The sequence below is a fragment of the Mustela lutreola genome, chromosome 8, assembly GCF_030435805.1.
Source record: "Mustela lutreola isolate mMusLut2 chromosome 8, mMusLut2.pri, whole genome shotgun sequence".
Taxonomy (NCBI): Eukaryota; Metazoa; Chordata; class Mammalia; order Carnivora; family Mustelidae; genus Mustela; species Mustela lutreola.
The window spans coordinates 1054782-1198960 of NC_081297.1; the positions used below are offsets into that span (position 1 = coordinate 1054782).

General features: G+C 47.8%; 2 protein-coding genes, 2 long non-coding RNA genes and 1 pseudogene across 5 annotated transcripts; 2 read left to right on the forward strand and 3 right to left on the reverse strand.

Moving 5' to 3' along the window:
* Window positions 1-2660: 2660 nt before the first annotated feature.
* Window positions 2661-79259, reverse strand: LOC131838024 (uncharacterized). Its single transcript, XR_009356415.1, has 3 exons — window positions 78090-79259; window positions 46080-46197; window positions 2661-2872 (listed from the first exon to the last, which is right to left on the reverse strand). It is a non-coding gene; the product is annotated as an uncharacterized LOC131838024 (long non-coding RNA).
* A 1089-nt stretch (window positions 79260-80348) lies between these two features.
* On the reverse strand, window positions 80349-82671 carry LOC131838023 (uncharacterized). 2 transcript variants are annotated; one of them, XR_009356414.1, is made up of 4 exons: window positions 82599-82671; window positions 81498-81698; window positions 81116-81297; window positions 80349-80945 (listed from the first exon to the last, which is right to left on the reverse strand). It is a non-coding gene; the product is annotated as an uncharacterized LOC131838023 (long non-coding RNA). The 2 variants fall into 2 exon arrangements; XR_009356413.1 differs by having other exon boundaries at window positions 80349-81297.
* A 9778-nt stretch (window positions 82672-92449) lies between these two features.
* LOC131838231 (putative olfactory receptor 2I1) lies at window positions 92450-97520 on the forward strand. The gene is made up of 3 exons (XM_059184038.1): window positions 92450-92616; window positions 93492-93636; window positions 96313-97520. Exons 1-3 carry the CDS (start codon window positions 92450-92452, stop codon window positions 97318-97320), a joined length of 1320 nt encoding a protein of 439 aa, XP_059040021.1. The 3' UTR covers window positions 97321-97520.
* A 973-nt stretch (window positions 97521-98493) lies between these two features.
* Window positions 98494-100789, reverse strand: LOC131838025 (ubiquitin D-like). The gene is made up of 2 exons (XM_059183660.1): window positions 100705-100789; window positions 98494-99460 (listed from the first exon to the last, which is right to left on the reverse strand). The coding sequence occupies exons 1-2, from the start codon at window positions 100729-100731 to the stop codon at window positions 98990-98992; spliced, it is 498 nt and encodes a 165-aa protein (XP_059039643.1). The 5' UTR covers window positions 100732-100789; the 3' UTR covers window positions 98494-98989.
* Window positions 100790-137097: 36308 nt separating this feature from the next.
* On the forward strand, window positions 137098-137984 carry LOC131839908 (olfactory receptor 2H1-like; annotated as a pseudogene).
* Window positions 137985-144179: the final 6195 nt, after the last annotated feature.

Genomic DNA, 144179 nt, shown 5'->3' on the forward strand with positions numbered 1-144179 from the left:
ACTAAGGTGCCGAGTGGTCGCAGTCCAAACCCTGCGAGAGAGCCCTCTACGAGGCAGGTGCACACGAATTCAACACCTCTCACTACTCAGCCCCCTGGTGTAACTGCCTCATTGCCAGCAGATCTGTCCTGCCATGCCCCTAGGCCCTAACAGAAACCCTAGTTTCGTTTTTGAGGCTTCCATTGCAAGGGTCCTGTCCCCAAGCACCCTAGGTAAAGGAACTCTGAGTAACACCCCAGGACTCCACAGACAACGTGGTAGGAATTTGTATCTATTGGAGCTGTGCCAAACTCTCGGGGGGGGGGGGGTGGCGGGGGGGACTGCATGCATGATAAAGCTACACTGACCATTGGTGAACCCCTGGCCATAAAGCCAGATATTTGCGCCACCAGACATATGCCCCCAATTCATCCCTGAGGGCAGCACACCTCAGAGCTGGCGGATATGGTCTGCAATGACCCAAGGCCCTAACCCTAACTCTAGTTTGGTTTTGCAAGCTTCCGTTCTGAGGAGCCTGATCCCTAAGCCCCCCCAGATTAAGGACCCAAGAGTGACACCCCAGGAATCTACCCTCCGCATGGATGGAAACCATGCCCTTTGGAGCTATGCTGAACCCTCAGAGGGGAGAAACCTCGATGTTCTCCTAAAGCCACTTCTATCATAGGCGCCACCCGCCCCAGTGACAAACCCTGATTCTACCAGAATGAATGTCCAGATGAATGTCACCAGATGAATGTCTTAAACTCACCCCTGAGTGGAGCCTGCCTCAGCGTTCTCCTATCAGGGCTGCCATGTCCCTAAGCCCTAACCCTAACCCTAGGTGGGATATGCAGGCCTCCATACCCAGAGGCCTGGTCCCCAAACCCGCCAGATTAGAGATGCCTGAGATTCACACTGGCATGCCCTCAGCCTCTTAGGGTGAATTAGTGCCATTTAGAGCCGCACAGAACCCTCAGAGCAAGGAAACATGCATGCCCCGCGAGGTGACCCCCAGAATCGGTGCCCCCCGGACTCAAACCCAGAATCCAAACTGCCACCTGATGACCACCCTCAACTCAGCACACTGGGGAGCCCACCTCGGCACCAGTGGATTATGCCAGACATGTCCCTAGCCCCTTACCATAACGTTAGTTTGGGTTTTTAGGCTTCCATCCAAAGAGATCTGGCCCCCATGTCCCCCAGGTTAAGGACTACTGAGTAACACCACAGGACTCCACACATGACGTGGGAGGAAACCTTGTGTTTTGGAGCTGCGCCAAACCCTCAGACGGGGAGAAAGCTGCAAGCCCCACTAACGCCACCCCGACCATGACCGTGACAGGACCCCATGGCCATAAAACCAGATTCGGCTGTGCTGCCAGATGCATGTCCTCATTCAGCCCTGAGGGGAGCCCGTATCAGCACCAGCACACTGGGCCTACCATGCCCTTAGGCCCTAACGCTAACCCTAGGTGGGGTATACAGGCTTTCATGCCCAGAGCCTATCCCCCAAGGCCGCCAGATTGGGCACCTCTGAGACTCACGCTGGTATAGATGAAGGATGCCTCAGTGACACCCCAGGACTGCGCCCACCACACAGGAGGAAACCATGCCATTTGGAGCTCTGCAGAACCCTCAGGTTGAGAGAAACCTGCATGCAACCCTGAGATCACCCCCAGCTTCTGTGGCATCCCTGGACAAAAACTCGGAGTCTGACATGCCACCAGATACCCACCCTGAGGTCAGCCCACCAGGGAGCCCACCTCAGCACCAGCAGATTGAGCATGCCATGCCCCTAGGCCCTTACCATAACTCTAGTTTGTTTTCAGGCTTCCATCCCAAGAGGCCTAGCCCCCAGACTCCCCAGATTAAGGACCCCTCTGTGAAAACCCAAGAATCTGACTGCCATGTAGGGGGAAACCGTGCCCTTTGAAGTTCTGCAGTGCCCTCAGAGAGGAAGAAACCTGCACACCCTTCTAAAGCGACCCCACCATCAGTGGACCCCTGGCCATCAACCCTGATTCCGCTGCACTGCAGATCGCATTCCCGCAACTCAACCCCAAGGGGAGCCCGCATCAGATCCGGCGGATCGGTCCTGCCATTCCCCAAGGCCATAACTCTAACCCTAAGTTGCATGTTCAGGCTTCCTTACACAGAGGCCTGTCCCGCAAGCCCTCCGGGTTGGGAACCTTGGAATCACAGTGTAGGAGTCCACCTGCCCAAGCAGGAAACCAGTCCATTCGGAGCTGCGCAGAACCCTCAGAGCCAGAGAAACCCGTGTGTCCCCATGAGGAATCCCCCATGTTCTACAGCCCCCTGGAGCCCCGATGCACTGCCTGGCCCCCATCTTCAATGCGGCTCCTCGGGGAACCCACCTCCAGAACAGTAGTTGCGGCCTGCCTCGCCGCTAGCTTACCTCTCCTCAGGGACCCCTGTCACCTCACCTCTAGGCAGACCTGGAACTCCCCTGCCTGCAGCAAAGCTCTGGGATCCCCTCTCCTTCTCGATGAACACCGGCCCAAGGCGTTCATGACAAAGGGGGAAGGCGCCCTCCTGACTGCTGCACACCCCCTCGCCTCTTCTGCCCGAGTTCTCTCCACTCACCATTGTACCTGGGCAAACTGGAAGGAACATACCAATGGAGCGTAACATGCTCTGAGACCTAAATCTTTCCTGGCCGCTTTCTGGGGGCTCCTTATGCAAACAGAACCAAATGTATCCTACCACAGTGTATTTGAAAATGATCGACAGAACAAGAGAGCGAAAATCACTCCATGTTTACCTCACTCTTCATGAAGTAGAACATGGTCTTCTTTCCTTGTCTTCCATTCCAATTTCTTTCCAAGCAGTGTTCATTCCTTGGCTTCAGGGGTAAGATTTCATGATTTCTCACCTGCAAAGAACACTCAGTGCTCATCACTGCCATTGGAGACTATGCAGAACCCTAGGAATGGAACAACCCACATGCCTCCCTGAGGACACCCGCAACCTCAACGCCACCCTCCCCAGTCACAAACTCACAGCCTGACATGCTTCCTGACCCCTGTGTTTGACTCAGCTCCCAGGATTCTCGCCTCAGCACTGGCAGATTGGTCCTGGATACCCCTAAGCCCTAACCCAAACCCTAGTTTGTGTTTTCAGGCTTCTGTGCCCAGAGAACTGGCCGATGAGCCCTCCAGATTGGGAACCCCTGAGCCACACCTAAGGACTCCGCCAGCCTTCTGGGAGGAAACCCTTCCATGTGGAGCTATCCAGAACCCTCGGACCATGAGAGACCCAGGTGCATTCCTGAGGCCACCCTCACCTCAGACGGCCCACATGACAACAAATCCCAGAGCCTGACATGCCGCTTGAACCCATTCTTGACTCAGCCTGACAGGGAACCTGCCTCAGCAGCGACAGGTTGGGTCTGTCGTGCCCCTAGGCCATAACCCTACGTTGGCTTTTCTGGCTTCCATCCACAGAGAACTGGCCCCCAAGCCCTCCAGATTGGGGACACCTGAGCCACACCCCAGGACTCTGGCTGCCACCCAGGAGGAAACCATATATCAGAGCTCAGAACCGTCTATCAAAACCCTCAGAACAGGAGAAACCTGCATGCCCCCATAATGCCACCCCAAACATCAGCGGCCCCCGACCATAAAGCCGGAATCTGCTGCGGTGCTGGACAGATGCCCTTCACTCAGCCCTGAGGGGAGCCCGCCTCAGTGCTGGCAGATCGGGCCCATAATGCCCCTAGGCCCTAACTCTAACCCTAGTTTGGGTTTTCAGGCCTCCATTCGGAGGAGCCTGACTCCCAAGTCCCCTAGATACAGGACCCCCAAGGGACACTGCAGGACTTTGCCAGCTATGCAGTAGGAAACCATACTGTTTGTGGCTGTGCTGAACCCTCAGATGGGGAGAAAATAGCTTTCCCCTAAAGCCACCCCAACCATCAGCGGCCCGCTGACCATAAAGCCAGATTCTGCTGCGGTGCTGGACAGATGCGCTCCACTCAGCCCTGAGGGGAGCCTGCCTCAGTGCCAGGAGATCGGGTCTGTAATGCCCTAGACCCTAACCCTACCCCTAGTTGGTGTTTTCAGGCTTCCATTCCGAGGGGCCTGGCTCACAGGCCGACGGATAAAGGACCCCTGAGTGGCACTCCAAGACTCTGCCAGCCACGGGGTAGGAAACCATGCTCTTTGCACCTGCGCTGAACCCACAGAGGGGGAGAATCCTGCAGGCCCCCCCTAAGCCAACCCCATTGTCGGTGGTCCCCATCCACTGAGGCAGACTCTGCTGTGGCGCCAGACACATGCCCTCACTTCAGCCCTGAGGGGGGCCCACCTCAGCTCCAGCAGATCAGGCCTGCCGTGCCCCTAGGCCCTAATCCTAACCTACCTTGGGTTTTCTGGCATCCATACCCAGAGCGCTGCTCTAGAATCTCTCCATAGGGGGGACCCCTGAGACATTAAACAGGACGACTCCTGTCCCCTCAAAGGAAACCTTGCTATTTGGAACTGCACAAAACCCCCAGAGGGGGAAAAGCATCCACGGCCCCATGAGGCCTCCCTCATATTCTGTGGCCCGATGGACACAAACTCAAACCTGACCGACCTCCTGACACTCGTCCTAACTGCAGATCCAGGGGACTCACCTCAGCGTCTGCACATCAGGCTTGCCATGCCTAGGCCCTAACATTCAACCTTGGTGAGGGTTTCAGAATTCTGCCCCCAGAGTCCTGGCCCACCAGCCCTCCAGACTGGGGACTCTTGAGCCACATCACAGAACTTGACCAGACCTTCAGGAGGAAACTGTGAGCTAGAGAGCTGCCCAAAACTCCCAGATTAGGAGAAACCCACACGACTCCCGAAGGACGCCCCCGTTTCCTGAGGCCATCCCTGGACGGTGATCCACATTCTGACACTCAGCTTGAGCCCTCGACTCCACTCACCCGCCCAGGTAGCTGGCCCCAGAGCCAGCAGATCAGACATGCCATACCCCTAGGCCCTGATCCTAACCCTAGCACTGATTTTCAGACATCTATCCATAGAGGCCTGATCTCGAATCCCTCCATAGGGTGGACCCCTGAGCCACAAAACAGAATTCCTCCTGCCCCTCGAGAAGAAAACCTTGCTATTTAGAGCTCTGAAAAACCTTAGAATAGGAGAAACCTGCATGACCCCTGAGCTCTTCCCCACTTTCAGAGGTCACCCTGCACACAACCCCCATTGTGACCCTCAGCCTAAACCTGTTTTCAACTCAGCCTCCTGGGAAGCTCGCCCCAGAGTCAGAAGATCAGCCTTTTGTGCCCCTGAACCCTATTCCTTACCCTAGGTTGGGTTTTCCGGCATCCATACCCAAAGCCCTGCTCTCGAATCCCTCCATATGGAGGACCCCTGAACCATAAAGTAGGACTCCTCCAAACCCCCAGAATGAAATCTTGCTATTTGGAGCTGCACAAATCCCCCAGAGTGGGAGAAACATCCATGGGGCCATGAGGCCTGCCCCACATTCGGCAAATTTAATGGACAAGAATTCTAGCCTGAGCGACTGCCTGACACTCGCCCTAACTTCAGATCCTAGGGAGCTCATCTCAGAGTCTGTCAGCCCCTAGGCCCTCAACCTAACCCTAGCTTGGGTTTCAGACTTCTATCTCCACAGTCCTGGCCCACAAGCCCTCCAGATTGGGGCTCTGAAGCCACACCACAGAACTATGCCTGCCCTCCAGAAGGAAACCATGCCCTTTGGAGCTGTACAAAACGGCCAGATTACGGGAAACCTGGAAGCTTCCGATGCCACGCCCATTTAAGGAGGCCATCCCTGGACAGGGATACACATTCTGGCTCTCAGCTTGAGCCCCGATCTCCAGCAGCCACCTATGTAGCTGGCCCCAGAGTGAGCAGATCTGACCTACCAGGCCACTGGGCCCTAAACCTAACACTAATTTGGGATTTCAGGCATCTTTGCCTAGAGGCCTGGTCTCGAATCCCTCCATATTGGGGACCCTGACAATGAAACAAAACTCTTCCTGCCCCCCAGAAAGAAACCATGCTATTTAGAGCTGTGTAAAAACCTCAGAGTAGGAAAAACCTGCATGGCCCCTGAGGCCACCCCACTTCCATAGGCCGCCCTGGACACAACCCCACATTTGGACACTCAGCCTGAGCCACGCTTTCAACTCAGCCCCCTGGGTAGCTCACCCCAGAGCCAAGAGATCGGGCCTGCCATGCCCCTAGGCCCTAAGCCTAACCCTCAGTTGGGTTTTCAGGCATCCAAATCCAGAGCCCTGCTCTCAAATCCCTCCACATAGGGGACCCCTGAGCCATAAACCAAGACTCCTCCTATCCCCCAGAAGGAGCACTTGCTATCTGCAGCTGTGCAAAACCCTCAGAGTGGGAGAAACCTCCATAGCCCAAGGAGGCCACCCTCACGTTCCGCAGCCCTCCTAGAAACAAATTTCAGCCTGAGCGACTGCTTGACACTTGCCCTATTTGAGCTCCTGGGATCTGGCCTCTGCTTCTGCAGATCAGGCCCACAATGCCCTAGGCCCTAATCCTAACCCTAGCTTGGGTTCTCAGCCTTCCGTCCCCAAAAGCCCTCTAGATTGGGATCTCCAGAGCCACACCACAGGACTCTGCAAGCCCTCCAGAAGGAAACTGTGCCCTATGGAACCGCACAAAATCCCCAGTTTAGGAAAAATCTGCATGGCTCCTGATCCCACCCCCTTGAAGGAGGCCATCCCTGGACAGGGATACACATTCTGACACTCACCTTGAACCCCAACCTCCAGTCAACCACCCAGGTAGCTGGCCCCAGAGCCAGCAGATCGGACCTGCCATCACTCTAGGTCCTAATCCTAACTGTAGCTTGGGTTTTCAGGCAACTGTCCCTGGAGGCTTGGTCTCAAATCCCTCCATATGGGTGATGTCTGAGTGACACAAAGAATGACTCCACCTCCAGAAGCAACCGTTGCTATTTGGAACTCTGTCAAACCCTCAAAGTAGGAGAAACCTGCATGGTCCCTGAGGCCACCCCCATTTTCAAAGGCTGCCTTGGACACAAACCCATCTTGTAACCCTCAGCATAAAATCCATTTTCAACTCAGCCCCCAGGGTAGCTCACCCCAGAGACAGCAGATTGGGACTGCCACGCACCTAGGCCCTAATCTTTACCCTAGGTTGTGTTTTCCAGCATCCATACCTAGACAGCTCCTTTCAAATCCCTCCGTATGGGTGACCCCAGAGCCATAAAACAGGACTCCTCATGTCTCCCAGAAGGAAAGCTTGCTATTTGGAGCTGAGCAAAACCCCCAGAGCGGGAGAAATGTCCATGGCCCCATAAGGCCAGCAACACATTCAGCGGCCCTCATGGACACAAACTCTGGTCTAAGTGACCACCTGACCCTTGCCGTAAGTAGAAGTCTCGTGGAGCTTGCTCAGCATCTGCAGATCAGTCTTGCCATCTCCTAGGCCATAACCCTAACCCTAGCTTGGGTTTTCAGACTTCGATCCCCAGAGTCCTAGACTGTAAGACCTCCAAGTTGGGACTCCGTTGGCACACCACAGGACTCTTCCTGCCCTCCAGAAGGAAAGCGTGCCCTACGGAGCTGAATAAACCCCTAATTTAGGAGAAACTGCACTGCCCTCGATGCCACCATGCTTTTGTAGGCCGCCCTTAACTTAATGCAGTCTGTCACACAGCCTGAGCTCCGACCTCCAGCCAGCTACCCACGTAGCTAGCCCCAGAGCCAGCAGATAGGACCTGCAATGCCCCTAGGCCTTAATCCTGAACCTAGGTTGGGTATTCAAGCATCCATACCCAAAGCCCTCCTCTTGAATCCCTCCATATGGGGGACACCTAAAGCGTAAAACAGGACTCCTCCTGTACACCACAAGGAATCCTTCCTTTTTGCAGCTGAGCATGAACCCCAGAGCAGAAAAAACCTCCATGGCCCCATGAGGCCACCCCCACGTTCGGCAGACCTCATAGACACAAACTCAGCCTGAGCGACCACCTGACACTTGCCCTACATCAGATTCCGGGGAGCTCGCCTCGGCATCTGCAGATCAGGCCAGCCATGCCCTAGGCCCTAATTCAAACCCTAGCTTGGGTTTTCAAACTTCTGTCTCCAAAGTCCTTGCCCACAAGCCCTTAAGAATGGAGATTCTGGAGCCACACCACAAGACTCTGCCTGTCCTCCAGAAGGAAACTGTGCTATGGAGCTCAAAAAAAAAAAAAAAAAAAAAAAAAAACAAAACAAAAAACACCAGATTAGGAGAAACCTGCATGGCCCCTGAGGTAGGTCACATGGACACAAACCCATATTGTGACCCTAAGCCTGAGCCCCATTTTCAACTCAGCTCCCTGGGTAGCTTGCCACAGAGCCAGCAGATTGGGCCTGCCATGCCTCCAGGCCCTAATCCTCACCCTAAATTGGCTTTCAGGCATCCATACCCATAGGCCTGGTCTCCAGCCTTTCCATATGGGGAACCCCTGAGCCATAAAACGGGACTCCTCCTGCCCCACAGAAGGATACCTTGTTATTTGTCCCTGCACAAAATCCCTAGAGTGGGAGAAACATCTATGGCCCCATGAGCCCAGCCCCACATTCAGTGACCCTCATGGATACAAACTCCAGCCTGATAGACCGCCTGACATGCACTCTGTCTTCAGATCCCAGGGAGCTTGCCTCGGAGTCTGCAGATCAGACCTGCCATGTCCTAGGCCCTAACCCTAACCCTACCTTGCATTTTCCAACTTCCGTCCCCAGAGTCCTGGACGACAGACCCTCCAGATTGGAGACTCCAGAGCCACACCACAGAACTCTGCCTGCCCTCCCAAGGAAACCGTGACCTATGGAGCTGCACAGGTGCACAGATTAGGAGAAACCTGCATGGCTTCCGAGGCCACCCCCATTTATGGAACCCGGCATTGGACCTAATACTCATTCTGGCACAGCCGCAGCCGACAGTCATCCACCCAGGTAGCGGGCCTCAGAGCCAGCAGATTGGACCTGGCATGCCCCTCAGCCCTAATCCTAATCCTAGCTTGGGTGTTCGGATGTCTGTCCCCAGAGGCCTGGTCTAGAATCCCTCCATGTGGGGGACCTCTGAGCCACAAAACACAACTCGTCCTGCCCCCCAGAATGAAACCTTGCTATTTGGAGTTGTATAAAACGCCCAGAGTAGGAAAAACCTGTATGACCCCTGAGGGGACACCCACTTCAGAGTCTGACCTGGACACAAACCCGTATTGTTACCCTCTGCCTGAGCTCCCTTTTCAACTCAGTCCCTTGGTGAGTTCCCCCAGAGCTTGCAGATCAGGTTTGCATGCCCCTAGGCCCTAATCTTAACCCAAGTTTTGGTTTTCAGGCATCCATACCCAGAGCCCTGCTCTTGAATCCTTCCATATGGAGGACCCCTGAGCCATAAAATAGGAGTCCTCCTGACCCCCAGAATGAAACCTTGCTATTTCTACTTGTGCAAAAGCCCTACAGTGGGGAAAAAAAAAAAAAAAAAAAACTCCGCATCCCCATGAGGCTACCCCAACATTCAGCGACCCCCATGGACATAAACTACAGCCTGAGTGACCACGTGACACTCCCTTCTAACTTGAGGTACTGGGGAGATTGTCTCAAAATCTATAGGTTGGCCCTGCCATGCCCTAGGTCCTAACCCTAACCCTAGCTTGGGTTTTCAGACTTTCATCCCCAGTGTCCTGTCCCACAAGCCCTCCAGATTGGGGACTCCCGTGCCACACCACAAGACTCTGCCTGCCCTCCGTAAGGAAACCGTGCCCTAAGGATCTGTACAGGACCCCCAGATTAGGAGAAAACTGCACAGCCTCCGAGGCCACCCTCACTGCCATGGGCCCACTCTGGAAACTAATACATATACTGAAACTCAGCCTGAGCTGCGACCTCAATCAGCCACCCATGTAGCAGCCCCAGAACCAGAAGATTGGGCCTTCCATGCCCCTCAGCCCTAACCCTAACCCTACCTTGGGTTTTCAGGCCTTTCCCCAGAGGCCTAGTCTCGAATTCCTTCAGAGATGGGAGCCCTGAGCCAGAAAACAGAAAAATCCTCTTGCCCCCCCAGTAAGAAACCTTGCTTTTTGGAGCTATATAAAACCATCAGAGTAGGAGAAACATGTATGGACCCTGAGGCCACCTCCACATTCAGTCTACTGTGGACACAAACCCGCATTGTGACTCTCAGCATGAGCCCTGTTTTCAACTCAGCCCACTGGGTATCTTGCCCCAGGGACAGTAGATTGGGCCTGCCATGCCCCTAGGCCCTAATCCTAAACCTAGGAGAGGTTTTCAGGCATCCATACCCAGAGGCCTGGTCTTGAATCCTTCCATATAGGAGATCCCTGAGCCATAAAACGGGACTCTTCCTGTCCCCAGAATGAAACCTTGCTATTTGGAGCTGCACAAAGCCACCAGAGCTGGAGAAATCTTCATGGCCCCAGGAGACTACCCGCATATTCGGTGGCCCTAATAGACACAAGCTCCTGTCTGAGTGACCACTTGACACTCGCCCTAACTTCAGATCGCAGGGAGCTCATCTCAGCATCTGCAGATCAGGCGTGCCTTTCTCTAGACCCTAACCCTAACCCAACCTTGGGTTTTCTGAATTCTATCCCTGGTGTCCTGGCCCATAAACCCTCCAGATTGGGGACTCTGGAGTCACATGACTGGACTCTGCCTGCCCTCCACAAGGAAACTGTGCCCTATGGAGCTGCACAAAACCCTATGATTCGGAGAAACCTGCACAGAACCTGCACAAAACCCCCAGATTAGGAGAAACGACCCCAGAGGCCACTCCACAAACATAGGGCTCCCTGGACACTAATGATCAGGCTGACACTCAGCTTCAGCCCCGGCCATCAAAAGAAACCCTTGGGTAGCTGGCCCCAGAGCCCACATATCCGACCTACCAGGCCCCTAGGCCCTAATGCTAACCTAGCATGGGTTTTCAGGCATCTGTCTCCAGAGGCCTGGTCTCAAATACCTCCATATAGAGGGAGCCCCAAGCCACAGATCAGAACTCCTGTGCCCCAGAAGGAAATCTTGCTATTTGGAGCTGAGAAGTAAGAGTAAGAGAAACATGCACGACTCCTGAGGCCACCCCCACATTCGGAGGCTACCCTGGACACAAACACACACTGTGACCCTCAACCTGAGCCCTTTTTTTTTTCAACTCAGCCCCCTGGGTAGCTCTCTCCAGAGAGAGCAGATCGGGCATGCCAATCCCATAAGCCCTAATACAAACCCTATATCGGGTTTTAAAGCATCCATACCCATAGGCCTGGCCTTGAATACCCTCATACCAGGGACCCCTGAGCTATAAAACAAGACTCCTCCTCTGCCCCAGAAGAAAACATTGCTATTTGGAGCTGTGCAAAAACCCCAGAGAGTTAGAAATCTCCATGGCCCCTTGAGACTACCCCCACAATCACTGGCCATCATGGACACAAACTCAAGACTGAGTGAGCGCCTGAACCTTGCCCTACCTTCGATCCCAGGGAGCTTGCCTCAGCATCGGCAGATCAGGGATGCCATGCCCTAGGCCCTAACTCCCACCCTAGCTTGGGTTTTCAGACTTCCTTCCCCAGATTCCTGGCCCACAAGCCCCCCAGACTGGGGACTCCAGAACCACACCACAGAACTCTGCCTGCCTTCCCGAGGAAACCATGCCCTGTGGAGCTGCACAAAACTCGCAGACTAGGAGAAACCTGTGGTCTCCTGAGGCCAACCCAATTTCAGAGACTTGTCCGGGACACTAATATGCATTCTGACCCTCGGCTTGAGCTCAGCTCTAAACTCAGCCCACTGAGTACCTTGTCCCAGAGCCACCAGAGTGTGACTGCCGTGCCCTACACCCTAATTATAGGCCTAACTTGGGTTTTCAGACTTCAATGCACAGAATCCTGGCCCAAAAGCCCTCCAGACTGGGGACTCGAGCCACACCACAGGACTCTGCCCCCCCTTCAGAAGGAAACCATGCCCTATGAAGCTCACAAAAACCCTGGAATAGAGGAAACCTGCATGGCCCCCAATGCCACCCCGTTTCAGAGTTCCACCCTGGACACTAATGCCCATCAGACACTCGGCCTGAGACCCGCCCTCCACTCAGCAAACCCTGGTACCATTCCCCACAGGCACCAGATATGGCCTGCCAACTAGGTCCCAATTCTAACCCTAGCTTGGGTTTTCAGACATCCATCCCCAGAGACTGGGCTCATATCCCTCCATAAGGGGGACCCCTGAGCCACAAAACAGAACTGCTCCAACTCCCCAAGAAGGAAACCTTGCTATTTGGGGCTGTGTAAAACCTTCATTGTAGGAGAAACCTGAATGGTCCATGCGTCCACCACCGCTTTCAGAGGCCGTCCTGCACACAAACCTGCATTGTGACCCTCAGATGAGCCCTGTTCTCAATGCAACCCCATGGGTACCTTGCCCCAGAGCCATCAGGTCAGGCCTGCCATACACCTAGGCCCTAATCCTAGCCCTAAACTGGGTTTTAAGGCATTTATACCTAGAGGCCTGGTCTTGAATCCCTCTTGAATCGCTCCTATGGGGGACTCCTGAGGCACAAACAGAACTCCTTTCCCTCAGAATGAAACCTTGCCATGTGGAGCTGTGCATAACCACCAGAGTGAGAGAAACCTTCACAGAACCTGGAGGCCACTGCCACATTCGGTGGTTCCCATGGACACAATCTCCAGCCTGAACCATAGCCTGACACCTATCCTAACTTCAGATCCCAGGGAACTCGCATCAGCGTCTGCAAGTTGGGCCTGCCATGCCCTAGGCTTCTGTCCCCAGAGTCCTGGCCCACAAGCCCTATAGATTGGGGACTGTGGAGCAATACCACAGGACTCTGCCTGCCTTCCAGAAGGCAGCGCTATAAGGAGCTGCACAAAAACCCCAGATTAGGAGAAACCTGCATGGCCCCCGAGGCCACCACCACTTTCAGAGACCCGCCTTGGACACTAATGAGCATTCTGACCCTCAGCATGAGCCCGGCCCTCAAATCAGCCTCCCCAGGTAGCTCATCGGGGAGCCAGCAGATTTCACCAGCCATACATCAAGGCCCTAATCCTAACCCTAGCTTGGGTTTTCAGACTTCTGTCCCATGATTCCTGGTCCACAAGCCCTCCATATTGGGGACTCCAGAACCACACCACAGAACTCTGCCTGCCCTCCAGAAGGCAACCATGTCCTATGGAGTTGCATAAAACCCCAGAGTAGGTAACACCTGCATGGCCCCCAAAGCCATCCCCACTTTCAGAGGCCCGCCCTGGACCTGCATATTCTGACACTCAGCCGGAACACCACCCTCCACTCAGCCACTGAGGTACCTTGCCCCACAACCAGCAGAGCCGGCCTGCCATGCCCCTAGGCCCTAATTCTAACCCTAGCTTGGGTTCTCAGGCATCCGTCATCAGAGGCCTGGTCTCGAATCCCTCCATATGGGAACCCCTGAGCTACAAAACAAGATTTTTCCTGTCTCCCAGAATGAAATCTTGCTATTTTGGTTTACACAAAACCTTTATACCGGAGAAATTTCCATGGCCCCCTGAGGCCACCCCACATTCGGTGGCCCTCATGGACACAAACTCCAGCCTGAGGTACAGCCTGACACCTGACCTAACTTCAGATCAAGGGAGTTCATCTCAGCGTCTGCAGATCAGGCCTACCATACCCTAGTCCTACCCCTGTCCCTAGCTTGACTTTTCACACTTCTGTCCGGGGACTCCCAACCCACAAGCTCTCCTGATGGGGGACTTCAGAGCTACACCACAGGACTCTGGCTGACCTCCAGAAGGAAAATGTATCCTATGAAACTGCACAATCCTCCATATTAGGAGAAACCTGCAAGGCCCCCAAAGCCACCTCATTGTTATAGGCTACCCTGGACACTGATGCACAGTCTGACGCTCATCCAGAGCCCCGCCCATCAAATCATTCCCTTGGATAGCTCGCCCAAGAGCCACCAACTCAGGCCTGCCATGCCCCTAGGACATATTCCTAATTCTACCTTAGGTTTTCCGGCAACTGTCCCCAGAGACCTGGTCTCAAATCCTCCATATGGGAGACCCCTGAGCCACAAAACAGAAATCATGCTGACCCCCAGAAGATAACCTTGTTATTTAGAGCTCTGTAAAACCCTCAGAGTAGGAGAAACCTGCAGGGTCCCAGAGTGGCTTCCCCACTTTCGGAGGTCCTCCATGGATACAAACTCGAGCCTGAGACACAGCCTGACAGCTGCCATAAACTCAGACCCCAGGGAGCTCAAATCAGCATCTGCAGATCTGGCCTGCCATGCTGTAGGCCCAAACCACAGACCTCCATTCCCAGAGTTTTGGACCCAAAGTTCTACATATTGGGGACCCCAGGGCCACACAGTTTACACGGGGCACCGCATTCTTCCAATACTCCATCCTCAGAACAAAACCGTGAACTGTCCTTGTCAGTCCTGTGTGCAGCTCACAGTGAGTCCTGCGAAAGCTGCACACCTTCTTGAGAAAACTCAGCCTCCCAGCCGTCTCCTAGCAGATGGAGGCCGCACTCTCCCTGACCGCTGCACTAGCTAGAGAAGACTTGGAACAAGTCTTGCCATACTCCATGCAAATGCATGTTCTTCATCTACAAAATGACGGAGGGTGAAACACCATGGATTCCCCACACCTTCTTGAACCTCGGTAAGTAGAAGATATAGTTTGGCCAGAGCTATTATCCCCAACCCCCTACACACACATACCCTTCCCTTGTGCACTCCAGGCCCATTTCCATCTGCTTTGTTCATTCTCGGCCATTGTCTCTGCAGAGAAGTACAGTAGCACCGAGGTGCTGGGACTGAGGTTCTGAGTGCTAAGCCAGCACCTTGGACCCAGTTACTATCAGAAATTAATATTTGTTTTATTAACAGTTGCATCCCAGAATTTCTTGCCATCAAGGCCAGTACAAAAGTCATTGCAACAGAGGTCTTACCAACGTGTGCCAATCTCCATGGCTCCACCCCCGGTCCTGGGGATTGGCTCATCCATGGGCATGGGACCTGGTTCCATCCAAAGGGCCAAGCATGGTCTGGGGGAAAACCAGGCCAGGGGCTTTTCCATTGTGAGTGCGGAAGTGGTCTAAGCCAGGCCTGTGCCAGTGCCAGAGAGGGCCCAGAAAGGCATGTGTTCCATAACATTGCTGAGGGCTGGATCAGACTCATCCTGAGGCCGACATATGCTGGATCCTCTACTAAGTCAAGAAAACCCTAAATGTGCTCATGGTCTTGGCCTGAATAAGATGACCATATGTGTGGTATATAACCTGCAAGATATACCCACCCAGCAATGGGGACTTACTCAGCCAAAGAATACCTACGTGGAATTCAACCACAGACAAACGTGTTGAAGGAAGCCCAAAGCCCAAAAAAGTGGGGAGAGGAGATTCCTGAAACCTTAATTGTTGGCCAATCACACTATCATCTTTTTTTTTTTTTTCCTTTCAAGCGGAGGGGCCGGGGTCAGGAAGGATAGATCCCAGTGCACTCCCACCCAACCACTGGAAAAGTGCACTCCCACCCAGCAACTGGAAAAGTGTACTCCCACTCTGCCACGGGAAAAGAAGAGTCTCTCCCCCATCATCCATCATATTGCAAATCTGGGGTGTGAGAAATGACCACCCATGGACCAAAGGAAACTCCCCCTGTATAGGTCCTCAGCTAAGATGAAACAATATTTATGTTTAGTGACCTATTTCCGGGGACAAGGAATGTGCTCAGTACTTTGGTGACTCTATCCTCTCCCACTGTATTTTTTAAAAACCTCTTAGGCAGCTAAGATTGACCCACAGAAATCTGTCCACACTTAATGTATGCAACTTGGCCCTGATCCTAACCCTCATCTCTAGTGAAGATATACTCACTTTCGAATATTGCTCCCAAATTAGAGGATGGTTCTTAGGAGCGAAGGAATTCAGGGACCAACCCTCTTCTGTCTTCTCCCTGGAAGCTGGTACATCCGAATACATTCGGCCGCGTGCTATCTGGAGAGTGGCCACACGGGGGCAACAGGGAGTCAACAGTGCCCCAAACCCCACTGCAAAGCCCATGCTGCCTTCATCCTGTCAAACCTTGTTCCTTCAATGTTTACAGATCATGGCAGAGATTAAGAAAACTGTGACTAGGCTGAAGTTTTTAAAACCAAACGAGTTCTTTCAACCTGTTCATAATAAAAGATGTTTTCTAACATCCCAAGAGTTGGTGAGCAGAGGACGGCCCAAGGACCTGGGAAAAGGCTATGACTGTTGAATCTCTTCAGGTCGACCTAGAAAACAAGCATGACTTCTACTCCACTTAGTTGCAGGAAAAATGGGCGTCCGCTCACAGCACTGAATCCACACAAAAGAGTGCAGCTCAGAGGAAAATAAAGGACAATCAACAGCCTCCAGAAGCAGAGAAAGAGCCACATCCAGGAACCAAGAAGACAGACCAGGAAGGCTCTGCGCAGGCCAATTTGCATTTCTGTAGACTCTCTGGAGCTAGACCGCCCCCAGTGCCCCTGGGGGTGGTGGGGCAGGCCCAGCACACACCCTGATGCTGCGCTGCTGGAGCTTGTGGCAAGCCTCCTGATACCTCCCTCCACAAGACACCCCCTACCCCAGGACGACTCCAGTCTGCTTCTTGGAACTCCCATTCCCCTTTCTGACCCCATCGTTCACTTTTCCCATCACGGCCATAATACAGAGTACGTTGAATTACTTTCTATTCTGTCATTTAAATCTTTCTTTGTCATGGTTGCTCTAAAACTAACCCTTGCATCATCTACTCTGATGCAGAATCACTTGTTACTTTGTATGACTGAACTGTGGGCTCCCAGTGCCCTCACAGTGTCATGGGGCCAGTGTCCTGGGCGAGGTCCTCACTAAGCCGACACAAGCACTGCTGTTGTTGGGCAAGTAAGGCAGCACAGCCAAAACCTGGGTTTGGGATCAGAAAGGCTCATGGCCTCTCAGCCACTTTGGACGGCATGAGGGCATGTCCTGAAGACATTTGTTAGTCCAGTGTCACCCTGGGGAATTTCCATGGAGTAGCCATTGTGTCAAAAGGGGGAACTCGGGCACCTGGGTGGCTCAGTGGGTTAAAGCCTCTGCCTTCAGCTCAGGTCATGATCCCAAGGTCCTGGGATCGAGCCCCGCATCGGGCTCTCTGCTCAGCGGGGAGCCTGCTTCCCCCCTCTCTCTGCCTGCCTCTCTGCCTGCTTGTGATCTCTGTCTGTCAATTAATTAATTAATTAAAAGGGGGGAACTCAATAGAAGCAGGGACGATGGGAGTCGGAACTCCGGAGATAGAATCCACTTTGGAGACTGGCCAGAACTTCCTAGGAATTCATTCCATCATCTTGCATGAATCAATTCATCTAAAAACATTTCCTCATTTTAGAAATGATGAGCCTCGGGATGCCTAGGTGGCTCAGTTGGGTAAAAGGCTGCTGTTGGCTTAGGTCATGATCCCAGCACCAGGCATCAAGTCCCACATTGGGCTCCTTGCCCGGGAGGGAGCCTGTTCCTCCCTCTGCCTCTGCCTGCCTTTCTGTCTGCCTGTGCTTTCTCTGTCTTCATCTCTGTAAATTAAATCTTTAAAAAAATGATGATCCCCAAACTCCAATAAAATGACTCTCCTAGGTCATATGGGAAATCAGCATAAGAGCCTGACTTAGCCTGGAGATGGCCTCCAGCAGGATCCCCCAGAGCGGCTTCAGCTAGAGCTGCAATCAGCCATTGATCTTTTCTGGACTCCCCGACTCTCATGGGACTCTTCATGAGGCCTATTCTGGGAGAAAGGGTCATGTAAGGGCCACAGAAACCTCTGACACTGGTTCTAATGAGTTCTAATGAGACTCTGTGATGTCAATGGAGTCCCAAGCCATAGGCCATCTCAGAGTTTGTCTGCAAAGATACGGTTGGTGGGAAAGCCACATGCTGACAGAGGGTGGAGGACAATGGAAAAGCTAGGGAAAGAAGGGCTGCTCACGTTCTATCTGGCCCTGCATGATATGTGGTGTTCAGCAGTGTAAGCCCCTCAAATGCCTCCAGCGGCTTCACAGAACTCACCCCTACGTTTTGAAGCTGAGCTTCATACATGGGTCATGAGCATCCCGGCCAGCTCGGGGAAGCATGACACAGGACATAAGGAAGCCACCGCCAGCACAGATGTATAGTCATGGAGCAGTAGCTTTCTCCAAATATATTCTGATATGATAAAAAAAAAATTCATTGATAAAACATGGATATTTTTGATTAAAAAGAAAACCATACTTGTTGAATAATAAGTATTTATGGAATATCTACTTAGTGCAAATGTATAGCTCTAGTCCCACCTGGGAGCTTGCAATGAGTGTAGGATATAATCAGTAAATCAACAATGGAAGGAATGCATGCTAAGGGCTTAGAGAACCATTCCATTCAGAGACACCCATTAAGGAAGCCCACTGAGAAGATGCTTTTAGCCAAGACTGGAAAGACAGGGCCAGCAAATTCATCTGTGAAAAGAGTCACAGAGCAATTCAATTTTTAATGATTTTGAAGATAAAACTTAAATGTCAAATAATAATGTCTTAAGTGTTGCTTTGGAACATTTTGTTCTTCTCCATAATTATTTGGGTTTCATGCTAAACTTTATGCACTGTAAAATATTCTCAGAAAATATCTTATTTAAATGTGGACATCTTGTGTTAAAGGCAAATAAATTAACTCTAGAAAACCCCTAAACCCTAACCCTAACCCATGACTCTAAATCCTGACTGCAACCCTGACCTTCAGCTGGCCTCCAAGGGGTATTTTCCGAGAGACCTGGCTGACTCCTCAGTCCCAGGGACTGGGGACACCTGAACAACTTTAGAGGACTCCGCCTGCCATCCAGAAGGAAACCATGGCATTAGGAACTCTGGAAATGATTCAGAGCAGGAGAAATATGCATGACCACCTGAGGCCACCCCCATATTCCGTGGCCCACGGGACACAAACCACACCCTCAACTCAGCCCTCACAGAGTCTTGCCACACAGCTGGAAGGTTGAACCTGCCATGATCCTAGGCCCTAATCCTAACCCTAGGTTGGCTTCTTAAAGGACCACACCTAGAAGCCTGGCTCCAAATCCCCAGGGAATGGGGACCCTGAGCAAAGCACAGGCTCATCCTACAACAAAGTCAGAAATCATGCCCTTTGGAACTGCAGAAAGGATTTAGAGCAGGAGAAATCTGAATGACCTATTGAACCAATCCCTGTTTATATTTTCATACCAGACTGAACACAGAGCATGAGCCTGATACTCTCCTTAACTCTAGCCCTCAATTCATAGATCTCTGAAGGTCTCCACACCTAAGCAGATCACACCATCCATGATCCTGGGACTACCCCAACCTAGCTAAAGACATAGGTGAAAACATGAACATACCTTTCTACCAAGAGGACATGAAAGTGACCAAGAGACACAAGAAAAAGTGCTCCACAGCAATAGCCACCAGGAAAATACAAATCAAAACCACAGTGAGATACCACCTTGCAACAGCTGGCTTGGCTAAAATTGTCAAGGCAGGGAAAACAAATGCTAGCGAGAGTTTGATGAAAGGGGAACTCTCTAACACTACCAGTGAGAGTTCCATATCGGGAACCCTAAGTCAATCGGGCACGCATCTCCCTACCACGCCGGCGCAAACGGTGCCTTTCGGCACTTCGGACAACCCTCAGAGCGAGATAAACCTGCGTGCCCAAAATGAGGTCATCCCCATCCTTGGACGCCCCATCTTCCCGAAAGACGGAGGCGCACGCTCGGCCGCCATCCGTCCTTCAACTCTGCTCCCAGAACGCTCCACTGCGCCGGTGCCCCCCGGGTGGGCCGCGTCTTTTCCGTGCGATTTCCGGGTGCCCGCAACATGCCCGGGGCGAGAAAGGGCCCTGGGCCATGGAGAGCACGGCGGTCCGCAGGGTTGCCCAACGCCGGCCAATTCTCACGAGCGTTCTGGCCAAACTGATACCGGTTTGGGCAGAACGCCCGTGAGAATTGGCCAGAAAATGCCCGGCAAACTCGCATCGGGCGCCGCACGTCTGCATGGAGGCCCCCCAGGGCCTGGCGTGGCATTGAAAGCAATCGCGCACGAACCTCGCCAGGAAGCCCTCCGGGAGGCAGGCTGCCTCGAGGCTGACGCCTCCTGCTCCTCGGCCTGCGGGGGTCCCCTCCTCCGCCCTGTCCCATGGATCCAGTCCAGCCTAGAGCAATCAAACATTTTAATGCCCTTCTGATCAAAATTCCACCGGTATCTTTCAAAGAGCTGGAGCAAACACAAGCCAAAAATTGGTGTAGAATCAGAAGAGACCCCGTATTGATAAGGAAATGCCAAAAAAAAAAAAAAAAAAAAAAAAAAAAAAAAAAAAACATAACTGGGAGCATCACATTGCCAGGTTTCAAGGGTTACCACAAAGCTGTGATCACCAAGACAGCATGGGACTGGCCTAAATACAGACCCATAGGCCAGTGGAACAGAGTAGAGGGCTCAGATTTGGACCAACAACTCTACAGTCAAATAATTTTCGAAAAAAAAAAAAAAACAGGAAAAAAATATACAGAGGAAAACAGACAGTCTCTTCAATAAATCGTGCTGCAAATATTGGGACAGCTATGTGTAGATGAATGAAACTCGACCATTCTCTGACACCATATACAAAGAGAAACTCATAATGGATAAAAGACCTCAACATGAGGCAGGAATCCATCAGAATCTTGGAGAACATACTCAGTAACCTCTTCAACATTGCCCACAACAACTTCTTTCGAGATATGTCTCCAAAGGCAAAGGAAACAAAAGCAAAGATGAACTTTTGGGACTTCCTCAAGATCCAAAGCTTCTGCACAGCAAAGGAAACAGTCAACAAAGCAAAGGGGCAACCCATGGAATTCGAGCAGATATTTGCAAATGACAGGACAGACAAAAGGCTGATATCCAGGATCTAGAAAAAATACCTCAAACTCATCACACACAGAACAGATAATCATATCAAAAAATGGGCAGAAGATATGAACAGACACTTCTCCAACCAAGACATACAAATGGCTATCAGACACATGAAAAAATGCTCGCCATCACTAGCCACTAGGGAGATGCAAACTAAAACGACCTTGAGATAGCACCTGACACCAGTTAGAACAGCCAAAATCAGCAAGACAGGAAACAACATGTGTTGGAGAGCATGTGGAGAAAGGGGAACCCTCTTACACTGTGGGTGGGAATGCAAGTTGGTGCAGCCTCTTTGGAGAACAGCGTGGAGATTCCTCAAGAAATTAAAAATAGACTTCCCTATAACCATGCAATTACACTCCTAGTTATTTATGCCACAGATTCAGTTGGAGTGAAAAGAAGGGCCATCTGTAACCTAACGTTTAGAGCAGCAATGGCCAAGTTTGCCAAAATGTGGAAAGAACCAAGATGCCCTTCAATGGAAGAATGGATAAGGAAGGTCCATATACACTATGGAGTATTATGCCTCCATTCAGAAAGGATGAATCCCCAACTTTGGTAACACCATGGACAGGACAGGAAGAGATTCTGCTGAGTGAAATAAATCAAGCAGAGAGAGTCAATTATCATATGGTTTCACTTCTGTGTGGAGTATAAAAAATAGCATGGAGGACAAGGGGAGATGGAGAGGAGAAGTGAGTGGAGAGAAATTGAAAGGGGAGGGGAACCATGAGAGACTATGGACTCTGAAAAGAATCTGAGGGCTTTGAAAGAGCGGGGGTGGGAGGTTGGGGAAACACGTGGTGGGTTAAAGAGAGGGCACGGATTGCATGGAGCACTAGGTATGGTGCTAAAACAATGAATACGGTTACACTGAAAAGAAATTGGAAAAAAAAATTATATGTGAATAAGGTAAGCAACCTAGGTGAAATGGATGCATTCCTAGAAAACTGTAAAATCCCAAAATTGAACCCAGAAGAAATGTTCAACCTGAATGGACCATTATCCAGTAATGAGATTAAAGCAGTGATCAAAAACCTCACAAAACACAAGACCCCGCGACCTGAAGGATGCCCTAGCGAATTCTGCAAAACTTTAAGAAAAGAACTAACAGCTCCTCTCCAGAAGATCTTTCCAAAGTTTGAAGCAGAAGGAAAACTTCCAGACACTTTTTATGAAGCCAGCATTACCCTGATTCACAAACCAGGCAAAGACATCACCAAAAACGAGAATTTCAAAACAGTATCACTGAAGAATATGGATGCTAAGATTCTCAACAAGATTCTAGCTCCTAGGAACCTACAGTACATTAAACAGTCATTCGACCTATGGACCATCAACTCTATGGCCAAATAATCTCCAAGAAAGGAGGGAAAAAAATACAGTCAAAAAAAGACAGTCTCTTCAATAAATGTTGCAGGGAAATCTGGGCAGCTATATGTAGAAGAATGAAACTCGACCATCCTCTTACATCATACAAAAAGATAAACTCATAATGGGTAAAAGACCTCAATTTGAGACAGGAATCCATCAGAATCCTAGAGGAGAATATAGGCAGTAATCTCTTCGATATCAGCCACAGTGACTTCTTTCATGTTATGTCTCCAAAGGCAAAGGAAACAAAAGCCAAAATAAACTTCGGGGACTTCATCAAATTCAAAAGCTTCTGCACTGCATAGGAAACCGTCAAAAAAGCAAAGAGGCAACTCACGGAATGCGATAAGATATTTGCAAATGACAGGACACACAAAAGGTTGATATCTAGGATCTATGAAGAACTCCTCAAATTCAACATACACAATACAGATAATCATATCAAAAAATGGGCACAATATATGAACAGAAACTTCTCCATGAAGAAATACATATGGCTATCAGACACCTGAAAAAATGTTCATCATCACTAGGCATCAGGGAGATTCAAATTAAGACCATATTAAGATGTCACTTTACACCAGTTTGAATGGCCTAAATTAGCAAGACGGGAAACAACTTTAGTTTGAGAGGATGTGGAGAAAGGGGAATCCTCTTACACTGTGGGTGGGAATGCAAGTTGGTACAGCCTCTTTGGAGAACAGGGTGGAGATTCCTCAAGAAATTAAAAATAGAGCTTCCCTATGACCCTGCCATTGCACTCCTGGGTATTTACCCCATATATACAGATGGAGTGAAAAGAAGGGCCATCTGTAATCCAATGTTTAGAGCAGCAATGGCCACAGTTGCCAAACTGTGGAAAGATCGAAGGTGCCCTTCAACAGAAGAATGGATAAGGAATATGTGGTCCATATACACTATGGAATATTATGCCTCCATTCAGAAAGGATAAATACCCAAATTTGGCACCAACATGGACGGGACTGGAAGAGATTGTGCTGAGTGAAATAAATCAAGCATAGAGGGTCAATTATCATATGGATTCACTTTTGTGTGGAGCATAACAAATAGCATAGAGGACAAGGGGAGGTAGAGAAGGGAGTGGAGGGAAATTGAAAGGAGAGAGGAACCATGAGAGACTATGGACTCTGAAAAAGAATATGAGGGCTTTGAAAGAGCGGGAGTGGGAGGTTGGGGAAAGTCGTGGTGGGTAATAGAAATTGGGGGGGGGGGGAGTATATTCCAATAAGCTAGGCAACCTAGGTGAAATGGATGCATTCCTAGAAAACTGTAAAATCCCAAAATTGAACCAGGAAGAAATGTATAACCTGAATAGACCATTATCCAGGAACGGGATTAAAGCAGTGATCAAAAACCTCCCAAAAGACAAGACCCCAGACCCTGCAGGATGCCCGAGCAAAATCCACCAAACTTTAAGAAAAGAACACTGCTTCTCCTGAAGCTCTTTCAAAATTTAAAGGGGAAGGAAATCTTCCAGACACTTTTTTTGAAGCCAGCATTACCCTGATCCACACAGCAGGCAACGACCTCAACAAAAAGGAGAATTACAAACAAATATCAATGACGAATATGGATGCTAAGATTCACAACAGGCTTCAAGCTCCTAGGAAAGTACAGTACATTAAAATTTTATACACCATGACTCAGTAGGAGCTATCCCGGAGTTGCAAGGTTGGTTCGACATTCACAAATCAATCAATGTCATAGAATTAATTAAAAAGTAAAGAGAGAAAAACCACATGGTCCTCTCAATTGGTCAATAAAAAGCACTTGACAAATCCAGCATCCGCTCCTGACTAAAACGTTGCAAAGTATAGGGATAGAGGGAATATTCGTCAACTTCATAAAATGTTTCTATGAAAAACCTACAGTGAATACCATCCTCAAAGGGTAGGAGCTGACAGCCATCGCTTTCAAATCAGGAACATGACAAGGATGCCCACTCTCACCACTCTTGTTCAACATAGAAAATGAAGTCCTAGCAACAGCAATCAGACAACAAAGACAAATAAAATGTATCCAATTGGCAACCAAGAAGTCAAACTCTCTTCTCCTCACAGATGACATACTTGATATGGAAAACCCAAAAGACTCCGCCCCCAAACTACCAGAACTCATACAACAATTCAATAATGTGGCAGGATACAAAATCATGATACAGTAATCAGTAGCTTTCTTCTACATTATCAATGAAAATACAGAAAGGGAAATTAGAGAATCAATTATATTTAGTACAGCACCCAAACCGTATGATACCTGGGAATAAACCAAACCAAAGAAGTAAAAGATTTGTACTTGAGATACTAGAGAACATTCATGAAAGAAAAGCAAGAAAACCAAAAAGACGGAAAACCATTGCACTCTCATGGATCAGAAGAATAAACATTGTTAAAATGTGTATACTGCCTAGAGCAATCGATTCATTTCATGCCATTGCAATCAAAATTCCACCGGTATCTTTCAAAGAGCTGGAACAAACACACGCCTAAAATTTGTGGGGAATCAGAAGTGTCCCCGTATTGCTAAGAATTGCTGAAAAGAGAAACAAAATTGGGAGCAACGCGTTGCCTGATTTCAAAGGTAACTATGAAGCCGTGATCACCAAGACAGCATGTGACTGGCATAAAAATAGAGCCATAGACCAGTGGAACACAGTAGAGAGCTCAGATTGGATCATCAACTCTACAGTCAAATAGTCCTCAAGAAAGCAGGAAAAAAAAATATACAGGGAGAAAAAGGCAGTCTCTTCAATAAATGGTGCAGGGAAAACTGGGTATCTCTATGTAGAAGAATGAAACTTGACCATCCTCTTACACCATACACAAAGATAAACTCATAATGGATAAAAGACCTCAACGTGAGACAGGAATCCATCAGAATCCTAGAGGAGTACATAGGCAGTATTCTCTTCGATATCAGCCACAGCGACATCTTTCAAGATATACCTCCAAACCAAAGGAAGCAAAAGCCAAAATAAACTTCTGGGACTTCATCAATATCAAAAGCTTCTGCACTGCATAGGAAACAGTTAACAAAGCAAAGAGGCAACCCACGGAATGTGATAAGATACTTGCAAATAACAGGACAGACAAAAGGTTGATATCCAGGATTTATGAAGAACACCTCAAACTCAACACACAAAAAACAGATAATCATATCAAAAAATGGGCAGAAGATATGAACAGACACTTCTCCATGAAGAAATACAAATGGCATTCAGACAGCTGAAGAAATGTACATCATCACTGGGCATCAGGGAGATTCAAATGAAAACCACATTAAGATGTCACCTTACACAGTTAGAATGGCCTAAATAAGCAAGATGGGAAACAACATGTGTGGTAGAGGATGTGGAGGAAGGGGAATCCTCTTACACTGTGGGTGGGAATGCAAGTTGGTGCAGCCTCTTTAGAGAACAGTGTGGAGATTCCTCAATAAATTAAAAATAGAACTTCCCTATAACCCTGAAATTACACTCCTAGGTATTTACCCCAAAGATACAGATGGCGTGAAAAGAAGGGCCATCTGTAACCCAAATTTATAGCAACAATGACCACGTTTGCAAACTGTGGAAAGAACCAAGATGCCCTTCAACGGAAGAATGGATAAGGAAGATGTGGTCCATATACACGATGGAGTATTATGCCTCCCTTCAGAAAGGATGAATACCCAACTTTGGTAGCCGCATGGACGGGACTGGAAGAGATTCTGCTGAGTGAAATAAATCAAGCAGAGAGAGGCAATTATCATATGGTTTCACTTCTGTGTGGAGCATAACAAATAACATGGAGCACAAGGGGAGATGGATATGAGAAGGGAGTGGAGGGAAAATGGAAGGGGAGGGGAACCATGAGAGACTATGGACACTGAAAAACAATCTGAGGGCACCTTTATTTCTCTTTGTTGTCTTATCCCTGTTGCTGGGACTTCTAATACTATGTTGAACAAGATTGGTGAAAGTGGGCATCCTTGTCTTGTTCCTGATCTCAACGGGAATGCTGCAAGCTTTTTCCCATTGAGCATGATTATTTGCTGTGGGTCTTTCATACATAGATTTGATGAAGTTCAGGAATGTGCCCTCTATCCCTCTACTTTGAAGCATTTTAACCAGGAACGGATGCTGGAATTTGTCAAATGCTTTTTCTACATCAATTTAGAGGAACATGTGGTTCTTCTCTCTTCTCATATTAATTTGTTCTATCGTGTTGATTGATTTGCGAATGTTTAACCATCCTTGTAGGCCAGGGATGAATCCCATCTGGTCAGGGTGGATAATCTTTTTAATGTGCTGTTGGATCCTGTTTGCTAGGATCTTGTTGAGAAATTAGCATCCATATTCTTGAGTGATATTGGTCTGAAATTCTCCTTTTTAGTACTGTCTTTGCCTGAAAAACAATCTGAGGGGTTTGAAGTAGCATGGGGATGGGAGTTTGGGGTACCAGGAGGTGGGTATTGTATCAGGCACGGATTACATGGAGCACAGGGTGTGGTGGAAAAAAACACTGAATACTGTTAAGCAGAAATAAATAAATTTAATTTTAAAAATCTCTACAACAGTAAAAAAAAATTATCTGAGGCATTCAAAGAGAGGGGGTGGGATGTTGTGGAAACATGAGATGGGTAATAGAGAGGGCACGGATTGCATGGAGCACTGGGTGTGGTGCTAAAACAATGAATACAGTTACACTGAAAAAAATGGGAAAAAAATCCACAAGTATACGCCAATAAGCTAAGCAACCTAGGTGAAATGGATGCATTCCTAGAAAACTGTAAATACCAAAATTGAACCAGGAAGAAATGTACAACCTGAAAAGACCGTTATCCAGTAACAGGATTAAAGCAGTGATCAGGGACGCCTGGGTGGCTCAGTTGGTTGGATGACTGCCTTCAGCTCAGGTCATGATCCTGGAGTCCCGGGATCCAGTCCCGCATTGGGCTCCCAGCTCCATGGGGAGTCTGCTTCTCCCTCTGACCTTCTCCTTGCTCATGCTCTCTCTCACTCTCTCTCTAAAATAAATAAATAAAATCTTTAAAAAAAAAAAAAGCAGTGATCAAAACCCTCCCAAAAGACAAGGCCACGGGACCTGAGGGATGCCCGAGTGAATTCCACCAAACTTTAAGAAGAGAACTAACACCTCTTCTCCTGATGCTCTTTCCAAAATTTGAAGCAGAAGGAATACTTCCAGACACTTTTTTTGAAGCCAGGATTACCATGATCCACACACCAGGCAAAGTCCTCACCAAAAAGGAGAATTTCAAACCAATATCATTGAAGAATACGGATGCTAAGATTCTCAACAAACTTCAAGCTCCTAGTTACCTAAAGTACATTAAAACGTTTATCCACCATGGCCAAGAAGGATCTATCCCTGGGTTGCAAGACTGGTTCGACATTTGCAATTCAATCAATGTCATAGAACAAATTAAGAAGAGAGGATTAGAGAACCACACGGTCCTCTCAATTGATGAAGAAAAAGCATTGGACAATATCCAACATCTGTCCCACTAAAAAGCTGCAAAGTATAGGGATAGAGGGAATATTCGTCAACTTCATAAAATGTTTCTATGAAAAACCCACTGTGAATACCATCCTCAAAGGGTAAAAGCTGATAGCGATAGCTCTGAAATCAGGAACATGACATGGATGCCCAATCTCAACACTCTTGTTCAACATAGGATGTGAAGTCCTAGCAACAGCAATCAGACAACAAAGAGAAATCAAAGGTATCCAAATTGGCAATGAAGAAGTCAAACTCTCTCTCCTCACTGATGACATACTTGAGATGGAAAACCCAAAAACCTCTGCCCCCAAACTACCAGAACTCATAAAGAAATTCAGTAATGTGGCAGGATATAAAATCATGATACAGAAATCAGTGGCTTTCTTCCAGATTATCAATGAAAATACAGAAAGGTAAATTAGAGAATCGATTCCATTTACTACAGCACCCAAACCAAAAGATACCTGGGAATAAACCAAACCAAAGTGGTAAAGGATTTTTACTCGAGGAACTAGAAAACATTCATGAAAGAAATGGTAGAATACCAAAAGACCGAAAACCATTGCATTCTCATGGATCAGAAGAATAAATATTGTTAAAATGTCTATTATGCCTAGAGCAATGGATCCATATAATGCCATTCCCATCAAAATTCCACCGGTATCGTTAAAAGAGCTGGAACAAACACACGCCTAAAATTTGTGTGGAATCAGAAGCGACCCTGTATTGCTAAGGATTGCTGAAAAGAGAAACAAAACTGGAGCACCACATTGCCTGATTTCAAGGGTTACTATGAAGGTGTGATCACCAAGACAGCATGGGACGGGTATAAACACAGGCCCATAGACCAGTGGAACACAGATATGGATCATCCACTCTATGGTCAAATAATCTTCAAGAAAGTAGAAAAATATATATATACAGTGGAAAAAAGGCAGTATCTTCAATAAATGGTGCAGGGAAAACTGGGAAGCTCTATGTAGAAGACAGAAACTCCACCATCTTCTTACACCATACACAAAGATAAACACATAATGGATAAAAGACCTCAATTTGAGGCAGGAATCCATCAGAATCCTAGAGGAGAACGTAGGCAGTAATCTCTTCAATATCAGCCACAGCAACTTCTTTCAAGATATGTCTCCAAAGGCAAAGAAAACAAAAGCCAAAATAAACTTCGGGGACTTTATCAAAATCAGATATTTGCAAATGACTGTAGAGACAAAAGGTTGATATCCAGGATCTAGGAAGAACTCCTCAAACTCAACAAGCAAAAAACAGATAATCATATCAAAAAATGGGCAGAAGATATGAACAGACACTTCTCCAATGAAGACATACCAATGGATATCAGACAGCTGAAGAAATGTACATCATCACTAGGCATCAGGGAGATTCAAATGAAAACCACATTAAGATGTCACCTTACACAGTTAGAATGGCCTAAAATTGTAAGACAAGAAACAACATGTGTGCAAGAGGATGTGGAGAAAGGGGAACCCTCTTACACTGTGGGTGGGAATGCAAGTGGGTGCAGCCTCTTTAGAGAACAGTGTGGAGATTACTCAAGAAATTAAAAATAGAACTTCCCTATTACCCTGAAATTACACTCCTACGTATTTACCCCAAAGATACAGATGGCGTGAAAAGAAGGGCCGTCTGTAACCCAAATTTATAGCAACAATGACCACGTTTGCAAACTGTGGAAAGAACCAAGATGCCCTTCAACGGAAGAATGGATAAGGAAGATGTGGTCCATATACACGATGGAGTATTATGCCTCCCTTCAGAAAGGATGAATACCCAACTTTGTTAGCAGTATGGACGGGACTGGAAGAGATTCTGCTGAGTGAAATAAATCAAGCAGAGAGAGTCATTTATCATATGGTTTCACTTCTGTGTGGAGCATAACAAATAGCATGGAGGACAAGGGGAGATGGAGAGGAGAAGGGAGTGGAGGGAAATTGGAAGGGGAGGGGAACCATGAGAGATGATGGACTCTGAAAAAGAATCTGAGGACACCTTTTGTTTCTCTTTGTTGTCTGATTCCTGTTGCTAGGACTTCTGATATTATGTTGAACAAGAGGGGTGAAAGTGGCCATCCTTGTCTTGTTCCTGATCTCAACAGGAATGCTGCAAGCATTTTCCCATTGAGGATGATATTTGCTGTGAGTCTTTCATAGATAGATTTGATGAAGTTCAGGAATGTTCCCTCTATCCCTATACTTTGAAGCATTTTAATCAGGAACGGAAGTTGGATTTTGACAAGTGCTTTTTCTGCATCAATTGAGAGGACCATGTGGTTCTTCTCTCTTCTCATATTAATTTGATCTATCACATTCATTGATTTGCGAATGTTTAACCATCCTTGTAGGCCAGGGATGAATCCCACCTGCACATGGTGGATGAACTTTTTAATGTGCTGTTGGATCCTGTTTGCTAGGATCTTGTTGAGAATCTTAGCATCCATATTCATCAGTGATATTGGTCTGAAATTCTCCTTTTTGGTAGGGTCTTTGCCTTAAAAACCATCTGGTAGGGTTTGACGTGGCCTGGGGGGTGGGAGTTTGGGGTAACAGCTGGTGGGTATTATAGAGGAAATGGATTGCATGGAGCACAGGGTGTGGTGAAAAAATAATGAATACTGTTTTGCTGAAAATAAATAAATTTAATTTTAAAAAATTTATACAACATTAAAAAAAATCTGAGGGCATTGAAAGAGCGGGAGTGGGATGTTGGTGAAACACTTGGTGGGTAATAGAGAGGGCACAAATTGAATGAAGCACTGGGTGTGGTGCTAAAACAATGAATATGGTTACACTGAAAAGAAATGGGGAAAAAAACACAAGTATATGCCAATAAGCTAAGCAACCTAGGTGAAATGGATGCATTCCTAGAAAACTGTATAACCCCAAAATTCATCCAGGAAGATATGTACAACCTGAATAGACCATTACCCAGTAACGAGATTAAAGCAGTGATCAAAAACCTCCAAAAAGACAAGACCCCGCGACCTCAAGGATGCCCTAGCGAATTCTGCAAAACTTTAAGAAAAGAACTAACACCGCTTTTCCTGAAGCCCTTTCCAAAATTTGAAGCAGAAAGAAAACTTCCAGACACTCTTTTTGACGCCAGCATTACCCTGATCCACAAACCAGACAAAGACCTCACCAAAAAGGAGAATTTCAAACCAATATCACTGATGAATATGGATGCTAAGATTCTCAACAAGATTCTAGCTCCTAGGAACCTACAGTACATTAAAACGTTTATCCACCATGACCGAGTAGGATCTATCCCTGGGTTGCAAGGTTGGTTTGACATTCGCAAATCAATCAATGTCATAGAACCAATTAAGAAGTGAAGAGAGAAGAACCACGTGGTCCTCTCAATTGGTGAAGAAAAAGCATTGGACAAAATCCAGCATCCACTCCTGACTAAAACGCTACAAAGTATAGGGATACAGGAAATATTCGTCAACTTCATAAAATGTTTCTATGAAAAACCTACAGTGAATACCATCCTCAAAGGGTAAAAGCTGACAGCCATCGCTTTCAAATCAGGAACATGACAAGGATGCCCACTCTCATGAATCTTGTTCAACATAGGATGTGAAGGCCTAGCAACAGCAATCAGACAACAAAGAGAAATAAAAGGTATCCAAATTGGCAACCAAGAAGTCAAACTATCTCTCTTCACAGATGACGTACTTGATATGGAAAACCCAAAAGACTCCGCCCCCAAACTACCATAACTCACACAGCAATTCAATAATGTGGCAGGATACAAAATCATGGTGCAGAAATCAGTGGCCTTCTTCTACATTATCAATGAAAATACAGGAAAGGAAATTAGAGAATCAATTCCATTTCCTACAGCACACAAACAATAAGTTACCTGGGAATAAACCAAACCAAAGAGGTAAAAGATTTGTCCTCGAGGAACAAGTGAACACTCATGAGAGAAGTGGAAGAAAACCAAAAAGCCGGAAAACCATTGCATTCTCATGGATCAGAAGAATAAACATTGTTGGGGAAGGAGTCAAGATGGCGGAGAAATAGCAGGCTGAGACTACTTCAGCTAGCAGATCAGCTAGATAGCTTATCTAAAGATGGCAAACACCTGCAAATCCATTGGCAGATCGAAGAGAAGTAGAACAACAATTCTGGAAACAGAAAAACAACCACTTTCTGAAAGGTAGGACCGGCGGAGAAGTGAATCCAAAGCGACGGGAAGATAGACCCCGGGGAGAGGGGCCGGCTCCCGGCAAGCGGCGGAGCAACCGCGCACAAAATCAGGACTTTTAAAAGTCTGTTCCGCTGAGGGACATCGCTCCTAAGGCTAAACCGGGGCGAAGCCCATGCGGGGTCAGCGTGGCCTCAGATCCCGCAGGGTCACAGAAGGATCGGGGGTGTCTGAGTGTCGCAGAGCTTGCGGGTATTGGAACGGGAAAGCCGGCTGCAGAGACAGAGCCGACAGTCAGCTCGCAGCTCGGGGTGGCCTTGAACCGGCCGCAGGCTCGGTGAGCTCGGAGCGCGGCCGGAGGTCAGGCCGACGGGAGTAACTGGGCGCTGTTCTCTGAGGGCGCACTGAGGAGTGCGGCCCTGGGCTCTCGGCTCCTCCGGGCCGGAGACCAGGAGGCCGCCATTTGTATTCCCGTCCTCCGGAACTCGACGGAAAGCGCGCTCCGGGAACAAACGCTCCTGAAAGCAAACCCCAGCGGATTACTCAGCCCGGCCCCGGGTAAGGGCGGTGCAATTCCATCTGGGGCAAAGACACTTGAGAATCACCACACCAGGCCCCTCCCCCAGAAGATCAACAAGAAATCCAGCCAAGGGCGCCTGGGTGGCTCAGTGGGTTAAGCCTCTGCCTTCAGCTCAGGTCATGATCTCGGGGTCCTGGGATCGAGTCCCGCATCAGGCTCTCTGCTCAGCAGGAGCCTGCTTCCTCCTCCTCTCTCTCTCTCTCTCTCTGCCTGCCTCTCTGCCTACTCGTGATCTCTCTCTGTCAAATAAATAAATAAAATCTTTAAAAAAAAAAAAAAAAAAAGAAATCCAGCCAAGACCAAGTTCACCTACCAAGGAGTGTGGTTTCAATACAAAGGAGAGCAGCAGAATTCCAGAGAAGGAGAAAGCAAAGCACGGAACTCATGGCTTTCTCCCTGTGTTTTTTTTTTCCTGTGATTTTTTTAGTCTTGCAGTTAATTTAATTTTTTTCTTTTTCATTTTTTTTCTCATCTTCTGCTGAAATTTTTTTTTACTTTTACCCTTTTTTAACGTTTTTTAACTAGTTTAATATATATTTTTTTCCTTTTTATATTTTTCTTTATTTGTTTTCTTTTTTAAAATTCTTTTCTTTTATTTATTTTTTCTTTTTTTTTCTTTCTTTCTTTTTGAACCTCTTTTTATCCCCTTTCTCCCCCCTCACGATTTGGGATCTCTTCTGATTTGGTTAAAGCATATTTTCCTGGGGTTGTTGCCACCCTTTTAGTATTTTACTTGCTCCTTCATATACTCTTATCTGGACAAAATGACAAGGCGGAAAAATTCACCACAAAAAAAAGAACAAGAGGTAGTACCGAAGGCTAGGGACCTAATCAATACAGACATTGGTAATATGTCAGATCTAGAGTTCAGAATGACAATTCTCAAGGTTCTAGCCGGGCTCGAAAAAGGCATGGAAGATATTAGAGAAACCCTCTCGGGAGATATAAAAGCCCTTTCTGGAGAAATAAAAGAACTAAAATCTAACCAAGTTGAAATCAAAAAAGCTATTAATGAGGTGCAATCAAAAATGGAGGCTCTCACTGCTAGGATAAATGAGGCAGAAGAAAGCATTAGTGATATAGAAGACCAAATGACAGAGAATAAAGAAGCTGAACAAAAGAGGGACAAACCGCTACTGGACCACGAGGGGAGAATTCGAGAGATAAGTGACACCATAAGATGAAACAACATTAGAATAATTGGGATTCCAGAAGAAGAAGAAAGAGAGAGGGGAGCAGAAGGTATACTGGAGAGAATTATTGGGGAGAATTTCCCCAATATGGCAAAGGGAATGAGCATCAAAATTCAGGAGGTTCAGAGAACACCCCTCAAAATCAATAAGAATAGGCCCACACCCCGTCACCTTATAGTAAAATTTACAAGTCTTAGTGACAAAGAGAAAATCCTGAAAGCAGCCCGGGAAAAGAAGTCTGTAACATACAATGGTAAAAATATTAGATTGGCAGCTGACTTATCCACAGAGACCTGGCAGGCCAGAAAGAGCTGGCATGATATTTTCAGAGCAATAAACGAGAAAAACATGCAGCCAAGAATACTATATCCAGCTAGGCTATCATTGAAAATAGAAGGCGAGATTAAAAGCTTCCAGGACAAACAAAAACTGAAAGAATTTGCAAACACCAAACCAGCTCTACAGGAAATATTGAAAGGGGTCCTCTAAGCAAAGAGAGAGACTACAAGTGGTAGATCAGTAGGGAACAGAGAAAACATACAGTAACAGTCACCTTACAGGCAATACAATGGCACTAAATTCATATCTCTCAATAGTTACCCTGAATGTTAATGGGCTAAATGCCCCAATCAAAAGACACAGGGTATCAGAATGGATAAAAAAATAAAACCCATCTATATGTTGCCTCCAAGAAACTCATTTTAAGCCCGAAGACACCTCCAGATTTAAAGTGAGGGGGTGGAAAAGAATTTACCATGCTAATAGACATCAGAAGAAAGCAGGAGTGGCAATCCTTATATCAGATCAATTAGATTTTAAGCCAAAGACTATAATAAGAGATGAGGAAGGACACTATGTCATACTCAAAGGGTCTGTCCAACAAGAAGATCTAACAATTTTAAATATCTATGCCCCCAACGTGGGAGCAGCCAACTATATAAACCAATTAATAACAAAATCAAAGAAACACATCAACAATAATACAATCATAGTAGGGACTTAAACACTCCCCTCACTGAAATGGACAGATCATCCAAGCAAAAGATCAACAAGGAAATAAAAGCCTTAAATAACACACTGGACCAGATGGACATCACAGATATATTCAGAACATTTCATCCCAAAGCAACAGAATACACATTCTTCTCTAGTGCACATGGAACATTCTCCAGAATAGATCACATCCTCGGTCCTAAATCAGGACTCAACCGGTATCAAAAGATTGGGATCATTCCCTGCATATTTTCAGACCACAATGCTCTGAAGCTAGAACTCAACCACAAGAGGAAGTTTGGAAAGAACCCAAATACATAGAGACTAAACAGCGTCCTTCTAAAGAATGAATGGGTCAGGGCGCCTGGGTGGCTCAGTGGGTTAAGCCGCTGCCTTAGGCTCAGGTCATGATCTCAGGGTCCTGGGATCGAGGCCCGCATCGGGCTCTCTGCTCAGCAGGGAGTCTGCTTCCCTCTCTCTCTCTCTGCCTGCCTCTCCATCTACTTGTGATTTCTCTCTGTCAAATAAATAAATAAAATCTTAAAAAAAAAAAAAAAAGAATGAATGGGTCAACCGGGAAATTAAAGAAGAATTGAAAAAAATCATGGAAACAAATGATAATGAAAGTACAACGATTCAAAATCTGTGGGACACAACAAAGGCAGTCCTGAGAGGAAAATATATAGCGGTACAAGCCTTCCTCTAGAAACAAGAAAGGTCTCAGGTACACAACCTAACCCTACACCTAAAGGAGCTGGAGAAAGAACAAGAAAGAAACCCTAAGCCCAGCAGGAGAAGAGAAATCATAAAGATCAGAGCAGAAATCAATGAAATAGAAACCAAAAAGACAATAGAGCAAATCAACGAAACTAGGAGCTGGTTCTTTGAAAGAATTAATAAAATTGATAAACCCCTGGCCAGACTTATCAAAAAGAAAATAGAAAGGACCCAAATAAAATCATGAATGAAAGAGGAGAGATCACAACTAACACCAAAGAAATACAAACTATTATAAGAACATACTATGAGCAACTCTACGCCAACAAATTTGACAATCTGGAAGAAATGGATGCATTCCTAGAAAAATATAAACTACCACAACTGAACCAGGAAGAAATAGAAAGCCTGAACAGGCCCATAACCAGTAAGGAGATTGAAACAGTCATTAAAAATCTCCAAACAAACAAAAGCTGAGGGCCAGACGGCTTCCCGGGGGAATTCTACCAAACATTTAAAGAAGAACTAATTCCTATTCTCCTGAAACTGTTCCAAAAAATAGAAATGGAAAGAAAACTTCCAAACTCATTTTATGAGGCCAGCATCACCTTGATCCCAAAACCAGACAAGGAGCCCATCAAAAAAGAGAGCTATAGACCAATATCCTTGATGAACACAGATGCGAAAATTCTCACCAAAATACTAGCCAATAGGATTCAACAGTACATTAAAAGGATTATTCACGACGACCACGTGGGATTTATTCCAGGGATGAAAGGTTTGTTCAACATCCGCAAATCAGTCAATGTGATACAACACACCAATAAAAGAAAGAACAAGAACCATATGATACTCTCAATAGATGCTGAAAAAGCATTTGACAAAGTACAACATCCCTTCCTGATCAAAAATCTTCAAAGTGTAGGGATAGAGGGCACATACCTCAATATCATCAAAGCCATCTATGAAAAACCCACTGCAAATATCATTCTCAATGGAGAAAAACTGAAAACTTTTCTGCTAAGGTCAGGAACACGGCAGGGATGTCCATTTTCATCACTGCTATTCAACATAGTACTAGAAGTCCTAGCCTCAGCAATCAGACAACAAAACGAAATTAAAGGCATCCAGATCAGCAAAGAAGAAGTCAAATTATCACTCTTCACAGATGATATGATACTATATGTGGAAAATCCAAAAGACTCCACTCCAAAACTGCTAGAACTTGTACAGGAATTCAGTAAAGTGTCAGGATATAAAATCAATGCAGAGAAATCAGGTGCATTTCTCTACACCAACAACAAGACAGAAGAAAGAGAAACTATGGAGTCAATCCCATTTACAATTGCACCCCAAACCATAAGATACCTAGGAATAAACCTAACCAAAGAGGCATAGAATCTATACTCAGAAAACTATAAAGTACTCATGATAGAAATTGAGGAAGACACAAAGAAATGGAAAAATGTTCCATGCTCCTGGATTGGAAGAATAAATATTGTGAAAATGTCTCTGCTACCTAAAGCAATCTACACATTTAATGCTATTCCTATCAAAGTACCATCCATCTTTTTCAAAGAAATGGAACAAATAATTCTAAAATTTATATGGAACCAGAAAAGACCTCGAATGCCAAAGGGATATTGAAAAAGAAAGCCAAAGTTGGTTGCATCACAATTCCGGACTTCAAGCTCTATTACAAAGCTGTCATCATCAAAACAGCATGGTACTGGCACAAAAACAGACACATAGATCAATGGAACAGAATAGAGAGCCCAGAAATAGACCCTCAACTCTATGGTCAACTCATCTTCGACAAAGCAGGAAAGAATGTCCAATGGAAAAAAGACAGCCTCTTCAATAAATGGTGTTGGGAAAATTGGACAGCCACATGCAGAAAAATGAAATTGGACCATTTCCTTACACCACACACAAAAATAGACTCAAAATGGATGAAGGACCTCAATGTGAGAAAGGAATCCATCCAAATCCTTGAGGAGAACACAGGCAGCAACCTCTTCGACCTCAGCCGCAGCAACATCTTCCTAGGAACATCGCCAAAGGCAAGGGAAGCAAGGGCAAAAATGAACTCTTGGGATTTCATCAAGATCAAAAGCTTTTGCACAGCAAAGGAAACAGTTAACAAAATCAAAAGACAACTGACAGAATGGGAGAAGATATTTGAAAACGACATATCAGATAAAGGACTAGTGTCCAGAATCTATAAAGAACTTAGCAAACTCAACACCCAAAGAACAAATAATCCAATCATGAAATGGGCAGAGGACATGGACAGACATTTCTGCAAAGAAGACATCCAGATGGCCAACAGACACATGAAAAAGTGCTCCATATCACTCGGCATCAGGGAAATACAAATCAAAACCACGATGAGATATCACCTCACACCAGTCAGAATGGCTAAAATCAACAAGTCAGGAAATGACAGATGCTGGCGAGGATGCAGAGAAAGGGGAACCCTCCTACACTGTTGGTGGGAATGCAAGCTGGAGCGGCCACTCTGGAAAACAGCATGGAGGTTCCTCAAAATGTTGAAAATAGAACTACCCTATGACCCAGCAATTGCACTACTGGGTATTTACCCTAAAGATACAAACGTAGTGATCCAAAGGGGCACATGCACCCAAATGTTTATAGCAGCAATGTCCACAATAGCCAAACTATGGAAAGAACCTAGATATCCATCAACAGATGAATGGGTAAAGAAGATGTGGTATATATACACAATGGAATACTATGCAGCCATCAAAAGAAATGAAATATTGCCATTTGCGACGACATGGATGGAACTAGAGCGTATCATGCTTAGCGAAATAAGTCAAGCAGAGAAAGACAACTATCATATGATCTCCCTGATATGAGGAAGTGGTGATGCAACATGGGGGCTTAAGTGGGTAGGAGAAGAATCAATGAAACAAGATGGGATTGGGAGGGAGACAAACCATAAGTGACTCTTAATCTTACAAAACAAAATGAGGTTTGCTGGGGGGAGGGGGGTTGGGAGAAGGGGGGTGGGGTTATGGACATTGGGGAGGGTATGTGCTTTGGTGAGTGCTGTGAAGTGTGTAAACCTGGTGATTCACAGACCTGTACCCCTGGGGATAAAAATACATGTTTATTGATGGGGGGAAAAAAAACTAATTAAACCATTATTTTTTGTGAAGGTAAAACAAAAAATGGTGCTGGGGAAATTGGACAGCTATGTATAGAAGAACAAACTTGAACATTCTCTTATACCATATGCAAAGATAAGCTCGAAATAGATGGTAGATCTCAATGTGAGACAGGGATCTATCATCATTCTACAGGAGAACATAGGCAGTAATCTCTTTGACATTGACCACAGCAACTTCTTTCAAGACATGTCTTCAAAGGCAAAGGAAACAAAAACAAAAATAAACTTTTGGGACTTCATCAAGATCAAAAACTTCTGCACAGCAAAGGAAACAGTCAACAAAAACAAAGAGGAAACCCACGGAATGGGAGAAAATATTTGCAAATAACAGTACAGACAAAGGGCTGATATCCAAGATCTAGAAAGAACTCCTCAAACTCAACTCACACAAAACAGATAATCACATCAAAAGATCAGCAGAAGACATGGACAGACACTTCTCCAAAGAAGAAGACATACAAATGGCTAACAGAAAAAATGTTCATCACCTTTACCAATCAGGAGATTCAAACCAAAACCACATTGAGATACCACCTTACATCAGTAAGAATGGCCAAAATTAACAAGATAGTGAACAACATGTGTAGGAGAGGATGTGGAGAAAGGGGAACTCTCTTCCACTGTTGATGGGAATGCAAGTTGGTGCAGCCACTTTGGGAAACAGTGTGGAGATTAAAAACAGGTCTACCCTATGACCCTGCAATTACACTACTGTATACTGTATATTTATCCCAGAGATACAGATGTAGTGAAAAGAAGGGCCATCTGTACCCCAATGTTCATAGCAGCAATGGCCACGGACGCCTAACTGTGGAAAGAACCAAGATGCCCTTCAACAGATGAACTGATAGGGTAGATATGGTCCATATATACAATGGAGTATTATGCCACCATCAGAAAGGATAAATACCCAACTTCTGTATCAACATGGATGGGACTGGAAGAGATTATGCTGAGTGAACTAAGTGAAGCAGAGAGAGTCAATTATCATATGGTTTCACTTACTTGTGGAGCATAAGGAATAACATGGAGGACATTGGGAGATGGAAAGAAGAAGTGAGTTTGGGAAACAGGAGGGGGACATAAACCTGGAGAGAATGTGAACTCTAAGAAACAAACTGAGGGCTTGGAGGGGAGGGGGGCTGGGGTTTGGGTGAGCCTGCTGATGGTTATTAATGAGGGCACATATTGCATGGAGCACTGGGTGTTGTGCATGAACATGAAGTTTTGAACACTGAAAATAATTAAATTAAGCTAAAAAATAGGAAAAAAAATTAAAAAAAGAAGAAGAATAAACATTGTTAAAAAGTCTATAATGCCTAGAGCAATCAATCCATTTAATGCCATGGCATTCAAAATTCCACCAGTATCTTTCAAAGAGCTGGAACAAACACACGCCAAAAATTTGTGTGGAATCAGAAGCGACCCTGTATTGCTAAGAATTGCTGAAAAGAAAAAAAAAAAAAAAAACTAGGAGCACCATGTTGCCTGATTTCAAGGGTTACTATGAAACTGTGATCACCAAGACAGCATGGGACGGGCATAAAAACAGACCCATAGGCCAGTGGAACACAGTAGAGACCTCAGATATGGACCATCAACTCTATGGCCAAATAATCTTCAAGAAAGCAGGAAAAAAATATATACAGGGGAAAAAAGACAGGCTCTTCAATAACTATTGCAGGGAAAACTGGGCAGCTCTATATAGAAGAATGAAACTCGACCATCCTCTTACACCATACACAAAGATAAACTCATAATGGATAAAAGACCTCAAAGTGAGACAGGAATCCATCAGAATCCTAGTGGAGAACATAGGCAGTAATCTCTTCGATATCAGCCACAGTGACTTCTTTCAAGATATGTCTCCAAAGGCAAAGGAAACAAAAGCCAAAATAAACTTTGGGGACTTCAACAAATTCAAAACTTTCTGTGCTGCATAGGAAACAGTCAAGAAAGCAAAGAGGCAACCCACAGAATGTGATAAGATATTTGCAAATGACAGGACAGACAAAAGGTTGATATCCAGGATCTAGGAAGAACTCCTCAAACTCAACATGCACAAAACAGATAATCATATCAAAAAATGGGCAGAAGATATGAACAGACACTTCTCCAAAGAAGACATACAAATGGCTATTAGACACCTGAAGAAATGTTCATCATCCCTAGGCATCAGGGAGATTCAAATGAAAACCACATTAAGATGTTACCTTACACCAGATAGAATGGACTAAAATAGCCAGACAGGAAACAACATGTGTGGGAAAGGATGTGGAGAAAGGGGAATCCTCTTACACTTTGGGTGAGAATGCAAGTTGGTGCAGCCTCTTTGGAGAACAGTGTGGAGATTCCTCAAGAAATTAAAAATAGAACTTTCCTATAACCCTGCAATTACACTCCTAGGTATTTACCCCACACATACAGATGGAGTGAAAAGAAGGGCCATCTGTAACCCAATGTTTAGAGCAGTAATGACCACAGTTGCCAAACTGTGGAAAGAACCAAGATGCCCTTCAACAGAAGAATGGATAAGTAAGATGCGGTCCATATACACCATGGAGTATTATGCCTCCATTCAGAAAGGATGAATACCCAACTTTGGTAGCAACATGGACGGGACTGGAAGAGATTCTGCTGAGTGAAATAAATCAAGCAGAGAGAGGCAATTATCATATGGTTTCATTTATGTATGGAGCATAACAAATAGCATGGAGGACAAGGGGAGATGGATATGAGAAGGGAGTGGAGGGACATTGGAAGGGGAGGGGAACCATGAGAGACTATAGACTCTGAAAATGAATCTGAGGACTTTGAAACAGTGGGGGTAGAAGGTTGGGGAAACACGTGGTGGGTAATAGAGAGGGCAGGGATTTCATGGAGGACTGAGTGTGGTTCTAAAACAATAAATACGATTACACTGAAAAGAAATTGGGAAAAAAATAAAACAACATATGCCAATAAGCTAAGCACCTAGCTGAAATGGATGCATTCCTAGAAAACTGTAAATCCCAAACTTGAACCCAGAAGAAATGTACAACCTGAATGGACCATTATCCAGTAATGAGATTAAAGCAGTGATCAAAAACCTCCAAAAAGACAAGACCCCACGACCTGAAGGATGCCCTAGCGAATTCTACCAAACTTTAAGAAAAGAACTAACACCTCTTCTCCTGAAGCTCTTTCCAAAATTTGAAGCAGAAGGAAAACGTCCAGACACTTTTTATGAAGCCAGCATTACCCTGATCCACAAACCAGGCAAAGACCTCACCAAAAAGGAGAATTTCAAACCAATATCACTGATGAATATGGATGCTAAGAACTCAATAAGATTCTAGCTCGTAGGAACCTACAGTACATTAAACAGTCATTCCATCAAGACCGAGTAGGATCTATCCCTGGGTTGCAAGGTTGGTTCGACATTCACAAATCAATCAGTGTCATAGCAGAAATTAGGAAGTGAAGGCAGAAGAACCACATGGTCCTCTCAATTGGTGAAGAAAAAGCATTGGACAAAATCCAGCATCCGTCCCTGACTAAAACGCTACAAAGTATAGGGATAGAGGGAATATTCGTCAACTTCATAAAATGTTTCTATGAAAAACCTACAGTGAATACCATCCTCAAAGGGTAGGAGCTGACAGCCATCGCTTTCAAATCAGGAACATGACAAGGATGCCCACTCTCACCACTCTTGTTCAACATAGGATGTGAAGTCCTAGCAACAGCAATCAGACAACAAAGAGAAACAAAAGGTATCCAAATTGGCAAACAAGAAGTCAAACTCTCTCTCCTCACAGATGACGTACTTAATATGGAAAACCCAAAAGACTCTGCCCCCAAACTACCAGAAATCAAACAGCAATTCAATAATGTGGCAGGATATAAGATCATCATACAGAAATCAGTGGCTTTCTTCTACATTATCAGTGAAAATACAGAAAGGGAAATTAGAGAATCAATTCCATTGATACAGCACCCAAACCATAAGATACCTGGGAATAAACCTAACCAAAGAGGTAAAGATTTATACTCGAGATACTAGAGAACACTCATGAGAGAAATGCAAGAAAACCAAAAAGACAGAAAACCATTACATTCTCCTGGATCAGAAGAATAAACATTGTTAAAATGTTTATACTGCTTAGAGCAATTGGTCCATTTAATGCCATTGCAATCAAAATTCCACCAGTATCTTTCAAAGAGCTGGAACAAACACACACCAAAAATTATTGTGGAATCAGAAGCGACCCCGTATTGCTAAGAATTGCTGAAAAGAGAAACAAAACAGGGAGCACCACGTGGCCTGATTTCAAGGGTTACTATGAAGCTGTGATCACCAAGACAGCATGGGACTGGCATAAAAACAGAGCCATAGACCAGTGGAACACAGTAGAGAGCTCAGATTGGATCATCAACTCTATGGTCAAATAGTCCTCAAGAAAGCAGGAAAAAATATACAGTGGAAAAAAGGCAGTCTCTTCAATAACTGGTGCAGGGGAAACTGGGCAGATCTATGCAGAAGAATGAAACTTGACAATCCTCTTACACCATACACAAAGATAAACTCATAATGGATAAAGACCTCAACGTGAGGCAGGAATCCATCAGAATCCTAGAGGAGAACATAGGCAGTAATCTCTTCGATATCAGCCACAGCAACTTCTTTCAAGATATGTCTCCAAAGGAAAAAGAAACAAGCCAAAATAAACTTCGGGGACTTCATCAAAACCAGATATTTGCAAATGATAGTACAGATAAAATGTTGCTATCCAGGATCTATAAAGAACTCCTCAATCTCAACACACACAAAGCAGACAATCATATAAAAACATGGGCAGAATATAGGAACAGACATTTCTCCAATGAAGACATACAAATGGCTATCAGACATATGAAAAAATGTTCATCATCACTAGCCCTCATGGAGACTCAAATTCAAACACATTGAGATAGCACCTGACACCAGTTAGAACGGCCCAAATCAGCAAGATAGGAATCAACATGTGTTGGAGAGGATGTGGAGAAAGGGGAACCCATCTCTCAACTGTGCTCCAGGAACGCTCCTCTGCACTGGTGCCCCCAGGTGGTCGCATCATCTCTCCCATTTTCCAGATGTCCGCGACATGTCCCGAGCAAGAAAGGGCCTGTGGCCACGGGGAGCAGGGCGTTCCGCAGGGCTGCCCAACCCTGGCCAATTCTCAGGAGCATTCTGTCCAAACCGATCCCAGTTTGGGAAGAACGCTCCTGAGAACTAGACGGACAACACCCAGCGAACTCGCTTCTGGTGCCGCACGTCTGCATGACCGTCTCCTGGGCATGGCCCGGCATCATGAGCGATCATGTCCGAACCCCACCAGAATGTTCAAGTGCTAATACAAAGCTGTCAGGCCCCGGCTATTCCAAGGCCTCCTGCTCCTCGGCTTCTGGTGGTCCCTTCCCTGGCACTGTCCCATGGAGCCAAGCCTGCCCTGAGTCCCGGGCACGAATCCTCACCTTCTTCCTCAAAACAAGACCTGGTAATGGGTCCTCAATTCTTTTTCCCCAACTTCCTCCCTCAAGGGGCCTGTCCCTCAAGGCCTCCAACTGGGGAACCCTGAGTCCCGCGGCCACTCCTCACCATCCCACCCTTGCAACCCTCGGAGCAAGAGAAACCTGCGTGCCCCCACTGAGGTCATCCCCATCTTCCCCCAAAAAAGTCGGAGGTGCATGTCCGGCCACCACCCGTCCCTCAACTCCGCTCTGGGAACGCTCCCCTGCGCCGGGGCCCCGGGTGGGCCGCCTCGTTTAGGTGCGTTAACCGGGTGGCTGCTCCATGCCCCAGGCAAGAAAGGGCCGTGGGCCACGCGGAGCAGGGTGGTCCGTAGGGCTGCCCAACGCCGGCCAAGTCTCACGAGCGTTCTGCCCAAACCGTGAGAATTGGCCGGAAAACGCTTCCGGCGCCGCACGTCTGCAGGGCCGCCCCCCCACCCCCTCCGCCCCGGCCGGGCCCTGCATCGACAGCGCTCGCGCACTTACCCCTCCAGGAAGCCCTCCCTGAGGCAGGCTGCGGAGAGGCCGACACCTCCTGCTCCTCGGCCTGCGTGGGTCCCTTCCCTGCTGCTGTCCCATGGGGCCGGGCCCGCCCCGAGGCCGGGCTGGAAACCTCGCCTGCTTCCCCAGCCTTCCGCTTTGGGGTCCTGTCCCTCTGGGCCTCTATCTGGGGAATCCTCACTCAGGTGGCCACGCCTGCCCCTCCCACCCCGGCGCCCACGGTGCCTTTCACTGCTTCGGAGATGCCTCGGAGCCAGAGAAACCTGCGTGCCCCCATGGAGGTCAGCCCCATCCTTGGGATGAATAGACAGAGTCCCTCAGCTCTGCTCCAGGAACGCTCCCCTGCCCCTGCGTATTGGCCCTTTTTTCTTTTGGACGCCAACTGCCCCGATTGTTAAGCAACCTTGGCCACTGGGGTCACGGCAGTCCTCAGGGCCTTTCAATTCTGGCCAATTCCCACGAGCGTCCTCTCCATGTTGATCCCGAGTTCGAGCAGAACCAGCCTGGTCTCTCTTGTAAACCACCTCTACCCTGCCCACAAACCCAGATTCTGCCGCACTGCAGGATCCATTTCCTGAAGTCAACCCCGAATGGTGCCCTCTCGGCACTGGCAGATCAGTGTAGCCATTCCCCATGTCCATGACCCGAACCTAAGTCGTGTTTTCAAGCCTCCTTCGACAGGGACCTCTCTCGCAAACTCTCTAGCTGGGAAACCTGAAGTCACACTGTAGGAGGCCGCCAGCCACCTAGCAGGTCACCAGTCTGTTTGGAGATGCACGGGGCCATCAGAGCCAGTGAAAAATGCCGTGTCCCCATGAGTCCTCACCCTCGTTCTGCTGCCCCCGGAGCATGATGCGCCACCTGACCACCATCCTCATCTCGGCTCCTCGCGGATCCAACCCTCAGATCAGCAGTTCGGATATGCCACACCCCTACCTCAGCTCTCTTCAGGGACCCCTGTCAGCTCGAGGCAGACCTGGAACTCCCCTGCCTGCCAAAAACTCTGGGTTCCCCTCTCCTTCTTCTCAATGGACATCGGCCCAAGGCTTCCTTCACAAAGAGGGAAGGCTACCTCCTGCCTGCTTCACGGCTGCTTTCCTCTTCTGCTTTATTTCTCTCCACTTACCTTTGTACCTGGGCGAACTGCAAGGAACATGTCCATGGAACATGGACACGCTCTGACATCTGGAACTTCCTGGCAGCTTTCTGAGGGCGCCTTATGCAAACAGAATCTAGTGGATCGTAGCACAGTATGTTTGCTAATGATCATCAAGACAACAAGAGAGTGAAAATCACTCCATTTTTACCTCCGTCCTCATGAAGTAGAACAAGGTCTTCCTCTTTCCCTCCTTCACTTCCATTCCAATTCCTTTCCATGCAGTGTTCGTTCCGACGCTTCAGGGGGAGGAGTTCAGGATTCCTCGCCTGCACAGAACACCCAGAGCTTATCACAACGACGGCCCTCCCTAAGAGCCATCACCCAATGAATCCTTCCCCTCCACACCCCTGCTCTCTCGCTACCTTCGGTTGGTGCTCTATGTTGGAGTCTTTCCTCACTTACTTCTCGTTCTCCCCCCACTATGTTCATCTTTTCTTTCTGAAATTCCATAGATGGCAAATGATAGGCTATTGGTCATTTCTTATGATATGGCTTAGCTAAATCCATTCTAGATCCATCCACATCCTCGCAAATGGTAAGATTACATTCTTTCTGAACCTGGCTCCTATTCCAGTTAGGATATGTTGGAGATTAGATGTCTACAATCATTCATATATATATATATATATATATATATATATATATATATATATATATATCGCTCATCAGCAAATGGACATTGGGACGCCCTCCATCGTTTCGCTATGGTTGATAATGCTGGTGTCCATATCACGGTGCTTGTACCCCATTGGTTGTGCATTTTTGTGCCCTTGAGGGAAATTCTTAGGAGGGCAACTGCTGTTTTCTAGGGTTGTTCTGTTTTTAGCATTCAGAAGAACCACCGTGCTCTTTTCCAGAGGGGCTTCAAGAACCCACATGCCCACCGACAGTGCAGGAGCGTTCCTCCTGATGCAGAACCTTCCCTGCTAGCAATTTTCTAAGGAGGAAACAGAAAACCTGGGGGATAATGTGACTCGGACAGCGTCCGGCAAGCAGCCCCAGAAAATCACCCCAGGGTTCCTGACGCCATGCCCGGGGAAGCCATCAGAACGCCTCTATCCAGGGGAATTCCCAAAGACCCCCCTTCTGACTTCACCACCCATGTTACTACAAAGAAAGGATGCCATGGCCAACTCTCTAGAGGGTCCACTGAGTGAAAGTAGAAAGTCAAGCTGCCCTTTTCAATCCTCCAAGGCTCCTTGGGATCCTTTTGAATGTTCCCTCTGCCCTCATCGGAACTCTTTGGATAAAAAAGACGAATCCAGGGGTTGCCTGGGTGGCTCAGTGGGTTGGGCCTCTGCTTTCGGGTCTGGTCATGATCCCAGGGTCCTGGGATCGAGTCCCGCATCGGGCTCTCTGCTCGGCAGGGAGCCTGCTTCCTCCTCTCTCTCTGCCTGCCCCTCTGCCTACTTGTGATCTCTCTGTCCAATAAATAAAAATCTTAAAAAAAAAAAAGACAAATCCATTAGGATCCATCCCGTTGGGCAAAGGAGAAGCCAAGTCTCTATCTGACCACAAACAGCCACCTCCCTCTAGATGCCGGCCATTCCACCACGGCCTAGGACCCATGGAATCAACTGTGTTCGAGGAAGGAACGCATTCTAGGTCCCAAACACACACCGAGTCCATCTCATCTTCCTTTTTGAATCCAAGGGATTGCCTAGAAAAGAGATGTTCCAAATATGTCTGAGAGCCAGAAAGAAGCAGAGAAAATGTGATCCCCTGCCAGGTGCTCCCTGCAAGGAAACTCAGGAACCCTAGCACCCATGCTCCATGGCTGACAGCTGCATTCATGGGACTTTTTGGCTCCACTGGAGATGAGAGAAACCCAGCATGTTTGGGGTGAAAGAGAACTTTGACCTCCCATGTTGGCATGGATGTGCCACTGTGCCCCACTGGCCTGCTGTTTTCTCTGAATGCCGATGTCCTGGGACAAGCTGCAGGACGGATTCAGACTCTGATTTCCAGACTTTAGGTCTCGTGGAGCCCGAGCGAAGAAGGGTCGTCAGGTGCGGATATGGAGGCGCCTCCCACCTAAAGCCTACACACCTGCTCCGATTCCTGGGAGAAGGAGAGACACATGCTTGTTTCTTAAGTGGTCATCCACTTCCTTCTCAAGCTGGCCAGTGCCCTTGTCCTTTTTGGAGAAGCAAAGAGACTTTTCCAAACAGACACTCCACCCCTAGGTTGCAAAGGCATCATGGGTTGAATTGGGTGCCCCGGTCTCCAGACCCCACCGGTGGTGGCAAGCAGCATTGCACCCTACCATGCTCTCTTGCTCCACAGCTCATCTCGCCCTCCAGTGGCGTGAATCGGTACTGCCGATCCTTCTACAGACTCCATGCAGCTGCGAAAACCCTCCACAGGTCTAAAGCCACACGGACACTGTCCCTCCAGATTGGGACCTCTGAGCCACACCCCAGTTTGTCCCTGCTACTCAAGAGCAAACCGTGCAGAACCCTAGGAATTGAACAACCATATGCCTCCCTGAGGACACCCCAACCTCAACGCCCCACCCCCCAGTCACAAACTCACAGCCTGATGTGTTCTCTGACCACTGTGCTCAACTCAGTCCCCAGGGTTCTTGCCTCAGCACCAGCAGATCAGGCCTGGAGATCCCTAAGCCCTAACCCTCACCCTAGTTTGGGCTTTCAGTCTTCCATTCTTAGGGACATGGCTCCCAAGCTCCCCAGATACAGGACTCTGTATCATGGCTCCCAAGCTCCCCAGATACAGACTCTTGAGTGACACTCCAGAACTTCGCCAGCCACGGGGTAGGAAACCATGCTGTTTGGACCTGCGCTGAACCCACATAGGGGGAGAAACCTACATGTCCCCTAAAGCCAACTCCATCATCAGTGGCCCCCGGCCATTGAGCCATATTCCCCTGCACCGCTGGATGCATGCCTTCATTTCAGCCCTGGGGGGCCCACCTCTGCTCCAGCAGATTGGACCTGCTGTGCCCCTAGGACCTAACCCTAATCCTATGTGGGGTGTAGACTTCTTTTTTTTTTTTTAAGATTTTATTTATTTATTTGACAGTCAGAGATCACAAGTAGGCAGAGAGGCAGGCAGAGGGAGAGAGAGAGAGAGAGAGAGAGGGAAGCAGGCTTCCTGCGGAGCAGAGAGCCCGATGCGGGGTTCGATCCCAGGACCCCGAGATCATGACCCGAGCCGAAGGCAGCAGCCCAAACCACTGAGCCATGCCCAGAGGGCAGGCTCCCAAGCCCACCAGACTGGGGATGCCTGAGACTCACACAGTCCCTTAGCTGGCCACCTAGGGTGAAATGGTGCCATTTGGAACTGCATAGAAACCTCAGAATGGGAGAAACTTGCATACTCCAAGAGAGCAAGCAACCCCAGCATCTATGCCCCCGCAGACCCAAACCCCCAAGACTCTGAACTGATGCCTGTCCTCAACTAGTCCATCAGTAGGTCCTCCTCTGTACCGGCAGATAAGGCCTGTCATGCCCCTTGACACTAAGCCTAACGCTAGTTTCCGTTTTCAGGCTCCATTCTGAGGGGCCTGGCTCCCACACCACCCAAGTTAAGGACCCATGGAAGACACTCCAGGACTCTGTCAGCCACCCAGTAGGAAACTGTGCAGTTCAGAGCTGTGTAAAACCCTCAAAGAGGGATTAACATGAAGGCCCCACTTGAGGCCACCCCCCACCTTTGGCGCCCCACCAGGCCACAAACACGGAGGATGATGCCCAGCTGGAACCCCTCCCTCAAATCTGCCCCAGGAAAGCTCCCCTGAGTGTCCGCCCTCAGGTGAGCTGTGTTGGCCCAGCCCGTGTTCCTGGATGGCCGCTACAGGCACCTAGCGAGAAAGCACTCTAGACCATGGGTGCCAGTGCGGCCCGAATCATGGCCCAACACCGCACAGTTCTCACGAGATTTCTGCCCAATGATTTGGGCAGAAAGGTCGTGAGAACTGGCTGGTGAACCCTCAGTGAACTCGCCTTCTGATTGTGTACAGGGCCACTGCCTGGGCCTGGCCCCAGGGCGACGAGTGGTCATGGCCTGAACCCTGTGAGAAAGCCCTCTATGGGCCAGGCGCATGGGACACCTACACCACCCACTATTCAGCCCCCTTGGGTGACGCCCCTGGGACTGGACGATCAGGCCTGCCATGTCCTGGGCCCTGGCCAAATCCTTGGTTGGGAATCAGGCGTCCGTCCTCAGGGGATTTTCCCTCCAGTCCTCCAGATTTGGGACCCCACAGCCACACCCCATGACCACCTGCCACCCAGGAGGAAACCGTGCCCCTTGGAGCTGTGCGAAACACTCAGAGTGGGAGAAACCTGCATGCCACCCCTGAGGCCATCCCCCACCTTCAGCAACCACCAGGCCACAAACGGAGGCTGATGCCTAGCCACACCCCTCCCTCTACTCTGTCCCTGGAACACTCCCCTGTGTGTCAGCCCTCGGAGGAGCTGCGTGGGCCTGGACCGTGTTCCTGGATGGCCACAACACACACTGAGCAATAAAGTGCTCTAGACTGCAGGCGCCAGCGCTGCCCAAAATGCCACCCAACACCAGCCAATTCTCACTTGCCTTCTGCCCAAATTGATATCAGGCCTGTAAAGGCCCCAAATGCCCCAAGTTGATATTTATTTGGGCAGAAGGCCCATGAGAATTGGTTAGAAAAATCCCTGGCAAAGTCGCTTCCTGAGGCGCATGTCTGCAGGGCCTCCACCTGGGCCTGGCCCAGGGAACTGAGTGGTTGTGGCCCAAACCCTGCAAGAAAGCCCTCTTCAAGTCAGGTGCAGGCGAGACAAGCATTTCCTGCTACTTAGTCCCCTGAGGTGCCTGCCCTGGCACTGGCCGATCAAGCCTGACATGCCTCTAGGCCCTGGCCCTAACCCTTGGTTTTCAGTTTTCAGTTTTCCTTCCCCAGGGTCCTGTCCCTCAAGCACTCAAATTCGGGAACCCTGAAACACATACCATGAGTCTGCCTGCCACCCAGGAGGTAACCATGCCATTCAGAGCTGCAGATAAGTCTCAGAGTGGGAGAAACCTGCTTGCCCCCCCAAGGCCACCCCAGTATCTGTGCCACCCCTGAACACAAACCCAGACTTCGATGAGCCTCCTGATGCCTGCCCTCCATTCAGCCCACCGGAGAGCCTGCCTCTGCCCAGCAGATTGGGCCTGCCATGCTCCTAGACCCTAACCCTAATCTAGTTTGGGTTTCCTGGCTTCCCTACCAAGGGTCTTGGCTCCCAAGCCCCCCATATGAAGGACTCCTGAACAACACTCAAGGACTCTGCCAGCTACGTGGTAGAAAATCATGCCATTTGGAATTGCACCGAACCTTCAGAGGTGGAGAAACCTGTATGTGCCCCTAAAGCCACCCCCCACCATCGGCAGCCCACCTGGCCATAAAACAGGATTCCACCATGTTGCCGGATGCATGCTCTCAGCTCAGCCCTGAGGAGAGCTCACCTCAATGCCAGCAGATCGGTCGTGCCATGCCCCGGGCGCTAACCCTGTTTTGGGTATTCAAGTGTCCATTCTGAGGGACCAGGCCACCAAGCCCCCCGGATTAAGGACACCTGAGCTGCACCACAAGGCTCTACCGGCCAAGAGGTAGGAAACCATGCATTTGGAGCTGCACTGAACCCTCAGAGGGGGAAAAACCTGCATGCCCCTCTAAAGCCACTCCCATCAGCAGCAGCCACCTGTCTAAAAATCGGATTCTGCCACGTGCTGGATGCATACCTTCAACTCAGCCCTGACGGGACCTGCCTTATCGCCAAGCTATTGGGTTTGCTATGCCCCTAGGCACTAACATTAACCCTAGTGGGGTACACAAGCTTCCATACCCAGAGGGCTGGCTTCCAATCCCACCAATTTGGAGATGCCTGAGACTCACGCTAGCACTCTGTTGGCTGTCTAGGATACAATGGTGCCATTTGGAGCTGCACAGAAACCTCAGAGCAGGAGAAACCGGCATGCCCCCCGAGGCCACCCTCAGCATCTGCGCTCCCCAGGACCCAAACCCAGACTCTGATGTGCCACCTGCCTCACACCCTCAACTCAGCCCAATGGGGAGCCCAACTCAGCACCGGCAGATCGGGCCTGCCATTCCCCTAGGCCTTAACCCTAACCCTAGTTTGGGTTTTCAGGCTTCCTTTCCGAGAGGCCTGGCCCCCAAGCTCCCCCGATTAAGGACCCCTGAGTGACACCCCAGGAATCCATGCACCACTCGGAAGGAGACCTTGCATTTTGGAGCTGTGCCAAACCCTAGGAGGGGGAGAAACTTATGCCCCCCCAAAGCAACCCCCACCATTGGCAACCCCCTTGGCATGAAGCCAAATTCTGCAGTGGCACTGGACGCATAACCTCAACTCAACCCTGAGGGGAGTCCACGTTAGTGTCCCCAGATCAGGCCTGTAATGCACTTGGGCCCTAACCCTAACCCTAGCTGGGGTGTACTGGCTTCCATTCCGAGGGGCCTGGGTCCCAAGGCCCCCGGATCAAGGACTCCTGAGCCGTACTGCACGACTCCACCTGGCATCCAGGAGGAAACTGTGATTGTGAGCTGCTGGGAACACTCAGAGTGGGAGAAACCTGCATACCCACCTCAGGCCACCTTCACCTTTGGCGCCCCCTTCTGCCAAAAAAGGCCAGAGCCTGAGGCTCAGGTTCACACCCTAACTCCACTCTTCCCTAGGAAAGCTCGCCTCTGTGGGAGCTGTATGGGCCTAGCTCACAGACTTGCAGGGCCCCAACACGCACCTAGCAAGAAAGTGGTCTGAGTATGGGCCAGTGCATGTCCTGAATCGCTACCCATTGCTGGCCAAATCTCACGGGCTTTCTGCCCAATTCGACATCAATTTGGGCAGAAAGCTCATGAGATATGGCCGGAAAACCCGGCAATCTTGCTTCCAGCTACAGGGGTCTTCAGGTGAGAACCCGGGCCTGGTCCAAGGTCCTGCATAATGTTGCCAGAAATCTATGGAAAGCACTCTAAAGGGCAGGTGCAAGTGTGACCACAGTAGTCTCCAAATTCTGGCCAAACCCGCCCTCTACTCAGATCCCCAGGAATCCCAACTCAAAACCAGCAGGTGGGGCCTGCCATGCCCCTAGGCCCGAACCCTAACCCCGGGCTGGGTTCTCGGGCTTCTGTCTCCAGAGGCTTGCCCTTAAGCCCTCCAGATTGGGTACCCCTGAACCATACTGCAGGACTCTGCCTGCTGCCCAGGAGGAAACCTTGCTGTCCGGAGCTGCGGGAAACACTCAGAGTGAGAGAAACTTGCATGCCCGCCTCAGGCCATCCTCGCCTTCAGTGCCCCCTTCTGCCAAAAAAAAAAAAGCCAGAGCCTGAGGCTCAGGCTCACACACTACACCTCAACTCTGCCCCTGGGGAGCTCACCTCTGCGGGGGGCCTCGGGTAGCTGCGTGGGCCCAACTTGCGATCTCACAGGGCCCCAACACGCACCTATCAAGGAAGCACTCTCAGCACGGGGCTGAAACACGGCCCGATTTGCCGACCAACACCAGCCAATTCCCACAAGCTTTCTGCCCAAAAAGATGTTGATTTGGACAGAAAGCTCATGGGAATTGGCCAGAAAACCTGGCGAACTTGTTCCAGCCGTGGGGGCCTTCAGGAGAGACACCTGGCCCTGACCTGGGGTCCCGAGTGGTGTCACCCAAAGCCTACGGGAAAGCACCCTAAAGGGCGGGTGCACATGCTGCCTGGGACACCTTTAAATGTCAGTCAAACACGCCATCTACTCAGCCTCCCAGGGACCCCCCTCAGCAGGCAGATGGGGTCTGCCATGCCCCTAGGCCTGAAACCTAACCCTGGGTTGGGTTCTCAGGCTTCCATCCCCACAGGCCTGGCCCTCAGCCCTCCAGATTGGGGAACCCTGAGCCATACTGCAGATCTCTACCTGCCGCCCAGGAGGAAACCGTGCCATTGGGAGCTTCAAGAAACACTCAGAGCAGGGGAGACCTGCTTGTCCACCTCAGGCCACCTTCACATTTGGTGCCCCCTTCTGCCAAAAAAGCCAGAGCCTGAGGCTCAGGCTCACAGCCTAACTCAACTCTGTCCCGGAGGAGCTCGCCTCTGTGGGGGACCTCTGGGAGCCATGTGAGCCCAGCTCACAGTCGTGCAGGGCCACAACACGCACCTAGTGAGAAAGCACTCAGCGCAGGGATGGCACGTGGCCCTAATCACCGCCCAACGCCGGCCAATTCTCACCAGATTTCTGTTCAAATCAATGTCTATTTGGGCAGAGAGCTCATGAGAACTGGCCAGAAAACCCTGTGAGCTTGCTTCCAGCTGGGGGGCCTTTGGGGGAGCTGTCTGGGCCTGACCGGGGTCCTGTGTGATGTCGCCAGAAGCCTACAGAAAGGCACTCTAAAGGGTGGGTGCATGTGCAGCCCAGGTCGCCCCCGAATGCCAGCCGAACACGCCCTTTACTCAGTCCCCCAGGGAGCCCACCCCAGCACCAGCAGGTAGGGCCTCCATTTCTCTAGGCCCAGACCCTAACCCTGGGTTGGAGTCTCTGGCTTCCATCCCCAGAGGCCTGGCCCTCAAGCCCTCCAGACTGGGGAACCCTGAGCCATACCACAGATCGCCTGCTGCCCAGAAGGAAACCGTGCCTTTGGGAACTGCGGGAAACAAAGTGGGAGAAACCTGCATGCCCACTCAGCAAACCTTCCACCAAAAAGAAAAATTTGGAGCCTGAGGCTCACACACACACACACCCTAACTCAACTCTGTCCTCTGCCCTCACGGGGGCCTCAGGGAGCTGGAGCCGCATGGGCCTGGCTCACGATCTCTCACGGCCACAACATGCATCTAGCGAGAAAGCGCTCTCAGCACAGGGATGGTGTGTGGCCAAATCTTCTCCCAACCCTAGCCAGTTCTCACGAGCTTTCTGCCCAAACTGATGTCGATTTGGGCAGAAAGCTCATGAGAATTGGCCAGAAAGCCCCGGGGAAGTCACTTCCAGCGGCGGGGGACTTCCGTGGAGGCACCTGGGCCCAGCCCAGGGTCCCGCGTGGTTGCAGCCCGATGCCTGCGAGCAAGCATTCGAAACACTATGTGCAGCCCAGTGCAGATAGACTCGGAATGCCGGCCAAACCCACCCTCTCCTCAGATCCCCAGAGGAGCTCGCTTCAAGGGTGGCAGGTGGGCCCTGCCTTGCCACTAGACCCTCACCCTAACTGAGGTTGAGTTCTCAGGCTTCCATCCCCAGAGATCTGGCCTCCTAGCCCACCAGATTGTGGACCCCTGAGCTACACTCCAGGAGTCCGCCCGCCATCTAGGAGGAAACCGTGCACTTTGGAGCTGCACAGCACCTTCAGAGCCAGAAAATCCTGCATGAACCCTGAGGCCACCACCGCCTTCAGCAGCCCCCCAACCCCCGGCCACAAACCTGCAGCCACATACCCCGTCTGATGCCCGCCCTCCACTCAGTCCCCGGGTGATCCTGCTTCAGTGCAGGCAGATCAAATCTGCCCAGCTCCTAGGCCCAAACCCTGGCTCTAAGTTGAATTTTGGACTTCCATCCCCAGAGGCCTGGCCACCCCAAGCCCTTCAGACTGGGGAGCCCTTAGCCATACCGCAGAAATCTGCCTACCACCAGGGAGGAAACCGTGCCCTTGGGAGCTACATGAAACACTAGAACCAGAGAAACCTGCATGCCCCCTTCAGGCCACCCTCACATTTGGTGCCCCCTTCTGGCAAAAAACCCAGAGGCTGACACTCAGTCTCACCCCCTCCCTCAAATCTGCCCCAGGAAGCTCACTCCATGGGGGTCTCAAGGAGCTGCATGGGCCCAGCTGACAGTGTCCCATGACCCCAACATGCACCTAGCAAGAAAGCGCTCCCAGTATGGCACTGGCGCATGGCCAGTATCGCTGCCCAGCGCCGGCCAATTTTCACGAGCTTTCTGCCCAAATCAATGTCGATTTGGCTGAAAGTTTGCAAGAATTGGCAAGAAAACCCTAGCAAACTTGCTTCTAGGCCCAGCCCGGAGTCCCTTGTGGTGTCATCCAAAGCCTGTGATAAAGCCCTCTACATGCTGGTGCACAAGTGCATGGGATCAGCTCTGAACACCAGCCAACACCGCCCGTTACTCAGCATCCCGGGAGATTGATACAGCACTGGTCGGTGGGCATGCCATGCCACTAGGCCCAATCCCAAACCCTGAGTTGGGTTCCCAGGCTTTCTTTGCCAGAGGCCTGACCCTCAAGCCCTCCAGACTGGGGACCCCTGAGCCACACCTCAGGAGTCCGCCTGCCACCCAGGAGGAAAACGTGCCCTTTGGAGCGTCGCAGAACCCTCATAACAGGAGAAACTGTTTTCTCCTGAGACCACCACCTGACCTTCGGCAGGCCCCTTGGCCACAAACCTGGAAGCTGACGCCCTGTCTGATGGCGGCCCTCTCCTCAGCCCTCCGGCGATACCACCTCAGTGCTGACATACTGGACCTGCCATGCCCCTAGGCCCTAACACTAGCTCTGGGTTGGGTTTGGGCTTCTATCCCCAGAGGCCTGGCCACCCCAAGTTCTCCAGATAGGGGACCCTGATCCACACCCAGGACACTGCCTGCCACCCAGGAGGAAACTGTGCCCTTGGGAACTGGGCAAAACCCTGAGAGCTGGAGAAATCTGCACGTCCCCTCTGCTCACCCCTATTTTCGGAGCCCACTTCGGGCCAAAAACCCTAAGCCTGACATTCACCCTCACCCACCCCCTCAACTATGCCCCTGGGGAGCTAGCCTCTGCAGGAGGCCCAGTGGGAGCCCCATGAGCCTGACTCATTCCCAAATGGCCCAAACACTCACCTAGCAAGAAAGCACTCCCAGCACAGGGCTGGCACACAGCCAGAATCGCTGACCAATGCTGGCCAAGTCTCATGAGCTTTCTGCCCAAATCAACATGCTCATAAGAATTAGCCAGAAACCCCTGGTGAACGTGCTTCCAGCGCCAGGGCCCTCTGGGGGAGCCTGCTGGGGCTGGCCTGGGGTCCCATGTGGCTGCGACCTGATGCCTATGAGAAAGCCCTCTAAACATCAGGTGAAGGCCCGGCCCAGGTCGCCTCTGAAAGCTGGCCAAGCCCAGCCTGTCCTCAGCCCCCCGTAGAGCCCCTTCAGTGGCGGCAGGCCCTGCCAAGCCCCTAGGCCCAAACCCCAACCCTTAGTTGGGTTCTCATGCTTCCATCCACAGAGTCTGGGCACTGAAGCCTTCCATACTGGGGACCACTGAGCCACACCCCATGGGACCACCTGCCCCCCAGAAGGAAAATGTGCCACTTAGAACTGCCCAGGACCCTCAGAATGGGAGAAACTGCATGTGCCCCTGAGGCCACCACCAACTTTGGTGGCCCCCTGCACAAACTCGGAATCTGATGCCCCGTTTGACCACCAACAATCCCGTGGCAATAGCCAGCCCCACAGCAATCTCACCTTAGCACTTTTTTCCCTGTACTCCTAGACTCCCATGGGACTCTTCATGGGGCATATTCTGGGAACAGCTCATGTCAGGGCCACAGAAACCTCTGACACTGGTTATAATGAGACTGTGACATCAGTGGAGTCCCAAACATGGAACATCTCAGAGTCTGTCTACAAAGACATGGTTGGTGGGAAACCCACATGCTGACAGAGGGTAAAGGAAGATGAAAAAAGCTAGGCTTTTCCATCGTGACTGCACAAGTGGCCTAGGCCAGGCCCATGCCAGTGCAACACAAGGCCCAGGAAGCCAGTTGCTCCATATCATTGCTGAGGGCTGAATCAGACTCGTCCTGAAGCCCACACATGTTAGATCCTCTGCTACCTCAGGAGAACCATAAATGTGCTCATGGTATTGGCCTGAACAAGATGAGTACCTGTGTGGTGGTGATGTCCCTAAACATCTTCTGCAAGGCAAAACTTTGGTAACAAGATTTCTTTCAGTACGATTTCATGTCACATGCGTCCACGAGTCCCTAAAGCTGACTGTGTAGAACATTAAATATGTAGCTGGTTGTGGCTTTCAAACCTATGGTGCTGGGCAGAGCACGCTTGATATTTCTTTTGGCTGCTTTCAGAGTAGGATGACTTTTCCCGCCCTCATGTCCAACCGCACGACAGGAACAAAGGCAGCACACACCTACACTTCAACATGTCAACAGAAATCAGCAAACCCACGTTCTCACAGGAACTAAAGGTTCAGGACCAGGGTGACAGAAAAGGGAGGCTGATAGCAAGGAGCCAAAAGAACACGTCACATGCAAGTGAGCTGACCCACTTCGCTACCTGTCAGAAGCGAGCCATGCCAGCCGGGAGGGAGCCCCACCTGCACCCAGTCCATCTGTCTGCTGCCCTTGAGCAGAGCAGAGGATTGCTGAGCTGGGTGTGGCTGTCGGAGGGAGATGGCCCGCTGGCCACAGATGCTCCCTGCTGAGGACCTATATAGCACAGCTCCTGGTCCTCAGCTAAGATGAAACAATAATTGTGTTTAGTGACCTATTTCCGGGGACAGAGAATGTGCTCAGTGCTTTGGTGACTCTATCCTCTCCCACTGTATTGTAAAAACACCTTAGGCAGGTGACATTGACATACACAAATCTGTCCATAGTTAATGTATGCAACTTGACCCTGACCCTAACCTAATATCTAGCTAAGAGATACTCGACTTAGGATATTGTTCATAAATTGGAGGATGGTTTTTAGAAGCTAAGGAATTCAGGGACCAACCTTTTTTGGTCTTATTCTCCCTTGAATCCAATAAATGGGAACACATTTGGCCACGTGCCATCTGGAGAGTGGCCACATGAAGGCAACAGTGAGTAAACATTGTCCTGACCCCACTGCAAAGCCAGTTCCTCCTTCATCCTGTCAAACCTTGTTCATTCAATGTTTACAGATCATTGAAGAGAATATGAAAAGTTTGACTTTGCTGGATTTTTTAAAACCAAACTACTTCTTGAAAGAAGTTGCTGTGGCTGATATCGAAGAGATTACTGCCTATGTTCTCCTCTAGGATTTCAAGATATGTCTCCAAATGCAAAGGAAACAAAAGCGAAAATAAACTTTTGGGACTTCATCAAAATCAAAAGCTTCTGCAGGGCAAAGGAAACAGTCAAGAAAACAAAGAGGCAACCCACGGAATGGGAGAAGATATTTGCAAATGACAGTAGAGACAAAAGGTTGATATCCAGGATCTATAAAGAACTCCTTAAACTCAACACACACAAAACAGATAATCATATCAAAAAATGGGCAGAAGATAGGAACAGACACTTCTCCAATGAAGACATACAAATGGCTAGCAGATACATGAAAAAATGTTCATCATCACTAGCCCTCAGGGAGATTCAAATTAAAACCACATTGAGATATCACCTTACACCAGTTAGAATGGCCAAAATTAGCAAGACAGGAAACAACATGTGTTGGAGAGGATGTGGAGAAAGGGGAACCCTCTTCCACTGTTGGTGGGAATGCAAGTTGGTGCAGCCTCTTTGGAGAACAGTGTGGAGATTCCTCAAGAAATTAAAAATAGAGCTTCCCTGTGACCCTGCAATTGCACTACTGGGTAGTTATCCCAAAGATACAGATGTAGTGAAAAGAAGGGCCATCTGTACCCTAATGTTTATAGCAGCAATGGCCACAGTCGCCAAACTGTGGAAAGAACCAAGATGCCCTTCAACGGACGAATGGATAAGGAAGCTGTGGTCCATATACACTATGGAGTATGATGCCTCCATCAGAAAGGACGAATCCCCAACTTTTGTAGCAACATGGACGGGACTGGAAGAGATTCTGCTGAGTGAAATAAGTCAAGCAGAGAGAGTCAGTTATCACATGGTTTCACTTACTTGTGGAGCATAACAAATAGCATGGAGGACATGGGGAGTTAGAGAGGAGAAGGCCGTTGGGGGAAATTGGAAGGGGAGGTGAACCATGAGAGACTATGGACTCTGAAAAACAATCTGAGGGGTTTGAAGTGGTGAGGGGGTGGGAGGTCGGGGTACCAGGTGGTGGGTATTATAGAGGGCACGGATTGCATGGAGCACTGGGTGTGGTGCAAAAATAATGAATACTAAAAAGAATGAATACTGTTATGCTAAAAATAAATAAAAAATAAATTAACTAATTAAAAAAAACCGAATTCTCTCAACCTGTTCAGAATAGAAGACGTTTTCTAAAATCTCAGAGTTGGCGAGTAGAGGACGGCCCAGGGACCTGGGAAAAGGCTATGACTGTTGAATCTCTTCAGGTCTACCTAGGAGACAAGCATGACTTCTACTCCAGTTCGTTGCAGGAAGAAGGGGCGTCCGCTCACAGCACTGAATCCACACAGAATAGTGCAGCTCAGAGGAAAACAAAGGACAATCAACAGCCTCCAGAAGCAGAGAAAGAGCCACATTCAGGAACCAAGAAGACAGACCAGGAAGGCTCTGCGCAGGCCAATTTGCACTTCTGGAGATCCTCTGGAGCTAGACCACCCCCAATGCCTCCGGGGGTCATGGGCCAGGCCCAGCGCACACTTGATGCTGCGCTGTTGGAACCCGCGACTAGTCCTGGTCCCTTCTTCCACAAGACACCGCCTACCCAGGACATCCCTTACCCAGGACGACTCCAGCCTGCTTCCTGGACCTCCCATTCCTCTTTCTGACCAGATCGTTCACTTTTCCCTTCAAGGCCATAATATAGAGTGCATTTAACTACTTTGTATTTTTGTTTGTCATGTTTGCTGGGAAACTAGCCCTTGCATCATCTACCCTGATGCAGAATCACTTGCCGCTTTGCATGACATAACTGTGGACTCCGAGCGCCCTCACAGAGTCACGGGGTTAGTGTCCAGGGCAAGGTCCTCACTAAGCCGGCCCGGCTGCTTCAGTGAAGGATTGACCCTGGCACTGCTGCTTTTGTGCAAGTAAGGTAGCACAGCCAAAACCTTGCTTTGGGTTCAGAACTGACCATGGCCCCTCATCTGCATCAGATGGCATGGGGGCACACCCTGAAGACACTAGCTAGTCCATTGTCACCCTGGGGAATTTCTATGGAACAGCCATTGTGTCCAAAGAGGGAACTCAGTAGGAGTGGGGACCATGGCAGTAGGAACTCCTCAGAATCCACCTTGGGGACCACCCGGAACTTTCTCGGGGTTCATTCCATCGTCTTGCATGAATCAATTCATCTAAAAACATTTCCTTGTTTTAGGAATAATAAGCCTCAAAGTTCGATGACATGACCCTCCTGGGTCGTACTGGACATCAGCGGAGGAGCCAGACTGAGCCTGGAGACGGCCTCCACGGGATCCCCCAGAGCGGCTTCAGCTGGAGCCGCGATCACGCATTGATCTTCCCTGCACTCCTCAACTCACGTGGGACTCTTCATGGGGCCTATCTGGGAACAAGGGTCACATCAGGGCCACAGAAACCTCTGACACTGGTTGTAACGAGACTCTGGGATGTCAGTGGAGTCCCAAGCCATAGGCCATCTCAGAGTCTGTCTGTGGACGCGGTTGTAGGGAAACCACATGCTGACAGAGGGTAGAGGAAGATGGAAAATCTAGGGAATGAAGAGTTGCTCATGTCCCATCTGGCCCCACATGAGCCGTGTTGTTCAGCAGTGTAAGCCCCCCAGTACCTCCCAGCAGCTTCACAGAATTCACCCCTACGTTTTGAAGCTGAGCTGACACACGGGTCCCGAGCATCCCGGCCAGTGGGGGCAGCAGGCCGCAGGACACAGTGAAGCCACAGCCCTGAGAGATGGACCGTCGTGGAGCAGTAGCTTTCTCCAGATATATTCTGATACGGTAACAAATTCATTGATAAAACATGGATATTTCTTATTGAAAAGAAAGCCATACTTGTTGAGTTCATAAATATTCATGGAGTATCTACTCAGTGCGGACGGACAGCTCTAGTCCCACCTGGGAGCTTGCAAAGAGCGTGGGATACAATCAATGAACCAACGATAGGACGGAGTGCAGGCTAAGCGCTAAGAGAACCGTCCTATTCAGAGACGCCCACTGAGGAAGCCCACTGAGAAGATGATTTTAGCCAAGACCAGAAAGACAGAGCCAGCAAATTCATCTGTGAGAAGAGTCACAGAACAATTCAATTTTTATTTATTTTGACTATAAAACATAAATATCAAAAAATATTGTCTTAAGTGTTGCTTTGAAACATTTCATTCTCTGTAACTATTTGGGTTACGTGCTAAACTTTACTCACTGTAAAATACTCTAAGAAAATGTCCCACTTAAGCATGGACATCTTGTATTAAAGGCAAATAAATTAACCCTAGCAAGCCCCTAAACCCTCACCCTAACCCAGGACCCTAAATATTAACCCTAAACCTGACCACAAACCTGACCCTAGGTTGAGCTCCAAGGGGTCTTTCCCTAGAGACCGGGCTGGCACCACAGTCCAGGGACTGGAATCACCTGAGCAATTTCAGAGGACTCTGCCTGCCACCCAGAAGGAAACTGGCATTTGGAATTCCGGAAATGATTCAGAGCAGGAGAAATCTGCATGCCCACCTGAGGCCACCCACACATTCAGTGGTCTCCGGACACAAACATGGAGCCTGACACTCACCTTGGTCCATGCCCACAACTCAGCCCTCTGAGAGTCTTGCCACACAGCTGCCAGGCTGAACCTGCCATGACCCTAGGCTCCAATCCTAACGCTAGGTTGGCTTCTTAAAGGACCACACCCAGAGGCCTGGCTCCAAATCCCCAGGGAATGGGGACACCTGAGCAAAGCAAAGGGCTCATCCTACAACAAAGTCAGAAATCATGCCCTCTGGAACTGCAGAAAGGATGTAGAGCAGGAGAAATCTGAATGGCATCTCGAACCATCCCTGCGCATTATACTTTCATACCAGACTGAACACAGAGCCTGGGCCTGATACTCTCCTTAACTCTAGCCCTCAATTCAGATGTCTCTGAAGGTCTCCACACTAAGCAGACAATACCTTCCATGCTCCTGGGACTACCCCTAACTTAGCTGAAGACATAGGTGAAAACACGAACACACCTTTCTACCAAAGGACTTACAAGTGACACATGAAAAAGTGCTCCACAGCAATAGCCATCAGGGAAATACAAATCCAAACCACAGTGAGATCCCACCTTATAACAGCTGGCATGGCTGAAATTATCGAGGCAGGAACAACAGATGTTGGTGAGGACATGGTGACAGGGGAACAGTCTTACACTGCTGGTGGGAATGCACTCTCGTACCACCACTCTGCCACATGTTAATCAAGTTTCTTCCAGAACTTAAAAATAAAGCAACCCTATGACCCCGCAATTACACTACTAGGTATTTACCACAGAGGTACAGATTGTGGGGTGCCTGGGTGGCTCAGAGGGTTAAGCCTCTGCCTTCAGCTAAGGTTGTGATCTCGGGGTCCTGGGATCAAGCTCCACATTGGGCTCTCTGCTCAGGAGAAAGACTGCCCCCCCACCTGCTTCTGATCTCTCTCTTTACAGAAAATACAGATTGAGTGAAAAGAAGTGGCATTTGCCCCCTAATGTTCATTATAGCATTATCCACTCTAGCCAAACTATGGGAAGAGCCCAGATGTCCATGGACAGATGAATGGATAAAGATGATGTGGTTCATATCTACCATGGAATGTTATTCAGCCATCAGAGAGGGTGAAGACAAACCATCACATCCCCTGGATGGAACTGGAGGGTACTATGTGGAGCGAACTAAGGCTATCAGAGAAAGACAATCGGCACATGGGCTCACTCATGTGTGAAATAGGAGAAACACCACAGAGGACCAGAGGGCAAGGGAGGGAACACTGAATGGGAAGTCATCAGAGAGGGAGAAAAACCACGAGAGAGCCTTCATTTCAGAAACGAACTGAGGGCTGCTGGAGGGGAGGTGGATGTGGGACGGTGTAACTGGGCGGTGGGCATTAAGAAGGCACGTGATGCAGTGAGCACTGGGCGGCATACACGTCCGATCTGTTATCGAACGTACATCTGAAACTAATGATGGACTGTAAGTTGACTCATTGAATTGAAGTTAAACAAAAAGAACTCCAACAAACACTCCTAAAAATCTGAACGGAACCACTGAAGATACTGAACAGCCAATGCAATGTTGAGAAGAAACTAAAGCTGGAGGAACCACAATTCCAGATTTCAAGTTGTACGACAGCTGTGGCCATCCTAACAGCATGGCACTGACGCAAAAATGCATGCAGCGCCCTGGGGAGCAGGAGAGAAGCTCAGACATAAACCGCAATTGTGTGGCCAATTAGTCTTCCACAAAGCAGGCAAGAATATCGAAAAGGAAAAGGAAAAGTCTCTACAACAAACGGAGTTGGGAAAACTGGACAGCTATGCCCAGAAGAATGCAATTATTCTGCTTCCTTACATACAGACACAGAAGCTCAGAACAGTTTCAAGACCTCAATGGGAGACCTGAAACCATAAAAATCCTACAAGAGGGCACAGACGGTAACTTCTTGACATGGACCAAAGCCACATTTTTCTAGACTGTCTCCTGAGGCAAAGGAAATATATGCAAAACTAAACTACTGGGACTATCACAATAAAATTTTCTGCACAGCAGAAGAACTAGGAAGAACTAATAATAATAATAACAAGACAACCTACTGAAAGGGAGAAGATATTTGCAAATATCCTGCACAGTGAAGGGACCATGTCCTAAATATGTGGAGTGAATACAACTCAACACCCATAAAACAAACAATCCAGTTAAAAAATAGTCCGAAGACATGAACAGACATTTCTCCAAAGAAGTACAGATGGCCAACAGTCCCATGAAAAGAAGTTCAGCATCACCCAAGCTCAGGAAAATGCAAATCAGAAGTATAATGAGATATTAGCACAGACGTGAGAATGCTCCCGTCCATGGCACAAGGAACGACGGGCGCTGGAGGGATGTGGGGAAAGGGAGCCCTCGTGCACTGCTGGTGGAAAAGCAACGTGCTGCAGCCACTCTGGGCAACAGCATGGAGGGCCCTGCACACGTTACAAACAGAGCTGCCCTGGGGTCCAGCAACCACACTACTGGGCATTTACCCAAAGCATATGAAAACAATAACTCAAAAGCGTACACGCACCCCTGTGTTGCTTGCAACATTATTTACAAGACACAATACGGAAGCAACACAAGTGTCTGCGGATAAAATGATAAATGAGATGACAGATGTGTACACACACGCACGCACGCACACACACACACAGACAGACACAGGAATATTACTCAGCCAGAAAAAGAGTGAAACCTTGCCATTTGCAGGCACACGGATGGATGTAGAGAGGAGTATTCCAAGTGAAATTAGTCAGAGAAAGACAATACCATAGGACGTCACTCTTGCATAGAATTGAAGAAAAACAAACATAAATGAAGGAGAAAAAAGAGACAAACCAAAATACAGATTCTTAATACAGAGAACAAACCGACGGTCAGCAGCCGGGCGGCGGCGGGAGGGACGGGTGAGGCAGATGAAGGGGCCCGAGAGCATCTGTCCTCGGTGAGCCCCGAGTGATACGGAGAGCTACCGACTCACGCGACTGCACCCCTGAAACTCATACAACACCGCATGCTAACTGGCCTGTAATGAAAATAAACAACAAAAAAGATTTTTCTTTCGGTAAGTTATTCAAAAAAGCTTTGGTACACAATGTTCATATCCCCTACTTGAGAGAATTTCCTCCACAATATTCATTCCATCTCGGTCTGGAATTCAAATTTCACTGAATTCTTCTATTTTCCCTATTATCCCTATTATTTCCCTTCTATCTTCCCTATTAGTATTTCCCTATTATCCCAGGCCACAGGAGCCACGGTCCCTTCCGTCCAGGATCAGCACCTATGCATTCACGAGTGTGTAAGCAGAGATAGAAGCCACGGCATAATCCAGAAAGCTAGCACTGTTTCTGTTCTCTCTCTTTTTTTTTTTTAAGATTTTATTTATTTGACAGACAGAGATCACAAGTAGGCAGAGAGGCAGGCAGAAAGAGGAGGAAGCAGGCTCCCCGCTGAGCAGAGAGCCTGATGCAGGGCTTGATCCCAGGACCCTGGGATCATGACCTGAGCCAAAGGCAGAGGCTTTAACCCACTGAGCTACCCAGGCACCCCTGTTTCTGTTTTAGGATGCGGTGGTCACAGAGTGAGGGACAGGTTTCAGAGCAGGTTTGTTCTCTCTCCTGGATCACTAATTCAGTGGTTGTTCCCGGGATCCATCTGGCTAACAGGTTCCCTGTGGACGAGCTTCCAAGCACATCCACTGGAGACACAAAGGCGGACAAGCTAGTGCAGATAGGAAGCAGGTCAAGCACAGACAAGGGTACGATCCCTCCCCTGATCCACAAACTGCCATGGGTGCGGCTATGGGAGACAGAAGCAACGGGAAACCACCAAGCTCACCAGCTGAATGCAGGAGGCACAGGTAAAGGGATCTCGAGATGTGGGGTGCGGAGGCTGCTCTGAGCTTCTTCTGGGAGCTCAGAGGGCAGAAGGCATGAGAAAGAGAAACTGCCTGCACCTGGCTCGTGCCAGCTGCCCACCACCCCTGGCACACATCAGTCTATATAGCTGACACAGCCTGGGCTCAGGATGGGTTGGCTCAATCCCTCAGCAGGTCCCTCGTGGGACTGTTGGCTCCGGGGCTCGGAGGAGGTGAGGGAGGTGGCAGCGAAGGCTCCCCTCCCAGGCCATCGCCTCTTTGAGCAGACAGCCCTGCAGGACAGCTGAAAACTCACTGAGAAGTTCGACAGACAAGCCATGGATGAACGAAGGCATGCAGACACAGAAAACAATGTTGTTATTAAGGTCAGAGCTGTCATCTCAGGAACTGGGGACAGCTTCCCAAAACAGGACTGAGAGGCGGGCAGGCCAGGCTGAAAAGGGAGACGTGGCTCTCCTGATTGGGGACCTGCCGCCTCCTTCCAGGCAGGACATCGTCCTCACCTCACAGGGGACCGATGGAAGTGTTCCATCAGGGGTCTGGCAGTGCTGCCTCATGAGAAGGCTACCCTGGCATCGGGTTGCACAGGGCAGAGGATGAGGGCAACTTGGGGGGAAGGCAACACCCTGGGGGGCCATGGGGCAAGAGCAGAGGCTCATGATCATGAAGATGATGAGAAGCAGGAGGTGGCAGCATGGGAGCCCCTGGCAGGAAAGTGCCACAGGCACAGCGCCCTCAGCTACAGTGACTGGGCGCCTTCTGTGCCAGGCACAGTTCACGTCAGTGGACTCCAGTTTAGTGCTGACCACAACCCTAGGGAGTGTGCACCACCGTCCTCCTCCCCCCGTGCTGCTGCCAGGATCCACAGTCACCAGATCCCGACAGTCTTCATGGAAACTGAGCAGTGGCTCCCACCACACACGGTCCCTCTGGTGGTGGTCTAGTGTGACCCTTGTGCCTGGCCAGAGACTGCTGTCTACCTGTCTCCACACAACTCAACATAGGAGGGTGTCCCTCAATTCCACAGGTTCTGGGGACAGATCCACAGGCCCCACTACCCCACCCACCACCAACCCCCAGTTGGTCACTTGGGACCTCGACTATTGCCATGAAACCCACCATGCTCTGTTTCTGTCACTTCCAACAGAAAGTCGTGTTCTTGTCCCCAAATTTACCATACATCCTGGTTGCTGACTTGGGACCATGCCATGAACCCATATGGGACCTTTCTGTTAGAGAAGGCCACCCTCCACCTCCTAGAAAATGTATCTAAGGAAGTACAAGTCCATCAGGGCTACAGTGTTAGGACACAGCCTGCATGGTAGTAATCAGTAATCTAACAAGAGCTAACCACCCCTGCCCCAGTCTCACAAACCCTGTCCCCATAGACGTCATGGTCTGCCCTCAGAAAATACACCAGCAAAGTAACCTTTAAACTGAAAGCTCCCTTCACGCTCTGGTTCAAATCTTGTCCAACCACAAGAGTATGAAAGTAGAAATCACAAGAAGTACAAGTCACAAGAAGAAAATGGGACAGTCAGAAATATGTGGAAATTCAACAACATGCTAGTGAACAACCAATAGCCAAATAAGAAATCAAAAGAAAATATGAAAGTACTATGAGACAAATGAAAAAGAGAATCTATGAAAAGTTATGGGGTGCAGCCAAAGTAGCTCTAAGGGGGAAGTTCATAGAAATTCAGTTCCTCATCAATCCACCTGAAAGCTCCTCAGTAACCAACCTAATATATATAGGAAAGAAATGGGAAAAATAAAACAAACACAGCCCCAAATCAGTAGATAGAAGGGAATAACAAAATGGAAAGTGGAAATAAATCCAATGGAGACTAAAAAGACAAAATATCAACGAAAATACGAACTGCCTTTTTTGGAAAGATAAACCAAACTGACAAACTTTTACCTAGACTCACCAAGAAAGAGAGAGGGCTCCAATACAATCAGCAAAGAAAGATAATTGATTCCTGTCTCACATCAAAATCCTAGAGGAGAACACAGACAACAACCACTTTGACCTTGGGCACTGCAACTTCTTGCAAGACATGACCCTAAAGGACAGGGAAACATAAGCAAAAATGAACTTCTGGGACTCCATCAAGGTAAAAATCTTTTGCACAGCAAAGGAAACAATTAACAAAACTACAAGGCAACCTACAGAATGGGAGAAGATATTTGCAAATGGCATGACAGATACAAGGTCTGGTATCCAAGATCTACAAAGAACTGCTCAAACTCAACACTCAAGAAACAAAGAATCCACTCAGTAAATGGGCAGAGGACAGGAGGAGACACTTCTCCAAGGAAGACCCGTAAATGGCAAACAGACAATGAAAAAACGCTCCACATCACTTGTCATCAGAGAATTCAAAACCACAATGAGATACCGCCTTCTAACAGTCAGAATGGCTAAAATTAACAAGACAGGAAACAACAACTGTTGGCAAGGATGTGGAGAATAAGGAACCCTCTTAGACGGTCGGTGGGAAAGCAAGCTGACACAGTCACTTTGGAAGACAGCATGGAGGTTCCTCAGAAAGTTAAAAATAGAGCTGCAGGGCACCTGGGTGGCTCAGTTGTTAAGCATCTGCCTTCGGCTCAGGTCATGATCCCAGGGTTCTGGAATCGAGCCCCGCATCAGGCTCTCTGCTCAGCTCTCTGTTCTCCTTCTCTCACTCCCCCTGCTTGTGTTTGATCTCTCACTGTCAAATAAATAAAATCTTTAAAAAAAAAAATAGAGCTTCCCTACAACCCTCCAATTGCACTCCTGGGTAATTACCCCAAAGATACAAATTCAGTGAAAAGAAGGGTCACCTGCTCCCCAAGTTCATAGCGGCAATGTCCACAATAGCCAAACTGTGGGAGGAGCTGAGATGTCCTTCAAGAGAGGAATGGACAAAGAAGATGTGGTCCATGCATACCAAAGAATAGTCTTCAGTCATCAGAGGGGATGCATCCCTACCATTTGCATCAACATGGACAGAACTAGAAGAGGTTATGCTAAGTGAAATTAGTCAAGCGGAGAATGACAATAATCATACTGTGTCACTCACATGTGGAATGCAAGGACTAGCATGGAGGAGCACAGAGGAAGGGAGGGAAAACTGAATGGGAAGAAGTCAGAGAGGGAGACGAACCATGAGAGACTCTTAATCATAGGAAACAAACTGGAGGAGAGTTAAGTTAGGAGAGAGGGTAGTTGGGTGATGCATATTAAGGAGGGGACACGTGATGATGAGCCCTAGGTGTTATATGCAACTAATTAATCATTGACCATTATGTCAAAAACTACCTTGGCTAACTGAATTTAAATTAAAAATGTGAAAAACTTTAAAAAAGTATAGAAACATGAGCTATTACAATGAATAACCAAAAATACAAAGGATCATTAGAGAGTACTGAGTACATAGAGGCTAATACCTTGGACAACATAGAAGAAATGGATAAATTCCTAACAACCTAGAATGAACCATGAAGGAAAAAAAAAATTCTGAACAGACTGATCACTGGTAAAAAGATTGATTCAATAATCAAGTCCTCTCAGGAAACAAATGCCCAAGACCAGACAGTTTCACTGAGGATTTTAGCCAGATGGTAGAAGAATTAATACCAACCCTTCCCAAACTGCTTTTTTAAAAAGGAGAGAAGAGGAGCAACTGGGGGGTTCAGTGGGTTAAGCCTTTGCCTTTGGCTCTGGTCATGATCTCAGGGTCCTGAGATGGAGTCCCGCATCGGGCTCTCTGCTCAGCAGGGAGCCTGCTTCCCCCTCTCTCTCTGCCTGCCTCTCTGCCTACTTGTGGTCTCTCTGTGTCAAATAAATAAACAAAATCTTAAAAAAAAAAAAAGGAGAGAAGGGCATACGTTCAAACTCACTTTATGAAGGCAGCACTACCCTGCTACCAAAACAAGACAAGGACGCTACAAGAAAAGGAAAGGCCACTATCCCCAATGAACAGAGATGCAAAAATCCTCAACAAGTTATCGGCAACATTAATTCAACAACCCATCAGGAGAATCACACAACACGATCCAGTGGGATTTATTGCAGGGACACAGGGATGACTCCACATCTGCACATCCACCAATAGCATGCATCACCTTAACAAAATAAAAGATAAAAATCCTAGGACTGTTACAATAGAGCAGAAAGACACTTGACATGATTCAATACGCATTTATGATAGAGACTCTAAACCATCCGGGTACTGAGGGAACAAACCTCCACCAAACAAAGGCCTATATGAAAAGCCCACAGCTGACGTTATACTCGATGGTAAAATGCTGAAAACTTTCCCACTACCAGCAAGAACACGATAAAGATGCCCATCTCACCACTTTCAATCATCATACTGAAAGCCCTAGCCAAACCATTTAGACGAAAAAAAAAAAATCTAAATAGGAAAAGATGGTCACTATTTGCAGATGACATGATACCATATGCAGAAATCCCTAAAGAGTCCACAAAAAAAAAAACCCAAAACTGTTACAATAAACAAATTCAGTAAAGCCACAGTATACAAAGTCAATATACAGAGACTAGTTACATTTCTTTCTTTTGTATTAATTTGACAGAGAGAGAGTATGCATAGCAAGGGAGCAGAAGAGGGTGGGGGAAAAGGAGACTCCCTGCTGAGCAGGGAGCCAGTGCTGGATCATTCCCAGAAACCCAGGATCGTGACATGACCTGAAGGAAAACACTTGACTGACTGAGCCACCCACGTGCCCCAACTTATATTTCTGTTTACTGATGACCAACTTTCACAAAGAGAAATTAAGAAAGCAATGCTATTGACAATTGCACCATGCAAAAAATAACCTAGGAATAAAAGTAATCAAGAATGAGGAAGACCTGCTATCCTGAACACATGGCAAAAAAGGAAGGAAAATGTGTGCGTAGTGGTAGGTGAATGTATGGGCCAAAGGTTTGGAAGACAACACAAATAAATGCAAGCATACGCCATGCTCATTAACTGGAAGAGTTAATAATGTTCACATCTGCACCATACCGAACACAATCTACACTTGGGATGAAATCCCTACCTGAATTACGATGGCATTATTCAGAGAAATAAAAGACAGTCCTAAAATTTATATGGAATCACCAAAGACCCCGAACACCCAAAGCACTCTGGAGAAAGAAGGAGAGAGAGAGTCCGAGACGGCGGAGGACTAACAGACCTTCATTTCATCCGGCACAAGGAATTTAGCTAGATAGCCATCAAACCATTCTGAACATCTGCAAATTCAAGCGAGAGCCTATAAAAGAATGCCAGCAACTCTACAAATGGAAAAGCAACCACTTTCCACAAGGTAGGACGTACAGCGGAGTGAGTCTAAGCTGATAGTTGGGAAGATAAACCCTGCGGGGAGGAGCCTCTGTCCGCCGGCTACTGCCAGGGCTAGGGGCAGCAGAGCACAAAACCAGAGCTTTTAGAAGTCTGCTCTGGTGAGGGATGTCGCTCTAGCCGCTGGGCAGGGTTGGAACCCTCAATGGGACAGTGTGATCTCAGGATCCTTGCGGTCCCAGGAAGACCAGGGGTGCTTGAGGGCAGCAGAGCTCCCAAGTGAGCTGCAAAGAGTAAGCCCAGGAGCGGGCTCTAAGCTGGAGGCTGCCATCAACTGTGATCCATGGCACAGTCTTGCCACTGCTCTGTGAGAAGGGGCCCAAGAAGCGGCACACCTGGGGAGAGCCCCCTCTCCCCCAGGAGGAGTGGTGTCTAAGCATGCAGTAGGCGTCTGCTGGCTTTGAGACTCCAAACAGGGTCGTGTGCCAGAGACAGATATACCTGGTCTCAGGTCCAGTGAGCACGGAGTGTGGACAGAGACCAGGGAGACATGAAGATTTGACCGCTTTTCTGTGAGGGCGCACTGAGGAGTGGGGCCCGAGCTCTCAGTTCCAGGGTGAGAGATTGGGAAGCTGCCATGTTCACTCTCATCCCAAAAGACTGGGATCATCCCCTGCATATTTGCAGACCACGATGCTTTGAAAATGGAACTCGATCGGAAGAGGAAAGGTGGAAACAACTCAAATACATGCAGGCCAGAGAGCATCCTGAAAGAATGAATGGGTCAACCAGTCAATTCATAATGAATTTTTAAAATTCATGGAAATACAAGGGAATGAAAACACAACCATTCAATATCTTTGGGATGCAGCAAAGGTGGTCCTAAGAGGGAAGTATATCACACTACAAGCCTTTCTCAAGAACCAAGCAAGGTCTCAAATACACAACCTAACCCTACACCTAAAGGAGCTGGAGGAAGAGGAGCATATCAAACCTACACCCAGAAGGAGAACAGAAATAATAAAGATTAGAGCAGAAATCAATGAAGTAGAAACCAAAAGAACAGTAGAACAAATCAATGGAACTAGGAGATGTTTCTTTGAAAGAATTAGCAAGATTGATACAACCCTGGCCAGACATCTCCAAAAAGAAAGAGAAAGGACCCAAATCAATAAAATCATGAACCAAGGAGAGATCACACCCAACACTAAACAAATACAAACGATTAAAAGAACATAGGATGGAAAGTCTATGTCAACAAATCAGGCAGTCTCCAAGAAATGGATGCATTCCCACAAACATAGAAACTATCAAAACTGAACTGGGAAGAAAAGGAAACCTGAGGAGACCCATAACCAGCAACGAAATTGAAGCAGTATCAAAATCCCACAGGAAACAAGAGCCCAGCTCCAGATGGCTTCCCAGAGGAATTCTACCAAACATTTAAAGAAGATTTCACACCTATTCTTCTGAAAGTCCCAAAAAATAGAAATGGAGGGAAAAGAACCAACCCTTTTCAAGTCCAGCATTACCTTGATCCCAAAACCAGACAAAGGCCCCACCCAAAAGGAGAATTACAAACCACTATCCTTGATGTATATGGATGCAAAAATTCTCACCAACATAATAACCAATAGGATCCAAAAGCCCATTAAAAGGATGATTCCCCGTGACCAAATCAAATTTATGCCTGGGCTGCAAGGGTGGTTCGACAACCACAAATCAATGCATGGAATCCACTACCTTAATAGACGAAAGAACAAGAACCATAGGATCCTCTCAATAGATGCAAAAAAAGCATTTGGCAAATTAAAGCATCCTTTCTTGATCAAAACTCTTCAGCATGTAAGGATAGAGGGTACATACCTCCACATCATAAAGGTCATTGATGGGAAGCCCACAACGAATAACATTCCCAATGGGGGAAAAACTGAGAGCTTTTCCCTTCATTTCAGGAACACGACAGGGATGCTCATTCTCATCACTATTGTTCAGCGTAGTTCTAGGATTCCTAGACTCAACCATCAGACAACAAAAGGAAACAAAAGGCATCTGAATCGGCAAAGAAGAATTCAAACTCTCACGCTTTGCAGACAGTAGGAGACTTTCTGTGGAAAACCCAAAAGACTCAACCCCCAAAACTGCAAGAACTCATCCAGGAATTCCATAAAGTGGCAGAATATAAAATCAATGCACAGAAATCACTTGCAGTTGTCTAGAGCAACAATGAGATCAGGAGAAAGTAAGGAGTCCATCCTATGTGTAATTTCACAACAAATTGTAAGATACTTAGGAATCCATCTAACTGACGAGCCCCACATCAGGCTCTCTGCTCCACAAGGAGCCAATTTTCTCCTCTCTCTCTGCCTGCCTTTCTGCCTACTTGTGATCTCCATCAAATAAATAAATAATTTTTTTTAAACCTCTTCATAGTATAGGGATAGAGGTAACTTCCTCAACCTCATAAAATCTATCTATGAAAAACCCACAGTGAATATCATTCTCAATGGAGAAAAGCTAACAGCCTTCCCTTTGAGATCAGGAACACGACAAGGATGCCCACTCTCACCACTGTTGTTCAATATAGTACTAGAAGTCCCAGCGACAGCAATCAGAAAACAAAAAGAAATAAAAGGTATCAAATTGGCAAAGAAGAAGTCAAACTCTCTCTCTTCAGAGATGACATGATACTTTATATGAAAAACCCAAGAGACTCCACCCCCAAACTACTAGAACTCATACAGCAATTCAGTAATGTGACAGGATACAGAATCAATGCACAGAAATCAGCTGATTTAGTAAACATAAACAATGAAAATATAGAAAGAGAAATTAGAGAATTGATTCCATTTACTATGGCACCAAGAACCATAAGATAACTTGGAATAAACCTAACCAAGGAGGTAAAGGATCTGTACTTGAAGAACTAAAGAACGCTCATGAAAGAAATTGAAGAAGACACAAAATGATGGAAAATCATTCCATGCTCATGGGTCAGAATAAACAGTGTGAAAATGTCTATGCTTCCCAGGGCAATCTACACTTTCAATGCCATCCCGGTCAAAATACCATTGACATTTTTCATGGAGCTGGAACAAACAATCCTAAAATTGATATGGAACCAGAAAAGACCCCAAATCACCAGGGGAACGTTGAAAAAAGAAAACCAAAGCTGGGTGCAACATGTTGCCAACATCAAGCACTATTACAAAGCTGTGATCATCAAGACAATATGGTCCTGGCACAAAAACTGACACATAGACCAATGGAATAGAATAAAGAACCCAGAAATGGACCCTCAACTCTATGGTCAACTCACCTGCAGCAAGGCAGGAAAGAATAGTCAATGGAAAAAAGACAGTCTCTTCAATAAGTGGTGCTGGGAGAATTGGACAGCCACATGCAGAAAAATGAAACTGGACCATTCTCTGACTCCATACACAAAGATAGACTCAAATTGGATGAAAGACCTCAATGTGAGATGGGAATCCATCCTAGAGGAGAACACAAGCAGTAGCCTCTGTGACCTCAGCCACAGCAACTTCTTGCTAGACATTCCTTCAAAAGCAAGGGGAAAAAGGCAAAAATGAACTAGTGGAACTTCCAAAAGAAGTTCCTCAAGCTTTTGCACAGCTAAGGAAACAGTTAAGAAAACAAAGAGACAACTCGCAGAATGGGAGAAGATATTTGTAAATGAAATTACAGATAAAGGGCTGGTATCCAAGATCAATATAGAACTTCTCAAACTCAACACCCAAAAAACAGATAATCATGTCAAAAAATGGGCAGAAGACAGGAACAGACACTTCTCCAAAGAAGACATACAAATGGCTAACAGACACATGAAAAAATTTTCATCATTAGCCATCAGGGAAATTCAAATCAAAACCACATTGAGATACCACCTTATACCAGTTAGAATGGCCAAAATTAACAAGACAAGAAACAACAAGTGCTAGAGAGGATGTGGATAAAGGGGAACCCACTTAACATTGTTGGTGGGAATGCAAGTTGGTGCAGCCACTTTGGAAAACAGTGTGGAGATTCCTTAAGAAATTAAAAATAGAACTTCCCTATGACCCTGCTATTGCATTACTGGGTATTTACACCAAAGATACAGATGGAGTGAAAGGAAGGGCCATATGTCCCCCAATGTTCATAGCACCAATGGCCACAGTTGCCAAACTGTGGAAAGAGCCAAAATGCCCTTTGGCAGACGAATGGATGAAGATGTGGTCCATATGTACAATGAAGTATGATGCCTCCCTCAGAAAGGAGGAATACCCAACTTTTGTGTCAACGTGGACAGGACTGGAGGAGATGATGCTGAGTGAAATAAGTCAAGCAGAGAGAGTCAATTATCATATGGTTTCACTTACTTGTGGAGCATAAGGAATATCATGGAGGACATTAGGAAAATGAAAGGAAAAGTGAATGGGGGGGGGAAACAGAGGGGGAGATGAACCATGAGATACTGTGGACTCTGAGGAACAAACTGAGGGTTTTGGAGGGGAGTGGGTAGAGGGGATCGTTGATCCTAGTGGTGGGTGTTATGGAGGGTACGGGTTGCATGGAGCACTGGATGTGGTATATAAACAATGAATCTTGGAACACTAAACAATTGAATTACATTTTAAAAAGGAAAGAGAGAAAGAAGCTTGTTGAGGGGGTAGAAGTTCAGAGTTCTCCTGGACACAAACACCAGCAAGTCCCCTGAGACAGGCGCCTTCCCAGGCAGACGGAACACAGACGATCTCCTTCCCCGGCAACCTGCTCCTTCACCGGGCTCAGAACAACCCAGAAGAGCCGGGAGTTACCTCGCTTCCTCCTTTCTCCCAGTTGCCTGTGCGCCGCTTCCCACCGAGCGCCCTGCTGGGAGGAGCACAGGAGCCGCCCGCAGGAAGCCCGTTTCCTACCCGTCTGCCGCAGGAGGGCCGGCTGGGAGCAGAGCCCCGGCCCTGGAGCAACCTGGCCTGCGCGTCCAGAGCGAAGGCCGCCACCATGGCTCCCGACGCCCCCGGCCAGGCCCACGCCTGCGGACTCGGGGACTCCCGACGCCCGGAGACGGCTCTCCTCCCCCGGCGCGGCGCGGCTCGCAGAGAAGCCGCCTCCGGCCTCGGAAACGTGCTCGTCGTCAGCTCTGGAACCCCCTGGGCTTGTCCACACCGGCCCGCCCAGGGGTGCCTCCCAGAGCATTCCTCCAGTGCCCGAGGGCTTCGAGCCACCTTCAGGCTGCCCTTCAAAAGGCAGGAACGGGTGCCTCTGGGCAGAGCAGCCGAGCGGCTCTGTGTGCGGGAAACTCGGACCGCATCCGCATCCTCCCTCGGACACCAACACTTCCCAGTCCGGCGCCAGACCCTCACTCACTGGGCCCGCAGCGGCACGCCCGCAGGAGCACGGCTCTCAAGTCTCCAGTGTCCCGTTTCTTCACATCAGAAACCAAGCCCCAGACACCACTCCACTTTCCCCTCGGAGAAGGAGGGAGAAGAGAGAAGGAAGCGCTCCGCGTGCACAGCTCACTTCTATCCAAGTAGAACCCCGCGGCGGGCCGCCCCGCACCGCCCATACTCGCGAGAGGGGCCACAAGTTCAGTCCTCATAGGTGTCTGACCTTGTGTTTCTCCTTCTGGTATTTGGATCTCGAAGCCAATGTCTATATTGCTTAAAATAACAAGAATAAAGATGACGTGGTCACGTAAAGGTCTGGGTCTCCGTAACCAGACAACACGGCTCTGGTTCAGATGAGGATGAAGACACAACCTCTTCGCAGGAAGCAAAGTCCAGACCCTCAGGGATCCTGACACGCCTCACCGCCAATGGGTTCCTTTGCTCCATGGAGTTGTCTGAGTGCAAAGGATGCAGGCGCCCTCCAGGGTTCATTCTGTGTTCTTCATAAATTCCCCAGTTCTAGTCACGAGGGACTCACTGGGTCAGGTTTCAGGGCCCAGGACGGGCCACCAGGTGAGCAGCCACCCGCCCCCCCAGGGAGGGGAGATTTTCTCTGGGAGCACAACGAGTCACTCCCCGAACTACTCAATAACCTACACTCCTCCTCCATTTCTCCCCCTCACCAAGGGGGCACTGTGCCCTGTTACAGCTCTGAGGCTGTGCTTTACTTTATTTTTTTTTAGTTTTTATTTATTTATTTTTATTTCTTTTCAGTGAACCTGCTCTGAGACCTGAATCTTTCACTGCAGCTTCCTGAGAACTCCCTGTGCAACGAAATACCATAGCCTATGACAGGGGGTTTTAAAACTATTATTTACAGAACAATAAAGCCCAAATCACCTCGCTTTATTTGCTCTTCATTATGTAGAATAGTTTCTGTGTAAAAAGCCTTTCCATAGATGCTACCTGCCAGCAACTTCTTAAGGAGGAAACAGAAACTCTGTGGGACAACTGACTCACCCAGCATCAGGCAAACAGTTCCAGAACTCACCCCAGGGCTCCTGACCTCCGCCAAGCCCCTTGAAGCCACCAGCGTGCCTCTATCCAGGAGAATTCCCAAAGCCTCTCCTTCTTGATGAAGTCCCAGAACCTAAGTCAGGTTCGGTGGGGTGAGGAGGTTCGGAGCCAACGACTAAAGAAAGAATTCTTAAGACGTCGTTGGTGCAAAAGGTGATTTATTAGAGCACGGGGACAGGGCCCGTGGGCAGGCAGAGATGCGGCTGCCCCGGTTAATTCCATTTGTCATCCAAGCAAAACTTTAAAAAACTTTCAGGTTACCAAAGACTTTGAAAGTTACTTCAGCAATTACCCATTAGGACTTTGAGACAACAATTAGCCATCAGTTTCGTCATTTCTTTGCTAACAAATTTTAACAAATAACATGAGCTTATTTGACCTTTAGTAAACTTCGATAGAATAAAGCTTCACATTTACTGCTGTTAACTTCAAAGATGCATCTATCTTAATTAAACCAACAAACTTAACTTAGTTCCAATACTGATTTACGTTCCACCTGGGCCCACTCCACTTTGAATGTTTACCTGAGACATGCGTGGGAAGATCTGGAGTGGGGGTGTTAGGTCCAGGGGGTACTCTTCTTGCTCCTTGACAGTGAAGAGAGAAGGAGCCGTGGTGCATGATCTAGAGGCCAGTCATGCAGGCTGCACGCGCGTTGGTACAGAAACACAATAAGGGGGAAACAGAAGAAACAAAGCGCTGCCAGGAGGCAGAGAAAAGATTCCCGGTTTTAGAGCTCACAAGCCCCAACAGAAGAGCAGACGCCATGCTTTCCCACCAGCAAGGGGGAAGGGATTAGGCAGTCCAAGTCAGGCCAGAGAACACAGAGAGAGTTTCGGCAGCTGCTTGGGAATATTCCTTATGGTCTCTGTCTCGAGTTATACCAACCCCAGTTGGCTCCAGTTATAGCCATTAACACGGGAAGTGAGTGAGGGAAAAGCCCCCACATCTATTAAGAGAAACAGAGAAATAAAGCCAGAGTCCCCTTTGCTAGGGATGGCCCAGCAACCTGGGTTTACTAGAAGAAGGCTTATTTACGTAATTATCATCGAATATGTCAGGAGAAAGTTTACAGCTGACTCATTTGGGCAAACACATTCCACAAAAGCCCCTTAGTCTGGGGTCCTGGTGTAGAGCAATGAAGGCTTAGGTATGAGCAGTGAAGGTATCCTAGGTCCATTTGCCCTGCTTCCTGCAGAGGAGATCTAACTGATAGATCCCACTGAGGCCATGCAGTGTTACAGGAACTCGGTCCTTTCCTAAGTTTTGCAATCCAAATTATTTCCAGTGGGTTAAAAGGCACCCCAAGGTAGAGTCCTTGGGAACTGAGGAAGCCTACTGAGGCCATGCTTCCAGAAAAGTAAAGAAGGTCCATTACCAAATCCCCCCTGACTCCTGGGTAGCGTCCCACACAGGTTATGTCAGAGGTTTTAGGTGTCAAAAGCGACCTGAGGCGTCCCTCAAGATACGCTATTGATCACCATCCTGCCTTCCCCAGAAGACATTCCTGCCGTAAGAGGCCCTGGAGGGGTGCCGGCGTCCCTCCACTTCCCCATCGCATCCTAGGCTACAGATGGGAGCCTGGTGAATGGACTAAAATGCTTGTGCCATGCTATCGTCTGTCCTGAAGACTGCATACTGTTTTGCCATATTAACCCACAAAAACGCTAGAGAAGTTTTGGCAAGGGAAATTACTCACTTTCATAGCTTTAGGCGGTTTGCAGAAGACACTGACGAGAAACAGAAAAGACTGAAATCCATCATGGTCTATGCGACATTCCAACACATGTGGCCCTTGCAGCCAACTTCCCTAGGAAACGGTCCCCGGTTGCACTTTAATTCAATCGGGTACTGGTTTCGGCCGGCTCCCAGTGGAGGTCCCGCGGCCAGAAGTGGCTAGACCGGGCATGTGGAGGGGATCACATTAGATCAATCAGGAGGAAACCTCACACGGGAGTCTTAAGATTGGCAGCCGTCCTGGTGACTTAGTTGGCTGTCCCGTCCCCAAGAGAGACAACTTTCTATAAGAACAGGAATAAAGAGAGGCCATCAAGTTTCTGGGTCTTATTGCCATTCCGGCCAGGGTACTAGCTTACAGCCAAAAGGCAGACGTTCTCCTCCCCATAGAGTAGCCACGGGCTAGAGGATTACAGCCTGAGCAATTGACATGCAAGTGTTCCAATAAGACCATACTCCTTGAAAAGCCTGGAATGAGCGTACAGGAAAAGGAGAGAAAGTACTCACCAATTTTGCACCGAAGCTCAGAGTCCAAATGTAAAGACTCACAAACCTCCTGGCTGGCTCGCCAAAAATGATGAAGTCCCAGAACCTAAGTCAGGTTCGGTGGGGTGAGGAGGTTCGGAGCCGACGACTAAAGAAAGAATTCTTAAGACGTCGTTGGTGCGAAAGGTGATTTATTAGAGCACGGGGACAGGGCCCGTGGGCAGGCGGAGATGCGTCTGCCCCGGGTTGTGAGGGGTGGTTGGTTATATACACAGGAGTTGGGTAGGTGAGGACAAAGGGGTGTTCAGAAGGGCTATTGGGGCAAAGAATACTATCAGGATATCGAAGGCTTAGTTGCTATCAAGTAAAGACAATTGGAAGTCTGGTGGAATGTTACATTCCTGCTATCAAGCATCCTTGTTAATGATATTTAGGTTTATCTCAGCAAGTTAACTATTTATCATTTTATGGCAGTCAGGGGTGCCTGAGGAATGCTACACCTATGGAGGGGAGCGGATGAAGGGGGGGGGTTGCAAGGCGCCAGCTCTTGCTTTGTCCTCAGCCAGCCTCCTGCTCCCTCATCATTCTGACTCCACCACAAAGGAAACTGCAGAGAAAATACAGCACGTCCAAATAGCTAGACAATACACTGAGTCAAACTAGAAAGTCAAGCTTTCCTTTTAAATGGTAAATGTCTACTTTGAATAATTTTTAATCTTCCCTTGACCCTAATTGTAACTCTTTTGATGAAAAGACTAATCAATTATGAAACTTCACCTTTGAAAAATGACATCATCAAAGTCTGCATCTGACCACAAACAGCCACCTCACTGTAGATGCCGGCCATTCCCCACAGCCTAGGACCCATGGAATCAACACTGTTCGATGAAGGAATGCATTCTAGGTTCCAAACACACACCGAGTCCATCTCATCTTCCCTTTCAAATCCAAGGGATTGCCTAGGAAAGAGATGTTCCAAACACCTCTGTGAGCCAGAAATAAACAGAGACAACAAGATCCCCTGCCAGGTGCTCCCTTCGGGAAAACTCAGGACCCCTGGAGCCCCTCTAGATTGCTGACCACTGCTTTAGTGAGACTTTGTGGCTCCACTGGAGACAAGAGAAAGCCCAGGAGGTTTGGGGTGAAAGAGAGCTTCTACCTCCCATCCGGACATGAATATGGCATTGCGACGAACGTATCTGCTGCCTTCTTGGAACGCCAACATCCTGAGACAAGATGCATGACTGACTCAGATGCTGATTCAAAAACTTCGGGCCTCATGGAGCCAGAGTGGAGAAGTGCTGTCAGGTGTGGATAAGCAGGCACCTCTGACCTAAGGCCGGCACACCTGCTCCAATTCCTGGGAGGAGAGACGCACACCTGTTTCTTAAACAGTTATTAGCTTCGCTCTAAGTTCAACCAAAGCCATTGTCCTTTTTGGAGAAGTGAAGTCACTCTTCCAAAAAAACACCCAACTCATTGCTTCCTTATGCAACTTGAGTCCAGTCTGGTCCGCCCCCCTACCCCCACCCCTGGGCTCTGAGACCTGCACGGGGAGGCCATTACCACCAAACTTAGAGACAAAGGGCACAATGAATCTTGGGGATGGTTCTGTGCCGGTGCCTGAGGGGAGAGAAACCTGGAAGATCCTCCCACAGGATCCTGGCAGACCATTATCACCATCCCCCACGGACAGGGAGCACAGTGCTGAAGCTGGGGGGGTGGCTCTGGGGCTTGTTACCGTCACGCCTGTGCCTGGGGGGCAGGAACCTGGAGGACCTTCCTGACAGACCCTGACAGCCCATTACCACCTTCCCAGGGGACACAGGAAACAATGCTGAAGTCGGGGGTGGCTCTGGGGCTTGTTAGCGCCACACCTGTGCCTGAGGGAAAAAGTGACACCCTGCTGAACTCCGGTGCTGCTCAAGGCCCATTACCTGCACTGTGCCAGGGAACGGGGCACCCCCTGAAGTTGGGGACCGTGAGCTGTCTCTGCATGCACTCTTCCTGGGGAACACGGAAAACCCTGAAATGTCCGCAACCCATCCCACAAAAGCTTGGGTGAGGGGGCGCCCTGGAGTTCAGGGATCCGGGGGATGCGGCCAGTTGATGCGTATCAGGCAGAAGAAATTTTCAAGGGAAAAAGAAAACTCAGATGTCCCCACAGTGAACTCCGTTGATGTGCCCTTCGAGGACCCTGCCTCCCACCCAGGGCGCACACTAGCCCCAGACCCCACCCCACCACACCGCACGCACTCACCGGGCCAGGGTCCCTCAGAGCCCGCCTTGGCTGGTCCCCCTTCTTCAGCCCTGCGCAGCTCCGGAGGCGCCCGCAGAGAGGGAGCTCCACCCCCCACACGGTAATTGGCCGAGGAGGGTTGTGCCCCGAGCCCATTGGATGGCGGCGGTACCCGGCTGCCCTTACACCCGCCTCCTCACGACGGCAGGTGGTCCCCACTGCGCCTCCTCGCCCCCACCCCTGGCTCTGCGCGGCAGGCACTGGCGGGTCGCGGGCAGGGCCCTCAGACAGCCGGCCCCATCCACGGACCCCCAGGACTGCAGACCACCCCAGAGCCCGGCCCCTTCCCTTCCCGCCGCGGCCCTGTCTGCGGAGCAGTTCCTGGCTCCCAGCAAGTTCAGCTGCTCTCAGACCCTCCCAGGCTGGGGCTTTGGGAAATGCGACGGTTTCCCCCATTTCCAACGCAGTTTTAAGACCCAAAAAGTAATGCTCTAAGCGGGAGGAGCTTCACCTTGTGGTCTCACCCATGGAGTGGAGAGTGCTTCTCAGCCCTTCCGAGCATCCTTCTAGGATGAGCCCATTTGTGCTGGAAAATACACACACGCTCGGTTCTGCAGGGAAGCTCCAGGATGAAGGAGAACAGCCGCCCTTCTGCGCTGTTGGAGGTGTGGCCCAGGAACACTGGTTTTTCACTTAAAAAGAAAGCATATCATCGACTCTAAAGGGACAAGCTTTCTTAAACATTTTAGAGAAAAAGAGAGATTTATTCAGAACCAAGGCAAGACAGCTGCCTGGGAGACACAATCTTCACAAGGAAGGGAGTGCTCCGGGGGGAGGAACATTAGGGCAGGTTTCTATATTCGCTCTGTTTTGTTTTACATACAGACTTACACATCATCAGGAGGAAGCACATTCTAGAAAGTTACAGACTTTTTCTTGTGTTTCCAGTATGTACATGACCGTATGACATTAATCGTATGGGAGCGGGAGAGGTTCTTTCATTTTTTTTTTCTTCTCTTTATGTTTGCAATGGCATTTTTGGATTATCTTTTTCTTCTGGAAGCAGATATACAACATGGGCTTGGAGCAGAAATAGGGCCCATGCTCTGAGGTTTTGCCCAGTCATTTTGAGTTTGGTGAAATGGTAAAGGATAGCTTCCCTGTCAGCCCAGGATCTAGGTCCATGGATGGTAAAAAACAGAAATTTCCACTCTCATTCTAATTACTACTAAAGAGAGGAACTTGAGACAAAAGCACCTTTAAAAACAGTACCAAGAAATAAAAATGATGCCTACAGAAGTGTACCTGTTCCATGGTCAACACAGGCCACAGACACTGGGCTCCTTCCCTGCTCCTGACCACATCTCTGAAGCACACAGATAATTTCAAGTCCGAATTTTAGAACCTCCCAGTATCTTAGAGATGTCTGGCACCATTCCCTTGGACTACAGAATAAAACAGAGTAGCTCATTGTCTCAACACTAACTTAAACATGAAGCCCCCCTAAAGCTTGGATACACCGTCTTAGTTCTTTCCCTGCAGATTTTGACTAATGGAAGTCATAGTCATACCATGTAAACACTACGATGGTTGGCAAGTAAGTAATCGTTGGTACGGGAGTATTTTAGCAATGTTTATAAACATTGTCTCACTTTGTAGAAGGCAGCTGAGCTGTGTTTTAAAAATACTTCAGACCTGTTTTTTTTTTAAGATTTTATGTATTTATTTGACAGTGAGAGAGGGAACACAGACAAAGGGAGAGGGAGAGGGGGAAACAGGGCCCTGCCAAGCAGGGAGCCTGCCATGGGGCTCAATTCCAGGACGCTGGGATCATGACCTGAGCTGAAGGCAGACGCCTAACAACTGAGCCACCCAGGGGCCCCTATTTCCGACCTGTCTTACAGCAGACTCTGAAAATACCAGATCCTGAATCAATTTTAGAAAGATAGTTCTTTCAGTAATTTTAATGTCATTTTAATAGAAATTTAATTATTAATTTATCAACTTAATATCATTTTAATATTATATTATATATTATATAAATACAATTACTAGATTAGTATATAATAATTATATTAATGTTACATTAACAATATGTGATATATGATATATAGAATATAATATATAGAATATAATATCAATTATAATGTCCCTATTCCTAGGAATCATTGGGTATCTTACTCAGAGGTCCTCCACTGAGATAATTATCATAATGATCATGATAGGCAGAGGTAAAAAGTCCAACAAAATCTGCTCCACTTGGCCACACAAGAAAATCCTGAGACCTGACATGTTTCCTGACCCAGAATACCAGAGATAAGAGGGAAATACTACCACGTATGGAATAACAAGGGATTTGGAGTTAGTCTGGGGATCCCACGTAGGTTTCTGACACTCAAATCCTCTGTGACTCGAATCATCTCTGAGCCCCTGTCTAACCATCTAGAAAATGCGACTGATAATATTTACATCATAGTTTGGATGTTTACGAGGGAGAATCCCACAAAGAGCCGGTGCGCTGGCTCTCCAGACAGGTGCTCAGGAAGCCATGATGGCTATTTCAGTCTATTGCTTTTCCAGAAGAAAGAGCACATGTTGAACCCGTATTTCTAATAGATGAATCCCAAGATGATTTTCAACCCCTAAAGAAGGAAGCTGCTATTGTGCCATATCTGACTCAGAAAGCGTGCTGTTGCACTAGTGAGGACAATACAATAGCGCCATCATCACTAGGGCTGTGCAGCTTCCCATTTCCACACGGCCATGTTGTCCCACTTGGCTCAGGGCCACCAGAAAGGGCGGCTCTGGGGAGACCACAGGCCAAGGCTGCCAGGTGTGGCTGGGGCAGGCAGAACTCTGACCTAAGGCTTAACCCCTGTCTAGCTAATCGCACTGCTCTTCACAGACAGAGTGGGATTGTCTGCGAGCTCGGAGGCAGGAAAGGTGGAGGATTTCCCTCTCTCTCCCGTAGGATATGCAGCAAAGTTACATTTAATTTTCAGACATTGAGGGACTTCCTGGTTTCTTTTCATTACGACTATGGCTCAATTCCCCTGTGGTCTAAGAATATAACCTAGTTAATTTCAGGCTTTAAACTGCGTAGACTTGCTTCATGGCCCAACATTTCATCTACTTGGGGAAATATCCTAGGACCACTTGAAAATAATGTATTCTGCACTAACTACGTAATGTTCCATATATGCCAATTACATCACATTAGTTACCAATGTTTTGTCTACTTTTCTGTCAGATATGGAGAAAGGTATATTAAAATCTTCAAGTGAGGGGCACCTGGGTGGCTCAGTGGGTTAAAGCTTCTGCCTTCGGTTCAGGTCATGATCTCAGGGTCCTGGGATCAAACCCCACATCGGGCTCTCTACTTGGCAGGGAGCCTGCTTCCTCCTCTCTCTCTGCCTAACTCTCTGCCTACTTATGATCTCTGTCTGTCAAATAAATAAATAAAATCTTTTTTTTTTTTAATCTTCAAGTGAGGGGCACCTGGGTGGCTCGGTGGGTTAAGCCTCTGCCTTCAGCTCAGGTCATAATCTCAGGGTCCTGGGATCAAGCCCCAAATCAGGTTCTCTGCACAGCAGGGGGCCTGCTTCCCCACCTCCTCCCTCTCTGCCTGCCTCTCTGCCTACTTGTAATCTCTGTCTATCACATAAAAAATCTTTAAAAAAAAAAAAAGAAAAACTTCAAAGGATGCTACTCTAATCAACATTGCATTGGAGAATCTACCAAGTACTATAAGGCAAGAGAAACAAAAAGAATAAGAATTGAGGGGATAATTCTGACTATTCACAGATAATATGAGGGTGTACATAGAAAATCAAATTAGTTTATAGGGGCGCCTGGGTGGCTCAGTGGGTTAAAGCCTCTGCCTTCAGCTCAGTTCATGATCCCAGGGTCCTGGGATCGAGCCCCGCATCGGGCTCTCTTCTCAGCAGGGAGCCTGCTTCCTCCTCTCTCTCTCTGCCTGCCTCTCTGCCTGCTTGTGATCTCTGTCCGTCAAATTTAAAAAAAAAAAAAAAAAAGACAGGACTCATCCATATGCTGTCTACAAGAGACTCATTTTGAACATGAAGATACAACCAGACTGAAAGTGAGGGGATGGAGAACCATTTCTCATGCCAACAGACCTCAAAAGAATGCTTGGGTAGCAATTCTTATATCAGACAAATTAAATTTCAAACTAAAGTCTGTAGTAAGAGATGCAGAAGGACACTATATCATAATTAAAAGGTCTATCTAAAAAGAAGACCTAACAATTGTAAATATCGGTGCCCCCAACATGTAAGCAGCCAACTACATAAACCATCTTTAACCAAAATAAAGAATCATATTGATAGTAATATATAAATATTAGGAGACCTCAACATTCTACTCTCAGCAATAGACAGATCATCTAAGCAGAAGATCAACAAAAAACCAAGAGCTTTGAATGACACATTGGACCAGATAGATTTCCCAGACACATACAGACCATTCCACCTTCAAAAAAAAAAAAAAAAACAAAAAAAAAAAAACAGAATACTCATTCTTCTCAAATTCACATGGAGCTTTCTCCAGAACAGACCACATACTGGGTCACAAATCAGGCCTCAACTGATACCAAAAGATTGAGATGATTGCCTGCCTATTTTCAGACCAAAATTCTGTGAAACTGGAACTCAAACACAGGAAGAACTTAGGAAGGAACTCAAACACTGAGAAGTTAAAGAACATTCTGCTCAAGAATGATTGGGTCAACCAAGAAATCGAAGAATAACTTAAACAGCTCATAGAAACCAATGAAAATAAAAGAACATCCATTCAAAACCTATGGGATACAACAAAGGCAGTACTAAAAGGGAAATACATAGCCATCTAAGACTCTCTCAAAAAATTAGAAAAATCCCAAACGCACAAGCTAAGCTTACACCTAAAGATCCTAGCAAAAGAACAGAAAATAAGACCTAAACCAAAGAGGAGAAGAGAAATAATAAAGATCAGCACAGAAATCAATGAAACAGAAACCTGAAAAACAGTAAAAGAGATCAACGAAACTAGAAGCCTGTACTTTGAAAGAATTGGTAAGATCAATAAACCTCTGGCCAGACTTATTCAAAAGAAAAAGGGAAGGATGCAAATCAATAAAATCATAAATGAAATGGAAGAGATCATGACTCACACCAAGGAAATAGAAACAATTACACGGAATTATCACCAGCAACTATATGACAACAAATTAAGCAATTGGGAAGAAATGGATGCATTCCTAGAAATGTACAAGCTACCAAGACTGAAACAGGAAGATATAGATCATCTGACTAGACAAATAACGAGCATGGAAATTGAAACAGTAATCAAAAGCCTCCCGAAAAACAAGAAGTTAGGGCCAAATGACTTCCCAGGGGAATTCTACCAAACATTTAAAGACAAAATAATATATATTCTACTGAAGCTGTTTCAAAAAATAGAAATAGAAGGAAAAATTCCAAACTCATCCTATGAGACCAGAATTACCTGATCCCAAAACCAGGCAACCCATCCAAAAGAAGAATTTCAGACCAAGATCCCCGATGAACACGGATGCCAAAATACTTGACAAGATCCTAGCCAATAGGATCCAACAGTCCGTTAAAAGGATGATTCACCAGGACCAGTGAGAGTTATGCTGGGCGGCAAGGGTGGTTCAGAATCTGCAAATCTATCAGTGTGATAGAGCACAGTGACAAGAGAGGGAACAAGAACCATATGACCTTCTCTACTGATGCAGAGAAAACATTTGGCAAAATGCAGCATGGTTTCTTGATGAAAACTCTTCCATGTGTAGGGATAGAGGAAACATACCTCAATATCATAAAAGTCATTATGAAAACTCCGTGGAAAATATCATTCTCAATGGGGAAAAAATGAGAGCTTTTCCCTTAAGGTCAGGAACACAACAGGGATGCCCACTCTCACCACTATTGTTCAACGCAGTACTAGAAGTCCTAGCCTCAGCAATCAGACAACAAAAAGAAATAAAAGGCATTCAACTTGGCAAAGAAGTTCTCTCCTCACAGAAAACATGATATTTTACCCAACAGACTCCACCTCCAAATGACTAGAACTCATACAGAAATTCAACAACATGGCAGGATACAAAATCAAGGCACAGAAATCACTTGCATTTCTACACACTAACAAGACTGAAGAAAGAGAAATTAAGGAGTTGATTCCATTTATCATAGCACCAAAATCTGTAAGATACCTTGGAATAAACCTCACCAAAGAGGGAAAGGATCTATACTCTAGAAACTACAGAACACTTAAGACAGAAATGGAGGGGAAGATACACAAGATGGAAAAGCATTCCATGCTCATGGATTGGAAGAATAAACATTGTGAAAACGTCTATGATGCCCAGAGCAATCTACATTTTCAATGCCATCCCTATCAAAATACAATTGACTTTTTCATGGAGCTGGAACAAACAATCCTAAAATTGATATGGAACCAGAAAAGACCCCAAATCGCTGGGAGAATGTTGAAAAGGAAAACCAAAGCTGGGGGCAACACATTCCCACCCTCAAACTCCATTAAAAGGTGTGATCATCAAGACATATGGTACTGGCACAAAAACAGACACATAGACCAATGGAACAGAATAGAGAGCCCAGAAATGGATCCTCAACTCTATGGTCAGCTAATCTTCAGCAAGGCAGGAAAGAATCGTCAATGGAAAAAAGACAATCTCTTCAATAAATGGTACTGGGAACATTGGACAGCCACATGCAGAAGAATGAAACTGGACCGTTCACTGACTCCATACACAAAGATAACTCAAAATGGATGAAAGACCCTGTAATTTCACTGCTGGGTATTTACCCCCAAGATATAGATAGTGAAAAGAAGGGCCATCTGTACCCCAATGTACTTAGCAGCAATGGCCACAGTCACAAAACTGTGGAAAGAGCCAAAATGTCCTTCAACAGATGAATGGATAAGAAGATGTGATCCATATGTACAACGGAGTATTATGCCTCCGTCAGAAAGGATGAATACCCAACTTTTGTGTCAACATGGATGGGACTGGAAGAGATTATGCTGAGTGAAATAAGCCAAGCAGAGAGAGTCAATTATCATATGGTTTCACATACCTGTGGAGCATAAGGAATAACATGGAGGACATTAGGAGAAAGAGAGGAGAAGGGAGTTGGGGGAAATTGGAGGTGGAGATAAACCATGACAGACTGTGGGCTCTGAGAAATAAAGTGAGGGTTTTGGAGGGGAGGGTGTGGGGGTTGGGTGAGTCTGGTGGTGGGTATTAAGACGGCCTGTATTGCACGGAGCACTGGGCGTGATGCATAAACCGTGAATCTTGGAACACTGAAAAAATAAAATAATGTTTAAAAAAATGTATGAAAGACCTCAATGTGAGACAGGAATCCATCAAAATCCTAGAGGAGAACACAGGCAGCAACCTCTTCCACCTTGGCCACAGCAACTTCTTGCAAGACGCGTCTCTGGCAAGGGAAACAAAAGCAAAAATGAACTTTTGGGTCTTTATCAGGATCAAAAGCTTCTGCACAACCAAGCAAACAGTCAACCACACCAAGAGGCAACTCACAGAATCAGAGAAGATATTTGCAAATGACATTACAGATAAAGGGCTGGTATCCAAGATCTATAAAGAACTTCTCAAACACAACACCCAGAAAACAAATAATCCGCTCAAGAAAGGGGCAGAAGACATGAACAGACACTTCTCCAAAGAAAACATACACATGGCCAACCGACACATGAAAAATGCTCCACATCACTTGCAATCAGGGAAACACTTGTCAGGGAAACACATATCAAAACCACATTAAGATGCCACCTTACACCAGTTAGAATGGCCAAAACTGACAAGACAGAAAACAACAAATATTGGAGAGGATGTGGATAAAAGGGAAAGAATCCTCTTCCACTGTTGGTGGGAATGCAAGCTGGTCCCTCCACTCTGGAAAACAGTATGGAGTTTCCTCAAGACATTAAAAATAGAGCTACCCTACAACCCAACAATCACACTCCTGGGTATTTACCCCAAAGATACAGACAGGGGCGAAAAGAAGGGGCACATGCACCCCAATGTTCATAGCAACAATGTACACAACAGCCAAACTGCGGAAGGAGCCGAGATGTCCTCAACGGATGAATGGATAAAGAAGATGTGGTCCATACACATGATGGAATATCACTCAGCCATCAGAAAGGATGAACCCCCACCATCTGCATCAACATGGATGGAACTGGAGGGGATTATGCTGAGTGAAATAAGTCAAGCATATGGTTTCAGTCATATGTGGAACAGGAGGAATAGTGTGGAGGACCACAGGGGAAGGGAGGAAAAACTGAAAGGGAAGAAATCAGAGAGGAAGACAAACCATGAGAGACTGTTAATCATAGGAAACAAACTGAGGGTTACAGAGAGGAGTGAGTTTGGGTAGGGGATAACCAGGTGATGGGTATTCAGGAGGGCACGTGTTGTGATGAGCACTGGGTGTTACATGCAGCTAATGAGTCGTTGAACACTACATCAAAAACTAATGATGTACAATCTGTTGGCTAACTGAACATAATAAAAAAATAAAATAAAATACATAAAAACTTATTTAGTGAGGAAAAGAAATAAAACACATGTTGAGTGTGAATTATTTAAAAGGGTTACATTTTGGGGCACCTGGGTCCATCAGTCAGTGAAGTGTCTGCCTATAGCTCAGGTCAAAACCCTATGGTCCTGGCATCAAGCCCCACATCGGGCTCCCAGCTCAGCAAGGAGACTGCTTCTCCCTCTGCCTCTGCCTGCTGCTTCCCCTACTTGTGCTCTCTCTTTCTGTCAGATACAGAAATAAAATCATTACCCCCCCTCAAAAAAGAAGAAAATCAAAGGGTTACACTTTACCATTGGGGTGTGTGCAAAGTTTTTATTGTAATCAATAGTAATAAGTAGGAAATTTATGAAGTAATTTGAACCACTGCATTCAAGATGTTTCAAGTACAAATAAATAAATAGTAAAATAATAGAGAGCTCCAGCGCTGGAAAAGAAATCAACAAAGCAAAACAGCATCCTAGAAATGGGAGAAAATATTTGCAACCAGGTGTCTGTTATATGTATATGCAAGTATATGGAGAACACATACAACTAAATAGGGAAAGAAACAAATGATCCAATTAATGGGCGAAGGACCTGAATTGACGGGTTTCCAAAGAAAACATACAAATGCCAAGAGGTACGTGAAAAGGTGCTCGGTGGCACTAATCACTAGAGTCACGTTAATATTAGCCACAATGAGACATCACCGCACACCTGTCAGAACGCTTCTTATCTGAAGGACGAGAGAGAAGAAGTGTTGGTAGAAATGTGGAGAACAGGGAACCCCGTGCCCTGGTGGTGGGGATGGGAACCAGCTCAGGCGCCAGGGAAAACAGAATGCAGGTTCTCCAACAACGAAAAAGCTACCACATCTCAGCGATCCAGCAATTCCACTTATACATCCACTTTGGATACATCCAAAGGAGGCGAACTCCTTCAAAGAGATATGGGCACTGCCGTGCTCGCCGCCCCGCTCCTCGCGAGCCCTGCGAACAACTCCAGTGGCCCTGGGTGGATACGTGGATGAAGAAGATGCAGTGGGACAGTCCTCAGCCATGACGAAGGAAACCCTGCCGTGTGCAGCCCCACGGAAGGACAGAGCATTACGTCGAGTGGGACAAATCAGACAGAGAAAGACAACCGCTGCTTGGTGCCATTTATACGTGGGGTCCCAAAGCACTGAGTATGTGGATCAAATGGGGGTCGCCAGCGGCTGAGGGCAGGGCCGAAGGGGAGATGCTGGCCAAAGAGGATGAACTTCCAGTTACGATGAGTTCTGGGATGGCCGTGCGGAGGGGCGAGTGCGGGGAACACGTCCGTGCGCTCACAGCTGCTGCAGGAGGGCGTGTGCGTGTTGTGACCACAGCGACAGTGCGGCGACAGCTGTGCGAGCCGGAGCCCGTGCTCACGGACCGCAATCCGGCAGACACCGCACAGTACGTCCGCGAAACCCGTCACCACGCCGGACGCCGTAAACTGACCCGAGGTAGTGTGTCTCCAGCAAGCGGGAAAATTAAAAAGAACCTTTATGGTCATGAACCGAAGCTTCTCGGAGGGTTCAGGCCTGACCTCCAGCGACAATCGACAATCGGCTGAACGAATATGGGGACAGGGTAGGATTAGGATTTCATTCGAATAGGATGATGATCTAGCCAACGGAATATAACCAAGGGAGAAGAGGCAGGAGCGCCAGGAGGAGTGGGCAGAGCAGGAACCACCAGGACTGACCGGGGAACCCAAGCTCGAGAGAGCAGTGGAGACAGGCCGCCTTGGGGACCATGACAGACCTCCAGACGCCAGCCAAGGGAGGGACTGCAGGAGGGAGCAGAGAAGCCTCGTCTGGGTGGAGAGAGATCTGTCAGGAAATAGGACAGGCCGTCCTGGGAGAGGGGGCTCAGCCAGGGACAGAGCAAAGCAGTGAGAGCCACAAGAAGGGGTGGCGGTGAAGGCCGATGACAGGAGGGTCAGAACTGAGGATGACCTTGCCAGACCTCAAGCCCCTCCCACAGACGAGAACTGTCTCCCCCGTTTTCATACTGACCCTGAGAGTCACTGAGGCCATGCAGCTGCTCAAGGTCCCTCGTCCCCAGAACAATACCCTACAGCACTATGCTAGGAGAACAGGGGCTGGGGAGGAAGCCGGGGCTGCCTCTGGCCTCCACGCAGCCAGGGACACACCACCCTCCAGGGCCTTTCCCTCCAGAATGTTCCTCTCCTTGCCCTGGGGGACTCCTCTGGACAAATCCGCACAGGTGCTCATTATGGGAGTGGGACAGGGGTTCCCCAGGGCCTCATTCTCTCTGCTCAACAGCAGGGAGAATCGCTTCCCCTGCCTCCTCTCCAGTGAGCGGCTCACCAACATCCCCGCTGCACGGCTCCGGAGCCTTCAGAATCCGGAAGGCGGTTTCCGCGGCCAGCTGCAGCCACCGGCGACCTGTGACCGGCCCAAGACGCCGGTCCTTGCCTGGTCTCACCCTGGTGCCGGCTCTCTGGGAACAGACACCGCCACTCTGCCAGAATCTCGGTGCTTCTCCAGACCGGGCCGGCTTCTCTGCTGAAGACCTTGTGTTCACTCCTCAGCTGACAAGCAAGGGCTCGCCACTCCATGTCCTGTTCCCGAAGGAAGGACCTGGCTCTGACCGCAGGCACCCAGTCTCGAGATCAACAGTCATGCCATTCGCTCGTTCATCCCCCACCACGGCCATCTCCAACTCTGAGGATCCGGAGCGGACGCAACAGACCGACTGATCATCTGGAAAGAAGCGGCGGAACATCAGTGCCCGAGACCCGGACATGAAGGTAGGAAGATGGTCTTGTAGGTGACGTGCACGTTCTAGAATACCGAATGAGGTTTGGGGACACATCCTGGAATATTCTGATGACAGATTTCCCTTCTGGAAGCCTCAGGGTGTGATGAGGGGACACGTATGTGCACATATGTGTCTGAGTATTCGGGAATGTGTGTGTCCATGGGGTACTGGTGTTGGTTGTGTGATTTTACTGTTCTGCGCCTGGTTTTGGGGTTTGGTGTGTCTGGAGGGGAACTGTTAAGGGCCTGGCTGGCTGAACGGGTGTGTGTCTACGTGATCCCAGACTTAGAAAACTGGACTCTCTAGAACAACGTCTCTAGCACCTTTGGGCCACAAGCCTGAATGCCAGCTCTCGCCTGTATTCCTCTCCCCGAGGCCCCCGTGCTCTGCAGCAAGCTCGGGGTTCGCAGGTCCTCCATCCTCCGCAGCCTCTGGCAGGGTAGAGCCCGGCTTAAACATATGTGCACAGATGTAAAGCAAGGCTCTTGGAATTAGGGAGCTTTGGGTGAAATCCTGACAAGCATTTACAAACAGTGTGGCCCGGGCAAGCTGTTTAACCTCAGCCGCCCGCCTACCTTCCTCTTAGGACAGGAGTATTGCCTCACTTGCAGGTGAGTCAAGACCAGAGTTCGTCAATAAAAAGACCTGAACTCACAGCCGGCTCTGGCCCTGACCGGAGTGGGAGCGCCCACAGACCTCTCCTGACTCGCAGGTGCAGATGGGAAGAGCGAGCACTTACGAGACGCCCACTCGGTCCCGGGCCTGTTCTGAGAGCTCTCCGGGCTTCACCCCCCCACCCAGTCCACTTTCAAGTAGGACACGGAGCCACGGGCAGGTGAAGCCGCGTGCCCAGGGTCGTTCCGCTGGGCGATGGCAGAGCCGAGACTGGAGCTCGGGCGGTCTGACGCCCCCGCCCTTGCTCTGACTCACACCACGAACACCGGTTCCGTCTCCTGAGCATAAATGGATCCCAGTAAGCACGACGTGCTCTGGGGGAAAGAGATTTCCCTGAAACATTTTTTTTTAAAGATTTTATTTATTTATTTGACAGAGAGAAATCACAAGTAGATGGAGAGGCAGGCAGAGAGAGAGAGAGAAGCAGGCTCTCCGCTGAGCAGAGAGCCCGATGCGGGACTCGATCCCAGGACTCTGAGATCATGACCCGAGCCGAAGGCAGCGGCTTAACCCACTGAGCCACCCAGGCGCCCCATCCCTGAAACATTTTAAAGAAAATTAGGGCCTCGTGATTTTTAAACTCAGAATAGTGACTACAAAGTTTATCTATCTCCGCACCCCTGCCAGGAAGTGTGCAGGAGCGAGATTTCGCTGTAACATTGAGTCCTCGCATCTACCGTATGGATCTACCGTATGGTTTCTGTACCATTAGGAAATGCGACTCAGTGTCACTCTGCAGGGTTAAAGCCTTCTGTGTTGGGTCCCCTTTTCACTCAAGGACAATTTTTTTTTTTTTTGCCAGTGAGAGCCAGGCTATAAGACAGGAGCCCTGGAGACCATCTAGGTCAGACTCCTCCTCTTACACGTGGAACAGGAAGGCAAGGGAGATGCAGTGACTTCCCCATATCAAATAATCCAGCTGCCCCAGGGCAATTACGCTGGTGGGACCCAGGGCTTCTAGCTTCCTGTTCTGCCAGAGGACTCTGGGCTTCAAGGCCCCCAGATCATGACCACCACACGGGGAGAAGCCAGAGAGGCATGGATGATGGTGACAGCCTAGAACACAGACTCCCCACAGAGCAGCACTCAGTAGTCAGCGCTAATGGTTGTATTCTCCGAAGTAGAATCCCTGAAACAAAGAAGGCCATAGATGGTTCTCATCTCTTAAGTAACAGCTCTACCCAGACTAGGGCACTGCACTTACTCACAAGCACTACACACTTTGGAAGGAGGGAGGGAGGCTGGGGGGGGGGGGGGGTGGGGGACTCTGTCTTCCAGTATCTGAAGGACTAGTCTATGGGAGGGAGATCAGATTCCTGCTTGGACCGGAGGAGTGCAGTGAGAAGCCAGCCAGGAGCAGAAAACGCACAGATTTGGAAAGGAGACAAGCCCGACTACAAGCCCCACGGGGCCACTCACTAGCTGTGACCTTGGCCAGTCTTCCCTCTCCCGGTCTAAGTCTGCTCTTCCAACAAGTGGAAATTCCTTCTCCCCCAAAGAATCTGCTAAATAATTCATTAGCCAAGCTGTGCTGAGGTAGGGCTAGGAGAGCGACTCCGCTCCCTCCCAACCGATCCCCGCCCCGCGGGACCCTCGCTCCCAGCCAGCTCCCCGATGGCCAGGCCCCCGGGGGAGGGCTCTCTTTAGCTCCCTGAGGGTAAACTCACCCTGGCTCAGCCTCCTTCCAAACCCTCTGGGAGTTTCCTCCCGCAGGCCAACCACAGCACCGGGGAGCGCTTCCTCCTGCTGGGTTTCTCCGACTGGCCCGCGCTGCAGCCCGGCCTCTTCGCCCTCGTCCTGCTCTGCTACCTCCTGACCCTGGCGGGCAACTCGACCCTCGTGCTGCTGGCCGTGCGCGACCCGCGCCTGCACACACCCATGTACTACTTCCTGGGCCACCTGGCGCTGGTGGACGCGGGCTTCACGACGAGCGTGGCGCCCGCGCTGCTGGCCAGCCTGTGCGGCGCGGAGCTGTGGCTGCCCCGCGCGGGCTGCCTGGCCCAGCTGTGCGCGTCGCTGGCGCTGGGCTCCGTGGAGGGCCTGCTGCTGGCGGTGATGGCGCTGGACCGCGCGGCCGCCGTCGTGCACCCGCTGCGCCACGCCGAGCTCGCCTCCCCGCGCCGGTGCCGCGCGCTGGCCTGCGCCTCCTGGCTGGGCGGCCTGGCCAACTCCGCCGCGCAGAGCGCGCTCCTGGCCGCACGGCCGCTGTGCGCGCCCCGCCGGCTGGACCACTTCATCTGCGAGCTCCCCGCGCTGCTGCAGCTGGCCTGTGGCGGTGACCGCGACGCCACCGAGCGCCGGATGTTCGCTGCGCGCGTGGTCATCCTGCTGCTGCCGTCCGCCGTCATCCTGGCCTCGTACGGCGCCGTGGCCCGCGCCATCTGCGGCATGCGCTCCCGGGGCGGCCGCAGCAAAGCGCTGGGCACGTGCGGGTCCCACCTGACCGCCGTCTGCCTCTTCTACGGCTCGGCCATCTACACCTACCTACAGCCCACGCGCCGCTACGACCAGGGCCGGGGCAAGTTCGTTTCGCTCTTCTACACCGTGGTCACCCCGGCGCTCAACCCGCTCATCTACACCCTCAGGAACAAGCACGTGAAGGGGGCCGCCAGGAAGCTCCTGCGCAGTGTGGGGGGAGGGCAGGCTGGGCGGTGAGTGCGGGGCGGGGGCGGGAGGAAGGGGTGAGCCGCGGGCCACGGATGGGAATGTGCATTGGGAAGGCAGCGAGCCCTCGGCCTGTCCGTTTCCCTGTGAGAATGGGCAACATGTGTCCTCAGGGAGTCGGAGGTCCGTGGGGAGGCCCCATTCTCCGCTCCCCTCCCCAATGTTCCTCTGCTTCAGGGCAAATCCCGCTATGCTGCATATACAGGTTCAGGGAGGGAAAGTGACCTGCCGGCTCTCTCTTAAGCTGATGAAGAGAGAAGGCATGATTTCGAGAGGACCTTTCCCGTCCTCAGGGGTCCAGTGACAATGCCCGGAGAGTCCACACGCTGGTAACACCCTGTACGGCAGGACAACTAACGTTCCCTCTCCCCCAGTCTGATGGCGCACACCGTGAAGACCCCACAGTGTCTGGCCTCAGGAGTCCCCCAAGTTGACAGAGCAATCCCAGACTCTGCCCTGCGGGAGACCCATCCAAAACAAGGAGCCGCAGTTGCTCGTCCAGGGAAATCAGTCCAACCTAATGCCCACCTAACCAGGTCACTAGTGCCACCAAGAGCACTGGAGCCCAAAGCAGAACAAGGAATTCCCCTAAGTAGGGGTGGTGCCACTGGGATTCAGCTGGATTCTCTTCTGCACGAGGTGGTTCTTGAGCAAGTTTAAAGAGCAGAAGGGACAAGGCATGTCTAAGATGGTGCGAAAAATGTGTTCTTGACCAGTCATGAGATACAAGAGGGACAGTGACAAAGGAGTGAGTGAGGAAGATACAGGAAGATCCACATTCCCGAGGGAGGAGCAGACACAGAGGTGGGGGGTGCAGGAGGGAGCCAGGAAAAGGCTCTGTCAGCCAGAACCCCGGGCACAGCCTCCAGAGTCAACCCAGAGACCAACTGAGAGCCCCCACCTGAAAGATGCCCCCACCCCAGAGAAGACCTGCCAGACCCGAACGCAGGCAGGACAGAGACGGCTCCACGACCACACCTTCCCCAGGGACCCCCGCACACTGGAGAACAAAATCTGAGTCCCCAGGGGAGGTGTCGTCCACGCGCACCATCATCTCCAGAAGTAAGAACAGCTGGACTCAGCGTGGGGCGTAGAGCGTGAGATGGCGCACCGCGGCGGGGTCATTTCCTGCCGAACAACCTTAAATGAGGACAGAGAAGACAGTTTAGTTGAATTTCTAAATTCTTTATTACTTAGACTGTAATCATACCAGAGGAATTAACACACTTCAATATAAATCCTTTCACTGTTCTCTACAATCAGAAATTCAATTTAATTCAACATACTGAGTGATATTACAGATGAAATATGCCGGTGGGAACACAGGAGTTAGGGGAACGTGGATCCCAATGTGGAACTTACTATCCTGTTGGACGGAAGAAATAGGAATTTTTCTAAAAATCAGAGGGACGAGGGAAAGGATTGAATTCCAAGCTGGCTTTGATGCTGTCTCTACTGTGCCTTAAAATATTGTTTTCTATTTTCAGTAATATATACAATGCAGACACCTAATCAACTGTGTTCGATCAAAAAATCATGGAGTTAGAAACTTTTCTGCAGTCTTCCTTCCCACTTCACCCCTAACTTTCCATCTTTCTCTTTCTTGTTAATTTGGGGAAATCATCAAAGGATGTGGGGGGAGTGAGAGCTATCAGCGGGCTCACCCCCCAATGCAGTAGTCTGCCAGCCAGAGTGAAGCGCCCCGTCTGACGCCGTAATCCGCCATGCTCTTCCCGTCTTCCAGCCTCTTGCCATTGCAAGTCACAATCTGTTGCTCAGGCGTGATCGCGGTCTTGGTCTCGACCATCTGTTTCACCTGGGCCACTGAGCTGGACCTTCGCACCTGGAGGAGGTGCCTCTGCCCCCCATCACAGGACTGCACCAGAGTCACGGGCAGCTCCTCATCACTGGGCGTCACCACCTTCAGAGTGAGGTGGATGGTCGTCTCCTTGTCAATGCCGTAAGACGACAGCCTCCTCTGGGGCTTCAGCATCTTGGAGCCCAGCAACAGGACCTGGTCCTGCACAGGAATCTTGGTCTTCGCCCGGACGTGTTCTTTGATCTTCCTCACTGTGTCATCCGAGTTAGCAGCGAAGGTCATGGATGTCCTTCCCTCAGAAGAGACCGTCACCTGGACAACGAAGGCCAAGAGACCGCAAATCAAGGTGCCTGGAACGCCTGCCACCTTGACACCACTGTCCCCTCCGTGCCCGGCCCCGCCCTCCCTGCCTGCCTGGTCCTCCAGCTCCTATACAACAGGCTCTGTCCCTCCCTTTTGTGGAACTTCTCTTGGGGAATCTCAAGCTTTTAACGCAGGAAAATCATTGTTTTCCTTTGCAGCCACGCCTCTCGTTCATGCCAGCGTCATCAGTGACTTCCCACATTTCACACGCCTCCGACCCAGACAGAGGTCGTCGAATGTCCAAAACTAAATCCGATCACAGAGCACGCACAGTTACATACTGGACGCTAAAAACAGCCCCCGGAGAGAATTATCGACTCGTCAGCTCATGGGACGCTCATCACTGCCCTCCAAGACTACCCTGGACGGGACACATACTCTCCGTACTCCGGGTTTCTTTCTTACTGTCCTACGACCGTGTAATGACTCACACGTTATGGTGACACTGCGTTCAATGTGACTTGTTCCCCTGGACTTCCTGCATGTTTCTATCTACCTATTGCAGAATATGGTCTCCTGCAGCTAGACCAGGGCCTCACCCACAGAAGGTACGGCCAGATCGAGGTCTTCCTTCCATAGTCTGAAGCTGGCAGTGCACCCTGTGTTGTCGCTAGCAAGCCTGGCAGGGCCTCCGTCCTGCTCTATTCAAAACCATCTTTGCAGTCTGGACGTCACAGACATTTCCTCACAGGACCGACGCCCCTCTGTGCTAAGCAGCCCCCCGATGCCAGCCCACATGTACTGCACGCGCTCCTCAAAGACTCACGGATCTGGTCATTAACACCTTAGAGTGAAGGAGTTTTGTGTACCTCTCTTTTAGGAGGAGAAGGTGTTCAAGAGCCCAGGGACCCTAATCAAAAGGAGGAGAAAAGGCTCCAGAAAATATTTCCATAGGTTCAAATCCAGCCCTGTGGGCCCAAAGCCCACTCCCACTTCCCACCATCCTCCCCTAACAGGGCCCAGTCGGGCCTGACACAGAAGAGCCCTGAGGAGCCAAACGAGGCACTTCTATTCCCAGAACCTTCCTTCAGCTTCTATAGCGATCAGAGCCTGTCTCAGCCCCTGCAGGACGCCTTCCCAACCACTCTGCCCCCACCTCCCCGAGCTCTGTCCCTCGTGGACTCCTGAAATCACTCCCCAACCCTTGGCGGTGCTTCCCCTCTCCGCATCCCCACTTTTCAACCCCAGCTTACATGGAGGCAGGAAGTACCAGATGCCATGTCTACAGCCAACAGAGCAGACACAGGAGGCTGAGGAGTAGGACTGGCGCCCAGCTTATGTACGCCATACATAAGCTGGGCGCCAGTCCTATTTTGCTCTGCCATGATGTCATGTATTTTCTTTCACTTTCGCTTGGACTTAGTCATACACACAGAGAATACTCTTTGATCAAAACATTCCTCTCATCCATTCTACCCGCCCTCCTCTTCCAAACATAGGATGGTCCTTCTCTCTGGAGAACGTCCCCACTTAACAACTCACCCCTCCCAGTCATGACTTATGACTGCCCAGCCTACAGCCTTGGGCCCTCACCCACTTCAAGACCTTTACTACTTGATGGTCCTCTCCTGCTGCTTTTGAGAACCTGCCCCATGCATCACTCAGGGGCTTTCCTGAGAGCAAGGGTGCCCAGGGGAAGATGTAGAGTCCAGGAGCAATGACGTGACCATGAGCAGCCTGTTCACACCAGCCAGGCAGAGTGGGAGGCCCAGGAGAAGACACAGGAGTCCATGAGAGTTGATCAGACCGTGATCACCTGTTCACACCAGCCAGGCAGAGTGGGAGGCCCAGGAGAAGACACAGGAGTCCATGAGAGTTGATCAGACCGTGATCACCTGTTCACGCCAGCTGGGGAGAGTGGGCAGCCCTGGAGAAGATGTACAGTCTGTGAGGAGTCATGAGACCATGATTAGCCCGTTCACACCAGCCGGGCAGAGTGTGAGGCTCGGGAGAGGAGGTGGGAGTACCTGAGGAGTGATGACACCGTGACCAGACTGTTCACACCAGCTGGGCAGAGTGGGAGGCATGCCTCCAGATCACACAGGATGCACAGCCTACTCTGAGAGGAGACAGGAATCTCATTCCCGGGGTGCCACTTGCTCCCTTAACTTGGGCAAGTCTGTTCACCACCTGAGATGTTTGTTTTCCAGCGAACATGAAATGACTGATGAGAATTCAGAACACAGCTTGTAAAATGGCCCTTACATCCCTGGGTCTTGAGCTCTCTAGCACACTTCCATTCCTGGCCCAGAACTGGCAGCCCAGATCCAGTACTTAGAACAATCCTGGCCCAACAGTCAAGGGCCAAGCCCACCTCCCATGAAGCAGAATACGCATCGGCTCTCACACTGCGGTGACTCTGTTTCCCTGCCTTTACTGCTAACACTCCCTACTCCCTGTGCTCTCTGATCTCACACACACCCATGCTGCTCCTTCCTCCCTGGCTCTGGAGGTTTGGATCAGACAAGAGGGAGGGCACAGGCCGTGTGCCCTCAGAGAATTTATTTACTACTCTGATCCTCCTAACATTCCAGAGGAATCCCTGTCTTCCCCCAAACTCCCAGGACAGCGCCACAAATCACATTCTCCAAGAAAGCCTTTATGAAAGGAGCTCCCAATTTTTTCAAAGTAAAAAAATCCCATAAAAATGACACTATCTTAATCTCACAAAACAAACTGAGGGTTGCTGGGGGGCGGGGTTTGGGAGAAGGGGGTGGGATTATGAACATTGGGGAGGGTATGTGCTTTGGTGAGTGCTGTGAAGTGTGTAAACCTGGTGATTCACAGACCTGTATCCCTGGGGATAAAAATATATGTTTATAAAAAATAAAAAATTTTAAAAAAATGACACTATCTTCTTTGCTGTGTCCTTAGCGGCCATTTACTGTATCTTCAGCACCGGTAGATGTCAAATGATCCCATTTTACTGCAGGACTTTCCATCCTGGAGAACGTGGGTTTCTAGAAGTGCCTATGTAGAGTAATGGGATCCAAGAACCAGACCAGGCTTTCAAAAAACTCAACACAAATCAGGTTCTCCTATTTGAAGCTCTTATCAGATGCCCATAAACTTGGAAAATTTGTATTTGAGTGTACCTTGGGATAAACGCTCCTTCAAACACATAGGATGAGTAGGGAGGGAGAAGAGTGTCTGATGCAACAGACAGGAAACCGCGGCCCCTGCCAGTCTCCCTTCAAGGCCTCTCCAGGCTCCTACCATCCTCTCTGTGCAGAAACCAAGACTGTGATCTTGGATCTGCAGCTGGTGCCCCCCACCACGCATGCAGTGCCCAATGGGATCTGCGGATTCTGAAACATCACCAGTAACCGAGCAGAAAAGGTCAGAGCAGGTGGACGGCGGCAGGGAGCAGGTCCACAGCAGGAAAAGAGGGGAAGCTCACGAGCCCAGGCTCCTCACTCCACATTTCATCTGTGCCCGTTACCTTCTTGGGCCTTTGCCTCCTTCCTGGAAAGGGAAGCCGAGAGGAGGCATCTAGAGCTGCTTAGCATGAAGTCATTCTGCTCCTCCTCCCCCTTCTAGTCTTCCTGCCTGGGCAGCCTACACCATCTTGGGGCAATGATCTCTTTTCTGGGCAAGCAGGGAACCTCGAGAGAAGCTCCTGCCCGGAGAGCCCAGGAACCACGTTTCTCAGGATGGTGTCTGTCAGAGCTGTACCCGCAGCCCTGATCCGAGCGGCAGATCTGCAAGTCTAGCAGCTTGTGTGCATGGTTCCAAGTTTCCTGCCACCAGGTCACAAAGCATGCATCTCCTTCCAGCTCTACCCAGGGTCAGGGATTACACAGATACAAGATGTAAGCTGTGCCTCCTCCAGGAAGCCTTCCCTAGCTCCTGTCCCAATCTGGGTCATGTGCCATCCTCTGTCCAATTGTTCACCCTCCCCAAGCCCCTCAGAGCAAGTGTCTCCAGCAGGAAGACCATCTGCTTATTTGTCTACTTGCCCCCATGAAACACTGGAGACCTGGGGCAGGGGGTCCATGATTGTGTCTTGACTAACTTGGATCTCTAGCACTTCCCAGGCATACTGTCTGGTACATGAAATACTTAGCATTTACCGAATGCATGAATGAACTAAAAAAAAAGAGTAAGTAAGTAAATTAAGAAATTGGAAAATAACACTTAACGAGTACTTGCTAGAGTTCAGGAGCTGCACAAGGTGTTCGTGAATGGCCCCTGATGCACTGTTCTAGCTTTCTAATGAGGTAAGTGTCCGTTTCCCCACTGCGCAGCACGCAGTGAGCTCACCCACAATCACATCGGGAGGAGCAGGTGAGCAAGTCTTCAGGTGCATATCTCGACGGTTGTCCTTCTGCTCATCTCCTCCCAGTGGAAAGGAAGGGGGGCTTGACATGCGCAGCTTTGTGTTACAGGGAGGGCACACATCAGGGAAGGGGTACAGACAGACCAAGGAAAGCAGAGCCTTCGAGGAGCCTTGTGAGGAATGAGCAAGGAGAGTCTGGGCCCATATGCGGGTAGGAGCCTCCCTGGTGGGGGGACCTGCCTAGACCACAGGGCAGCCACGGGCAAAGAGCCTGTGAGTGCAGCAGGCAGAGGCTGGGGGAGGATGGCAGCCCGCCCAGGACTGGGAGGGTTAACGGTGCCACTGTGTCACTCGCCTCAGCCACAGGGATCTCCAGCAGGGAGCTACCTCAAGGGCCAGCCTCAGATGCTCCCAGGAGTCAGTGATTCAGGGGCTTCCCTACCCAGCCAGATCTGGATTCTGAGAAACACTGTCCCTTCGAGGAATCAGAATAGCAAGCCTAGACATTGACCTCTCTCTTTCCCTCCTCCCTTCCCTGTGCAGTTCCTTTCCACGCCAAGGGGCGCGGCAAGGGCTGTCCCCCGCTGAGTCACAGCTAGGACTTCTCCCCAGGACCTGACCTCCACCCTGCTTCCTAGCACACTGTCAGTCCGGCGTTTTTCCCTCTGTGCCACAGTAAATGTTTTCAGAGGTGGGAGGATCGCTTTCCATCTGCCCTTCGACAAATTCAGGAAACCAGCCAAGGTAAAAGGTCATGAAGACCTCACAAGGACACAAAACAAACATCTTAGATACACACTCAGATACACACATCTCAGACCTCCCCGTGTGACTCCCTCGCTGATGCGCAGTCTTGGGCTGGTCATTTCTCTGCTGAATCCTTCCTGGAGAAGAGGCCTCTGTCCTGTGTCTTTAATGGTCCCCAGGAAGGTGCTTGTAAAACTGCTTTGACATCTAGAATCTTGCTTCAGAAATGTAACCCAAACTCACTCAAAAACCACTGTGACTTTTCCTTTATTGATGATTGGTGAAAAAATATTCAACCACTCTTAAAGGTCAATTTGGAAAAACTTATAAATATAAGTCTTTATTTGTGGATATTTCCATTATATTCCATCACTCTATTTGTCTATCCTTACATCACTACGACACTGTTTTTGTCTCTCAAGGTCATAATGAGTTTTGAAATCAGAGTATATAATTTTAACATTTTTTTAACAAATCTGTTTTAGCTATTCTCAGTCCCTTGTATTCCCATTAAAGTTTTAAGATTAGCTAGTCAATTTCTAAAAACAAAACAAAACAGGATCCTGCTTTTTAAATTTCTCTATCTATAGAGAAATTGGAGAATACCCACTTTTTTAAAATACCCAATTTTAAATTTTCTTCTAGAGTTCTTAGAGTTTAGCAGTTAGGTCTGAGATCCCTTTTGAGTGTATAATATGAGATAAGGAGATCCAGATGAAAATACTTCTTGGTGTTGGTGTATGTTGATCTCTGATTGTAACAGGACAATTTTTTAAAAGACTATCTTTTTAAGACAAGGCAAGATGGCAGAAGAGTAGGGACCTAATTACATCTGGCTCCTTGAATTTAGCTGGATATATATTAAACCATTCTGAATGACCATGAATCCAGCCTGAGATGTAGAAAATATATCTGGATCTCCACAACTAGAACAGTGACTGCTTTTTACAAGGTAGGACGTGCAGAGTCCTGAATCTGCGAGGAGTCACCAGAAGATCAACGGAGCGGGGAGGGAGCCTCCATAAGCTGGCTCCTGGAAAGTGACAGAACATCAGAAGCACAAAATCAGAACCCTTAGAAACTGCTCCAATGAGAGACATCCCTCTCTGAAAGGCGCTCAGGGGATGAAAAGGGCAGAATTCTATTGAGTCATTGTGGTTTCAGGATCCCAGGAGACACAGAAGGAATGGGGGTGCCTGAGCCAGTAGAGTTACCAAGCAGTGGAGCAGGGAAACTGGTTACGGTCACCAAGCCCAAGAGGGACTCTCAGCTTGGCTCACCATAAACTGTGAGCTGGACCAGTTGGGTGACCACTCTTTCCCTGAGCATCCTGAAAAGGACTAGAACTTGCAGGCCATTTACCATCCCCTGGGAGGGGTCAAACAGCTGTGGCCATGAGCGGCAACAGCTCTCAGGGTGGGGGTGGCCCTGGAAAGGACTGCACCCAGCTGTGACCCAGGAGCAGAGGAGCAGGGTGTATTCGTGAGCTGGCAATAGCTAGCAGACCCAAGTACACAAAGGGCACTGGCACTCTCGGGTCCCTGGGACTCCCACCAGGAGACTGTAGTGGGCATGCGCCACAAGAGTCTATGAAGTTTGGCACCAATGAAAGTGAAGACTCTTTGTCCCAGAGAGTTGATCGAAGGAGGGGGGGCCACAATTTTTCAGTTCTAGGCCAGAAATCCAGGCACAGCCCTTGTTGCTCTGACCCTCTGATGTGGTACAGAAAGCCTCCAGGGAACAAAAACCACACAGAGAACCAGCTTACACTGAGCCCAGCCCCTTGACAAGGGGCAGGGCAAATCCATGGATGCAAAGACCCCTGAGAAGCAGCACAGCATATCCCCCCCCCAGAAGACAGGCTGGAAGAACAGGTGGACTAGGACTTCATGGATCCACAAGACTGTACACCTCCAGCACCGGGGGAAACTAGTACACTGAGCTCCAGGTGTTTTCTCACAACCCATTCAACTTTCAGTCTAAAGGTTTCCATTTCTTTTTTTTTTTTTTTTTAGCTTTTCTGCATTTCAATTAGATATTTATTTTACCAACTTATGTTTTTAAGTCTCTTTTTAACTTTCAATTTTGACTTTTACATTTTATAGGTATATGCTTCATTTTAGTTCTTTGTTCCCTTCATTCAATTATATAATATATATATTGCTTTGTGTTATTTGCAGTTTGGGGAGGTGGAGTCTTCTAACACAGAGACCAAAATTCAATCAGGAACAAGTGGGTCACCCTGCTTTGTCCACCCTGGGAGGTTATAATCTCCCCCCACCCTTTCTTAGGTTTTGTTTCATTTTGGTAGTGTTTGCTTTTCTGTTGTGGCTTCAGACTTTTCTAGGGTATATTTTCCTCGGGTCATGGTTGATATTTTGGACTCTGCTCATTCGCTCACCCATCCTTCTCTGGGCAAAATAACCAGAAGGTGTAATTCACAACAAAAGGAGGAATTAGAGGCAATATTCCCTGATACAGAGCTAATCGTTATGGATATAGGTAAGATATCAGAGATGGAATTCAGCAGTAATTAATAGATAGACAGTACAGAATCTCTAAGGGTAGAAATGAGATTGAATCATGTTGAAATTTAAAATAATATGAATGAGATGCAGTCTAAACCGATGCTATAACAGCTAGGGTCAATGACGCAGAAAAGAGAACAAGTGATCTAGAGGACAGGCTGACTGGAAGGAAGAAAGGGGAAGAAAAGAGAAAGACAGCCAATAGTCCATAAAGAAAGGCTTCCAGAATTTAACGATGCCTTGTAAGGAACCAATGTCAGAATTAATGGGATCCCAGAGTAAGTGTAGAGATAGAGAGGGCTAGAAGGTACATTGGAGCAAAGCATGGCTGCGAATTTCCATAATCTGGGGAAGAGAACAAGCATTCATGTCCAAGTGGCAAGAAGAACCTCCCAAAATCAATAAAAATAGGTCAACACCGGGGCGATGGTTGGGAGGTGGGGGAGCCTGGTGGTGGGTATTATGGAGGGCACATATTGCATGGAGCATTGGGTGTGGTGCATAAAAAATGAATTCTGTTTCACTGAAAAGAAATTAAATAATAAATAAATAAATAAATAAATAATTTTTAAAAAATTTTTAAAAAAGAAAAAGAAAAATTAGGAACCACTGTTTAAAAAAAGATAAAAGATCAACACCCTGACATGTAATAGTAAAGTTTGAAAATATTAGAGAAAAAACGTTATCCTGAGAACAACTAGGGAGAGGAGGTTTCTTACATATGGAGAGAAGAGCACCAGAATACTATCACGCCTGTCCACAGAAACCAGGCAAGCCAGAAAGGGCTGGCAAGACATATTCAGGGTACTGAATGAAAAAAATGTGCAGCCAAGAATACGTTAGCCAGCAAGGTTCCCATTCAGAATGGAGGAGAGATAAAGAGCTTCCAGAACAGACAGAAACTGAACAAATATCAGAACACCAAACCAGTCCTTCAAGAAATATTAAGGGGGGGGGGGCGCCTGGGTGGCTCAGTGGGTTAAGCCGCTGCCTTCGGCTCAGGTCATGATCTCAGGGTCCTGGGATCGAGTCCCACATCGGGCTTTCTGCTCAGCAGGGAGCCTGCTTCTCTCTCTCTCTCTCTCTCTCTCTCTCTCTGCCTGCCTCTCCATCTACTTGTGATCTCTCTCTGTCAAATAAATAATAAAAAAAAGAAATATTAAGGGGGATACTGTAAGTGAAGAGAGATCCCAAGAGTCACAGAGACCAGAAAGAAACATATAATCTACAGAAACAAGGACTTTACAGGAAACACAATGCCAGTAAATTTGTATCTTTCAATAGTTGCATGAATGTAAATGGGCTAAATACTCCAATCAAAAAACACAGGGTATCAGATTGGATAAAAGAGCAAGAACCATCCATGTGCTGTCTATAAAAGACTCGTTTTGAAACTAAGGACACCTCCAGATGGAAAGTGAGGGGATGGAGAACCATTTACCACACAAGGAACCTCAAAAGAAAGCTGGGGTAGCGAACATCGTATCAGATAAATTAGATTTTAAACCAAATACTGTTGTAAGAGATGTAAAGAGACACTATATTATGCTTAAAGGGTCTACCCAACAAGAAGATCTAACAATTGTAAATATCTCTGCCCCCAAAGTGGGAGCAGCCAATTATATAAAACAATGAATACCCAAAATAAAGTAACATGAAGATAATAATACATTAATACGAGGAGACCTCAGTATTCCACTCACAGCAATGGATAGATCATGAGACAGAAGATCAAAAAGAAACAAGAGCTCTGAATGACACATTGGACCAGATACACTTTGTAGATATATACAGGCTACTCCATCCTAAAACAACAGAAAACTCATTCTTCTCAAGTGTACAGGAGACATTCTCCGAAACAGATCCCACACCAGGTCACAAATCAGGTCACAACCAGTACCAAAAGACTGAGATTGTCCCCTGCATATTTTCATACCACAGTGCTTTGGAACTCAATCACAAGAGGAAATTTGAAAGGAACACAAACACTTGGAGGTTAAAGAGCATCCTGCAAAAAAATGAAGGGGTCAACCAGGAAATTAAGGAACTTAAACAATTCACTGAAACCAATGAGAATGAAAATGCATTAGTTCAAAACAGCAAAGGTGGTCCTTAGAGGGAAGTACATAGCATTACAAGACTCTGAAGAAAATTAGAAAAATCCCAAATACACAAGCTAACCATACATCTAAATGATCTGGTGAAAGAACAGCAAATGAAGCCTAAACCCAACAGGAGATGAGAAATAATAAAGATTAAAACAGAAATCAGGGGCGCCTGGGTGGCTCAGTGGGTTAAAGCCTCTGCCTTCAGCTCAGGTCATGATCCCAGGGTCCTGTGATCGAGCCCTGCATCGGTCTCTCTGCTCAATGGGGAGCCTGCTTCCTCCTCTCTCTCTGCCTGCCTCTCTGCCTACTTGTGATCTGTCAAATAAATAAATAAAAATATTTTTTAAAAAAACAGAAATCAATGAAATAGAGGCCAGAAGAACAGGGGAACAGATCAATAAAACTAGAAGGTGGTTCTTTGAAAGAATTGATAAGATTGAAAAACCTCTGGCCAGGCTTATCCAAAAGTAAAGGGAAAATGACACAAATTAATAAAACCATGAAAGAAAGGGGAGAGATCATGACCAACACCAAGGAAATACAGACAAGTATAATAACACATTAGGAGCTAATACATCCCTCCCAAAAAATAGGAATCTGGAAGAGATGAATGCATTCTTAGACATGTATAAACAACAAGAATGAAACTGGAAGAAATAAAAAAAAAAAACTTGAACAGACCCATAACCAACAAGGAAATTGAAATAGTCATCAAAGATTTCCCAACACACAAGAGTCCAGGGCCAGATGGCTTCCCAGGGGAATTCTACCAAACATTTAAAGAAGAAATAATACCTACTCTTCTGAAGCTTTTTGGAAGGAAAACTTCTAAACTCATCCTATGAGGCTAGCACTACATTGACCCCAAACCAGACAAAGACCCCACCACAAAGAAGAATTACAGACCAATATCCCTGATGAACATGGATCCAAATATTCTCACCAAAATATTAGCCAAAAGGATCCAACAGTACATAAAAAGGATTATTCACCATGGCGAAATGGGATTCATGCCTGAGCTCCAAGTCTGGTTCTACATCTGCAAATCAATCAGGGTGATACAATACATGTATAAAAGAAAGGACAAGAACCATATGACCCTTTCAATTGATGCAGAAAAAGCATTTGATCAAATACAGCATCCTATCTCTAAAGATTTTATTTATTTATTTGACAGAGATCACAAGTAGGCAGAGAGGCAGGCAGAGAGAGAGAGAGAGAGGAAGCAGGCTCCCCGCTAAGCAGAGAGCTTGATGCAGAGCTTGATCCCAAGACCCTGGGATCATGACCTGAGCCGAAAGCAGGGGCTTTAACCCCTGAGCAACCCAGGCACCCCATACAGTATACTTTGTTGATTAAAACCCTTCACAGTGTAGGGATAGAGGGAACATACCTCAGTATCACAAAAGCCATCTACAAAAGTCCACAGTGACTATCATTCTCAACGGGAAAAGAAAGAGAGCTTTTCCCTTAAGGTCAGGAACACGGCAGGGACGTCCCCTATCATCGCTGCTATTCACCGTAGTACTAAAAGTCCTAGCCTCACCAATCAGACAACAAAAAGAAATAAAAGGCATCTGAATCAGCAAAGATGAAGCCAAACCCTCTCTTTGCAAATGACATCATACTCTATGTGGAAAACCCCAAAATGCCACCCCTAAGTGACTAGAACTCATACAGCAATTCAGCAAAGTGGCAGGATATAAAATCAATACACAGAAATAAGTTGCATTTCTATACACCAACAATGAGACACAAGAAAAGAAATTAAGGAGTCGATCCCATTTACAATTGCACCCAAGCCATAAGATACTTTGGAATATACCTAACCAAAGAGGCAAAGGATTTGTACTCAAAAAACTACAGAATACTCATGAAATAAATGTGGAAGATACAAGGAAATGGAAAAACATTCCATGCTCATGAATTGGAAGAACAAATACTGATAAAATTTCTATGCTAGGGGTGCCTGGGTGGCTCAGTGGTTTAAAGCCTCTGCCTTCGGCTCGGGACATGATCCCAGGGTCCTGGGATCAAGCCCTGCATCAGGCTCTCTGCTCAGCAGGGAGCCTGCTTCCTCCTCTCTCTCTCTGCCTACCTCTCTGCCTACTTGTGATCTCTGTCAAACAAATAAATAAAATCTTTAAAAATGTCTATGCTACCCAGAGCAATGTACACATTCAGTATAATCCCTATCAAAATACCATCGACATTTTTCACAGGGCTGGAATAAACAATCCTAAAACTTGTATGGAACCAGAAAAGACCCCGAATAGCCAAAGAAATGTTGAAAAAGAAAATCTGAGCTGGTGGCATCACAGTTCTGGACTTTAAGCTCTATTACAAAGCTGTAATCATCAAGGCAATATGGTACTGGCACAAAAACAGATATATAGATCAATGGAACAGAATAGAAACCCCAGAAGTGGATGGTCAACTAATCTTCAATGAAACAGGAAAGAAGATCCAATGGAAAGAAGATAGTCTCTTCAATATATGGTTTTGGGAAAAATTGGACAGCCACATGCAGAAGAATGAAACTGGATCATTTCCTTACACCACACACAAAAATATACTCAAAATAGATGAAAGACCTCAATGTGAAACAAGACTCCATCAAAATCCTAGAGGAGAACTCAGGCAGCAACCTCTTCAACATTGGCTGCAGCAATTTCTTGCTAGACATGTCTCCAAAGGCAAGGGAAACAAAAGCAAAAATGAACTATTGGGACTTCCTCAAGATAAAAAGCTTCTGCACAGCAAAGAACAGTTGTCAAAACCAAAAGGCAACCTAAGGAAAGGGAAAAAATATTTGCAAATGACATATCAGATAAAGGGCTGGTATCCAAAATCTAAAAAGAATGCATATTCAACACCCAAAGAGTAAATGATCCAGTCACAAAATGGGCAGAAGGCATAAACAAACTTTCTCCAAAAAATACATCCAATGGCCAACAGATGTCACGGGCAGCTACGTACATAATAAGCAACATGGCGCTTGCGCCTGTGGCCAGGCAGAGGACCTGCGCACCACCTGAAAGATGATTGGCTATGCCCAGAACAGGAAGCGGACACTGCGTGCCTTTTATCATGCTAAGTGTTGATCATGCTTCCTTTCACGTGTACAGTCTGCTGATTGGAGGAGAGGGGATATAAATAGGGGTAAACATCTGGGTAAGGGGAGAACAATAAAGATTCACAAGCTTGTCACTCCGTGTCTCCTGGTCATTCTTGCTGGCAAGAGCGACAAGTGGCGCCAAAACCCGGGAACCTCAAAATTCGGTATAGGAGACAGGGGATTGACAACAAGAAGGTCAGTGTGCACCCAGAGTCTGTCTTTTGACAGGGAAGTTCCATAAGTAGGAGAGAAAAGCTTTCCTTTTTTTTTTTTTTTTAAAGATTTATTTATTTGACAGAGAGAAATCACAAGTAGAGAGGCAGGCAGAGAGAGGGGGGGGGAAGCAGGCTCCCCGCTGAGCAGAGAGCCCAATATGGGACTCGATCCCAGGACCCTGAGATCATGACCTGAGCCGAAGGCAGCGGCTTAACCCACTGAGCCACCCAGGTGCCCCCGAGAAAAGCTTTCCAAAATGGGAAACGAGGTATCTAGACTTAGGATGGAGGGACCTTTGCGGGAGCTGCTTAAAGCTAACGGCACCCCCTTAAAGGTGAAAACAGCCCGTGCCTTTTTAAAAGAGGTTGAGAGAGGAGCGCCCTGGTTTCTGGAGGAAGGACTCCTGAATATACCCCAGTGGGAGCATTTGGGAAAAGACCTTAGGCGTGATCCGGAAGTCAGCGGTGGCCGCCTTGCCGTGTGGTCTTTAGTAAAACTATGCTTGCAGTCAGAGCGGGGGCCAGTGCGGGAAGTCATAAAACAGGGGGAAGAGGTTTTAGAGCAAGTGAAAGAGGAATCTCGTAGAGAGCCGCTCCGAAGCTCTAATACTGCTAGTGAAAGCTCCGAAGGGCTCTCTGAGGACGAGCTCGAAGACATAGCCACGCAGGAGAAGGTGAAGGGAGAAGAAAATTTAAAAGAGGGAGAAGTGAGGAAGGTTCTGGCTCAACTGAGAGAAGAAAGAGGAGTTAGAAAAGGTTATGGCGTAGTTAAAATTAAAAGAGGAAGTAGGGAATAAACCTGATACCACAGCGCCATCTCCTGGCCCTACAGCCCCACCTTATGAATGGCCACCCCCTTACAGGCCCGCCTGTTCGGGGGCGTGTCGATGTCCCGCTTGCATCGCGGAAAATTGGAGGGAGGTACTAGAAAAGGGTTTTTTCCTCTTATGGAAGATCAGAACCAGCAGAGGTATCATCAGCCCTTAGACTTCAAATTGGTGAAGCAACTTAAGGAGGCGGTTATGCCATACGGGCCACAGGCTGCTTTCACAATTTCCTTGGTGGAAGCTGTGGGGAGCCTTTACCTCACTCCTGAAGATTGGGGAAATTTAGCTAAAGCTGTACGATCAGGGGGACAGTATTTGGAATGGAAAATATAAAATCAAGATAACTGTCAGGAGACAGCAAGGAGGAATGCAGCAGCAGGAAATCCTCAGTGGAATTTAGATATGTTAACTGGCACTGGGCTTTATCTGGGATCCCAAGCGCAAAGTCTATACCCACCTGGAGTTTATCATCAAATAGCTACAGCGGCGACTAGAGCTTGGAGAACCTTGTGGGGGGGCGGGAGACTTGCAAGGGCAACTGTCCAAAGTATTGCAGGGGCCAAATGAGCCTTACACAGATTTTGTAGATAGGTTAATGCAAACAGCAGGGAGAGTATTTGGGGACGTGGATACTGCCATGCCTCTGGTTAAACAGTTGGCTTTCGAAAATGCAAATAAGTGGTGTAGAGAAGCTATTAGGCCATGGAAGGCTAAGGATTTATCTGTTTATATTAAAGTTTGCCGAGACATTTCAGGGCAAGTCATTCAAGGACAGGTTATGGCTGCTGCGTTTGCGCAAGCCTTACAAGACACAAGAGCAAGACCCAAAGGATGCTTCCTGTGGGGCCAAGAAGGCCACCTCAAGAGGGACTGCCCTCAAAGAAAAATGCAATATCAAGGTCAAGGGCAGATAAAAACAGTTACGTTTGTGAAGCCTGGTGAAGCAGCTAGTGGTAAATCTCCAGGATATCCTAAACCCAACTTATGCCCAAGGTGCAGAAAAGGAAACCACTTGGCTAGTGAATGCCGTTCTGTGGTTGATACAGAAGGCAACCCATTACCCTCTAATAATTGGGGCGAGTCAAAAAACGGACGGCCGGGCCCATCCCCGGGGCCCGAATCAAATGTACGGGGCGGTCATGACTCTGCCCCAGATGGCGCGGCAACTTTACCCCCCAACAGACCAAGGCGAGCAACTGCAGGATCTGCAGGACTCGACATCTGTGCAACCTCCAGACTGGTCCTAACGCCAGATATGGGAGTGCAGGCGGTTCCCTCTGATCTAGCGGAAGGCCCCCAGAGGGAACCGTGGGGTTGCTTATAGGGAGGAGTTCCTCTACCTTAAAAGGCTTAATTGTTCATCCAGGAGTGATTGATCCAGATTTTACTGGAGAGGTTAAAATCTTGGTTTCTTCCCCAAAGGGTATAACAGTCATTAACCCTGGAGAAAGAATTGCTCAGCTCTTGATTTCGCCTAGTAAGCATGATAACTATGCACCTACGGGTCTTCAAAGAAAAGGAGGGTTTGGGTCGACAGGGGATTCTTTAGCATGCTTAACTATGGATATGAAACATAGGCCTATGTTACCCTTAAAGATAAGGGGAAGGAAGTTCTATGGACTATTGGATACAGGAGCTGACAAAAGCATCATTAACCAAAGAGACTGGCCAAAAGATTGGGCACTAGTAAAAGCAAATCAAACACTAAGAGGTCTTGGAGTGGCCACGAGTCCAGACCTTAGTGCCTCTTCATTAGAGTGGGAGGATGAGGAGGGACATAGCGGAGTCTTCCGACCTTATGTGCATCCCCTTCCCATAACGCTCTGGGGACGAGATGTCTTGGAACAAATGGATATTGTGATAACCACAGAGAAATTATATAGTGATCCTGCAAAGCATATAATGGAGAATATGGGATATAAACCAGGAGAAGGACTAGGAAAGCAAAGGCAAGGAGACCCTAGGCTACCATCTATGGGGGGCCAGGGTTTTTTCCAGCGGCCACTGGGGCAATAAGAATTAAATGGAAGGACGATACGCCTCGGTGGGTGCCTCAGTGGCCGCTGACAAAAGAGAAATTGATGGCAGCTAGAGAACTTGTCCAAGACCAATTGAAGGAGGGTCATTTGCATGAATCCACATCTCCTTGGAATACTCCTATATTTGTCATAAAGAAAAAGTCAGGTAAGTGGAGGCTGTTGCATGATCTCAGGCAGATAAACGAGCAAATGCAGTTAATGGGACCCATTCAATTGGGACTTCCCGTAGTCACTGCATTGCCAAAAAATTGGCCGTCCTTAGTTATTGACATTAAAGACTGCTTCTTCTCCATACCCCTACACTCAGAGGACACAGAAAGGTTTGCATTTACCCTCCCATCTGTTAATCATGCCGAGCCTGATCAAAGATATGAATGGGTTGTCCTCCCACAAGGGATGGCCAATAGTCCTACAATGTGCCAATTGTATGTCAGCAATGCCCTTCAGTCTTTTCAAAAAAGATTCACATATATTCATTGTTATCATTACATGGATGATATTTTACTTTGTGGAGAGGATCCGCAGACACTCCCTGAGGCATTGACTTACATGCAACAACAGCTTGCCACATGGGGGCTAGTAATCTCCCCTGAGAAGATTCAAGCAGGAAACCTGAAGGAATATTTAGGTCTGAGGGTTTCAGACACGATGATATCATCCCAGAAAATGAGCATACGAAAGGATCACCTTAAAACCCTAAATGATTTCCAAAAACTCCTAGGAGATATTAACTAGATAAGACCATATATTAAAGTCACCACAAGTGAATTACAACCTTTATTTGATATTCTACGTGGGGATCCAGGTTTAGATTCTCCTAGATCCCTCACCCCTGAGGCTGTTAAGACTTTAAATTTGATTGAAGAGAGAATCTCTAACACTACTGCAGATAGATGTAACCTTGCAGATCCAGTGATGGCTACAGTCATCCCATCGCCAGGCTCACCTACAGGAGTGCTCTGGCTAGGAGGGCCTCTCCAGTGGGCTTACTTCCCACATAATCTCTCCCGTGCTGCTACTACATGTCCAAATGCTGTTGCTAGCTTAACTGCCAAAGTCATAAGGATGTGTCTTAGCATTCTTGGACGATTACCTGATACTTGCATTATTCCCTATGATAAGGGTCAAGTGAATATCCTTGTAAATTCCAATGATGATTGGGCTATTTTAGTGACTTCTTACCATGTAAAGTTTGATAATCTCTATCCCTCTCATCCTCTAATTGACTTCTGTAAAGAAGCATATTTCATATGGCCAAAGGTATGTCACTTAGAACCTTTAGCAGGAGCTACCACTTTTTTCACTGATGGTAGCAAAGCTGGAACGGGTGCGTATGTTATAGATGGACAAGTAACACCTGTGGTGGTACCAGCAAATACAGCACAAAGGACAGAATTGCTGGTAATTACTGTGGTCCTACAGTCATTTGCTGACACACCCCTCAACATAATGTCAGACAGCAAATATGCAGTCGCTGTTACTCGCTCGATAGAAACAGCTATTATTTCTCCATCTCAATCTCCCATCTCCTTATTATCAGACTTAAGGAGCACTATAAGAGCCCGATATGCACCCTTTTATATTGGCCATATGAGAGCTCACTCGGGGATGCCTGGACCTTTGACAGAAGGTAACAACTTGGCAGATGCAAATGCTAAGTTTGATCTCTGCTGTACTATAGAAGAAGCAAAGCACTATCATCAAAAATGGCACGTGAACCCTGATACCTTGAAAATGCGATTTAACATATCCAGAGCAAACGCGCGGGAGATTGTGCGAAGTTGTGGTAATTGTTCTGTACATCTTCCAATGCCCTCATGGGGTGTTAACCCTAAAGGCCTGCTCCCCAATCATTTGTGGCAGATGGATGTGACACATGTTCCATCCTTTGGACTTCAGAGATAGCTGCATCTGTCCATAGATACTTGCTCGGGAATAGTAACGGCCACACCACTAAGAGGAGAAAATGTTAAAAATGTAATAACCCATTGTTTACGAAGCTTTGCATGCTGGGGTGACCCAAAAGTTTGAAAACAGATAATGGGCCTGTTTATACGTCTAAAACATTCAAGAGCTCTTTAACCTGCTACGGTATTCAACATAGCACAGGAATCCCTTATAATCCACAAGGCCAAGGAATAGTGGAGAGAGCCCACTTAACCTTCAAGACCACATTACAAAAAATAAAAAGAGGGGGAGCAGGGGAAGAATACACCACCCCCAGAGATCTCACCAATTTAGTAACATTTATTTTAAATTTTCTGACGCTAGATACGGATGGCCTGTCCGCCGCAGAAAGGCACTGGGGCCAGCACAAGCAGTCACAGATGATGGTTAAATGGAAAGATATCCTTACTGGGATATGGAAAGGCCCGGACCCGGTGCTCCGGTGGCACCGAGGATGTCTCTGTGTTTTTCCACAGGATGCCGCGACTCCTGTGTGGGTTCCTGAGAGGCTCATGAGGATGGTGGCAATGGAGCCTGTGGATGATGATGGTGATGATCCTGAGCCAGGACAGCACGATAGAGGCGAGCCAATGACAGATGTGGGCGCTGGTGAAGGCCTGGCCTGTCCCAATGCCACTGACAAATGAGCCGGAGATCCTCCCTCCTATCTTCACAACCAATGCTACTACCGGCGTGCCTTGGGTGACAGGTGCTGGTTGTCTGAATGTTGGAACAGCTCGACAGGGGACTCTGCTTTGATAACAAGAATACCAACATACATTCCTATGCCGGTGTTGGTTAACACAGACGAACGGCCTGTGTTGCTGCGACCTAGAAGGGACTTTGGAATTACAGCCACAATCGTGGCTGCAATAGCAGCTTCGGCAGCTGCAGCCACGGCAGCTATAGCCCTGACTACATCTGTACAGACTGCCGCAGCACTCAACAATGTGACAACTAACAGAGGCATTGGCTACCCAGGAACAGATCAATGGACACTTACATGCATGGATCCTAATTGTAAATCAGAGAGTGGACTTGCTACAAGAACAAATGGAGATTCTAGAGGGACTTCTGACGGTGGGATGTATAAGCAATATGAAGGGAATCTGTGTTATGCCAGTAGAGTATCATAATTTCACCTGAGCTGCCAATATCTCCAAAGAGTTAGGAAAAATGCTCAATGGGACTTGGTCCGCCAAATTTCATAACCTTACACGACTGCTTAGATCCCAAATTGTAAGCCTAAATGCCACCAAAGTGTCCCTGGCTTCCGTAGGAGACTGGGCTAAATTGATTCAAAGCTCATTGACCTTCCTGAAGGAATGGGCAGGCATAGGAGTATTTTGTGCTCTTATGGTGGGAGCGTCTATATTTATGCTAAGATACCTCTGCCGTCTAGGCCGCCAACAACGACAACAACGAGATATGACTGTACAAGCTATGATGGCCTTCGAAGCTGGGACCTCCCCCCAAATATGGCTCAGCATGCTGGACCGGTAGTCAAAGACGGGTAAGACTGGTCCCACATCCATAGCAACCTAAGACAGGGGCTCCTCGACCAGGGGGAGTACCTGATGACGGGTAAGCATGGAAGGTGAGGATCGGCAACCTAAGACAGGCACGGTCCCTGCCATATATATAAAAGAAAAGGGGGAGCTGTCGGGGGCAGCTACGTACATAATACGCAACATGGCGCTTGCGCCTGCGGCCAGGCAGAGGACCTGCGCACCACCTGAAAGATGATTGGCTATGCCCAGAACAGGAAGCCCGTGGACACTGCGTGCTTTCTATCATGCTAAGCATTGATCATGCTTCCTTTCACGTGTACAGTCTGCTGATTGGAGGAGAGGGGATATAAATAGGGGTAAACATCGGGGTAGAGAGAGAACAATAAAGATTCGCAAGCTTGTCACTCCGTGGCTCCGTTCGTATTGGCGAGAGTGACAAACAGACACATGAAAAATCATCAACTTCATCCAGCATCAGGGAAAACAAATCAAAACCACAATGCAATCCCACTTCACCCCAGTCAGAATGGCTAACATGAAGAAGTCAGGAAATGACAGATGCTGGCGAGGATGCGGAGAAAGGGGAACCCTCCTACACTGTTGGCGGGAAAGCAAGCTGGTGCAGCCGCTCTGGAAAATGGTATGGAGTTTCCTCAAGAAGTTGAAAATAGAGCTATTCTATGACCCAGGAATTGCACTACTGGGTATTTACCCCAAAGATATAAATGTAGGATCCAAAGGAGCACCTGCACCCCAATGTTCACAGCAGCAATGTCCACAATTGCCAAACTACGGAAAGATTCCAGATGTCTACCAACAGATGATTGGATAAAGAAGATGTGGTACATACATGCTATGGAAGACTATTCAGTCATCCAAAAAGTGAAATCTTGCCATTTGCAATGATATGGACAGAACTAGAGGGTATGATGCCAAGTAAAGTAAGTCAATCAGAGAAAAACATTATTGGGGCGCCTGGGTGGATCATTGGGTTAACACCTCTGCCTTCGGCTCAGGTCATGATCTCAGGGTCCTGGGATCGAGTCCCGCATCGGGCTCTCTGCTCAGCAGGGAACCTGCTTCCTCCTCTCTCTCTCTCTGCCTGCCTCTCTGTCTACTTGTGATCTCTGTCTGTCAAATAAATAAATAAATTCTTTTTTAAAAAAATGAAAAAAAGAAAGACATTATCATATGATCTCAGTGATATTTGGAAGTTAAGAAACACAACAGAAGATCAGAGGGAAGAGAAGGAAAAATAAAACAAGATGAAACTAGTGAGAGACAAACCGTAAGAGACTCTTAATCGTAGGAAACAATCTGAGGGCTGCTGGAAGGCAGGGAGGGGAGGGTGGAGTCACTGGGTGATGGGCATGAAGGAGGCGTCTGGTACAATGAAATTAATTAAATTCAATTAATTATTTTGTTTCTTTTTTTTAAAGATTTTATTTATTTATTTGACAGAGAGAAATCACAAGTAGATGGAGAGGCAGGCAGAGAGAGAGAGAGAGAGAGAAGCAGGCTCCCTGCCGAGCAGAGAGCCCGATGCGGGACTCGATCCCAGGACCCTGAGATCATGACCTGAGCGGAAGGCAGCGGCTTAACCCACTGAGCCACCCAGGCGCCCCAAATTCAATTAATTAACATAAAATGTATTATACGTATATTACCTAAGACTGATGCGGGGCGCCTGGGTGGCTCAGTCGTTAAGTGTCTGCCTTCAGCCCAGGTCATGATCCCAGGGTCCTGGTCAGCAGGAAACCCGCTTCTCCCTCTCCCGCTCCCCCTGCTTATGTTCCCTCTCTCGATGTGTCTTTCTCTGTCAAACAAATAAATAAATAAATAAAATATTTTTTAAAAAAAAGACTGATGAGTTACAAGCATGTACCTCTGAAACGTATAATACATTTTATGTTAATTAATTGAATTTGAATTTTAAAAACGTTTTAAAAAAAGAAGTTTGACTACCATGTCTGAGGGATTATGTGGAGAGGTCCTACGAGAACAGGTGGGTGGAATGGAATCCAGAAGAACCAAGACTTACGGTTGAACACACCAAGGTACTAATCATAGGAATAAAGCTGTCTTTGGATCTGGAGCAGTCCATTTCCTGGCCGAACCCCTCCAAGTGATCCCAGATGATGCTACAAAAGAAACACCAGCCAAACATTCCCCGTGTCTGGCTCACATTATGAGATACCGTTAAATAGTTGTTGGCCTAAGTCACCAGTTTTGGGAGCAGTTGGTTACGCAGCAGTAGGCAACTTGGAACACCCCCAGGGCAGCCACCGGTGTGAGTAAAGCGAGGGGTAGAAGCAAGAATGTGGAGGGCGAGGAGATCTGACCCACCTGCTCACAGGCCTTGTGCAGCTCTCGGCTGCTCGTTTTTGATCTGGGACATGGAATTTCTATCCAACGGTGATTCAAGCTGGAACTCCTGAGCTTATCCCTTGATTGGTCTGCTAGAACCCAGCTCATCATGGGCAGTTTCCAACGCCCCCATGGATACTCGCTGTCCCATGTCAGGAGCCCTGTCTCTGCTAAAGCCCAGTAGTGGGCCAGGAGCTCTCCCCTAATAGGACACACCCCTTCGCAGTAGACAGCACGGCTTGATCAGGAACCTGGGGTGTGTGTCATGCCTCTCTGTTGGGGTCTTACCAGCAGGAACACCACACTGCCTCTTGTCCCACCTCGGCGACCTCTACAGCCTGGGCATCTCTTGGCTGTGGTGGAGCTCCTCCAGAGCCCCGTTCTGTTCTGGGCTCCAGTCAGTCACTGGAAATGGTCTCGTGAACGCAAACATGGAGGGTGTCCAGGCATTCGTGGTGTTACCATCAACTGTGTTAAATATGACAAGGAATAATCTGTTCTTTACCTTAGAGCAATGACCTGGCATGCTCCAGACCACTGGCCCTCTAGAAACTTCAGGGATGTGGAGGGCCTTGAAACATAACAGGGTTTCTCTCCCAATCTCAGGAACCCACTGCCTTACCAACACCACCAACATATTCACCAATCCTGGCTCATCCTGCTTGTGTAATTATATATCATCAATCTGGTGGAACCAAGTGAGGTTCTGTGGCATGTCCAGAAGGCCCATACCCGGAGGCCGCCCGAGTGGCCTCATATTTTCTCATGAGAGCAGTTAGATTTTCAGGCATTTTGCAAACCACTTGTTAAAACAGCCACTATTAAAAACAAGTCATTATAAACTTGTAAATTATATTAAAAGCAGAGATAATATTTTAAAGTCATCATTTCCTAGTTATTTTACTATATTTTGTGATTTTTTTTCTTTTATTTGTATTTATTTTATGCAGAATTTACTCCCAGGCCATACACTGTTGCTTCTTCAGTTCTTCTGGGACAGCTTTTTCTTCTGGGCAGCCTCCTCTTCTGCTTCAGGAGCAATCTGCTCTTTCTCAGTAAGGATCATCTCAGTGTGGCAGGGAGAGCTCACGTGTGGTTGAATCTGACCATGAACCCAGTAACTTCTGTGCCACATCTTGGGGCTTTGTTCACCTGAATGTGCTCAGGGGGCCAGAGAATCTACTAAACTCTTAAGCTCAGCATTACTCTCTGCAGTTTTAAGCGTGTGCAGTAAAATCTGGCACTCTTTTTGGGCCACTGGCCCTGTGTCCACCCCACTGTTTGGCCTGGCGACACCTCCCAACACCACCATTGTACCCAGGGAGCCGTGCACGCTGCTTCTGCAGTGACGTCCTTCAGATACTTGGTGGCTTTCCTGATACGCATATTTCTGATGATCTGGGCAGTTTCGGGTGTGATCTTAAAGTAAACACAAAGATTCGAGCTTCTTTTTTTTTTTTTTTAAGAATTTATTTATTTATTTGTCAGAGAGAGAGAGCGAGCACAGGCAGACAGAGTGGCAGGCAGAGTCAGAGGGAGAGGCAGGCTCCCTGCAGAGCAAGGAGCCCGATGTGGGACTCGATTCCAGGACGCTGGGATCACGACCCGAGCCAAAGGCAGCTGCTTAACCAACTGAGCCACCCAGGCGTCCCAAGATTCGAGCTTCTTGATTTGCATCATTTTGTAGGGTTTTCTGGGTCAAGTGAATAGTGAACTATTTTCAGAGATAACCTCAGACTGCTTATGGGACGAGCTATATTTTATGCTAAACTATACTTATTGACATCTATTGTGTCTGTATGATTAAAAAAAATACAAGAATACACTGGATGGGGGTGTGTTACTGTGTACAGCTCTCCAAATCTGCATTTTCAGCAAAGTCACACTTTTACTGGCAGCTTAAAATCAGATGTGGTAGAAACAGTCACACTACAAGGGCACCTGGGTGGCTCAGTGGGTTAAGCCTTTGTCTTCAGCTCAGGTCACGATCCCAGGGTTCTAGGATGGAGACCCACATCAAACTCTTTGCTCAGTATGGAGCCTGCTTCCCTCTCTCTCTCTGCAAACCTCTCTGCCTACTTGTGATCTCTCCCTCTCTGTCAAATAAATAAATAAAAATCTTTTTTAAAAATTAAAAAAAAAAGAAAAGAAACAGTCACACTACAGAAATCACCAAACAGGACAAATGATGCTTTTCTGCCTATAGTACCAACACATGCTGTCCACGTCCCTTTGGGCCACATTACGATGCCAGAGTTGATACAGTAACATAAATGTGTAGTTGTACACATGTCATGCAGAGGCGAACTGCTCCTCATCCTCCATCCTGACACTATTTAAAAACACATTCATCAGTAGCCAAGAGCCACATGTCAGAGCCCCAAACTCTGTTAATTAGGCATGACAGCTACCATTAGGACAACCACCTGGTTGAGTTCCTCATGGCCTACTGTCACCTTCCAGGATCTGGTCTGGTATTTGTAGGGACCAGAGGGTCAATGAAGGATATAGGACAGGAACAACCACCTCCTGCATCCATTTAGGCGGCATCAACCTCCACCATTTCCTTTGGACTGTGATATTGCTCTAGACTTAGTGTCTTTGTGGAGAAGGGGGTACAGATTTGGGGCTCCCACTCAGCCTCCTCCTACCATATCACTTACTCCACTGGTCCAAGAACAAGTGTGGCGATTCTGCCAAATACCGGGTGTTCCAACTAGACATTCAGGGACTGTAAGAATGACTACTAAGGGGCGCCTGGGTGGCTCAGTTGGTTAAGCGACTGCCTTCAGCTCGGGTCATGACCCTGGAGTCCTGGGATTGAGTCCCATATCGGGCTTCCAGCTCCATGGGGAGTCCAATTCTCCCTCTGACCTTCTCCCCTCTCATGCTCTCTCTCTCAAATAAATAAAATGTTAAAAAAAAAAAAAAAAGAATGACTACTAGGTAGGTCCACAGACTTCACAGAGCCACTGTGATTTGGGCCAGGGTGCCACTGATCAGCCGCTCCCATGATTCCCTACTGCAATGAAGGACAGGCATGTTCATGACTCAGCTACGCTGTATGACCTTTAGACTGCTCCAGCCCTAGGGTTTTGTAGTTCTGTGCTACTGCAATCAGTCCGACTCAGAAAGAAGTCAATGGGACAGGAGGAAGTTGAGCACTTTAAAAAGTAGGATCCTACATAGTTGGATCAGAGTCTTTGAGGAACATCTAGAAGCCTGGGGGAGTCTCTGGAGTGGGAGGGTGGAGACCTCCTCGTTCTTCCTGACAGAAAGAAGCAGTGGGGGACCTCTTTACCCTCCACAGGGATAAATGCTGGCACAGTTCCTCTAGATAGTCCCCTGCCTCTCTACAATAATCAGGGGCTAATTGTCTTTTGACTATGGGACCCTAGGGTCTTAATAACATTAATGAGCTCTTTCCCCCATGGGATGGGGGTCATGCAATCTCTCCCTCCGGCACCAGATCAACACTTTTTCCTCCTACACCCATGAAACAGCCTACCTTCTCCCCAGCCAAGGGAAAAGGCTGCTCACAAGCAGGGGCCTCGGACCCCTGGGGCCTCCCCTTCTCTGCAGGGATGTAGTGGGCTGAGGTTGGCACGCAGCCCCTGCAGCCAGCCCACTGAGGTTCAGATGTCAGCTCTTGAGCTCACTGATCAGACTGAGGCAAGGGATCTCATCTGTCTCTGCTTCAGACTCTACTTCAGAGGGAGAGGGTGCCCAGAGTCGCTGTGTGGGTGATGAGGGGCATGCTGATGTTTGGCAACCAGCTTAGCTGGGGCAGATACAGCCCCCCATTGAAGGGCTGGCCAATTTCTGTGGCATAAATGTTCCCACAATGGCTAAGCCAAGCTACCAATGGTTTAACTCTCTCACAAAAGTCCCCAAAATTTAACAGTCAAGAGCTGTTACGAGCAGTTCCAACACATCTCCTGTCCGTGTGCCTAGAGAAGTGCCTGCTGGCAAGCATTAGCAGCCCTCCATACGACCAGGGACCCAAGGGCCCATTCCAGGCTACCCACTCCTGTCTGGTACGTCTCCCTCTTGATGTCCACAAGGAGGCACCAGTGGAGAGTTTTGCCATCACAGGCAGCAGAGGGGACTTCTTTTCACCCTCTTAACATTTTTAATAACAATAAACCACTCAAAAGAAGAGATATAGGGCTTACACTTTTATATTACAAAGGTATTTCATTTCTTCATCAATATTGGTATTTACATAATAGCCTGGAATTGTGAAATGAAAAACCAAGCCAAAGCAAATCAAAAGAGAAACAATGTTAAAGTAAAAGGCAACATGGTGATACTTTACATATGAAATAGAAAATGAAGTTGATGGGCAGACAAATTCTGATTCTGCAACAGATGAATACGAAAACTTCTAAGGGATTCACATCAATCAAACATGTTAGTTAATGAAAATAACAGCATTGTCTGGAGGCAAACGTTCTGGACTCAGTAGGTAGAAGTAAGGACCACAAATCAACCAAACATCATCATCAGGACCCTACTTCCCTTCTACTATCTTTTTTTTTTTTAAGATTATTTATTTATTTATTTGTCAAATAAATAAGAGAGATCACAAGTAGGCAGAGAGGCAGGCAGAGAGAGGAGAGGAGGAAGCAGGCTCCCTGCTGAGCAGAGAGCCCAATGCGGGACTCGATCCCAGGACCCTGAGATCATGACCTGAGCCGAAGGCAGCGGCTTAACCCACTGAGCCACCCAGGCGCCCCCCCCTTCTACTATCTTTAATGAAGGAAGAAGTGAAAGAGGTGGTAATCCATCTTCAGGATGGGTGAAAAGGTTCAGGACCCTTAGCAGGAAATGCTGGAAATTCCAAAAGACACATCATGCCCTTGCTTATTTCTTATTTTGTTACCCGTAGCCTATCCATACTCACAGACAACCAGACTATGCTCAATGGCCTAGCAATGAACTTGTAAATTACTATATACTGGTGCTATGGATAAGTATTATTTGGGGTATACAGATACTAATAAGCAGGACTAAACCACAGAATTTATGACAAATCTCGCAGCCTTCCAAAGGCAATACGTTTTTAAAACATACTCAGGGTAAATATTAAACAAAAAAGTTTAATAAAACATATTCATTTTTATTCCCAGCTAAATCTTATTTCATTTTCTTATTATTATTATTATTATGTTCAGTTAGCTAACGTACAGTACATGATTAGTTTTCGATGTAGTGTTCAATGTTTCATTAGCTGCATGTAACACCCAGTGCTCATCACACACATGCCCTCCTATTGCCCATCACCCAGCTACCTCATCCCTCCACCCAGCTCCCCTCCAACAACTCTTTGTTTCCTAGGGGTTAAGAGTCTCTCATGGCTTTTCTCCCGCTCTGACGGCTTCCCATTCCGTTTTCCCTCCCTTCCCCCGCGCTCCTCCACTCTGTTCTTTCTGTTCCACATATGAGTGAAACCATACAGTTGTCTTTCTCTGCCTGACTTATTCAACTCAGCATAATAACCTTCCAGTTCCATCCACGTCAGAGTAAATGACAAGTATTCATCCTGTCTGATGGCCGAGGAATAGCCATTGTATATATGAACCACATCTTCTTTACCCATTCATCTGTTGAAGGGCATCTCAGCACCTTCCACAATTTGGCTATTGTGGACATGGCTGCTATGAACATTGCGGTGCAGGTGCCCTTTCAAATCAGTACATTTGTATCTTTAGGGTAAATACCTAGTAGTGCAATCCTGTGTCATAGGGTAGCCTATTTTTAACATCCTGAGGAACCTCCATACTGTTTTCCAGAGTTGCTGTACCAGCTCACATTGCCACCAACAGTGTAAGAGGATTCCCCTTCTCCACATCCTCACTAACATTTGTTGTTTCCTGTCTTGTTAAATTTTGCCATTTCAACTGATGTAAGATGATATCTCAATGAGAGGTTTTGATTTGTCTTTCCCTGACAGCTAGTGATATGGACGATTTTGTCATGTGTCTGTTGGCCATTTGTATGTCTTCTTTGGAGAAGTGTCTGTTCATGTCTTCTGCCTCTTTCTTGAGTGGATTATCTGGTTTTGGGGTGTTGAGTTTGAGAAGTTCTTTATAGATCTTGGATACCAGCCCTTTATCTGAAATGTCATTTGCAAATATGTTCTCTCACTCCGTGCATTGTTTCTTTGTTTTGTTGATTGTTTCCTTTCTGTGCAGAAGCTTTTTTTTAAAAAGATTTTATTTATTTATTTGACAGACAGAGATCATAAGTAGGCACAGAGACAGGCAGAGAGAGGAGAGGGAAGCAGGCTCCCCACTGAGCAGAGAGACTGATGCGGGGCTTGATCCCAGGACCCTGGGATTGCGACCTGAGCTGAAGGCAGAGGATTTAACCCACTGAGCCACCCAGGCGCCCCTGTGCAGAAGCTTTTTATCTTTTTGTTTCCCTTGCCTTTAGAGATGTGTCTTGCAAGAAGTTGCTGTGGTCAAGGTGGAAAAGGTTGCAGCCTGTGTTCTCCTCTAGGAATTTTATGGATGCCTGTCTTACAGGGAGGTCTCTCATCCATTTTGAGTTTATCTTTGTGTATGGAGTCCGAGAATGATCCAGTTTCATTCTTCTTCATGTGGCTGTCCAATTTTCTCAGCACCATTTATTGAAGAGACTTTTTTTTTCCCCATTGGATATTCTTTCCTGCTTTGTCAAAGATTAGTTGACCATAGAGTTGAGCATCCATTTCTGGGCTCTCTATCCTGTTCCATTGATCTGTGTGTCTGTTTTGTGCCAATACCATGCTGTTTGGTGACCACAGCTTTGTAACAAAGCTTGAAGTCAGGCATTGCTATGTCCTTAGCTTTGGTTTTCTTTTTCAGCATTCCCTGGCAATTCAGAGTCTTTTCTGGTTCCATACAAGTTTTAGGATTTTTGGCTCGAGCTCTGTGAAAAATTTCAATGGCATTTTGATAGAAATTGCATTGAATGTGTAGTTTGCTCTGGGTAGCATAGACATTTTCACAGTGTTTATTCTTCCAACCCATGAACACAGAATATTTTTCATTCCCTTTGTGTCTTCATCAATTTCTTTCATAAGTGTTCTGTAGTTTCTAGAGTATAGTATGTTTACCTCTTTGGTTAGATTTATTCCTAGGTATCTTATGGATTTTTATGCTATTGTAAATGGGATGGATTCATTAATTTCTCTTTCTTCTGTCTTGTTGGTGGTGTACAGAAATGCAACTGATTTCTGTGAATTGTTTTTGTATCCTGCCACATTGCTGAACTGCTGTATGAGTTCTAGTAACTTAGGGGTGGAGTCTTTAGGGTTTTCTACATAGAGTATCATGTCATCTGGGAAGGGTGAGACTTCTTGACTTCTTCTTTGCTGATTCAGATGCATTTTATTTCTTTTTGTTGTCTGATTGCTGAGGCTAGGGCTTCTAGTACTATGTTGACCAGCAGTGATGATAGTGGACAGCCCTGCCATGTTCCTGACCTTAGGGAAAAGCTCTCAGTTTTTCCCCATTGAAGATGATATTTGCTGTGGGTTTGCCATAGATGGCTTTTATGATATTGAGGTATGTACCCCCTACCATACACTGTGAAGAGTTTTGATCAGGAAGGGATGCTGCACTTTGTCAAATGCTTTTTCAGCATCTATACAGAGTATCATAGGTTCTTGTTCTTTCTTTTACTAATGTATTGAATCCATTGATTGATTTGCAGATGTTGAACCAACTTTGCAGCCCAAGAATAAATCCCACTTGGTCATGGTGAATAATCCTTTTACTGCACTGTGGGATCCTATTGGCTAGTATTTTGGTGAGAATTTTTTCATCCATGTTCATCAAGGATATTGGTCTGTAATTCTCATTTTTGATGCAGTCTTTGTCTGGTTTGGGGATCAAGGTAATGCTGGCCTCATAAAATGAGTTTGGAGGTTTTCCTTCCATGTCTATTTTTTGGAACATTTTCAGGAGAACAGGTATTAATTCTTCTTTAAATGTTTGGTAGAATTCCCCTGGGAAACCGTCTGGTCCTGGGCTCTTGTTTCTTGGGAGAGTTTTGATGACTGCTTCCATCTCCTTACTGGCTATGGGTCTGTTCAGGTTTTCTATTTCTTCCTGATTTAGTTTTCATAGTTTATATGTCTCTAAGAAGGCATCCATTTCTTCCAGATGGTCAAATTTGCTGGTGTATGTTGCTCATAATATGTTTTCATAGTTGTATTCCTTTGTTGTTGGTTATGATCTCTCCTCTTTCATTCATGATTTTATTTATTTGGGTCCTGTCTCTTTTCTTTTTGATAAGTCTGGCCAGGGGGTTATCAATCTTAAGAACTAGCTCCTAGTTTTGTTGATCTGTTCTATTGTTCTTTCAGTTTCTATTTCATTGATTTCTGCTCTGATCTTTATTATTTCTATTCTCCTCCTGGACTTCAGCTTTCTTTGCTGTTCTTTCTCCAGCTCCTCTAGGTGTAGGGTCAGCCTGTGTACTTGAGATCTTTCTTGTTTCTTGAGAAAGGCTTGTATTGATATATACTTTCTCCTCAGGACAGTCTTTGCTGCATCCCAAAGGTTTTGAACAACTATGGTTTTATTTTCATTTGTTTCCATTATTTTTTTTTTAGAAATTTGCTTCGATGATTTTTTTTAATTCTTCTTTAATTTCCTGGTTGACTCATTTTTTTCTTTAGTAGGATGTTCTTTAATCTTCATGAATTTGAGTTCTTTCCAATTTTGCTCTTGTGGTTGAGTTCTAGTTTCAAAGTATTGTGGTCTGAAAATACACAGAGAATGATCCCAATATTTGGTACTAGTTGAGTCCTGATTTGTAACCCAGGATGTGATCTATTCTGGAGGATGTTCCATGTACACTAGAGTACACTGTGTATTTTGTTGCTTTGGGATGGAATGCTCTGAATATATCTGTAATGTCCATCTGATCCAATGTGTCATTTGAAGCCTTTATTTCCTTGTTGATCTTCTTTAAAAAGATTTTATTTATTTCTTTGAGAGTGAGATCACAACTAGGCAGAGAGGCAGACGGGGGTGGGGGAAGCAGGCTCCTTGCTGAACAGAGAGCCCAACACGGGGCTTGATCCCAGGACCCCAAGACCATGACCTGAGCTGAAGACAGGGGCTTAACCCACTGAGTCACCCAGGCCCCCCTCCTTGTTGATCTTTTAATTAGATGATCTGTCCATTTCAGTGAGGGGAGTGTTAAAGTCCCCTACTATTATTGTATTATTGTTGATGTGTTTCTTTGATTTTGTTATTAATTGGTTTGTATAATTGGCTCCTCCCATATTAGGGTCATAGACATTTAAAAAAATTATTGACGTCTTCTTGTTGGATAGACCCTTTAAGTATGATATACTGTCCTTCCTCATCTCTTATTATAGTCTTTGGCTTAAAATCTAATTTATCTGATATAAGGATTGCCACCCCAGCATTCTTTTGATGTTCATTAGCATGGTAAATGGTTTTCCACCCCCTTACTTTAAATCTGGAGGTGTCTTTGGATCTGAAATGGGTTTCTTGCAAACAGCATATTGGTTGGCCTTGTTTTTTAATTTAATTTGGTATATTTATTTAACAGAGAGAGCAAGAGACACAAGCAAGCAGAGGGAGAGGGAGAAGCAGGCTACCCACGGAGCAGGGATCCCAATGCAGGGCTCAATTCCAGGACCCTGGGATCAGGACCCTGGGATCATGAACTAAAGGCAGTCACTTAATCAAATGAGCCACCCAGGTGCCCCTGGGTGTTGTTTTTTTAATCCATTCTGATACCTCATGTCTTTTGATTGGAGCATTTAGCCCATTTACATTCAGGGTAACTAAAAAAATGTATTAATTTAGTACCACTATATTGCCTGTAAAGTAACTGTTACTGTATATTGTCTCAGTTCCTTTCTGTTCTTAGGCTCTCTCTTTGCTAAGAGGATCACTTTCAATATTTCCTTTTGGCATTTGAAAATTCTTTTCATTTTTGATTGGCCTAGAAGCTTTTTATTTCTCCTCCGATATTCAATGACAGCCGAGCTGGATATATTATTCTTGGCTGCATGTTTTTCGCAATTAATGCTCTGAATATATCATGCCAGTCCTTTCTGGCCTGCCAGGTCTCTATGGACAGGTCTGATTCCAATCTAATATTTGTACCATTGTATGTTACAGACCTCTTCTCCTGAGCTACTTTCAGGATTTTCTCTTTGTCACTGAGACTTGTAAGTTTTACTATTAGATGATGGGGTATTGACATTTTTATTGATTTTGAGGGACGTTCTCTGTGCCTCCTGGGTTTTGTTTTTGGGTTTTTTTTTTTTTTTGTCAGAGAGAGAGAGAGAACAGGCAGAGTGGCAGGCAGAGTCAGAGGGAGAGGCAGGCTTCCTGCGGGGCAAGGAGCCCGATGTGGGACTCAATCCCAGGACGCTGGGATCATGACCTGAGCCGAAGGCAGCTGCTTAACCAACTGAGCCACCCAGGAGTCCCTGTGCCTCCTGGGTTTTGATGCGGTTTCATTCGCCAAATTAGGGCAGTTATCTTCTATAATTTGCTCCAATATACCTTCTGCCCCTCTCTCTCTTTCTTCTTCTTCTGAGATCCCAATTATTCTAATATTGTTTCATCTTATGGCATCACTTTTCTCTTGAATTCTCCCCTCATGATCCAGTAGTTGTTTATCTCTCTTTTTCTCAGCTTCTTTATTCTCTTTCATTTGGTTTCCTATATCATTAGTTCTCTCTTCTGCCTCATTTATCCTAGTAGTAAGAGCCTCCATTTTTTATTGCACCTTCTTAATAGCTTTTTAAATTTCAATTTGGTTAGATTTTAGTTCTTTTATTTCTCCAGAAAGGGATTTTATTTCCTCAGAAAGGGATTATCTAGTATATTCTATGCTTTTTTCAAGCCCAGCTAGTATCCCTTTTTTTTTTAAAGATTTATTTATTTTTTTATTTATTTGACAGACAGAGATCACAAGCAAGCAGAGAGAGAAGGAGCGGAAGCAGGCTCCCTGCTGAGCAGAGAGCCTGATGCTGGGCTTGATCCCAGGACCCTGGGATCATGACCTGAGCTGAAGGCAGAGGCTTTAACCCACTGAGCCACCCAGGTGCCCCCAAGCTAGCATCTTTATAATCGTCATTCTTAAGTCTACTTCTGACATCTTACTAATGTCCATATTGATTAGGTCCCTAGCAGTCAGTACTCCATCTTGTTTGTTTGTTTGTTTTTAAGATTTTATTAATTTACATTCCAGAGAGAGCTCAAGATTACAAGCAGGCTCCCTGCTCTTGTGGGACTTGATGTGGAGGAGCCCAGTGTGGGACTCAATCCCACAACCCTGGGATCATGACCTGAGCTGAAGGCAGATGCTTAACCAACTGAGCCACCCAGGTGTCCCTCTTGTTCTTTTTTTTTTTTTTTTTTTTTTTTAGGTGAGTTTTTCCACCTTGTCATTTTGTCCAGAGAAGAATAGATGAATGAGAGAAAAAAATTCTAAAATGGTAACAACGAGCCCAGAAAAATATACACTAACCAAATCAGAAGAGACTCAAAACTGGGGGCAGAAGAAAGGGGAAGAAAAAAAAATATTTAGGCTGGTGAATAGAACAGAGCCACATGCTTGATTTTGAATGTATTATGGTCTATTAGAAGAAATTGCCTCCCAAAATTTTAAAGAAAGAAAAACTTAAATATATACAAAAATAAGGGTAAACATGATGAAGGGATAAATTATGACTATAAAGATGAAAATTAAAAAGATGTCACAGGGGCCCCTGGGTGGCTCAGTGGGTTAAAGCCTCCACCTTTGACTCAGGGCATGATCCCAGGGTCCTGGGATGGAGTCCTGCATTAGGCTTTCTGCTCAGCAGGGAGCCTGCTTCTTCCTCTCGCTCTGCCTGCCTCTCTGCCCACTTGTGATCTCTGTCTGTAAAATAAATAAATAAAATCTTTAAAAAAAATTTATAAAAAGAACTGGAAAATAAGTTGGCTGAAAAAAAAAAAGTAGAGAATGTGACCAGGCTAGAGACTAGACCAAAGCCATACATTAGATTTAAGGTATATTATGGTCTGTTGGAAGAAACTGTATCCCAAAATTTAAAGAAAAAAAACTTATACAAATACAAAAAATAAGGTTAAGTACAATGAAGGGATAGACTATGACTATAAAAATGAACATTATAAAAGGTATCGATAAGGGATGCCTGGATGGCTCAGTTGGTTAAGCAACTGCGTACAGCTAGGGTCATGATCCTGGAGTCCTGGGATCAAGTCCCGTATCAGGCTCTCTGCTCAGAACTGGTCTGCTTCTGCCTTTGACCCTCTCCCCTCTCATGCTCTCTCTCTATCACTCTCTCAAGTAAATAAATAAAACGTTTTAAAAAATAAAAAATAAAAAGGTATTGATAAGATAAACTAGTTAAAATAGAAAAGAGGAAAAATTCAAAAAATAGAAAAAGAGAAAAGTAAAATTTTTAAAAATTTAACTTTGAAAGACTAAAGGATCATGGGGGGAAAATCCATGAATTCTGTGTGCTGCATTCCTGTATCTCTGGAGTTCCACCATTTTCATTGATCTGTGAACTTGGTCTTGGCTGGATGTTCTTGCTGATCTTCTGGGGGCCTGTCACCGTGACTCTCAAATGTCTTTGCAGAACTGCACCGCCCTTGCCAGGGGCCAGGCTAAGCAATCTGTGTGGTTATGGTCTTGGGAGCCTTTGTTCCCTGAGCGCTTTCTGTAGAGTTCCCGCGGACAGGAATGAAAATGATGGCCTCCCAGTCTCCCACCTGGAGGAGCCAAGAGCTCAGGGCCCCACTCCTCAGTGCGCGCTCAGAGAAAAGCGCTCAATCCCTCCCATCTCCCTGGTTTCTGGCTACGCTCTGAGCTCCCCCGGCATGTAGCCGAGCATTTCTGTCTCAGGCGCACGGCCCTGTTTGGAGTCTCCAAACCCAGCAGATTCCTGCCACGCCCTCCCGCACCACTCCTCCTGGAAAAGGAGGGGGTGTCCCCAGATCTGCCACTTGTGGGGTCCCTGCTCCAAGAGCAGGGGTCAAATGTGCCTTGTATCACAGTTTAAGGTAATCCTGAGCTGAAAGCCCCCGCCTTGGCTCTGTCTCTGCAGCCGGCTTCCCCACTCTGATGCCTGGGGTCTCTGTCACACTCAGACACCCCTGGTCTTTCTGTGACCCCACGGGTCCTGAGACCACACAGTCCCCACGAGGGCTCCGCCCCCGCTTAGCCTCTGGGGCCGCGTCTCTCAGTGGAGCAGACTTCTAAAAGTTCAGATTTTGTGCTCCGCTGCTCTACCACTTGCTGGGAGCTGGCCCCTCCCCCTCCCCAGGTCTATCTTCCTGTATGTCACTTTGGCTTCACTTCACACATCCTACCTACCAAAAAGGGGTCACTTTTCTGTTTCAAGAGTTGTTGATCTTCTCTTCACTCTCTTGTTGAGTTTGTAGGTGTTCAGAGTGGTTGGATAACTATCCAGCTGGATCCCTCGGACCAGATGAAATTTAGGTCTACTCCTCTGCCGTCTTGCTCTTCCTCTGAAAAGCTCTCAGCTTTTCCCTGTTGAGGACCATACTTGCTGTGGGCTTTTCATAGATAGCTTTTATGTTATTGAGCTATGTGCCCTCTATCCCAATATTTTGAAGAGTTTTAATCAGGAAAGGATGCTGTATTTGGTCAAATGCCTTTTCTGCTTTAATTGAGAGGATCATAAGGTTCTTATTTCTTCTTTTGTTAATGTGACCCATCACACTGGCAGAGGGGATTTTAATCTGACTGACGGTGAGTAGAGAATTTGTTCTTTTTTTAGGAGACCTCAGCTCCTACCAGCCCCCAGCAGTGGAGCACCAGAGTGGAAGTTAACCACGGTCTACACTCCTGGCCCTGGCACCCACTGGCTGGGTCCCCTCAGCCATGTCTTAACCTCTGAAACTGTTTACTTCCTGATACAGATAGAGTAAGAGCATCTTGTTTGCAGGGCTGCTGAGAGATCCAGGTGACTGGGCAGCTGTGAGGCACGTAGGGAGCATTCCACACCTCCTGGTTACTGATAGCTCTGGATTATCACAAACTCCTTTGTGTTGGTCCCCGCCCGCCCCTGGTGCCCTGGCTCCCAGTACACGGCTGGCGGGTGCTCGTGGAGCCCAGGGAAGGCTCAAATGCAGAAACCACTGAATGACTGTGTCACGGGCAAGAGCCAGGAGCAAAATGGTAAGTGAGAGCGTGGAGAAGACAAAGACAGGGAGAAAAGGTGAGGGGTCACTAAGGAGAGGCCGTTCTACAGAGACTCGGGAAGGAGGTAGGGGAGCACCAGGAGAATGAGAAATTCAGAAATGCAAACAAAGCGATTAGGGTGAGAGCTGAGGAATCACAAGAACCACGGGCTGCTGTTTCAGTGATAGTAACTGCCTATTACAGAGCAAGCAAAGGAAGGGAGACTGCTTCTTGGCATGAGGTTTTGTTTGGGGGTGATGAGATGTTCTGGAGGCTGATAGTATTGCTTGCACAATAGCGAATATACTAAAACCACTAAATTATACATTTTTAATTGGGTCTATGTAAACTCTATCTCCAGACAGTAAAAGGAATAAGGGGAAATGCAGCGTGCTGGTCCCATCTGGGGTGTGTGCGCGCGGGAGCACTGAAGACACTCGAAACATGTGCTCAGTTCTTCATGGTCATGCCAGGGGTTGATTTTCTTACTCATTAAACTGTAGAGATATGCTTTACTTATGCTTTTTTGATTGTATAAAAATATGACAAAAAGTTAAAATGCGTCCTATAAGGGAGAAAAGCATGGGAGAAAAAGAACAAACCGAGGAAGATACCGGAGCAGAAATATCTAGGAGAAGAGATGCAGCGGGATGGGTACCTGCGTCAGGAGATGCTCAGGCCACCCTGTAGGCTGCCCAGGCACTTCTGCCAGCCGGCCCCACCCCAAGCCCTCCCTGAGGCTGGAGGTCAGCTAAGCTTAGCTGGGAGCTGCCAATGGCCTCAGCCTCCTGCCCCAGCTCTGACTTGGCTTTCTATGCCCAATGTTCCTCTTTTTTTATATAAAATATACAGCCACCTCCTCCAGGATGTTTTCCCTGATATAGCCAACCAAACTGGTCCCTTGCCACCTTATAGACCCTACTCCCTCACTCGGGATGCTGGTGTCCCGACCTTGAAGGCTTGGGGTCTTTGATATTGTCTCTGTGAACTGCTCAGTGGTTTTAATATGCTCGGGGTCATGCCTGCCTCCCACCTGTAAGCGTCTCAGGGCAGTGACTGAACATGTGGGCAAGTCCCCCCAGCCAGACAGCCAGCTCAGCTACTTGAGCAACCAAACGGCTCTGGGAATGGTGTCCTTACACACAAAGGGAAAACCTCTCTCCCAGATACAACACTCTGTCTCTAAGGCTCCCCTGCAAAAAAGATGCACAGAATATAATGTGGTATAAAGAGCTCCACAACAGTCACCTGACAGAGAAATGATGAACTCTATGTAGATAGCTTATAACCTGAAAATCCACTTGAAAATACATGACTTTGCTGGCTCTTCCAACAAACATAAGGACAACGAAACACTTAACACTTAGAACAGGACGCAGAGGCACTCCGTACAGGCGGTGCTGAAGTGCTCCGTCAGCTCACACCTGCTTGCTTTCCACCAGCCTCCTTTACGCTCAGCCAGCAGCCCAGGGCCCCAGCAGACAGCTCTGTCCGTCTGCCAGCACGTCCTGCTGCCCCCACGCCAGCTAGCCCACACTGACCAGGAGGGATGAGAAGGGACGAGCCGCTGAGGGTGGTGTCCAGGAGAGGACACTGGTGGGACGATGGGAAGAGAAAGGTGCACCTGCTGTGGCCTGACCAGTGCCAGCTGGGGTCTCAGACGATAGACGTCCCTCCAGACCGGGGCAGGAAGAGGTCATGGCCACCCAGAGCTCCCCTGGCGGCTTCCTCCTTCGGGGTTTCTCTGAACGCCCAGGACTTGAAAGAAGCCTCTTCGCGGTTGTCCTACCTTCTGACTCAGGTGGGCAACACCCTCACCATTCTGCTGTCTGACCTTTTTCCTCTCTGACCTGTCCTTCTTGGACCTTCTTGGATGAGTTCCATCCTCCAGATGCTGGTCAACCCCTGGGGCCCAAAACCCATCAGCTTCCTTGGCTGCTCTGTTCAGCTCTTCATCTTTCTGTTCCCGGGGACCACTGAGTGCACCCTCCTGGCAGTGATGGCCTCCGACTGCTATGCGGCCACCCGCCAGCGCCCCCACTACACCACCATCATCTAGCCCTGCCGGTGCCAGCAGCTGGCATCCGTGGCCGGGGTCATCGGGCTGCTGGAGTCAGTAGTCCAGACGCCACCCCCTCTCCGCCTGCCCCTCTGTCCCCATCGGCAGATGGATGGCTTCGTGTGTGAGGTCCCAGCTCTAATCACATTGTCCTGTGGGACCACCACCTACAACGAGACCCGGAGGGCTGTGGCCAGCGTCCTCATTCTGGTCGTGCCCCTCGGCCTCATCCTTGTCTCTTACTGTGCCATCGCCCGAGCAGTGCTGAGGATTAACTTGGCGCAAGAGTGGAGGAAGATGTTTGGGACCTTCCCCTCCCATCTCACAGCGGTCACCCTCTGGTACAGCTCAGGCATTGTCGTCTCCCTCCAGCCCCAGAGTTCCTATGCTCACAAATGGGGCAAGTTCTTTGGTCTCTTCTATGCCGTGGGCACCCCAGCACTTACCCTCTCACCTGAGGAACAAGGAAGTCAAGAGAGCCTTCAGGAGACTGCTGGGGAAGGACAGGGACACAAGGCGGAGCTGAGTGCGGGTCCATGTGCTGCCCAGTCCAGAAGAGGTCCTCGTGCCGCTGGCAGGAAGCCTGTGTTCCCCGCACCTGTGCCCTCCCCCACGGTGCCACGCCAGTGGATGATGGCCACGTGTGTGCACGCAGGGGTGCTTGCATGTGCCCTATCTGTAAGGCAGGGACAGGAAGTGGGCTGAGGTGCGGAAGGCACCGATACGTGAAACAGGAGAGATTTCAGATGATCTCCTCTTTGATCTATTTTGTCTTTAATGGTCTTTGCCTTCACCACGATGTGTCTACACCATCTGTCCTAATGGTTTCACACCCATTTCTGATCCCTGCCACACCATTTTGCTTCTCCCTTCAGTTTTTCCCACACTTCCTTCTGTGTGTTTTGCATTGTTCATTCATTTCATCCTCCCAAATGACAGCAGGAGGGGGAGCTGAGGTCAGGCAAGCTCTGAAACCAGCCCAGGAGCACAGACTTTAGATCTAAGATCTAAGCCACGCAACCTCTCTTAGGGTACTCAGATGTCCTCGCACCTTCAGCCTGGGAACAGAGCAGCCTCGGGACAGAGAGGGGAGTCACTTAATGCCTGCATTTCACACACACACACACACGCACACACACACGCACACACACACACATGCACACACACACACACACACCATGGGTCACATCAGCACCTGCATTTTACCCCCCCATCCCCACCCTAGAGGTCACCTCGGCACCAGCATTGCTTTCCCTGGTGTCCACAGGAAACCTTGGTGTGGACATTCTTTCCTCCAGCATCCACAGGTCACCTCGGTATGGACATTCCTTCTCTCAGTGTCCACAGGCCACTTTGGTGTAGACATTCCTTCCCCTGGCATCCATGGGTCACCTCAGTGTGGACATTCACTCCCCTGGTGTCCACAGGTCCCCTAAGTGTGGACATTCCTTCCCTTGGTGTCCAAGGGTCACCTCGGTCCCTCCATTCCTTCCATCAGCATCCACAGGTCTCCTTGGCTTCTCCATGCCTTTCCCCCAGTGTCCACGGGTCATCTTAGTGCAGGCGTTCCTTCCTCCAGCATCCATGGGTCACCTAGATTTCTCCACTCCTTCCCCAGCACCCATGAGTCACTTTGGCATGGACATTCCTTCCCCCCACGTGCACGGGTCACCTAGGTGCGGGTGTTATCCTCTGGGCAGAGGAAAATCTCAGAGCCAGGAGCGCCCCCACCGTGGGCACTGAGCAGGAACGTGTCCACCAGGTGGACCCACAGGGATTCTCCTGGAGGTCATCATCAGCCCCGCATTCTGCTCAGACCGTTGTCGTCACTGAGTGTGCACTGATTAGGGCACTCCAGGTACCATGTACGTGATTTACGTGTATCAATGCATTGTACCATGTACGTGATTTACGCGTATCAATGCATTTAATCCCTGTCACACCATGAGGTGGATCCTAGCTTTTTCAGATGCACAGAGTCTTTTTCATAAGACACAGAGCTAAGCAGCAGCTTCAGGTCAGCAATCTGTCCCCAGGAGGCTGACTCAAGTCTCTACGTCCTTAACCCTGTCTTTTGGTAGAAACAGTGCTTCTACTGCCCAGGTAAGAAGTCTCAGCTTCTCAGTAAACTTTGAGGAACTCATCCCAATCTAGAAACAAATCTAAACCAATTTTGCATCCAAGGGAAGTTTCCTTCCTGGGAATAAGAAATTATTGAAGGCCTCAAAGCATCCCATGTGATCAAGACGCCGCAGTAAGTGGTTGGAAGTTTTGTTACGGCTCATGGTATGCATTCCTGGCTTAGATGCCCCAGAAGGCTTCAGACTCCCAGAAGGCAAGGGCCAAAATGTTGTGGAAAATTGGCACCCAATTAATTCTATGAATGAACGAATGAATCTCTCCAAAGAATGCATATGGCTTTCTGGAGATCCTAATCGCACACATGCTGTCTCTCAGCTTTTCCGTGGCAATGACAACACCAAATTCTCTTTGGCGCATGCTGATGAAATAAGAAAATGGGAAAATCCTACTTTTATTCTAACCCCAGCACAAAATGGCTTTGGCGGAACATTTTCTCCCTGCAGCAGCAGCACACCACAGCAGACTTAACTCCGTGTTCATCTTGAGCCTCCCAGCAAGCCACGGGCAGTACCCTTATGTCCCTCATGCTCCTCTCAGACCACGTCCCGCTCTTAATGTAGATCCCCCAGCTGGTAGTAATAGCCTCATCTCATCCCTGCAAGTACTACTGACCCTGATCTCACTTTTCAGATCATGTCATTTCTTTTTCTCCTGACCCGCCACCTTTTCTCGCCTGCACCCGCTCTTCAGCTCTGGTCGTACAGAAGCCTGTGGGGGACACAACAGAGCCTGACATGAAGCAGTCTGAAAGGAACTGTTTTAATGAAACCTGACGTGTTTGAATAAAGGGCTTAACACAGGCTTTAGAACTAGCATTTCAGTCTGAATTAATTCTCCGTGTGACGTTATCTACTCAAAACGTCAGGAGGAAATCTATGCTAAACTTAACAATAACCCTCGAAGTGTGCAGGGAAGACAGAGGTGGTCGGAGACAGATTTCCAGCTTATGTAACTGAGTGTGAGGCTGTTAGCCTTACGAGTCAAACCCATCAGTTATCTCACCAGCACGAGATGGGTTTACTCAGGGATTAAAAAAAAAAAAAAATGCAGGGGCGCCTGGGTGGCTCAGTGGGTTAAGCCTCTGCCTTCGGCTCAGGTCATGATCCCAGGGTCTCAGCAGGGATCCTACGTCCCCCTGTCTCTGCCTACTTGTGATCTCTGTCTGTCCAATAAATAAATAATGTCTTTAAAAAAAAAAAAAGAATTATAATCCAGGACAAACGAGATTCAGCAAAACGGAACGCAAGTCCAGGAAACACAGGAGAGTTACACTTTTTTCTTCTTAAGGATTAAAGGACTGAGTGGAGAATGCTGTTAGGAACTACCAGTCCCTTGCGGTAAGCTGGGGATTCAAAGCGTGGTTGCTTTTCACTGCCTGAGCGGCTCTAGGGGCGGGGCTGAGAAGGCTCCGTCCATCCTGCTGGAATAGTAGAGGGGCGTCCACAGAGAGCTCCCCTCCCTGTCTTCCTGTCAGGTCTGCTGGTCACCAGGAGAGGCGGGGCTGACAGCTCACACTGTTGGCCTCCCAGCCCAGTGGGGGTGAGCTGTCCCATCACCCCTCACAAGAAGCCCAGAACAAAAGAACAAAGTGCGTGAGTGCCTAGGTGTGTGGGAAGCAGAGGGTTCTTCCTAGAGGTCTGAACCTCTGCAGAGGGAACAAAATTAATACGAAATATTTGCCAATGCCTCACGTGTAAAGAGCTAAACGGTCTTGCGCATGAGTGACCCCGGAGTGGCAGGCAAGCTGAGGACAAAGCGGGCGCTGGCGCCCCACCATCCCCCTGCCGTGGGTATGTGTGACATTCAGGCACTCCGGTGGCCCTAAAGGAAGAACTAATAGTTAGCTTGTAGATCACAGTCCTGCAAGACGAGTCTCCTTCAGTTTACAAATGTCTTAGCGATCCACAAGAACAAAGTATTTCTGTCAATGGCTTAGCTTCCAGAAGGAAATGTAGATACAGTTAAATGTCCTTGGAACCTGCAGCCCATGACAGATTCTTGAAGCAGGCAGAGTGCAGTGTTTCTCCAGGAAGCTTCCTACTGTCTTCTTGTTAATGCCTTGCTAGAGGGGGAAACAACCTTAACTTGACAATGGCAAGGCCTCCCAGCGTCCTGCAAGTCTTCTTTAACACAGGAAAATCCTTTTGAAACCTCTCTTTTCCTTACCTCCCCAGCCCCATAGTATATAATCACCAGCCCTGGAAACCCCAGGGCAGCTGCTCTTTCTGCCCACAGGTCCTGTCCCTGTGCTTGGTACCGGCACAAAAACAGACATGTAGACCCACCATTTTGCACCAAAGATGTCTCAAGAGTTCATTCTTGGCTCCAGACCTCACCCCAGTGAACCCCACCTATATTCTGAAATCCCATCATGAGGCTGGGACGCTGTGGGAGAAGGGTCACACCAGGAACCCAATGATTGAGGAGGAAGGTAGGGATTGTGAACTGGATTGTGAATTGGTCCCTCCTCAATGCTTGAAGCCTGTAAGATTTAGGTCCCATGAGGACAGGCACGTACCTGCCCAACTCAAGTACAGCATTTGAGTTGGAAGCCTTTGAGGGATGGCCTTTAAGAACTCGGTTTTAGCTGCCTACTCAAGTAGGGACAGCAGCTCCTTCCGACGGCCTCACTGAATCATGAGTAGACACGGGTGCACAGAGCCCAGTTCACACTGCACCCCCTGGCCACTGTGGAGCCAGGCTCCTATTCTATGCAGAGTTAATCATGCTGGAGACTACCAGAGGTCACCTCCAAGAGAGGCCTCTTTGGCATGTGGATTATTTTGAGCTAAGGCCTGTTGAGGATTCAATAACAGGCAGTCTCCCTTTTGCAAAGCAAAATCACATTTCTAAAAGGGCCTTCCTCCCTGAACTCCTGGAGGAATCTTCACACCTTCTGTCAATGGGGAAGTCATCAACTTAAATCTGGGTAACAAACCTAACTATGCAGCCCTCTTCACAACTACTTCCCTGACTTCCTTCCTTAGCTGTCCTCAACCACCCTTTCCCTTTGTTTGGCCTAAAGTGGTTAAGCCCCACCAGTAACTGGCCGCTAGGGTCCCTCATCACTGGGGGCCCCTTGTGTGTGTGTGTGTGTGAGAGAGAGAGAGAGAGAGAGAGATGCAGGGTTCAAGATGTATTTGACCATAGCATTGAGGGTCCATATCTGGGCTCTCTACTCTGTTCCACTGGTCTATGTGTCTGTTTTTCGTGCCAGTACCATGCTGTCTTGGTGATCACAGCTTTGTAATAGAGCTGGAAGTCAGGCAACGTGATGCCCCCAGCTTTGGTTTCTTTTTCGACATTTCCTTAGCAATTCGAGGTCTTTCTGGTTCCTTACAAGTTAGGGTTGCTTGTTCCAGCTCTATGAAAAATGCTGTTGATATTTTGATCAGGATGGCATTGAAAGTGCACATTGCTCTGGGGAGCACGGACATTTTCACAGTATGTATTCTTCCGATTCCCTCTCCTGGTGACCAGCAGACCTGAGAGGAAGACAGGGAGGGGAGCTCTCTAAGGACGCCCCTCTACTATTCCAGCAGGATGGACGGATCTCCCTGATATGAGGAAGTGGAGATGCAACATGGGGGCTTAAGTGGGTAGGAGAAGAATCAATGAAACAACATGGGACTGGGAGGGAGACAAACCATAAGTGACTCTTAATCTCACAAAACAAACTGAGGGTTACTGGAGGGAGGGGGGTTGGGAGAAGGGGGTGGGATTATGGACACTGGGGAGGGTATGTGCTTTGGTGAGTGCTGTGAAGTGTGTAAGCCTGGTGATTCACAGACCTGTACCCCTGGAGATAAAAATATATGTTTATAAAACATCCATGTCGATAAAAAAAGGGGTATTCATCCTTTCTGATGGGATGCTCTTCCATGTCTTTCACGAGACAGATCCTTTACCTCTTTGGTTAGGTTTATTCCCAGGTATCTTAGGTATTGTAAATGGAATTGATTCTCTAATTTCTCTTCTACAGTTACATTCTTAGTGTACAGGAAAGCAACTGGTTCCTATACACAATGGAATAGTCCTCAGTCATCAGAAAGGATGAATACCCAACTTTTTTTATTGACATGGATGGAACTGGAGGAGATCATGCTGAGTGAAATAAGTCAAAGCCTGGATAAGGGGCTCCCGGTCCCTGTGCCCGAGCATGCAGCACCTGCCTGACAGGGCTGCCCAGGGCCTGGGAGCTGATGACGGCCGAGCCCAGGACCCCAGGTCGCTCTCCCACCAACCTTGTTTCTTTTTTTTTTTAATGATTTTTTAAATTTTTTAATTTTTTATAAACATATAAAATGTTCTGGAAGAATCCTGGTTTGGGCAGAATGCTCGTGAGAATTGGCCGGAAAACGCCCGGCGAAGTCATTCGGGCGCAGCACGTCTGCTAGGCCGCCCCCCCCCCTCCGGGCCATGAGAGGGCTTGTGAGTGCCCGCAACCGATCGCCGCCAAGAGGCACTCCACAAGATGGAATGCAGCGAGGACAACGCCCGTGGATCCTCAACCTGTGGGGGTCCCATCCCTGGCGCTCTACCATGGGGCCAGGCCCATCACGAAATCCGGTCTGGAACG

Bases quoted from the DNA above. Each gene is read 5' to 3' on its own strand.
- LOC131838231 (XM_059184038.1), top strand. From the start codon at position 92,450: ATGAGTTCTGGGATGGCCGTGCGGAGGGGCGAGTGCGGGGAACACGTC. The intron at 92,617-93,491 runs GTACGTCCGCGA...TCTGCTCAACAG, and splicing joins AATCCGGCAGACACCGCACA to CAGGGAGAATCGCTTCCCCT. The intron at 93,637-96,312 runs GTCCTTGCCTGG...GGCTCTCTTTAG, and splicing joins GTGACCGGCCCAAGACGCCG to CTCCCTGAGGGTAAACTCAC.
- LOC131838025 (XM_059183660.1), bottom strand. From the start codon at position 100,731: ATGGCATCTGGTACTTCCTGCCTCCAT. The intron at 99,461-100,704 runs GTAAGCTGGGGT...TTCGTTGTCCAG, and splicing joins CTGGTACTTCCTGCCTCCAT to GTGACGGTCTCTTCTGAGGG.